Genomic DNA, 137,467 nt, shown 5'->3' with positions numbered 1-137,467 from the left:
CTTTAATGCAAATAAAATGCGTCAGGCTTCCTTGTTGTTGCCTTTTGACTTTTTATATGAGTAGTAAATTTTCATTTAATCAAATAGAATTTCAATGCCAAACGATATATTTATAAGCTTTATGACTTGGCCATTTCGAGTTGAGAGGAACTGAGCCAGCCCCCCAGGCAGTCAGACAGATAGCCCATAACGTGCTCTCATAAAAAATTATAAATAAATAAGCCAATGTAAATTATTCTGCGTCAAAGCATTATGTTTATAAGGGACTTTCGACTTATCGTTGGCCCCGGCTGTTGACCATTTTGCAGCGCATTTATCTGACAGCTTCAGCTGGTAATTTGTGTACATATATTATGTTGTTATTACTACTGTTGTATATGCTGGATGTTATTATTGTTGCTCTACTTGTTGTTGTAGAAAACACCTGGCAAAAGGGTCGGCACGTGTTTCATATTTTCTTAATCCATTTGCAGCCTGTTGCCATCTGTCAACCTAACTTGCAACTTTTTATTTCACATAAGAAATTTGTGACTTGAAGATGTCAGATAGAAAAGCTAAATGAATGAAGTGGTTTTTCTAAGCATACAAAGCATTTCATTCAATTTATAATATATTCAAAAGAAAAACAATTGGCTATGACTCTTTTCTCTTTATTATCTTTCAATTAGAAAAATACATTAAATAAATAAATTTAATATAATTCTTCTGCATGCTCCTATTTAATATATGAAAAATTTCAATTTTATACATTTTTATTGCCACTTTTAAAATGCAGCTGTGCGAGAATTGTGTGCTGACAGGTTAAGAGACTAGTGTGTATCTCAGAAGAGTGTGCTGCTACTTTGCTACTGACATTTGATTTACTGCACTGAATTGGATGCATGTGCTCCTGCTCTCATCCCCAGAACTGAAGCTAACATCCTTGAGCTTAGTAAATGAAATTTGCCAGCATAAAAAGGCAGTTGCAACTCATGTCAGCTGCTTCTTGCCTTGGCATTTGCTTTGATTTCGAGGAATGCAAACCAATTCCAAGCTATACAAACAGTTCGTCTAAAAGTGCTTCATGGCATTCGCAAAATTCATAAAAATAATGCAGGTAGGTAACTCAATTCTAAAAAAGCAAAAATGCTTTGTGCGGAAATAGATTTCATCATTGGAATGGAAAAGGAAAATGCTTCTTTTTTGTGGCAAAGCAATTTTTAACTTCATTCAGCTGAAATCTGATACAAAGATGAAAATGATGAGGACATCTGATTTATTGATCCATCAAATATTAAAATAAAATTTGTATACTCTTGCAAAGGGTATTACATTTTTCACAAAATGTGTAACGCTTTATAATGATAATGATTGCCTTTCCACAAATTAATAATTTGACAAGATATGACAGTTTAAATTTTTTGAAAAAGTGTCAAGGCGAAAATATAAAAAAAATGGAGAGTGATGGAAAAAAATTTTAAAAAAATTTCTGCAATTTTGATGCTGAATCAAATTGGAAATCATTTGTCGATTTTATTTGAATATAATAATCGAATTTTCGATGTTGTTATATAGTTATTTATTTTATTTTGTTTGAATTAAATGGATGGTCTTATACAACAAATTTGGATAAGACCGGACCTAAGATCATTTGCTAGTACTCACCCTGTCTCAGTTACATCGTCTATTGTCATCTGCGGGTCCTGCAATAGCAACTCCCAATTCGGTCAATGCCTCGGACTCCTGGCAATGACTACTCGATTCCAGGATGCTGATGCCCGTCGTGTTGTCGGAGCTGACAAAGGGTGTCTCACTGAATCGCACCTCCACAGTCTGTTCATCTCCCGAGTCAATGTAGTCGCCATCATCATCAGTGCGTCGTCGGATGCGTTGCATCAATTCCACCTGCTGTTGTTGTTGTTGCTCCTGTTGGAGCTGCGGCTGTCGTGCATGGACGAGGGCTGCATTGATGCCACGCCCACTGAGTATAGGTGACACAGCGCCAGTGCCATTGCCATAGGTCGGCTCCCGTGGTATGATGAGTAGCTTCTCCTTGGGCAGACAGGTCTCCTGTGTGATGCCGTTGTCATCCTGATCATCGGCATCCAGACTTCCTCCCCCGCCGCCCTCGCCATTGGCATGATGGAGACGAGGACCGCAGGTATTACGATCGCTGCGATTGTAGCCTCGGGTAATATTGATAATATTGTTGTTGGAGGGATTGAAGCAGGGCAGCACATGCTTGAACTCCTTGCGAAAGTTCTCATTCAGCCAGGCATAGAGAAAGGGATTGTAGCACGTGGAGCTCATGGCAATCGAGTGTGCCACAAAGAAGAACAATATGTAGAAGCGCCAATCCTTTGACTTGTCATTGAAGTCATCGAAAATGTTCACCAGATTGATGGGCAACCAGCTGAGACCAAAAACCGCCACCATGGCAATCAACATGCGATTCGTGCGCTTCTTGCGATCCCGATCCGCCTCCTCCCGCCGCGATGACTTCGAACCTGGTTTGGCCCTGGCTCGTTGATTCAATTTGACCGAGATCCAGACATAGCAAATCGAGATTATGAAGAAGGGCAACAGGAACTGCAACACCACTGTAATGGCACCGAACACCTTGCGATATTGTTCCGCTGGCCAATTCTCCTCGCAGACCATCAGGGATTCCGTGTCGCTCAGGAGCTGCATATAGGCCTGGGCAGCAGATGTATCATTGGGCGTGGCACTGTCCAGACTTGTCTCATTGTACTGGGTACCATTGCCAGTCACCTCGGACATCTTCATGTACATGCCATACGGTAATGTGGCCAACAGGGACACAACCCAAATGCTCACAATAATCCCAATGCAAGTGGAGAGTTTCATGCGTGGATGGAACGGATAAATGATGACAAAATAGCGATCGATCGCTATCGAGGTCAGGGTCAGTGTTGATATATAGATGCTGCAGCCCTGGGCATAGGAAACCAGATGACACAACGTTCTCCCAAATGCCCAGCGACCCATGAAAGTGTACAGCGGTGTGAAGGGCACGGCGAGCACACACAGCAAAATATCCGATAAAGCCAGATTCGTAATGAATATATTGGTAACTGTTTGCATGGCACGATTACGTAATACCACATAGCAAACCAGCACATTGCCAAATACGCCCAGGACAAAGACGGTGGTATAGAGCACATAGAAAAAGATCTGTACAAATTGATTGTGCATTATATCTGATTTATCTACATCCGAATCGCTGGACAGAGAGCTGCTTGTGGTGCTGCTGGTGCTGGTGGTGCTGTCACTATCTAGTGGGGCAATTGTGGTGCTGCTGCTGCTCCAGTTGGCCCCAAGCATTTGAGGCAGCTGTGTGCTGACCGATATCAACAAAGCATTAACCGTCTCGTTGGTTATATTCGCCATGACTTTGTTTAGATTCCTAATGAGTCAAGGAGAAACTTAAGCTGACTGGAGGATGCTTACGGGTTGCTGTTGTTGCTTATTCCAGTCCGGTTTTACCGGAAGTGCGCCACTTAAGCAGCCATTTCCGTCGTCTGTGCTGAGGCACGTCTCAAGTTTTATCTTCAATGTTTTATTTATTGAGAAAGTTTGCTTTAATATTTGCTTTGGCTTATTGCTAATTGCGTGGAATCTGCAAAGTAAGAAGAATTGCATAAAGAAAATAGAATATAATAAGTATAAGAATATAAGAAATGGAATCTAAAGAAGGAAAAAAAAAACATCACAGACAACATTCATTTGATTTGTATAAATGTAAAAGTTTACAGTCCGGAATTACTTCTTAGTTGGAATTTGAAACTAACTTTGCTTTCGTCGTTTTTCCTCGCTACGTTTCGCTTTTGTTTCGTTTTCCCTCTAAGGATTATGTTGTTGCCTTGGCTGACATTTATTCTAGTTGCTGTCTCTCTTACACACTCGTGCTGTCACGGTCGCACTTTGCCAGAGGGACTAGACGGTGTCAGTTGTCCTTATTAAAAACAATGTGGCAGCTAAATTCAGCAAAGCGGAAGTGAAAGTGTGGCATTAGGAATCTAGTTTATATTGTCTGAGAGCTACAGTGTTGGTGAACGCGTTTAGATAGTGTCAGCACAAATCAGCAAGCTTTTAGAATCTAAATGAAACAACAGTTTTTGACTCTGTGGCTGCACATTGAAAATTAAATGTAGAAATACATTTATTTCCAACGTTATTTATTAAATTTTAGTGGTAACAAATTGGTTATATGTATTGGAATAATAATAAAAAATTGTGGGTTTTGTAACACTTTTTAAATTTTAGATATATTTATATATAGCCTCCAATTAATTATTTTGCTTAGTATTAAATTGATTGATGTGAATTTATTACTGATTATGATTTCAGTTATGCTATAGATGAATTAAGTTTAATTTGCTTTACTTGTTTTTTCCCTTTAAACTTTATTAAAGCCTATAATGTTCCAATGATTAATAAAACTTAGCTTTCATCTGACTTCAAGGTCATAGTTTAACTCTCTTTATGTTATGCTATAATCAAAATCTTTCCAAAAACTCTTACAATAGACATTTACAGAATGTATTTGTATCCAGGAACTGCAAAGTTCTGACAAATAATCTTATGTTTTGTGTGTAGGCCGAGGCAAACCATTGTCCTTACATAATGCTAATTAAACCAAACCCTTTGGACCACAGCTTAAAATGTAAGCTCCGCTCCAAATAATACCTTGAAAAACCAAAACAACATTATAAGAGAGCTGCTTTGTTTGATTGAACTTTGAGATTTTAAGCCCAAAATACATTTCAATGATTTTCTGAATTTTGGTTTTCATTTGAACTGTACAATAAGAGCATCAAGTTGGAAAAATAATTGCTAGTTAGACGACTTAAATTGTAAGCTTCGGCTCAAATAATTTCTTGAGAAACAAAAACAATATAATTAGAGAACTGCGTTGTTTGATTGACAATTGAGATTTGAAGCCTAAAATACAATTCAATGGGTTTTCTGCATTTTGGTTTTCATTTGACCTGCAATTAATTTCATTCAACCAAAAACCAAGCACCACATGACCCTCATGGAAAACTGACAAAACTCTGTCACATCCATAACCAGAAACTGAATCTAAGCCCGAATTTAACCCTCAATCAGAGCATGTAACAGTGAGTGGGAACTTGTTAAAAATGATGCACGTAAATGCAAATCTAATTGGATTTGGCATAACAACTCTCTCCCACTCACTGACTAAAACTTTTCAGGCTTTCCCCCAACAAAAACCAAATCATCGAAAACAAGAACAGTGTGTTCGAAGTACGTTCGTTACACAATTTGGAAACATTACTTGGTTAACTGAAAGCCACGTTCCCTCAGCAACATGGCTAGCAGTTAAGGCTTAAGCGGTAGCAAGCGTAAATGCAAATTTCTAACACCAAATGCAATTCATGAATTTATAATTAATGCTCTTTACGTGATTTCCAAAACTCTATCACAATAGATAACAACTCATTTTGTACCAATAGAATTTTCAGCAGTCTGAAAACTTTATCGATAATTATCGAACTACTATAAAATTTTATTACCATGTGCTTCAGAAATTCGCCCAACTTTATTAAAAAAATTTAAAATAAGAATACGAGTCTTATTAAATAGAATACAAAAATTTTGAAAAGTTAAGTTATTCGTTATCCAAAAACAACAAAAATTTTTAATTTTATAAACTTAAGCTCTGTAATACGTAAGCTCCAAAATAAAGAAATGTCAGAAAAGTGTAATGCGCCGTGGGTCAGGAAAAATATACAAAATAATGTTGATAAATTAAAAGTCGGAAGCATGCCAAGCAAACGCTTGTCCGGAACTCAGGCTAGACCCACAGGTTACACAGCAAAGTGTGCCCCAGGGGCAGGCGTTGAGCTACAACGAACTGCGACAGGCGGATATTGTGTAAAAAATGGCAGTTAACAATTTTTTATTAACGCATTTGCCCGCAGACAGGCAGCTGGAGGAGTAAAGAGTGGACCACAACAAAAGGCGGCAACTACTCAAGCCGTAAACCTCATCGAAATCATTATCAGGCATCAACATAATCATCAGCATCATAAGCATCATGAACATCATCTTTATACTCTTCTCTTCACAGCTCATACTTATTATCATTGCTAACAAGACAGAGCAAAGCAGCTTGAGTGTCTCATCCTGTCGACTGTCGACTGTCGGTAGTTGCCTGTCGGATGTCACAGCTTGGATCCATCTCGGGCTCTGCGACTCTGCGACTCTGCGGCACTTGGTAATTTTAATTTTGATGCATTTGTCACACCATTCTTTTCAGAACGATTTATCTTGGGGCTGGCAATATAATGAAACATGGCGCTGCCTGGACAGCCGCTCACTTTAATGGGATTTTCTTCGCTGTTTTTATAGTAGCTGAATTCCCCAAACCATCACCTGTCACTTGTTTCATCGAATGGCTGCCATTTTCTTTTTTTATATGTACAACATATATTGCCTACTTATTGGGGCACGTGAAACATTTTATGTTTTTTATTTTTGTGAAGGTGTACGTCCCGTTATGCATAGCTCATTATGGCAGGGTATTAAATTACACTTTTATTGCAACTTCTCTCACTCTTAAACTCTCACTCTCATACAGTCTCATCTCTTCCTCTTCTACTTTTGCTTGGAAATTTATGTTATTGTTTTAGGGTTTTGTTTAATACTTACATGAGCTTCAAGTTTATCAAAATAAATTGGGTAAAAGAGCAGTGCGAAACAGGGTAGAGTCGGTTAAGAAATGTATTAATAATTAAATCAATATTACAAGTTTTTATTTGGGGAGTTGTTTTTTTTTCCAAGACTAGTATTTAATTTCAAGAAAATTCGTCTAAAATATGTTACTTTAAATTAAAATTTACAATCGTGATTTTTTTTACTATATTTAAGAAAATTTGATTCTTGAGTCATTATTGGGACGAAATTTTTAGTTTTAAGAAATAAAAATTAATTTCTCAACATTTATAATCAGAGAGGGAAATATAATGCTTAAAATAAATAATTCTGACTAAAATATCAAATCTGTGAAATTCTTTCTGTCTTTTTGTAGCTGAAAAAATACAGGTTTCTGAGAGGCCACTTCAAAAAGGCAAAGCTCGTATTATATTATAGTAATAAAAGCAGGTTTAATATAAAAAATTTACCAATTTAGATTAAATCATTTTTAAACGAAATTCTATTTTAAACAATTTGAAAATTACAAGTTTTTGGTATTTTTAATAAAAGTAACGCTCAACATTATTATCAGGAAACTATCAAAATTCCATTTACTATTTTTAACCCTGTTCACTAGAATTAAACTTGATTTCGACAAAATTCTCTCTACTATATGTATGTATGGGAAACAGAAAAAGTAGCTCAGTTGAAAAATCCAAGTAAAAAAATTTCTGAGTATTTCATTTGTTGTTTGTTTCCGTACAATGATTTAATGTTGAATTTAGAGGATTATGTATGCCAAGAATGTAAAGATAAACGAAGTTGACCACAACTAACAAACCAACCCTTGTTGACTTAAATACATATTAAGCTGTTACTCACACACAAACAGTTGAGGAAACTATGCCATTAACTTGGCCATAAATTCCACTAATGATGCCAGTAGCCCCAGTTAAGTTTCAGAGCCAAAACTAGAGTCAGTTGCTAGTTAAGCTATTACAAATAATGAATGTCCAGCTGACTGATGATAACGATGATGATGATGATGTAGATGATGATGATGGACGGCACACGCCTTTCAACATTTCAACTAATTAATATGGCTATTTTTATGATAATCAATTACAAAGTTTTCACAGCAAACTTTTGCGATAGTTTGTTTCCTCAGAAAACTTGTGCCACGCATCAAAGAAATCACTCAGCAGCCGACTGACAGATAGACAAATAGATAGACAGTTGAGAGACTGCATGAAAAAAAAACATGTGTTTAACATCAGCATCTCAAAATCAACTTGAATTTAATTAAAAAATTCACTGGAACACTTAAAAATTGTTGCCAAGCACTTTGTAAATTGTTGAAATGTCGAACATTATTCATGTACTCATATATGTGTGTAATTGGCATGTGTGTACTTTATATCTAACCATATTCAGTCATTCACTCATTCGCATTCAGATGGCGCACTTATTTATTTGCTGATTTATGTGGCCAACAACTAATTAGAGAATTTATTTCCATTTAAGCGCACAATGCACTCGAAATGGGGCCAAGTCGTTAAACATTTGAGTGACTCAGTATTTGCATTAATTTTTTATTATGATAGACACATAAATTCCGCACTTATATGTATAAAACAATAGCAATAAATAATGAAACTGACTGATTAAATGAGCAACGAACTCTCAATACTCTGGGCTAAATTTTATTTAAAGAGAATCCAACTTTGAGCTCAATAAAATGAGCTAAATACCCTGTAATTATACCCGTAACTTAAAAAATAAGTAAAAGGGTATATTGTGTTCGTTAAAATGTATGTAACAAGGAGAAGAAGGCATCTTCGACCCCATAAAGAATATATATTCTTGATCAGCAGCAACAGTAGAGTCGATATAACCATGTCCGTCTGTCCGTCCGTGTGAGCGCCTAGATCTCAGAGGCTATAAGAGATAGAGATAGCAGCAAGATCGGACAAGTAGAACGGAAGTAATAGCTAACCAAAGTTATTAATAAAGTTATTGTTTCAATACAATCACCTAAAAGTATGCAGTAGTTTTCATTAGGTACTAATTTCTTTAAAGTACTTTTATATATATAGATATAAGTAACTGGTCGGGATCTCGAGTATAGCCTTTCCCACTTGTTTTTTTTTTTTTAATTAATATGTTTAATTAAAAATGGAATTGGAATCTTTACAAAAAAACTTTTCAAATAGAACAAAATGTGGAACATATTTTGTTTACTAAGAGCCGGTTTTTCAATGTCTATTTAAGGTGTTTGATAACTGTACAACAGATATTTTGACGTTAAATGTATAGAAATCAATGTCAAATTTGAATTAATCTATTTTATAAAATTTGAGGAGACATTGAAAAACCGGCCCTAAATGTTTCTAAACTCAATTACATTCAAAATTAGAATACCCGTTGTCTAAATAGGCAAGATACAGCCGCTTTGACATGTGAGAATCACTTTGATGCCGAGGGCGATCGCATTATGTGATAAATGTCGTGCTCACTGGGAGGGGGCCTTTGGGCGCTATGAGCTAAGCCCATTACTGTCTATATATGTGGGAACGATAAGCAACGGCACATAAAGATAACACTCAAATCAAACTAAATGGCTAAAATTGGCAAACAACAGCGAGACAGCAACAGGAAATCCACGCACTGATAAAAAATAAAACAGAAAAAATAGAGCAGCTCGTAGAAAAAATCGCAGTTAAACATTATTAACACAAATAACAGTGTGCGGGCAGAAAGCGGATTTCGGCCCTTATAGCCATTAATAAGATTGTTTTTGCATGAATTTATGGCCAAGGGCAGACCATCTGGTGACCCATGCCCCCCAACCTCTTATCCCGAAATGTGAACAAACAAAAAAAGAGAAGTGAGAAGAGAAGTGAAGTCAAATGTAAATAAGAGGCAAGTCCGTTGCTTGCGCTATTTCATTGTGTTTCATTTGTATATATTTACTTTTTTTTTACTTTTTTATTTGATACGTAAATTGAAATGTTTGCAAACAACGGAAGAGCACTTAAAATGCTCGAGTCAAAATGCTGAATTGTATATAAATTACACGGACCACTTTTGGCTAAGGTTCAACGAGGCATGCAGACAGGCAAAATCCAGCTAGAGAGACATTTGGACAGTCCCAGACCAACTAATGTATTTCTGTTATTCTTTTCAAGTTCTATTGCCTTCAATATGACTCAAATGTGATTTGAATATGGCCAGTAATCACGTCCACTACACACGGCAAGTGGCCAGGCCAATTATAAATCAGCTTTGTTGACTTTGAAGAGCGAGAGATCAAAGTTACTTGTGAAAAACCATTTTGATTTAATTTGTATGAAAAATAATTCGCTTTTTAATAAAATAAACAATATTTCGAAGAGCTCTTAGAGCAAACAATAAAGAATGGTTAATGTTATCCGGAAATAGTAAATAATATATACAGGCTGTTTATAGACTGATTATTATGAGTGTCATCGAAAGAAATCTGCAGTATGTGCGACTTTCTATAAATCCAAAAATTATCTCGCTTAAAGTCAATTCACATTTTCTTTTTAATTGGAAATATAACTAAATGGATTGTTTTTAAACTTTCTAATCTTTCTTTGAAATGAGTTTCTTTTTAATCTGTTGCATATAAAAATAATTGACCATTTTTATTTGCTTTAATTCGCTTAGCAAAAATTTAGTGCCAGTAAATACCCAGTTTTACCTATTTGAAATTTGTAATATCTTCTTTATATTGTATCTTAATTATGCTATTTATTATATATTTCATTTCTTTGACAAAATAATAGATCTTTTTAAATTTTCGGCATGTTTCACTCTTTAAGGCAAAGTGTAATAATCATAATATTTGTATATATAAGTACATTTTTATCGAGACAGTTTCCTTTAGGCATCAACTTACAACTGCCTCCTGCAGGCGATGCGTTTCTTTGCACGACTAAGCAAAAAACAGTCGGGAAATTATTCGCATTCGTATTCCCACATTCAGATTTTGATGTTTCAGTTTATACCGAATGTTGTGTAATGACCTCGTTGAGCAAGTAATAAGCAAAACGCAAGCCATTGCTAAAATAAAATGCCAAGGACACACGATGGCAGCTTTGAACTCTGAGTGTCATATGCCGGGCCAGAGAGGAAAGTGGTGTCTCCCCCCTGGAGGAAGGCAGGCCAGGGAGGAGGCGTACATGCAGAAGAATGAGTAATTTACCAAAAAGCAACCGGTCTGCTAAACGAGGAGACTTGACGGTTCTGCACATATCTACACAGAAATACATACTTATATCTGACTGTCTATCGCTCCATCTGTCTGTCTGTCTTTTCAACTGTCTTTTCTGTACTTGTGTCTTTTGAATTGTGTGTGCATTGTCATAATGTAAGGATAACATATGAATTTTACAGTCAGTTTGAAAGTCTCTTTATCCACATTCAATTGTGCTATATATTGAGTTTGGTAGAAAGTAAAGAGAGAATGATATGAAATTTTCAAGATAACATATTTTTAAATTTTACAATAATTTTAAAGACAATATTCTATGTATTGTTTTAAATTTGTTCATATATTTTTTAAGGATTTCAATTAGGATTCAATAATAATCCTTTTTAAAGTCTGGTTAAGGTATCTGTTAACTAACAAAAAGATAAAGTGCATAAAAGCTTATGTTTAATTTAAAAGAATCTCTCAGATAAAATTGAACAGCTAATTATTTTAAAATAAGAATAATTCTTCAATGAAGTCTATGCCAATTCTATACTTAAAATCTCTAATAACATCCAATTGACTACAACCTCAAACTGTAATCTTAAGACTTCAACTTAATATTAAAATGACTATACTTAAGAGTGGTTTTAACACAACAACTTTTCTAAATCTACAAATTTCATATGCTTAAGCCGGTCTAAAGCAAGTCCTTTATCTGTTTGAATTTTATGCCATTTCATTGTTTATATTGCTCACTTGCTTAGGCGTTTAACCTTTTTTGTAGCTGGCACCAATATGAGCAAGTCAAAGGACCTTCCTGTATGCCCAGCCATTCAAGCGATTTTCCCTTGTCTTCTGACGCCATTTGTTTGCTCAACCTTTGTCAATTCTCAGTACTCGGTCGACGGTCCTTGCACAACACACACACACACACACACACACATACAAACACACACCCGGTACAAGGCAGCGGGTAAAACCAATATTAATACAACTAAAACTTTCACATAAAAACACGTATCGCACTCTCTTCACTTCGCTCCTCCCACGTAAATGAAAATCAATGAATTTTATTGCGAAAAGTGTCCCAGTCGCCGTTGTTGTCGCATGTTGTTGCCTACTTTTGTGCGCCAGCAAGTCGACATCGATGGCTTTAAGTAACTTTCATTTTCTAAAGCATGCAATGGGACAATATACGAATATATGGGGATGGGAAACTGCACTCAGACAATGTCCGATTCAAGGGCCAGTGACCATTATTAATTGACCATTTGCTGCAGCTCGCAGAAGCTGCTGTGTCAGCCATTGCAACTATTTTGCGGTTAAGCAGGAGACAATGGCTAACATAAATTTTATGCACACACACAAACCTACACACCCACACACTCACCCTGTCTGCCTTTGTAAGGGTTTGTTCAACCTTTTCGCTGCCTTTGAGCTTATCAATGTCTTCAGCCGCCTTATCAAAGGCAACGCACTGTGAAAATGTCTTCACTTGCCACAAGAGATAGTCAGGGACACAATCATAATGAGTGGCCATTTGCCGGTCTTAACTAAAGGGGAATTTCATGGAAGCATGGAATTTCGACAGTCATGTTTTTGGGTGTGGCCATTTTAAAGATGTATTTTTTTCACTCTCTCTCTCTCTATACCTTGGTGTGTATTTTTGTATCTTGTATCTGTGCCATGAAGATAACCTGTTTTAATTGAGTGGTAAACACTCGTTTCTTTTAACTGAGCTGTTTTTCTTATAATTTATAAGGACCTTCAACAGTTTCAGTTAACATTTGTCTATGTGCACTTTTTGGAATAAGCTCATTCATCTAACTAAACTACAACAAGCTGCCAGTTTGCATTCTAGACATTATGTACACATGGCTCTTAACTTGACTCTGCTCAGCTGACTTCCGGCTTAGTCTGTGCAAATTAATGAGCAACTAACTTCGTTTTGACTGAACTGCTAGCAAAAATGTTGTAAATGCCGTTTTAATCAACGCTCCAAGCCAACAAGCAAAATTAATTAAATGTTCACTTCAACATAGACAAACTGAAAACCAAAACGCGCAGCATCAACTAAGGGAGTGCCCAGCCCGTCTCCTTCCTAAACTCTCATTTCCTTCCCCCTCTGTCTTTAGTCTCCCTTTTCCGGCGGTCCCTGAGCTCACAAGTTGACCTGCTGTCCTCACTGCGCTCATCAATTTTTGCATTTTAATGATGTTTAAACCGACATGCGACCGCGTACTCTATTTTCAGCTGGATTCGATATCGACATCAAAAACGCACGCGCTGATTATGGAGACGATGAACATACCCGAAACACACCATCGTATTTTAACTGAATTTTGCAGATGTTTTAAGGTTTTGTTTCAAGAGATATTTGCAACTTTTAAGAGTTTACTTACAAATTATGTTCTAGTTTTAAACGCATATAAATTGTAAAAAACGCTAAAGAATAGTTTTGGGCTGAGTTTTAATATATAATAATATAATATTAATATTAAAATTGTATATAAAATAATTTTATAATTGTTTTCTATGAAACAGTCAACTCATATAATTCCTCAGATCTAATATATATTTGTGTTCCCCAATTAGAGTATTCATACTGTCGCCTGCTGAGTTCAGTTTTAAACTTGAATTTAACCATTGCGGTTTTGTGTCTATTTCAATTTGTGGTACAATCTTTTGACCATGGTGCCCCGTTGAGCAACTCTTGTTTAATTGAAATATAATTAATGTTCGGTATGCATTAGGGTCTTTCAGACTAGGCAACATGATTCCCTCGCGCAGTGCATGAATTATTAAATAAAGAAAATTGAGAACAGGCGGCAGACGTAAAAACATTCTAGATGAGCTAGAGTTGCATGGGCAATAGGTGGATAGTAATTTGAAATGGCATAACCTATCCCAATGCTCATTTTGTATGAGTGCGGGCAAACTAAGAATGAGTATGAGTTGTTGCTGATCCCTAGAGAAATTTTGAAATTCTCTACCTCAGACCCAGAGCTGACTGTGCGACCGATTGACTGACTCACTGGCCGACTGTTGATGTTTGTAACGAGCCAAGTAGATTAGATTGTGCCAGATGTTGTTGACTGCGTTTTAGCCTTGGGGTTATGCGCCTTGAAAACGGCAATCGTTTTATTGCCAGCGCAGATTGGCCATAAAAATGTCACCAGTGACTTCTGACTGACTGTGAGAAATCAAATGAATTCAAACAGCAGGTAACTCTTGTTACAGCTCCAACCTATTTCCACACATACATCACACATACAAACACACACAATCCCATTGCAATGCATAATTTATGCAAAACTTAGAAAGCTATAAAAAGACGCAATAAAAAGCAGAAAAGGACGGCAGCTTTTGGAATACGAGTTACCCTGAGAAGTAGGCTATGTAAATCTAGTAGTTGCATAAGCTTTTTTGCTACTGGTATTTACAGGGCATTCAAGCAGACGCAGCATGAAATGTTTTCCCTGTCAGTGCAGACATTCCCACTTTTGGCCACACCTCTCCTCATCGAGACAGCTTCTTTGATTTAAATGCAAATAGACATCAGCTGCGAGCTGCTGTGAAAGCTTCGTTGGGTATCTCAACACATTCCTTTACTACTAAATTCTCAAAACAACATCAATGTCAACGTCAACGTCAAGTTGCACGTCGTCGCCATCGTTCCCTTCTTAGAACGTCTTTCATCATCGTCGTTTTCGTCGTTCTTGGTCGCTTGGTGGTTTTCCACGAAATTCGTTGCTATCAGCGACCATTTGCCCATTTTTCCATTTGCCATTTAGCGTTCTCTCATTGCGTGTTGATATGCAAATTGAAATGCGTTTTTGGTTCTCGTTATATTGGCACTCCTTTCGTTTTATTCCTTTGAGCTGCTATTCATGGACACCAAACTGGCCACAAAATGTTTTAGTTATCGCTTTGAATTGACAATCTTTTAAATGCGGATTTGTCTTATTAAAATGTCTAGCTAATACAGCCAAAAGATAGAATTAAAGAGAAGAAGCTGTCATCTTAAACTTAATGTAACACAAAAACTACATATATACAATATGCAATGAGAACACAATATATAAAACTTGAATATTATAAAAAATAATATTTTTTGTCTTCAAATAAATTGTTCAGCATGTGACTTAAGTTATATATTTTCAGATAATTTTAAACTTAAAAAAATATATGAGCCTTCCATTTTTATATGAATTCGTATATTGATTTTTAAATTCTTCAATCTACATTTTTAAATATTTAAAATGATTTTCCTATTTGGTATAAAAAAAATGTATTTTTCGGAAGCATCACTAAGGTTATAAAATATTTAAGCAATTTCTAAGGTATCTTGCTTTAGAAACTTAATTTCGTATTTGAAATCTCCCATTAAATTTATTTTAAAATAAGTAAACATTTCAATGCATATCAGATCTTTAAATGCGTTATTTATATAACAGCATTATTTGAATAAATAACCTAACGACGTACTAATCGACAATTGTTGTTATCACAACAATTTGATTATAAAGTTTACACCCAGACAATTATTCAACTGTCATTGTATAATATGCATTAATTATATAACGTATACGCAGCGGTTCACATGAAAACGGCGTGGCACGAGACAATAAGCTGTAGAATTAAGCAAATATGAATCCACAGAGACCTCACACACACACACACACACACACACACAGAAACACATACATACACACGCATGCAGATTGTCATAACGATGGCCAAGTGAGCAACGAGTTCTCGCCCGAATTCATTAAGATTGAAGCAGAAACAATGCAATCAAAGTATTTGTCTACATCTCCGTATCTGTGTGTGTTGATTAATTATCAAATCTTCAATTGATGACAAGCCTCATTGTCAGATGAGTCCAATCAAAATCAATATTCAGCTTAACAATCATCGTCATCAATATAAAGATGGCATTGCTATTGGGCCTTAAGCTCGCCAAGGTGTCGAATGCTCTCTATAAACATTTGTTCTAATTGCTTTTGAGTGTGTCCCATTTAAATTAACATTTGCAGTTTTAATTAAGGTACAGCAAACAGTCGGTATAGTCGACCTGCCTACGGGTCATAAAAACCAACAAAGAGCATAAAAATTTTCTCATTTCTTTCGCATTTCTTTTGTTTGCTCGGCCGAAATGCATTTGACTTTTTATACTCGTAGCATGGGACTGAGTTTTTATCTTCTTCTTAATTTTTGTCTTGTTCTCGTACAACTTTTTTTATTTGGAATTCTTGGTTTCTTTCTAACTTATTTGTTATGTATTCTTATTGGAGCGCTTTGAGTACAAATAAAACTTTTTTATTTCTATTGGGGTTGGCAGAAAAAGTTGGCTAAAAATTCAATTCACTCTGGGATCTGGAATCTGGGATCGAGCATCTCAAATATGTCGAAATTATTAACAAGTGCAATCTTTGTGAAGAGTTGGGGCCACCCACCTGCTGACAATGGATTTAATTTCCAGTTTAAGCTTAAGTTGCCTGTTTAACTTGCACTTAAAGCTTAAGTCCGTGCCAGGCAGTTAAACAAAAGCGAAAGCCAAAAGTTTATCAGAACACAGCGCGGGACACAACCGCAAACGCAGACGCAACCGTAGATCGTAGACCGTAATGTTATGTTACGGATGCTACTCGAGCACGCTCCGGTACTTGGATTTTGTCTTTGCCGGTTGTACACACACACCAACACAAAGAAACGAAGACACGCACGCTGAAAAACACACGCGAGTCAAACTTTTCGCTAGACAAACGCGGCGTATACGCAACGCGTAATATTCTACTGTTTATTTAGATATTTTGAAGATGTTTGTATTTCGTTTAGATTTATTTCAGTTTTGCCGCTTCGCGTCTAGCGCCAACGAGGAAACACAAGCAACTGACGACAGCCTCGGACTCGGCCCTCGTTGCCTTCGTTCACGGTACACGATTCACGATTCACAATTTCTTGTTTGTCATACGCCGTGTGTGCCGCTGCGGCGTCGTCGTCAGCGTCAGCTGCGACAGCGACGTCACCATTGCTCGCTTCAGCTTTGCCGTTAACCAACAGGTTAGTTGCTGATAAGCGCTCGAGTCCAAGGCATTCGTTAAACGCTGTCGTGTTGACTGCCGATGTCGTTGCAATTTTCTATCCATCAACCGAACGAAGTCTTTTAGGGTTTCCCCACGCAGCTGCAGCACAGAAAACATCGCCAATTGAGTTGAGTCATATTTTGAATGAGCTACAAATTTGAGTGAGTTTTTTTCGAGCTGTTTGGCATTGTGGTTTTTGTGGCTTTTGTGAAACCATAACATTTATTACTAAGGAATTTAATTCTTAATTGCATTTACTACTTGCTGAGAAAGAGTTTCAAATAAAGAATAATTACAAAATTTACATTTCATAATATATGCAGATCAAATAAAAAATTCTATTTCAATAACGATAAAAACGATGATTAATAAGTATCATTTTGCGTTGGTTTATTAAGAAATAGTTTCAATGTAAGAATAATTTCATATTTGCTTCTTGCTTCTTTATTCATACTTTGAATATTAAATAAATGAGTAAATTCAATTGCTTCATTTTTTATTTGAGGCTGTTATGCATTACTCGTAGCATTCAATAAAATTGTACAATAATAAAATGGAACTTATTGACTAAGTATTTTGCTACTTTGCAATCCTTGCAGAACTCCTTGCCAATTTGTTGAGCCCAAGTGACTTGTTCAAGTGTTTTGCCCGGAATCTGCTTGATTGTATTGGAACATGGATGAGACTTATTCAATCTAAGCTATTGGCTTGCTTACTTATTCAAATGGCACTTAACACATGCCGCAAGCATCTTGCCTCAGTTACTTTACTTACTTACTTAATTTTTGTTATCTGCTTTTCCGCGTTCCACAGCAAATCACAAGATGTCAGGGGCATTGTCAAGAGGCCCACGGCTACGACTCTGTCAACTGATGCAGCTGCGATTTATTTATTAAGACCCGACGACTTGCCTCCCTTACTTTACAGCACTTGAGCTCGTTTTCAACTTGTCAAGCAGATACTCCTGGTAGGTTCCTCTCAGTTAAGTGCGCACGTATCCTCACTTCTTTGGCATTATGCTTCATATTTTTTAAGCACATGACATGACACATTTTATGCGAGGCAAAGTGAAGTGAATAGTGGCCGTTCGTTTACTGCTTATGCTCCCCTTTGCAATACCCATATGACCGTAAACAAAGGACATTTTCTTACCTGTGCCTTTTAACAATTTCACTCTCTCGTACTTTCGCATGCTCGCACTCATCCTTAAAGCATCAAACAAATTCTGTACGATTTTTCAAGCCTCGCTTCGCCTGTATGAATTTTTATTTACTTTGCTGGCATTACTTGGTGAGACTGTAGGTGTGTGTGTGTGCGTGTGTATGTGAAGGGGTGTGAGTGTATGTGACATATGAGCAGCCATCCTACCAGCCTTCTGACACTGTTGACATTGTAAAGTAAATTCGCGTTGCGCATACGCCGCATGTGCCTACCAGGCAACTGTTTCTCTGCTTTCGACAGCAGCTTAGCCAAAGTCATTGCGGGTTTTTGCTAACTCTGGCTAAAACCGGCGTGCCAATTCACATGTGTTGCTGTTTAAATTCGACTATTTACACATCATTTCAAGCTGTCTAAATTTTCTTTAACTTTTGACACAAACACCACAATCTTAAAATAGCGAAAGGATATGAGGTTGTATAAATGGAGAATGTTGGCAAACCATACACTTATTTCAGTTACATTTGAATGCTGTGCTTATGAAGATTATTTTTTATTCGTAATAATTCAATAAATAGAGGACAAGAAACTTTTCATACTTTTAAGTTACAATTATTTTATGTTAAATAATTTATTGGAGCGTATTGGAGTTTATTAAAAATCGAAAACTTGTTAGAATTTGACAAACAAAAAATTTAAATTTCTTTTAATTCGTTTTTAGAAAATAAAACAAAATTTAATAAATAATACAATAAAATGAAATTTTGTAGCTAAATACACACATTAATGAAAGTAAATTATAAAACATGCTCATTCCATTAATAACACGTGCTTAAGCCTTATGCAAAATCAATTATTGTAAAATCAATTCAATAAAACTGTGTAAATTGTTATGTAAAATGTTTAAAAAAAGAGCTGATCGTAATTTTTGATATACATGTTCAATCTCAACATTGAGTTGTTTTTTTTCTTGTGCCCCAGAGAATTGTACAAATTTCTTTCCCACATTATTATTAAGTATTTTTGTTGCTGTTGTTTTTGATGTTGTATTTGCACAAGCACTCGTAATATTCGTCACTGACCTTTGCCGCATATTTCTCGACTGATGTTTCTTGCGCATATAAACATATACATATCTACTTATAATGTATATATAGAGATATCTTTGCTTGATTTATTTATAGCACTTAATTTAAAAAAAAACTCATTCAAACGTTTAATTTCAGCTGTGCTTGTTGCTGTCGTTGCGCCCTCCAGACGATGGGAATACAGTGACTCAAATAAATAAATAAATGCAAGTCTTTTGATGGTGTTTCTGGCGTTCTTTTTGACATTTCTGAGAGATTATATTGTGCCTAATTGGAATAAATATGTACCGCCTGAGGTAAAGTAACATTGCTGAAATATGTGAGCGGAATTCGTTTTTATGTTGCCTTCATTTTCGAGTTGGTTTGACTTATTTCATAATTTACGACCGAAAATGTTTCATTTCATGTTTTATGGCAAATAAATTATGCCCCAAAAATGGCAACGACTTCGACATCGACAAGGCAGCTAAGCCCTCCGATAAGAACTTTCCGAAAGATGGCAAAATAATGTCCTACAATGTGGAACATCCTTTTCAAAAAAAAAGTGAAATATACAAAGGACAACTGCAAACGGATAGCGTTGAATTTATGTGTGTTCATTGATTGCTGTCTGGACGCGATACCCGAATGAATTTATGGAAATTTTGTTGGTGCTCAATGCGACTTTTATGAAGATAGAATGCAGCTGAATCCTGTGGCAGGAAGCGTGTCCTTAACAGAGCGCAACAAGACAAAGGCAAGGCTCCAAAATATACATGTATATGTATGTATGTATATGTATGTATGTTTATGTAAAGCGGATTTAGGACCACAATCTTAACAGCGTCTTGCGTGCAGTCAATGAGCCCAGAAGTTGAAGGAAGTGGCTCTTAAAGTGGCCCAAGTGCTAGTCAAGGACTTCCAAATTGAAATTCGTGCAACCACATCACATGTGTGTGCCCGTCTCTCTCTCTCTCTCTCGCTCTCCTGAGTGAGTGTGTGTGTGTGTGTCTGTGTGTGTGTATGTGGGCCAAGGTAGTGACACCCACTTTCCATATGCGGGTCATTTATATGCAAAGCATGGTCCATACTTACGATATGTTCACTCTAATAAGCCGGGCACGTGGAGTCCTAGGTTGCCAGGTTGTACTTTTTGCTGTATTAACGGTTATTTGGCCTCACTGCCTCCGTCTGTTGCACAGCAGAAACTATAAGATGCGAGCCAGTATAAAAGCCAGACAGATACCCTGGAAAATATGGTTAACTTCAGATAATAAGCAGCGGAAATCTCTTAAGTCCAGCTGTCAAAGCTCACAGATATTCTAAAACATCTTAAGTCATCTGAAATTAAACCAGACTATTTAAATAATAATATTTTACAGAGTATATCATAGTTTAAATACGAAACGAACGAAATAATAATTTGCAATACATGTACATAAAAGATAGCCTGAATATTGTTGCCATATACGTGTATGAACCTATTTTTTTATATGTGTTCGTAAACATATTTATTTGGACTGTGACAATTGTGTTTGTATTTATTAAATTCCAGGCATTTTGTGAACTTTGGTTTGCATTTGAATTGAACTGTTGGAAACTTTGTGACAGCTCACGTATATGTCTGAAATCGAGGCACTTAGGTTGATTTCCAACCCTCGTCTATCACGCTGGCAACTTGGAAGTTATTGAATGGCTCCGTTAACCTGACACCCATTCCTCTATATATCATTCTGATCAAATATTATTCAAGCACTTGGTCGATAAATAATGACTGTATTTGTTAAAGGTTTCGTTTCATGCCAGCCACGCAGAAAGCACATTAATAATTTATTAAATTGGCTAAAGATTAAATACTTTATGACTGGCTAGACAAATGTGGAACTGGCAAGTTTAGTGCAATTTCCTTAAAACAGTAACGAGTATCCATTCAAATTAACGTTCCAGCCTTAGAAAAAATTTAAGTTGAAGTTGAACAAATACAGAAAGAAAGAAAAGGTTCAAATTGATTTTGAAAGCCCTTTTTCAGGAAAAAATAATAATTTTTTTGCCATTTTATGTTACTTACATTTTAAATAATAAAATTCATTCGTTGAATTTTAAAAAATCACAAAGGCCAGATCTTGGGTTTTTCATCAATTTTAAATTTACATTTGTTCGTGCAGCTTTAGAAATCCAAATACTTGTCCAATATTGAAGAGAAGCGAAATAAATTTTCTAATTATACTTTCCTTTAACATTTATTATATCAGACAGATCCTAATATTTTTTGAGTATCTATAAAATTGATTTCCTATATCGCAAGGATGAAAGATTAATATCTTAAAACACAACAGCTGCATTTTCTGTCAACTTCCTATGCTTCTTTGCCCTTGAAATATTTTCTCTTTAAAATGAAGTTGCAGTTAGCCAAGTACATTTTTATTAGCCTTAAGCAACAATAACCTTTGGCCTTTTAGCAAACCATATAAGCCCTTGTGGTCAGCTGTACGAGTTCAGTTTAATGCCCATTCAGGCATTCTGCAGTTGTTTGTTGCTTTTATTTCTGGTGTTTCTCTGCAACAAGGAAAACATTTGCACTTAGTGTCTACTTTTTTCTATAGACACGTACTTATTTTGAGCGCAGCTCGTAAAATAGGCAGAGTATAAACAATAAAAAGGAGTGAATGCTTATCGCATTGAACCAATGAGGCAGCTATCATAAATGATTTTATGGCATGCTTTCAAGTCGGGTTCATATGCCAGGTAGTTATACCGCAAACTGGGCTAATGACCGTTGCTGATACTTAATATAATGTATACGCTACGTTCGCCTTGGACACTTGATTTGTGTCTGTGTGCGTGTCGCTGTGTGTCTAAGCAAGTGTCATGTTTAAACAGCAACCACAATAGCCTGGACTGCATTTTAAAGCCATTGTAACCCGAAGCTAGCCATTTGGGTCGGCTCCATCGATGACAATGACAGCATATCTGCAATGTCGATGTCGTTGTCGATGGTCGGTCGCCCAAAGTCTGAGTCGCCATTGTCCCACTGGCTACTCATATTTCTCTCTGCAACTGGTTCCCTTTGCTTCCTGGTGCCTCAATATGGTTTTGTGTGCCGTCGGTTGCCGTTCCCGTTGTCGCATTATTTACACGCTTATTTGTTCATTTTGTGAGCACTCGGGGTGCTACTCGTGGCTCGACAAAACTCCTCGCTTAATTAAAAGTTCCAGACCACAAGCTCGCTTTTTGACTCGGCCCAAGCCACACACAATTGTATACCCTTCAACGGATGTTATTCGCAGCTATATTTATTATGCCACACTCAAAAGTTTTCTGCCACAAGTTGTTGTTGCGCAGTTTGTCAGTTGCTGCATATCTTTAATATTTATGATAGTTTTTTATATTCTCTATCCTCCCATTTCCGTTGAATAACTCACAAAGTTAATGTTGAAAGCGAAAATGTGCACATTAATTGCAATTCCACAACCAAATAAGGTAACAATGGAGGTCGTGTCAGTTTAAATCAACTTGCCGTCATGTGAGAATAGAGTGTTATGAATTTTAATTTATAATCTTGTGAAAATAACTGACAACAGAAAATATTTAAAAAATATTAAACAATAAATATATAAGTAAAAATTAATTAAATAAAAAAAGAAACGTTGACAATGAATTACTGAAAACTAATTAAGAATTTTTATGCGCATTTCACATTTAGAATCAACTTCTGACATTGCTTCCAATAAATGACTCGTTTTATAGCAGAAATTCTTTCATTCCACTGTATTTGTATATTCCCACTCAAAACTAAGAGAATTTCATTATAACTTTTGTATATGCTGTGTCACTTCTATTATTTAATCAACTCTGCCTTCTCTTTATGACCAACTGCGAAATAACGAATAAGAAACACATCATCTTGTGGCAGCGGCAGCTTCATAAGTAAGTACATCGATAAACATCAGTTTGATGTGGGGGAAAGGACAACACTGTGGGTAAACTGAGGATGTAAACCGAGCTACATGTGGCTCTAGTGAAAGCAACAGGATAATTATCTGGCCATATGTTGGAATGTCCGGCTAGAACCAAAACAGCAGCTAGCCCAATGTCAGTTGAGTGCCTGCCAGCCTGGCTATGTAATTGTAATTTAGACACTCACATGTACAAGTAAACGAGTGTGAGAGTGTGAGGGTATGCCTGTGTGTATGGTTATGTCCTATCTTTGTTGTACGGTGTAATTTTTTTCGCTGTCATGCGGTTAAATGTGCAAATTACGTGCCGTTTTTATTTCAGCTGCCAGGCGTCGCTTGTTTTATTTCATTTGCTCACCTCATTTTCACAGCGGTTTATCTCCAGCCTGGTCACACTTACACACACAGACTGACACATAAGTAGGGCTCTTTGTGCCACGTGTGTGTTTAACCTAATTACAGAAGATGACAATGTTTCCTCTTTTAGTTAGTTCCCTTTCTATGTCGTATAAATACTATAGGATAATTGAATCTAAATGTAACTCAAGGTATGCATACATTTCTAGCTAAAACTTAAAAGTCAGAAACATAAATTCTTCTTACAATTTATTTTATGGTTAACAAATGAAAATCGGTCGAGTTTTGAAAAAGTTATTAGATTTGGAAGTTTTCGAGTATGGGTCAAATGGCAAGTCAAGGGAAAGCACGGATAAAATAGACAGTGATAGGGAAAAATATCGAATTTTTTAAACAAATAATATTTTGACGCAGAATAAAAGTAGAGGTCAAATAATGATCAAAACAATATTCCGCACGAAAATCGGTCGAGTTTTGAAAAAGTTATGAGATTTGGAAGTTTTCGAGTATGGGTCAAGGGGCAAGTCAAGGGAAGGCACGGATAAAATAGACAGTGATAGGGGAAAATATCGAATTTTTTAAATAAATAATATTTAGCTGCAGAATCAAAGAAGAGGCCAAATAATGATCAAAACATTATTTCGCATCAAAATCGGTCGAGTTTTGAAAAAGTTATGAGATTTGGAAGTTTTCGAGTATGGGTCAAGGGGCAAGTCAAGGGAAGGCACGGATAAAATAGACAGTGATAGGGGAAAATATCGAACTTTATAAATAAATAATATTTAGATGCAGAATCAAAGAAGAGGCCAAATAATGATCAACACAATATTCCGCATCAAAATCGGTCAAGTTTTGAAAAAGTTATGAAATTCGGATGTTTTAGAGTATGGGTCAAGGGGCAAGTCAAGGGGAAGTACGGATAAAATAGACAGTGATAGGGGAAAATATCGAACTTTTTAAATAAATAATATTTTGATGCAGAATCAAAGAAGAGGTCAAATAATGATCAAAACAATATTCCGCAGCAAAATCGGTCAAGTTTTGAAAATGTTATGAAATTCGGATGTTTTAGAGTATTGGTCAAGGGGCAAGTCAAGGGAAAGCACGGATAAAATAGACAGTGATAGGGAAAAATATCGAATTTTTTAAACAAATAATATTTTGACGCAGAATAAAAGTAGAGGTCAAATAATGATCAAAACAGTATTCCGCACGAAAATCGGTCGAGTTTTGAAAATGTTATGAGATTTGGAAGTTTTCGAGTATGGGTTAAGGGGCAAGTCAAGGGAAGGTACGGATAAAATAGACAGTGATAGGGGAAAATATCGAATGTTTTTAAATAAATTATATTTAAATGCAGAATCAAAGAAGAGGACAAATAATTATCAAAACGATATTCCGCTTGAAAATCGATTGAGTTTTGAAAAAGTTATGAGATTTGGAAGTTTTCAAGTATGGATCAAGGGGCAAGTTAAGGGGAAGTACGGATAAAATAGACAGTGATAGCGGAAAATATCGAATTTCTTAAATAAATAATATTTAGATGCAGAATCAAAGAAGAGGCTAAATAATGATCAAAACAATATTCCGCATCAAAATCGGTCAAGTTTTGAAAAAGTTATGAAATTCGGATGTTTTCTAGTATGGGTCAAGGGGCAAGTCAAGGGGAAGTACGGATAAAATAGACAGTGATAGGGGAAAATATCGAACTTTTTAAATAAATAATATTTTGATGCAGAATCAAAGAAGAGGTCAAATAATGATCAAAACAATATTCCGCAGCAAAATCGGTCAAGTTTTGAAAAAGTTATGGGATTTCTATGTTTTCGAGTATGGGTCATGGGGCAAGTCAAGGGGAAGTACGGATAAAATAGACAGTGATAGCGGAAAATATCGAACTTTTTAAATAAATAATATTTTGATGCAGAATCAAAGAAGATGTCAAATAATGATCAAAACGATATTCCGCTTGAAAATCGGTCAAGTTTTGAAAAAGTTATGAGATTTGGATGTTTTCGAGTATGGGTCAAGGGGCAAGTCAAGGGGAAGTACGGATAAAATAGACAGTGATAGGGGAAAAATACAAATTTCTTAACTTTATGCTGTTGTGTATAAAGTCTATCAAAGTCATTTAAATATAATTTTATTTTTATTTAATTTTTAAATAAAAGAATAACAAAAATAATATTCGAACGTCAAAATAATAATTGAACTTGAATTAAATAGCGTAATACATTTTTTTACTGTCCACAGTTGTATATACATTTGATTTCAAATTTATCCCAACATTAAGGGCAGAGCATTTGTGAAGTCGGCTATGACAATAAAATGTTGTTATTATTATAATGTCAGCAATTGCCTGCTAGAGCATCATTTATTAAGCTCCTCTGTTGTTGTTTCTGTTGTCTCATTATATTCATTTAGAAATTCAATTAGCGGCATAATTGCAGCAAGTGCCTAATGATGATAATGCGTTTAGCTCAACACATCCTCAGCTCCCAGTTCCCAGCAGTGTCTGAAGAGGTACAGAATAAGACACTGCAGAGCAGACTCGCAAGTCAGTTTACTATATATAGTTTTAACATCATTAGCATTATTAAATCTATTGGCTTACAACACAACTTTGTTCAAATAAATAAAAAGTATACTTTGATAAACACACATTTAATACACTTCACGAAGCTGCCTAAGGACCATCTTCTCCTTTTTCTCTCATGCAAATTTATGCATTTTATATAATATACATATTTGCTCGTTTTGGCTAACAAGCTGAAAGTTTTTGCCACGGCAAAACTTTTGCCATAGCAACACGAAAAATTGTGTAAATTGGCAAAAAACAAAGTATCAAAAAAGATGAAAAACTGTTTTAGCATCATTTATGCAAATTTAATGTATGATGCTTGCCAGACATGTTGGATGGAATACCTATTAGATTTCCAGCACAATTTTGGCTAATTAATATTTTAATATCTTGCATTTGCACATCAAAGCATCATGCATACGCCCTGTGAGCCGTTTGCACCGCACGACAAATAAAAATCAAATTAATTACAAATTATGTTAAGTACAAAGTTTAATTTTAAATTGGAAAACACATGTTCACACTATACTAAAACATCCACCACTGAGTCTCTCTCATTTTGACAGCTTTGTTTTTTGCTTTTGCAGGCATTTAGCACCTCATTAAAAGTTTTTATGATGCTAAGGACAATGGGAGTTCAAGGATGGGGCTGAACATAAAAATCAGACACGTACTCAAGCGTTTTATTGGCTAAACAGAAAAGGTAAGGTGAGAAAGTTATTATGCCTGAGGTAAGCTCCTTAATTGCCAGTTTTTGATATTAGACTTTCTGCTTTATTGAGCAATCCTGATGTCTGTTGTTATGCTTTCCCTTTTTTTGTGAAAAGGACTTATATAAAAATGACCCTTACAATATTCTTTATAAAATACAATACACATGGTGTAAAATGTAGTCGTACTGAATATGGACAATCCTTTATAATTCTACTGATCATTTTAACATTTTAATTATTATATAGATTGAAAAATTATAAATCATTTTTACTTGCATCGACTTATATTTGAAAGGTTTCAGACAAAGATTTAAACTCAATTTTTGAACTTGTTATAAACAAATCTGGTTGTGAAAATAAGTTAAAAAACAATTAGATATTAAAATACATATAGTATTTGAATAAATAGCATCAATTTAATTTATATAAACTGGAGGTACGTCATAAAGTTAATCTCTGTCTATCTACAAAGGTGTACACATACTGTGTATACCAATAAATATTTCCACTTCTCAATATATATATTCTGTTGTTCCATTTCAGAAAATAAACAAGTTGTATTTGCTGTTTTTACAATTTTTTATTTGCATTTATATATTTTATATACAATTTTACAATATGTTTTGCTAGTTGTGTCGTTTACATTTGTCTCGTTTCATTAGCTCATTTGTCCATTCGTTTTGCGTCGTCTTTATTCATATGTATTGTATAATAATTGTTTCATACTCGTATTATCTTGAAATGTATAGCACAAAAAAATGTAGAGCCAAAACGATTTTCTTGTAAAATCTAAAACTAAAATAAAATATTAACATAAGAATATATGTATATTTTCTGGAACGCAATTAAATATTTTATATAATGGATAAATAATTTTAACATTTCCATTTTATACAATTTGATTCGTTTATATACATATTATTCAAAATAATCACATATACATACGAGTATATGCATATAATAAATATTTATATACACTTGTATTATGTATGTAATTAACGCTTTACAAATTTCTTTCGCAATTATCAAATTTAGTTTACTACAGTGGATATCGCTAATATAACAAATAATTGTATTGCAGAAGAATAGTATACAGACGATTAACTGTAGCATCAATTCCACAAAAAATTTTATAGTATTCTTCTTAGAGATTTATAATGGAAATGTCTTAGAATTGCAGACAACTCTTTAAGTGTGTTTTCTTAATTAATGTGAAATTAATGCTAAAGTAGAATTCAAAAAGAACTGACTATAACACACACACAAATTAATGTATTTTAGTAGTTTACATAAAATAAGATCAACCATTTGAATATTTTTTATAAACATATATGTATTGCTTTTGAGCATTTGCGTATATTCGATACCAACTGTAGTAAGTACTTAGAGCTAAGAAGCCTTTTGTTAAACTGCCACAACGATGACGTTCATATATTTTTATATATGCTTGTATAATATTAAATATGTTTACTAAAGACGATATGTTTACTAAAATTATAATAATAATAGTATATCGCATAGGTATATGTCTACATCATTATATATACACACATACGCATATCCATATGTAAATTGTTTATATTATATAGTAGAATTATATTTATCCAATCCTCAAATTGGGAATTCCCTTAACGAACTAAAGTTTGTTCTAGCGGCCAGTGAAGGGCATCAATGCAATTAGAAAATTGCTAATGCTTACACGTCTTTAAAGCTTAAGTTTTGGTTATTCTCATTGTTTGGTTTGGTTTCTAGGTATACAAGTTCTATGCGTTATTGTTTGAAATAATTATTTTTAGCTAACTCATTTCGATTATACAATATAAAAAGCCAATTACTGAACAACAGCAGCTACTTAGTAAAGAGTTCTCACTACACATAAATATTTACAAAATGTTTCATTCTATTTATCATTACTTAAATTCAATTATTTGTCAATTGATATTTGGTTAGATCAACCAGATGCTCATACAGCATATCCTCCTGAGGCGTCAGACCAATCATTATCCAACCCGATATAGCAGCAATACTCCTCGTCACGGACAAACTACTCCACACACTTTGCACACTGTTGCTTAGCTGAAAAGATTAATTAGGATTAATGTGGGAATATTGATAGGATTATTTTATTTCATCACTTACCAGCTCCTGCTGGGTTAACGTTATATTTGCATTATTATTAAACAGATAGAGCTTCTCATCAATCGAATCGGAGCATATAGTTAGGATTATTGTTGCTATATAGATCATTGTGATGATAAGCCAACGAAACGAGATTAATTCACTTGCATTTGAGAAGCTCCAGCGACAAATGTCCATACTAAAAAGAAAGAAAGAAGAGTTATTAGTTATTAGTAATAAATATTATTTCAACTATTTGTTATAAATTCTTTATAAAAAACACTTCAACTTCCTGACTCCTTTAATATAGAGAAACTTAAGTCTAACTCAAATTTGAACTCACAGCTAGTGACCTATCACATTCAACTGTCTAAGGAAACTTGGTATAATTAAGTTCTGAAGTGGATGTACAATAAACATTTTTTGCTTATCTTATATTCACATTATTTGCAGATGCAAAAGGTCAAAAGATTCAAGTGAAGCCCCCAGAGCTGTGTACATAGATCTGACATTTAGAAAAGCAGCAGCATCAACACATAAATCACAGAGCACAGAATAACGTTGCGAAATGTCACACTCAGTTTTACACTTTCACTACACTGAGAATGAACAGAATTGAGAAAGTGAAACGTGATGTGGTCGAGAAGGGGGTGCGGCGACAAAACAACAGAGACAAAGCGACAAAATGCCAAACCAAAAGCGGCAAACCAAAAAAACGAGCTGCCAGAAACAGACAGTTGCAATGTTGTTTGGTCTACCAAACGACCCAAAAAGCCACCCACACACGCTCACACAAACAGTATTTAAAGGTCAAGAGTGCAGCAAAATAAGTGAATGTGTGTTTGTGTGTGGGCATCGCACAAAAAGAGCAAAGTTTAAGGGCATTAAAATATATATTTGCTAGATGATGAAATTGGCCACGCAACGAGCGCACTTACAAATTATTTCAATAATGACAACAGCCACGAAGCCAAACAAAAGGCGAACCTCTTCAAATTTGCAATTCTAAACAAGTTAGTCGCGAGTGCTCGACAAAGAGATACCCTGCTTACTTCTAGCTCTTACCATCTCTGAGTTCTGGCTTTATCAACCCAGCTGTTGACCCTGATCAAGAATATATATATCTTATCACGCTCCCCTCTGCCTGTTACATATATTTGCACAAATTTAATATACCCTCAGCGCAGGGTTTAATAAGTATAGCATACTTTTTAGCGACCTATCCTCACCCTCTTTTACAACTGCCAATATTGACGCACACAATACGCCCACGCAAACAACACTCTTACAGCATTGTGTGTAGAGTCTAGACCACAAATTTTTAGAAGGTGGCCTTTATTTATATGGTCTTGAGTTGAAGGAGCTACCTCATTCTATGGATCTCTCTTTATGTGTGTTGTTTTTTTTTAATTTTCAATGAAATGTGCGGTTCTCTTTGGAGGTTTCCACCTTGGACAAGTCGGTACGCTTTGAGGTCAATGTGTTCTTGGGTCCCAGCACTCACACACACAAACACTTTATTAACACGCACACCGTACTAACTACTTCAACTAAATTAGTTTGACTTTCATTTGTTATATTTAGCAACAGCCGACGAAGGTCGCAAGTCAACGAAATTGACTTGTAAACAACTAAGGACACTACAGATAAGACCGTCATTAGACTGGCAAAAGATCAAGATGATAATGTTGTTCTTTTATAAATTTCTTAATTAAGGATAGTAATCTTGAGTGGGTTAGTAATTGGAAAGTAGAATTCTCATGTAACTATTCTTAACTATATAATCTAGACTCGCACTTACCGATCGAATACAGAAACTAGACATATGATAGCCAAGCAGTAAAAGGTATTTAAATATGTATCCGCAAATCCAGCATAATCGCTTATTAGTGCCAATGTTTCGCTACTCGTTGTTGTCGTTGTTGTTGTCGTCGTACCACTTCCAGTTCCCAATCCCGATCCCAATCCCAATCCCGTTCCCGTTTCAGCTCCTATTCCATTTTCCATTGCCGCATTCGCATTGCTCAGTTCTATAACCAAATTTGGCATCTCTGTTGTTGTTGCTGCTGTTATGGTTGTTGTTGTTGGCCGTGTTGTCGATACAGTTGCAGTTGCTAAAGTCTCGCCCGCAAGACTCATGCTATTGATAACCTTTGCCCAATCCGTGGGATGACTGCTCAGCACAAAGAGTAGATGGGCCAAGGCTAGACCAGCTAGCAGCCCATGGCATATGTTCGATATGAGCAGCCAAATTCGTTGAACCACACAGGCAAGTTGAATGTTGCTTGAGATGCCATTACTAAAAGATCGAAAAAAAATTTAGAAATCAATTATTGAAATACATTTCGAAGAATTGAAAAATTCTACAATTTTCCATTGATATAATCTAACAAATTAACTTTACTCTACAATTAAATGAATGAGCAATACCTAGCTTAACAATTTAAATAAACATATTTAAAGTATCTTAATTTTTGTGAAAGAATACCACATCATTTTCTGAATAATACTATCTATGGAAACACACATGTAGAAATTCACTATATTCATAAGAAAAATACCTCTTTCATTTTATTCTTTAAATTTCATTTTGTAATAAAGAATAAAATTCAAATATTTTGACTATGTACTTAATTCTCATTTATAAAAAAAACAAAACCTCTAGTTGTTTAAAACAATAACTAAATTATTTCGCAAAAAATGCACCCTATATTTAAAAATCATGTATACGCATATTTAAAGAAATATATATTTATCTTTACATGTTATCAGTTAATAAGAATGAAAAAATACTAATTGGTTTCCAATCGAATTTATAACAAATCCCCTTTTGACCTAGGACCTTGACGAGTCTTATGCAATTTGAGCAGACAAATTGTCTTATCAGCCGAATTTGGCTTAAATCCCTTGGCTTGTTATACACGCAAAACCAATTCAAATCAAATATGCTTTGGCAAGGCAAAAACCCACGTACTCAGACAAACAGAAAAACACGTTAAGACTGAAGTCAATTTGATTGGCAGGAGAGACTGTAGGGATCTAAATATAGACCTACATAAATACACAGCCGGCAAAAAAAGAACGGACATGGAATTATGTGGGAGTCATTCAAAAAAAAAAAGAGCAGATTGGGAATGATTTCTTATCCCCATCCTCACTCCAAACTCACCGATTGAGCTGGGCATCGAGCAGACAACGTGTGTCTCCATAGCTGCCACGTCCGCTGGCGCCACCGCCAGTGCCATTGGAGCGAAAGAGACGTGCGCCGGCACCACCCAACTCAGCGGCCGAGTAGCCATCGATGCCACCAATGCATGTGGAGCTGCCAGCAGCTGCCGCACGCGCGGCACCGACAAAGGAACGCTTGTAGTAGCTCTGCTCCACTGGTCGATATCCCGATGACGTCTGCAGAAACATTTTATCGATGTGCGCGGGCGTATCGTCCGTGGGTGAGACGACCGGAGTGAATGGGTTGTAGATCTCATCGCCCTCAGCGGGCGTAATGTCATCCGCCAGTTCCTTCAATATGGATGATAGCCCACCAGCTGAGTAAAGTTTGCCTGTAGGTTGGAAGGAAGAGAGACACATATACAATGTGTGAGACAGAGAGAGAGAGACAGAAAGAGAGGGAAAGTGAGCGAGAGAAAGAGAGAGAGAGAGAGAGAGAATGTTACTGCGCAGCTGCGAGCTGGCCAAAGCTTTTTCCTCAATGGAATACCATTTGCAACCTGGACTTGGACTTGGACTCGCAACGAGACCGCGAATGGGATTGGGAATGAGATTGTTTCGGAAGATACTACTTACTGATGAGTTGACCCCGCTTATCCCGCTGCGATTTTGTCTTGCGATGCACACGTCGTTCCTCCAAGCTCTGATCGATTTCCAGCTCACCCGATAGGGATGCATCATGCATATCGGAGCATTGTTTAAGGTAACGCATCAGCGTCTCGTTGGCCTGGCGCACCTCCATCTCGCCGGCAGCTATCAGCTTCCGTTCGCGCCGCCTCCGAGATTCGGACTTGCTACGCTTGCGGCGCGGACTCTTGTCAAAGCTGTTCCTCGAACGCAGCGAACGCTGTGCGGGACTAGCCTGGGGATCTGACAGCGATTGCTGCTTGCGGGAGGCGCCACCACCAACTCCGACACCGGAACCACCTGCTCCGCCACTGCTGCCCGCACCCATGCTCAATGCCGAGGGCGTGGGCGAGCTCTGCTTTAGCTCCCGATCAATGTAGCCCAAAATGCCGCGATGAAAGGATGAATCCACCTCGAGCGAACGCAATCCCGGCGACTGTGGTGAATGTGTGCGCCTCGAACGGTGTCCGTGTGTTGCAGGCAACTGACGCAACGTCTCTCGGAGACTCATGGCATCGCCCGATGAATTGCGACTGCCATCGCTGTGCTTTGTGGGCTGTGTGGGTGATTCGAGGTGTGTGGTCTCCATCTCCGGCACATCGGCACCCAGCGAGACGCTCTCCTCCAGCGTATCCTGCGTGGGCGGTGCATGTCCATTGACCAGCACCACCGTTTGCTGTGATGTCTGACTGGGTGAGCCCACCATTTCAATGCTATCCGCCGAGCTCTGTGCACTGATGCGACCCACCACCGTTGTGGCCGTCGTGGTCGATGCGGTATCATTGAGAGCCGCCGCACAGCTCTCGAGAGTCTCGGTAATGTCCTGGGTCTCCTGGGCATCGGGTGGTGTTGCTGCCGCTGCTGTTGCTGTTGCTGCCTCACGTTCCAAGCGACGCTGCCGCGCCTCCGTGCGACGTTGTCGCTGATGCTGACGATGCACCTTGGGCTGAGTGGCCTCCATTGCTGCAATCCCTCCGCCTCCTTACTCACTCACACGCTTCCTCTCTTTCTGTTGTTGTATTCTGCAATCCAATTAGCCTAGACTAGTGTTGTTAATGCTGTTGTTGTTGTTATTGTGGTTTCCTTTGTTGTTGCTGTCGTGTGTCTTCATAACAGGTGGATTAGTCCAGCAGGATGGATGTTTGAACTTTTGAGCAATGTCCTGGCAAAGCTGCAGCTCTTTTCGCTTTGACCCAAATAATTATGCACCACAGCTGCAGCTACACCCACATGCAAACAACACACACACACAGAGAGACACACACAGACGCTCTCACAACACTTGAGCATCAGCAAAGTCCTTTTTGTGCATTTCAAGGCTGTTTATCAAATTTATTTAGCCAAAATACTCAATATATTGAATTATTATTATTTTATAACTTATTTTAACAATGCAATTGTTAGTCAATTTGGTAGCACTAGTATTTTTGGTCTGTCTCTATGAAGGTCGCCCGGTTAGAGAATTGAAAACGTGTGTTTTGCTCGCGTTCGCGGCTGCTAAGCGACTGACTTGGCCTGGCCGAGACAGCAATGCAAAATGGCCTAAACTGGCCTGGCCTGGCTTGACTTGGCTTGGCTCACATTTGGTGGTTGGTTGTTGCTTTTCTTGTTGTTGTTTGTGTCCTGCTTCCTGAAACGTAGTAACGAGCGCAGTGCAAAAGCTTTGCACAATGACGTCAGTCGCTGTGCGTGGTGAGCATTAACACCCACCCACACACAATTGCCAGTTGGTGTGTGTGTGTGTGTGTGTGTGTGTGTGTGCATTGGTGTGCTGGCATTATTGACTAATTCTATTTTTAGGCAGCCGCCAGCGTACGCATAGATGGGGGATTTTTGTTTTTAGCAGCACCTTGTCCCAAAATTTCATCAGCTGCTTTTTTGGCCACACTTAGAGAAACAGGTCCATAAAATATGCGGCTAACAATTCTTTATTTAATGTCGACTAAAATTAAAAAAATTAGAAAATATGATTTTGATTAAACAATTTCAATAAATGATAAATAATTATAATTTAATTAATAAACTATTTTTATAAACCTTTAAAGAATTATCTAGATGACTGAGATAATGTTAGACATCCTGGAAACAGGATAATCCTTAATTAAAATTTTTTATCAAAATTAATATTAACTCTTATTTTTCGGTCAAAAAAATTTTGATATAATGATTAATTTTCCATTTTCATTATAAAAATGAAATATGTATAAAGGTTTTAACATATGTATGTATTTATAGTTTTTATTTTTAAAACTTTAACCGTTAAGGTTCCTGATTTTAATTAACATAAGGTTTCTAATTTATATTTTTTCAAATTTTACCATAATTTGTGGCGTGAAGCAACACCAACCTCACTTTGACACTTAAAAAGCAGCTGTCGTGTATTTTGCGACATTTTGCACACAACCACAAAGACCAACTCTCTTCCACCTTCCACATTTTAACCCCCGCTCTCTTACCTTTGTGCTCTCTTTTGGTGAATCGATAAATGCGTGGTTATGTCTCAGCTTGGTTCAAGCTACTGCGCAGCTTTCAGCCTGTACATCATGTTGATGACGTCAATTGAAAAAGCTTGCCTGGCCAAAACAACAACAAAAGCTCAGACAAAAGCCGGCAATGAGCTTTTTCCAGCATGCCATTTCGAAGGCGTCAGTCAGGCAAATTTTATTATCGTAAAGCGTGCGCCTGCAGAGGCGTCGTCTGGCGCTGCAGCAGACACACAAAAACAACATCAATTCTCAGGCGCTGACGCTGACGTTAATGGCCCTTGAAATGCCAAAAGGCGTTGGGCGCTTGAACTGCTCTTACTCTTGCGTTCTCTCTCGCTCTCGCCGCTTTCTCTGTTATTTCTCGCTCTCGATTTTTGCTTGTGACTGAGAGCCACTGGCAAGTTAACGACATTGAGCATACGTCATTACTGTGACGTCACAGGCTGACGTCAGTGTGCGCACATTATTGCTTAACAACATTGAGAGGGCAAAGGACCAAGCTACGGAGTGTAAAGGCATCGTCAAATATTAAACAGCAGACTAATGCTATTTCCTTTGTAGGAGTATGGATAAAGTAATGCTCAAATCTAGGAATAATAACGAAAACGAAACCAGAGCCTATAACAAAAGCTAACCGTTTTTTTTTAATACCGCAACCGTTTACAAAATAAATTCTTTTTCAAGTACCAAAAATCTAAACGTTTATCCGAGAGAGATATTCGAGATAGACCTTTACTAATTGACAATTACTATATCAATTAAAAAAAAATTTGTTTTCGAAAATTTCGAATGGACTGTTAAAAAATTTAAAATGATTGAACATTTTTATATTAATAAAGTTAATAAAATATGAGTATAGTATTTTATATCAGTTGCAAACTTTAACAATAACTATAAATTTAGAAAAAAAATGAATTGAAATGAAAATATGTGGAAATCAAGCACTAAACTGTTCCAACACTTCTTCAAGTTCCACAACACTGCCAACAGAACCTTTGGCAACTCTGCCAGCAAAACGTTGTCCTAGGCAACTGCTTTGTTGTTTTGTCAATACACTTGTTCAAGGTAGAACCGGTAGCAGCTCAAAATCAAAACTACGCATTAAGTAAGGACACAATAAAAATGCCTTTATTAGAGGCGCCTGCCGAGTACACGGAGTCATCGCCGGAACACTCACTGCAGCCGGAAATACCGATATTGCTGCCACCGTTACCAGGACCAGCTGCACTTCCACAACTACGTCCGCCTCCAGCTGCGGTGCGACTACAACAACAACAACAGCAGCAGCAGCAAGTGGAACGTCAGAATCGTCGCATATTGGGACGCAGAAATTCCTACGATCGTGATGTGCCCATTGCAGAGGAGAATGAACACTTTCCAGCCTTTGTGCATCTGTTGCCAGTAGTTTTGCCGCCACAATTGCCAGAGCCGACGCTAGATGAACTATTGGTAAGTTGAGGACGCAATTGATGGTGCCCTTGCTAAGTGGATATTCAGAATATAATTATCAGATCAATTCGATTTATTCTATGCAAAACATGATCAACTAATTTTAGCTGAAATTGCTCAGCTGATTTCAGTCTGTTAGCATTTTGAACAGTCTGTTAAGTCTCTTAACATTCTGTTGACCTTTCTAATAGTCTGTTACTATCTCTTTTCTTGTAAGCTCGTTCTGTTCGTCTTAATAACAGTCTGTTAATAAGCACTTTAACAGACTGCTTCCTCTCTGGCAGTCTATTAAGCTCTCTAACAGTCTGTCAACCTCTGTAACATTCTGTTTGACTCTCTAAAAGTCGTTAAGCATTTTAACTATTTGATAATAAAATTTTTTCATTTCCATACAGCGTCGAGTGACGCAGCGCACGGATTTGGAGCATGTGGAGTCTGTGCGTCTTCGCGTCATTTCCTATTCAATTAGCCTGTCCAGACTCTCGCTATTTCTGCCCCGTCTACAGCAATTGGATCTCAGTGGCAGCGTTCTTAGTTCTCTAAGGGATCTGGGTTATGGACTGATGCAGCTCACACATCTGAACATTAGCAATTGTGGCCTGAACAGCTTCGATGGCACCAGTGGCCTACCGGCCATAAGGGTGCTCATTGCGGATGGCAATATGATACAACGTGTCGGGCCTTTGTCGGAATTGAGTCAACTTCAAGTGCTTCAGGCACGCAACAATCGCATCAGTGAACTGGGATTGCTCTCGTTTCTGGGATTGTGCCCGCAACTAATGGAGGTGGAACTGACTGGTAATCCCGTCTGCCGTTTGCCCCTCTATCGTGATACACTGAGACGCAGTGTGGCCACGCTACAGCAGCTGGACGGTCAATCAATTGATGCGGACACCAACACAGAGCAAGAGGACTCACAAAGCTCGTTGTCAAGCGAGTCCGAGTCCTCGGCACGTCCTGCAACGGCACCACAACAACAACACAGCGAAACTTTTGTCGCAAATAATTCTCGTCCAGCAACTGCTTTGGTCTCATTGGATGCAGTGCGTCATCAACGTCAGTCCATAAATTCCACACCTGTTGCAGGCTCCGTTTTGGGTTTGGTCCGACAACGTCGTCGTCGCAGTGGTCATGCTTGGGTCAGCTCCTCAAGTGGCTCCTCTGCCAGCTCCTCGGCCTCCTCAACACGCGCTCCCTCTATTAGCTCCTGCTCCTCCTCGCAGAGCAGCTTGGACATGCACTCAAACTCGTACGCTTTCAGTGCTCGTAGTACAATAGATTAAAGTTTTGCTCACATAACAGCTAAACGTTTATTGTGATTAATCTAATAATAATGTATAATTCATAAAGTTATATGCAATTATTAATAAAGTTAGACAAAATTTGACCATTTTCTTGTTAGATAAGAAAATACTACTGCCGCTCTTTATTTTCCATTGTCTTTGATTACGAAATTTCCAGAAGCATTTGGGAGTCCAATGGCAAATTCTGAAATTGAGCTCTAGAACATCATCAGCAGTTTTTGTAATTAGTGCGGACAGGGTCATAAATTATTTGTGCTCAGCACCTCGACTCGAAGCATATCATTTGCTGTGTCACAAATTATTTGTCAGCTGCGTTGCTAATTTCTCATCAACGATAAAGATGGCGAAGCTAATTTGCACATACTTAAGATTCCCAACCGCTGATTTAAATCATCATATTACCAATTACTCTATTAATTATTGCATTTCATGTTCTTTATAATATATGTCTACGCTCCTAGGGGACCTATTAAACTTGCACTAGATCTTTTGTCTACGTCTATGATAAAAATGTGGCTTAATTTGTGTTCGTGTTATAAAAGTGAAAAAATTTCTACTACATATATAAGATGGTTATCCTACTCCGTGTAAGTATATTGAAACAAGGCTGCCGAAGGAGATCTTACAGGCACCAGTTGACTTTGTCCATTTGAATTTCGAAAAACTATATAATCGCGTCCGTTTATCAATCGTCTCACGCCGGGCAAATTCTGTTCCCCTCCCAGGATTAGGCCATGTCCATTGGCGGCGACAGCACGACGCCAACGTTGCTCACCACCGTTATGACTGAAGATGCTCTGATATGGAGGAGGAGGTGTCACATTCTGACCATGTGTCGAAGTACCCAACAGCTGTTTATTTCCGTTATTAAAGCCTCGCAATCCTCGCAGCCAACGAGATGGCTTTATACTTTGTCCATTGGTCGTCCGTCCAATGCCATGTCGTGCCCACTGATTGGCCTCGTGTCGTCCATTTATGTAGCGGAACAACAGCTCTGTGGTGAACACGGCCAATGCTGTTGCAAATCCCGTTAGCATTATGTAATAGGTCATCATTAGATCCCCGTTCCTCAGCTGCCGTTCCGTACTGCCCAGATCCTGTGGACAAATCTCTGCACTTGGCAATTTTCTGGCTGACAAATGCTTGATAATGCCAGATTCTACCAGATTGAGAAGTCTAGCGAATATATAAAAAAAAATACAAATTCATATTGAAAAAAATTGTTTTACTTTTTTTTTTAATAGAAAGCGTAATGAGCATATGCAAGTATGTAAAAAATTTAAAACGAATCAATTCTACAGATATATATTTTATAATGATCGACTCATCAACTTACTCAGGGTCGAAAAGTTCACTCAGATTGGAACCAATGGGATATGCAAAAGTTCTCTTCTTCTTTAAAAACGGATCCTTGGCCATGGCAAAAGGACAATGAATCTTCTCATCGCTGAAGCTAAGTGACTTGCGGTACAAATAGTCCCTATAGAGCATTATATTGATCGCTGGACGATCCCGTACAAAAACATAACCATTGCGCTCTACGTAGTTCTGCAGATTATAGGAATCGTTAGAGGCATCCGTGAAGACCGCATAATTGTTGTGGATCATGTGATTGAGCATGTTTAAGGATTCGTTGGTCTGCGCAAGAAAAACGTTAGAGTTATGACGGATAAAAGATTATTTATATTTTTTTATTGAATAAATTGAAGCTAGATTTCCAGACATTTATTATTTTCGATCATATTAACCGACAACTCGATTATTTTTTGTCGATTTTTAGATTTTAAGCTCGAACACATTGTGAACTTACACCACTCCTTTTTTTATAAAATGCATTAAGAACAAGATCGAGGAAAATAAATGGATTTCAAACTCACCGTGCGTATGGCGTACTCAACTCCTCCTCCTCGCAACGATACGAAATGCTTGTTCTTCGAGAGAATATCATTAACCGTATTATAGGGCAGCGTAAACTTGGAGAGGGTCAAAAAGGCGGTCAAGTTTGCCGTATAGAACGAGGTCAAAATGGTGATGAATATCCACCAGGTGGCAAATAGCAGTCGTGTCGAATCTGCAATTGAATCGAATATAGTATAAACATATTTCATAATTAAAAGGACAAACTGGACGATTGCATGTACAGGCAAGCGAATCGAGCAAGAACCCAATGCAAATTGTTGATAGCTATCGCTGCATTAGGGTTAATTGCTCCACATGTGAACAAATGCATATATGCATATATAGTATGTATGCGGAAATGATTCACCTGCAATCGGGGAAAGTGTGCTGCCCTGTTTCATGAGGGCCCCGTAAACGAACCAGGCACAGTGTCCTAGGGAATACGGCTGCTGCACTGCATCCCCCGTTAGGCGATTGCGTATGATGATCAGCAAATAGATAATGGGTCCAACGGCCACCAGAGAGACAAAGATGAGTATCCAGACGCGAAAATCAAAGGGAGCCAATAAGCCAGAACCACTTGCCGATTCCCTGGGACGTTGCATGACCATAATCCATTCTCCCTCATCCAATGTGGTTGTCGAGTAGAACACAAATGTGCGCTGCTCCGACAACGATGGTATAAAGGCGGCAGCCAGATCTACATCCTACCATGGAACAGAAACATAAAGATTCCATTTCAGAATCCCTAGGTAACTACTTACACTATTGTTGACCATTTCAATCAAACTGCGATCCAAATCCGCTGTGGAACCAATTATATTATCCTGCGGCACAACAACGTCGAACGTGAAGTTAAACTTTTTTTGCAGAAATTCGATAATCTGAAAGGAAACTCCACGACCAACCCTCGTGCCATTCTCTAGCACTTCGGTATAACTCAATGGATAATCCTCAAGCGTTGCAATTTTCAGATGTTTGCCATTAATCCACTCTTTCATGTTTCGCAATTTCTCCTTTTTGTTGCGCAGCACTTCCAGCGTTTCCACTGGAGCCTCTTCAACCAATCCAGCATCCTCTAGATCCAGATCTATGGGCATCTCTGTAACCAGACTCCCATCCGGATTCAACTGTATCAAACCCTCGGGCATCGTATCATTCAATGGCGGACAGGCCAAGCACAGTGCGGCAGCCACAAGCAACTCTATCCCAGTTCCCATTTCAACTACACAGGAATCGTACAGTTGTTAATAATATTTAGTAACATACCTACTTTAAATTTGAGTGCATTCAAACTTCATTAAAACGCACTTAGAAAAAAAAATATATGAACAACTTTGAAAATGTCATAAATGAAGTGAAATTTAGATTTACTAGGAGTACGAATGTTAATCTTGGAATTAAAGCTTTTCACAGTGAATAAATATTCAGTTTAAATGGCAACTGAATTTTAGAACTATTTGTTAACTTTTAATAAAAAAATCAACTGATTTAAAAAATAGTTTAGATATAATATAATAACATTTCAAGGAATTTGGTATTTGTTGAAATGCCTAAATAACTGTATCAAATAACTTCGAAAAATAGTTCAATCAGAGCACTTTAAATCAAAATTCCCAAAACTGATTGTAGACAACAGATAAGTTTTTATTATTATTCCTTAATTACTAGTTTAGAGGTACTTTTTCAACGTTTAATTGAAGTAAAGTGTTACCTCTGTATATATTTATACGCATAAAACTTGATTCAAAAATGATAAAATTTCCACAGAAATAAAGTTAAGTATTTTTTGAGTTCAGTAAAAATAGCTTGTACATTAATAATCTGTTTGTTTTTTTTTTACCAATTTCCGTTAGAAACTCTATTTAATGTTAGACTTTTTACGCTTTCGCATACTGTTCAAAGTACAGACTGTCTTTGATTCTTTTGGATTTCACAACGAACCGTTAACAACTGAACCACGAGCGATACTGAACTAAAAAAATTGGTGGCCATATGAATGTGTAAATTTGGTTCATGTATGCTTGACCCACAACAAACACAATTAACAATAATGACAAGTGTAAACATGAGCAGATACAGGACACGTCCCTTTGCACCTCCCCTCTGTCCGTAGTCCCTGGAGATTTGTAAGCTTTGATTAGCTACCGCTTCTATTCATATAACTTGATTGTAGTCGCAGTCAAAGTTGTTTCAATAATATTGGCTGGCTAATGAAACGACGCGACGCGTCTATCGAAGCTTAAGAAAATACAAATATTATTCAAGTTGATGTAAGAAACTTACATGTTCAAGGACACTCCATATCCTGTGGGTCAAGTTTACATACGTGTCTATATAATAGTCGAGTGCCACAATTACAGTTGATAACCAAGTCAAACTAAATGGTCGTAAATCGTTATTTTTACACACAAAATATGACAAAGTCAAACAAATTTAAATGAAACTTAAAGCAATTAAGCTGTTACTAATATAAACCTTACGTAATAGCAGACATTTTACAATTATTTTAAGGAAAAAAACTACATTTAATGCTAACTCAATTAGATTCAGTTTATATTTTATAAAATCTTTTAAGCAGAGAAAGTAAAAATTATAAGTTACCCACAAAAATATATAAATTACTTATAAAAATCACAAAGTAATGATTATTTTATAATTTTTGAACATTTTTATCAATGATAATGATTAATTTTGAGTAGTTTTATAAAAAATCTGACTGAATTTCTTTTATAAGGCAATGCAACAATATTGGAAAATAGTTATTTAATTTCGAATTCAAAATTTGTATTGAAAATTATTGGCTAAATTTTTGCCACAACAATAAAATTAAAATAAAATGCCGTTGCATTTTTTGATCATCTATTCGCCATCTATTGTTTGGTAAAGCAACTAACGATATATCAGTATGGCAGCACTGTTGGACTCCACCGAAAACAACTACAGCGATGCCAGACTGACACTTGCTCTCTCTCCCTCCCTGGCAAAACCGAAGCGCGATTTTTGAACTAAACAACTAATAAATATAATTATAGGACAACGCACTTGAGTTATTATCTATTATCTATCTAAAATTCATATTAAATAAAAAGGGAGAATTATAATGTAAATAATTGTAAATTATAAATATAAATAGATAAATATGCTAATCGTATTTCGATATTAAGCACACCGAATTAAATAGATTCTTGTTGTAATTATTAAATAAATATTTTTCTTTAATTAAAGAAGCTGTTCTTGACGTTCTTGGCCATAAAGTTCTTTATTTATAACATTGGACATCAAATCAAATTTTCGCCAAGAGTTTCGTCTTTTCTGCTGTGCTCAGCGCAAAAGTGCAAACCACAACAAAAATGGGTGAGATAAAGACTTGAAATGGAAAATTCTGCTTACGACGGCACTGTTAAATGTTATAAATTGTTGGTGGCAATGGCAAGAGCTGAGCATTTCCAGAAAATCCGTCAATCTCAAGAGTTGATATCATGGCACAGTACAGCAGACAGATTCAAGTGGTCGCAATTATTTTATTGTTGGGTAAGTCTCAAGTAAACCGACCCATTCCATGGCTATGACAATAACAAATAAATTGGAATTGTTCACAGCTATGCAACATTGTTGGGCCATGCCTTATGTCCAGAATGGCAACGACATTGACGTTGATGGGAACTATCAGGGAGCAGGGGGAAATGGAGGCAATGGTCGACCTGTGGATTATCACACAGTTGTGGGTCACTTTAAAGACTTCTTCATGTATCTGCCTGTCATGATGACGACATTAAAGGAAACCATGTCTGGTTTTCCGAAATTTGCCGAAGGTGTTCGCATCTTAACCTCTGGTAAAGGACGTGTCGATGGCGAGGATTGCAAGTGCAGTCAGAATACTCTGCCAACTGGCGCTAGCAGTGAAATCTTGGACAACAACAGTCGCTTTGGTTAACAATAATCGAAGATAAATACTGTAAATATTTATTGTATATACTCTAAGTTAATAGTGCTAAATAAATTATAAAACATTTGAAAATACTTCCATTGATCTGCAGCTTAATTTATTTTTTAGTTGATCCTAAAAGCCTGCAATACTTTATTGTGTTTTTGTGAAACAAGAAAAGATATTTTAGTTGTACTTATTTAACATATTTAGTATAATTTTATTTATTTAAAAATGTTATTTTGGTTGGGTTTTAGTTGGTTTGTACTTCCGGAACATCCCTGAAAAATTATTGTATATGTCGTTAACAATTTTTAATAAGTGGCAATTTATTTAATAATATAATCCAGAGCAATTAGCTAGCTCTGTGCATGTCTTCCGCTGAAATTTATCACGCCTTCATTATATTAATCAATCAGTCAACTTATCAATTCATCAATTATTTATCGAGTTAGGTTACACTTTATATTTACACCGGTTTGACTACTAATTATATAGCAATTAAAATCCAAGAAAAACTATTTAAATGCGTTTAAATATGTTCGACTTGACAATACCCTGCAATTAGGTAGGAATAACTATAATAACACGTTGTTTAGAGAGAAAATACTTTTAACATATGAACTTTCACAATTTAAATACCCATTGTGGGCAGTTTCATTAGAGATAGTTATTATGCAATACCAGAGATGTCAATATCTACTCGAAATTCTAACTATATATGACAAATGAATCGGGCGTGACTTTGAAATGACTTATAAGTCAAGAATTTAAGAGACTCGCTTGCCATGTTACGATCACAAACATAAAAAAAAAACCAGATAGAAAACATATATTATGTATGTTTATCTAGCAAAGTATTTGCACAACGCTCTGTGATAAAAATCGTTTCAATTTCTGTCAAGTTCAAAGTCAAGCGAAAGTCGACATTAACCTTAACACTGACCGAGTTACATGGACAGACGGCAGACCTTATAGACGCATTTCGCCTACAGCGATAGGAAAGGGGAGTGGAACAGTGGAAGGGGCAGACCATTTTATTAATTGCTGCAATCAGCGCTAAAAATACAAAACCGAAAGAAAAAAAAATTAAAAAAACGTAATTGATGTTTTTGTTTCATTTACCTTTTGGCACTTGCATGCGAAACCGTTGATCATCGCAACGCGTGAGGAGAATGAGGAGCGGGGGAGTGGCAGATTAGCCCAGAGGGAGGTATCCCATTACCCGCAAAAAACACGTTCCAACAACGAAACCGTAAAAAACTCAACGTTACAATATTAAAATTAACAATTATTATGAGCAGACGGTATTGATGCTCCAACATTTGTAACAAGTTTTATTGCCACCCAAGTCGAGGGAAACACACGACAGTTATCAGTTGTTAAGAGGGTTACTCAGGAAATGAGCATGGAAAAAAATTATTTATATACCTGTGATCAAAAGGTGTTAAGCATAAAATCCCGTACACTTAACACCTTTTTACGTTACATAGTCATTTAATTTCTTTTTCTTTTTCACAATGGAAAATTTAAGCTCGTTAATTTTTATTAATTTCTAAAGTGTGCTTTCCCTTGTGAGCGAAGCTTTTAAAATTAAATTGACAATAATAACTTATTTACATTTTCAACAAGTCAAAAAAGCATACGAATCTGGGGGAATTACCGTAAATTAGACCTTAAGTGAACTCGGAAGCTTTAAAAAAAATAACTGCTCTTTTGTAGATAGTCAAATTTTGGGAGTTTTAAAAGTAGGAGAATAAGGTAATAACAAGTATTACAAAAGCTTGTTATATTTTTATTAAATATTCCAATTAACGAAATTAATATTTATTAAAAAATACCTTATAGATACCTTATGATACCTTATAGAAATTTCATATAATCTTGCCTATGTTTTCAGTAATTTGAATAGAATATATTCTACACAGTTTCAACAAGGAATCTTCTGCACTTCGGACACTTTCATAAAAAAAGTTCAAGTGTTTATTCGTCCAAAATTCAATGGGGCTCTAAATATCTAGATATACTCAAAATTTTGAAAACAGTGAATTCATTAGCCCAAATTGATAATAAATTAAAAAGCGTATTATTCCATTTAGACCTGAAATAAGCATTTAATTGGTTGTCGAATTAATGATTTTAATATTTTTACTTGTAATTTAATTTAAAAAAAAAATTTAGTAATTTCACAATTTGTAGTCAATAAATCTAAGCACTATCCAACAGAAGTTGTGCCTGTAAATAAACCTTGAGTAAGTCACTTGACTTTGAATAATTTTACATATGCTCAACTCTCAGATTAATAAACACTCGAAATTAATGCATTTTTATCTTTTGTTTACTTAGTTATTGTATTCAATTAATAACCCTTTTAGATTTATAAACTCTTAATATTAATGCATTTTGATCTTTTGTTCATTGAGTAACCCTAGTGGCTAATTATTATGGGGCAAATGTAACTTGGGGGCGACTTCTCTCTGTAAGACATGCGCATTCCATTTCTGGCGTTGTGATATGTAAATTAAACAGCAATCACGCCCCTTTTGCCTACCTGATACTCAAAGATTGCCAATAAAGAGAGAATGCGGGGGAACTAATAAATTATGCACACTTTGTTTGACTTACTCATTAGCCGTACTGAAGTGAACTGAAGTTTTCAGATACTTAAATGTATATTTATCAAAGTGTAAATGAATTTGACAAACATATGGATAGTAGAGACTTAGGACAGATATCACAGAGGTTGTTATATAATAGGGCAGATTTGGTGACGATTGTTAGACGATGAAATCGGCTTGACTGTTCACCCGGGTGATCAGAAAAGGACGCTTCTCGGTGGGACAACGAAACTTCTCAAACAAGCGCGGATTGAATCCGCTTTTCTCGCCCTCCATCTCCAGCATATTATTCCAAATAGCATTCGCTGCGGCGGCATGTCCACGTTGACTTAGATGAAAGCAATCCTCGGAGAAGAATCGCGTATCGGTTTGTCCACTTTGGGTGCGGGGAAAGTCCTCAAACTGCGAGAAAGGCTGCAAATTGATGGTAAAGGTCTGAAAAGAAAAATATAGGGAACATATCAAATAAAGAAAGGTAGGTATTGCAACTTTCCAGACTCACCTCGGTATTAAACTCTGGCATATTGACAATCTCATAATCCTTGGCTATCCAACGCTTCATAATGCCTTCATAGTAATCCAAGTGAGCTTTGGTCTTGCCCAGCAAACAGGGACACTCAAAGCGCAAGGTGCTATAACAAACTGGAGGCAGACCCGAGAGATTCGCTAGAAATCTCAAGTTGGGTGCTGGCACCACATTGAGCAGCAGGCGCGGCACATGATCCCTCAAATAACGATAGGTCTTTAGCATATTCTGCTCATGATAGGAAACTGTCAGTTCGGGCTTGGGATAAAAGCAAATATCGGTGCAGAAATCATTGTTGCCTATAAACAACGTGACCAGTTTCCAGTCGTGGGTCATATTCACTTTGGGATCATGTTGCAAGCGCTTTACCAGAACTTTGGCCATATAGGGAATATCTCGGGACATGGCAGCCAATTCGGCAACATTGAAACGCGATGAGCGCTCTGTGGATAGACCGTCCTTTAGGGAGTATCCATAGAGATTAGGATTGAACTCCTTGAGAATATTGGGCAACGTTAGATATTTTCGCCAATTGTATTGGCCGCCAATGGACCACGAAGCACCTCGATTCTCCACAGTAACATGCACCAAATTGGTGGCAAAGATGCCATTGCCAGCGGTCAAAGAGTCACCCATTCCTCCAATGATGTCTATGTCGCCGGGTCTCAAACGATGCACACTCGTGGGTCGCTGATCGCTGCGTCTTCCAGGTCCATGTTCTGCATCACAGAATTGCAGCAAAGAACGCGTGCGTGCATTCGAATTTTGAGTTTTCTAAAAAGAGAAAGTCATTATTTAGATGAGTAAGAATCTTCTCCAGCTTCTGTTGATCTAAACTCACGCCCGCATCCCGCACACGTTGCACGTTTGCTGACTCGTCGCCAGAGCGACCAGAGAAGGCCAAACCCAGCAATCTCAGTGGACGATATGCATGCTTCAAAGCCACATCCAATGACGTGCGCTGTGACGTCACAATCGCGACGCTGAGCAGCAACAGGAACAGTGATGCCTTCCACATCTTGTTTTACAGCTTAAAATAAGATCAATCCAAGATTAATGGACTTGCCAAACTCTTGCTTTCGATGCTGCTTCTGGTGACGTCCTCGATGCTGAACCAGTTCTCCGAAGATGTTTCATTACAGTGACGGCGATTGTATTATTAGTTTATTCACCTTTTCGCTGATTGTTTTGTTTTGATGATTCGTATATTTGCTAGGCTAATTTACGTATTTAGCATAAAAGAATGTCGACAAATTTATGCAAATTTATGTTGACCAATTATTTTGGCAAGCTTAAAATAGTTGCCCTCTTGGGATAATATATCACAATGACATTGAATCGCAGGAGTTATCATTTGGGAGTTCATTACAAAGCTATAATATACATTGTCACTCCATTGACCGATTCAATCTCATTTTGCCACGCTTTTTGACCAGCGAAAGAACAATAAAAACGTTTTTGAAATATCTCGAAAAACATTTACTATATTAATTTATAATAGGTTGGCAGGCGGAAGTGACGGAAGATTGAACCGTAAAAGCAGCACGAGTTTGCGGTAAATAAGTTTATATATAGCGCTAGACGGCGTGCTAAATCCAGTTCATATTCATACACATATATATTTAGAATCTATTTCCTTTTTGCATAATGCACGGTGTCAAAACAAAAGACTTAGGAAACGAACCCGCCACAATGAACAGATCGAAGATGCAATCACAACTAATTATAATTATTAACACAATTCACTTGATCTTATCAAATTTAATTAAGTATGCAAATTACCTTTGATTTTTTGTAACAGTTATATGTCAACACTTTTTATTCAAAAGAATTTCTTAAATTTTTTCGAGTTCAATTTTTTAACAGTAAATCTTGCAAGTTCTCCGAAGAATTGCACAATTACTTAAATGTACAAAATTGGATTTTGTATACTATATGTATGTTTAATATTTTAAAGCCGCAGAGGCAGCAGCGCGTCCGGCTCCGTCAATCGCATAGAATCAACTGCTCGCTAGAATTTCTGATTATGTTGATTTTATATATGAATAGCCTCAGAGACGGTGCCCCGGACAGCGTACTACGCATAGAATAAAAAAGGTTCGCACAAGCATACGAAACACGTAAAAAGAACAAAATACAATACAAATTAAGTGCGAATTTCGACGTTGAGACTTCTCAGCTTATATATATCCTATCATTTACACAAAAAAATAGAATAGTTAGCTATAGAATATGATAGTCTCTTTGAAGAAGAAAAAAGTTCATTTATCATATTTAAAAATGCAGCTTTCTTGTATATTAATAATTTTAAGTTTTAAAAAAATTACAAGTAATCAAATAAATGAAAAATGTTAGTTTAAAATATATATATATTTATTCAAGGATATTCTTTAAATATATAAATAATTCTTTTAGCAGTCGGTCATATTTTGAGAATTAAATTTTAGTTCATTAATTATAAAACCAACAAAGTTTATATGCATTTTTTTATATTTATATTAATAGTTTAATTTTACATAACAATAACAAAATACTAAATATAAAAATATTTAAAACAATCTTATCTTCTGTACATTTCAATATACCCATTGCTAAAAATGGTTACATGGTATAAATATATCAGAATTGGCTGTCTCCGATTCTCATACACATACTCGTTCACTTACAAGCGCACCGAAGCGCCAAGCCGGTTAAATTCGATGTTGTCGTCTGAGTAAGCGTAAATTCTTAAATTCACTTTCGTTCGCCAGTTAAAAATAGTTTTGAGACAAAATCAACGACATATCCACTTGTCAGAATGAACGCTTATCGTTGACTACTTGGAAAATCAGTGGGCAGACAGAAGCGAGTTTTATGGTCTGACCAGACCAGAAATGATCAAAAGGGGCGCGTTTGCGTCTTAAGTCTGATCTGAGGAGCAGCTGAAATGTGGGTAAAGAAAACGAGACCTGCAACTCACCGACTTTAGTGGCATCTTCAGCATTTTAAATTGGTTACCGAAACGAAAGCTCAGTCTAAAACTGTACATAAAGTGTACGTGATATGTCGTGATAAATAGAGTCTGGATTTTTTTAGACTTATATAATTTACTGGCACTAATTGGCGTTTGTTGATTTTATCAGTGGAAGTGCTATAAAAAATACTTTACTGGATGAACCTTTGGAACATGTCGTTTTACGCTTTCGAGTGTTAGCACCTGGAACAACATTTGAACAGATAGAAAAGTCTTGCTAAAATATTAAAATACAACTAGAGAAAACTGAACGGAAAAAATAAGTAACGTCATATTTAATTTTATTATATTAAAATAACATAATAAGCGTACACAAGCGGGAAACACATTAACAAATTAAAAATAAAACATTCAGTTTATGTTAAATGTTATTATAAGAATTTTCATAAGCTAATAATATTGAGTTAAAATAAAATAAAGATAAAAGAATAATATAGTTTATTTTAACACTATATATTTAATAATGTATATTAAATCATAGTTAAGGAAAATAGTTAAATAATAGTGAAGGTATTAAAGTTTTAACTTTGTGAGTAGTCAATATCAATTGTCAAATACAATAATTGCACTTTATCAATGTTTGCCAGGCACCCACGAGCTGTATATCACTTCTACTTCCTCTACAAGCAATCCATTGGTTAACCTTGTCTATAATAAAACAATATAATACAATAATAATAACGGCATGAAGCAATTAAAGTGAAACAACGAAGAAGCAACAACTTGTTTTAAGTTAACAACAGAAACAAGAAGGAGCCGCCTTTAAACGAGGCAACATCTACAAAATTGTAAACGAAACGCAAATAAACGCTGATGACGTATTTAAGTACACTGAAAACGTTTAAAAATCGCTTAGTACAGATATCAAATATATCAGATGTGGACATTAAGTGCCAACAGTTTGTTAAAGATACTTAAATGAATTATACCAGTTTTTAAGCTGATATATCATCTCTCCATTTACTTAAGCCCAAATTATCTTCAGCATTGTTGTTGCTTTGATGTGTTATTATTGTTATAATTATTATCTTTAACTTTATGCTTGTCATGCTTATAGTTAGCCGGTTTATTCTATTATTTATAACCAGTTATCCTTTAAGTTTCAATATAAATAATAGCTTATCGCAAATAGTTTCAGTTTATTTACAAATACATATACTGTTATTAACTTTTAATTATGTACCGGCACTTTTTTAAGTAAAGACCTGTCATCACATTTAAAAGCGCGAAAGTTTGAAATAACCGGATTTTGCCAAGTGACGGTTTCGATAAGTTTAAAGTGAAGCTAGTGACGTCACATGTGGTCAAGTGAGCAAAATAGCTACACGAATTCACTGTTGCACAATAATAATGTACTTTACATGAATATGTCTAATTTATATAATTTTTTTAACAAATCAGTTGCCGTAGTTTCTGTTATCACAAAAAAATCAATTGAAATTTAAAAAAAGGGAACATCCCTGATATGCTTTCGGTAGTAAGTATATCGACACATCGATAATCACGTATATCGATTTTTTACTCTTAATTCTAGTAGTCGACAAATGGGAGTTGTGTCGTTATCTTTTAATAAAACCAACTCACAACACAAAAGGCAAACAGCATTCAAATTTGATAAGAGTCACAGCAGCAGAGGAGCAGCATTGCTGCAGCAGCCACATCAGCAAAAATAAATCTGGAGTAACACACAGAACAGCGACACAGATAGAAACACAGACGCAGCAGCCGGCAAAAACAACAACAACAAGTTATATTGAGTGCCAAAAGAGAAAGACGGAAGAAATATGAGAGCTCTAAAATATATGGGCTGGATAACCGGCTGCTCGGTATTTACGGCATTTATATCGATCATCTGGCAGGCATTTCAGTCACTGCAGGCGCTTAACAAGACAACCGTACTCCTAGCTGGACTCCTGGCCATCGAGAGCGGGGTCAAGAGATCCGCCTTTGAGCCGGCGCCCAAAATTGCTGTTGGCTACGGCGCTTGCACGGACTTGCAGATCAATGCTACTGAATTTCTGGACACCTATTACAAAATGCGTGTGCCCAACGTGAGTCCAGATATTGCGGCAAATGATGTGAACAACGAAAATGAACTGCTGCAATCATTTGTCTATTACTTTAAGAATGGCGCCGCAGCGGAGTAAGTGCATCCACTTGGTCTTTATATTAGTGTGAGTGATTATCTAAATATATTCCTTTTAGACGCGTCATTGCCAACGGCACGCTGTTCAAGCAGTTGATTGAGTATGCCAAGCAGCTGGACAAGGAGCGCATCCATTGGTACATGGGCGGCAATGCGCCCCTCATGGCCGTGCGCTTTGTCATGGAGGGAGCAGATGTGCTTCTGGGCGCACACATGTCCAAGAAGTAGGTTTCATACTAAGACCATACTTTGAACTTATAACTGATAACCGTTTATCTTTGTAGATTGCGTCCACTGCTGCCCAAGGAGATAAGTCTGGCTGGGGATGAGATACCTGACGATGATATACATCTCATTTTGGAGTACAAGGCTGGTGATAAATGGGGACCATACGAGGCGCCACGTGCCAATCGTTATATACTGCACAATGATAAGAATAATCCACATCTGAGGTCTGTGGAGCAGCTGACAGATGCATTAAAGCATTACCATCCACAACTGTTGGTTGTCAGCGGTCTGCAAATGATGGACATGTTCAAGTTCAGCCCTGGCGTACGCGAGGCACGCTTGAATCAGGTGAAAAGGCAGCTGATCAGCCAACCCAGGGATACGCTGCAGCATTTCGAATTGGCCAGCTATGTGGAGCTGGAGCTGCTGCAGCAACTACGTCAGTATGTGCTGCCCTACGTGGACTCTCTGGGCATGAACGAACAGGAGCTGTCCAATCTACGCGAAGTGCTGCAGCATGGAAGCACCACGCTTGCCACCGACTGGAATCCACGTATAGCCAATACATTGGATCAAATGCGACAGGTGTTCATCAGTCTACTAGAGGATTATCATACCAAGCGTGAGGCAGATACGCAACGTCGCGTCGTCTCCCGTATTCATGTACACACCTTGGCCTACCAGGCCATCCTGACCATTGCCAACTCCAAGTGGAAGAATACCCGCGGAGCTGCTGCCAAGGCTGCCTTAACAGCCCATCGTTATGTCTGTAAATCGCAGTTTGTGAGTGTTCTATCTCTTAACTGATATTTCTTCTATTGAATTACTATTGTTCTACACATAGGTGAATCCGGAGTCGGTTTTGCTGGTGCTGGACGACAGCTTTGCGACCTCGGCTCAGGAGCAAGCACCTCGAATGCGCATGAGTGCAGCCAATCCTGTGCCCTGCTGGCAGGAATATATACAATTCGGTCCGCGTAGGCAAAGAATCGAAGTGGAGATTTGTGTGGCGCCCGTGCTGGTGTGTCGGGTAGCTAAAAAGACAGCGGGAGCTGGAGATAATATATCCGCCTCTGGACTGGTGGCTCAACTGTGAGGCAGAAGTAGAAGCAAAACCAGTTACCATGACAACGAGCATTATTTTGATACCGGCAAGACTGCTTAGTATTTATAAACGATTGAAAAAGACTCAAGTAGTTACCCGCATGATGAACCCTGGACACAAGACCCGTGACCCATGACCCACTATCTAAAAACATTCCCTGTTAAATACTGTTTACAAACAGACATTTATACTCAGCTGTTTAGCACCTTAGTGACCTTAGAAACGAGTTACCTTCAGTACATGAACAATGGACGCCGGCAAATGCTCACGTACTCAATTCAAACGGAACGGAACAACGATAGAGATCGGTTTAAGGCCTTAGTACATATCTAGATGAGTTTTGCAGTGAAAATTTAAGGAATCGAAATACCCGAGATGAAACAAGCCTTTTAAAATAAGCAGTAACAGTTTACTGTTTTCGGTTTCGTCTTAGTTTCTACATATATATATATGGAATCTCTAACTATTTAACTGACTCGTAATTATTTAATGTGTTCAAAATTATTCCTGACAGGCATAGTAATGCGACCTAGCTTAAGTTTATTAGTATTTAATTATTTTCGGTATTGTATCGATGTCAACCATTCCTAATTACAATTTGTTTTGCGCACTTGATTTTAAGCTAAAAAAAAAGACAATGCATATATGTGTGTAATAAAAATTTCTGTTGAAAACTAACTTATTATTTTCAATTTATTTACATTTGCCGCTCAAGGTTCAAAATGCAATCGGATTACTCCGATATAACTTGCTACAATTGAATATCGATTAATCGATATGAAAATACATCGCATTCGAGAAGTTTCGCTACCATTCTCAGTCGACGTCGACGTCGCCGCTTGAATTTTCATTACGCTGAAAAAACGTGTCGGTCGCGCTAGATAAATTGAAGCGTTTATATATTGTATAAATAAGCATAAAGCTTATATATATAAATAATTGCAAAAAATGTGCGTAAATATGTCAGCAAAGCTAATATCGATGGAACAAAACCATTGAACAAGCATCGGAAAATATCATGGGGCTTCAATTTGGACAGTTTTACTTTTATGAGCCAGCAACCCACTGGCAAATCCATAATTAATGTAAAAAATGTTCAGATCAGGGAGATTCTCGAATCATATGTCAATTTAAATAGCTTTGATGCGTGTGTGTGCTTAGTGGTGATTCCTGAACTAATATATCTACTTTTTCTTACAGTTGCTAAAATAACAAAGAAGCCGCCCCTTATAAAAAAGAAAGAAACAACAACAACCTAACTAGGCAACAAAGTCTAACCAAATAAATTGTTCAACTAAATCAATCAACTAAACGAATCGGCAGTCGAAAACTAGAAGAAAGAAAAATGTCTGTGATTGGCATCGATTTCGGTAATGAGGGCTGCTACGTTGCGGCAGCCAGGTCCGGTGGCATCGAGACCCTGGCCAATGACTACAGTCTGCGTGCGACACCGTAAGTACCGTGTACCAGAATGTACCATGTACAATGTACCATGATTATGATTATTAGTACTTTATTTGCTAAATAGTAGTAGCCTCTAAATTCGTTGTGCATAATCGTTGCTCCCTTTCTTGCTTTGAGGTTATGTACAAATGTAAGTCATGCCCAACTTTTTGTGTGCGTGTGTACTGCTGTGTATGTGTGAGTGTACAGTGGCTCTCAGCTTATTTGACTCACAAATTTTTTTTTTTATCTATAATTGTTTTTATTTTCTTATTATTAATTAATTAATTTAAATATTTTGATTAAGTTTCAATAATAATTAACAAATCTGCGTATAAATTTTATTTATGTATCCATTAAAAATGTGTAGTGGGTCAAATAAGCCGTGAACCACTGTATGTGCGCCTAGAAATTTCCAGTGTTGTTGTTGTCACTGGCAACGCTTATAAAGAAAAAAAAGTTAACAAATGTACATAAATATGTATGTATTGTACATGTGTGCGAATGCATTTGTTCACTGATTGCCTTAGGCCTAAATTTGGCTCTGGTTGTGCTCCATAAAAAGCATTGCCAATTAATCAAGAGGCAACTTTGAAATGTTGCACTGGTTGCTGCGTCTGTTCCATATAAAATGAGACTTCGTCCCAATTTTTGACAAACATTCTTAATTTATAAATGTTGTAGACTGCGTGGGTGCAATTTCCACTTTTGCAAATATGAGCAATATTTTTTTTTTCTTAATTTTGGCCAGTGTGCACACACAAACGTAGTCACACGCATATCATCGCATGCGTCATGCGGTCACTCAGAGCAGAGCAGCATCAGAGAGAGCGCAAAGCAGCAGCAGCTGTTGCGGGGAGAGCGAGAGAGTGAGAGCAAAAGCGTTCGCACCAAACTTGTCGAATATTAAATCAAAGCCGGCAAAACTCACGATCGCAGACACACACATATATGTGTGAGTACACCGTGTGCTCTCTGTGAGTGTGTGTGTGTGCCAGATTGATTCAGTTTATTGTAGCTACACTTTTAGCCATATTTGACGCGATTTGTCTTTTGCTACCCTGTACTTACATAGGTAGGGTATTAAAACTTGTGCTAATCTTTGTAAGAGGAAAATATATCAGGGAACGTAACCATTATACGTTTTATATTAAAAAAAAATTACATTCGGGCCTGTCCGGTTTTCACCTTCGGCAAGATTTATCGGAAGTGAAAATCTTTAACCTGTTCTAAGTCTGATAAAGTGAAAGATATTTTTAAAGCACTTAGAATAAATGCAAAATCAGAAAATACATTTTTAGAAATACTCTAAAAGTGGAAGTGAAAACCGGAACATGCCTGATTATTAGATGATGTAAAAAAATATATGTAAGTAAATAAGAATCATTAATGATTATATGTACTTTTTTGTTTAGCTCAATTATAATGATTATAGTCAGATTTTTATAAAATAACTCAACACTAATCAATTTATATTACTTATCATTCTTTGAAATGATCATTAAGGTGGTATTATTTTTCTTGTGTGTTTGTTTCTCACATATTTATGGGATACACCAAATGTTGCCCAACTGTTAATAATAAAATGCATTTCTTGTTCTATTCGCTTGCGCAGCTCTTTTGTGGCCTTCGATGGAAAGAAGCGCATCATTGGCGTTGCCGCCAAAAACCAACAGGTGACAAACATGAACAACACAGTTGGCGGCTTTAAGCGTTTACTTGGCCGCAAATTCAACGATCCACATGTACAACACGAACTCAAGAGCATTCCAGGACGCGTTGAGGCGCGTAGTGATGGCAGCATTGGCTACAAAGTCAACTATTTGGGTGAGGATCAGTATTTCTCGCCGGAGCAACTGACTGCCATGCTGTTCACCAAATTGAAGGAAACCTCGGCGGCGGCCATGCAAACGCAGGTCAATGACTGTGTCATCGCCTGTCCCGTATTCTTTACCAACGCCGAGCGTCGTGCACTTCTCGATGCCGCACAGATCGCCGGCCTCAATGTGCTGCGCCTGATGAATGAGACAACAGCTACGGCTCTGGCATATGGCTTCTATAAGAACGATCTGTTTGAGGATAAGCCGCGTAATGTTATCTTTGTTGATTTTGGCAACTCGGCGCTGCAGGTCAGCGCCTGTGTATTTACCAAGGGCAAGCTGAAGATGCTCGCCAGCAGCTGGGATCAGATTGGTGGACGTGACTTTGATCTGGCATTGGCTGAACACTTTAGCAAGGAGTTCCTCGAACGCTACAAGATCAATGCCAAAACCAATGCACGCGCCAATGTGCGTCTGCTGACCGAAATTGAGAAACTCAAGAAGCAGATGTCCGCCAATAGCACCAAACTGCCACTAAACATTGAATGCTTCTTGGATGACGTGGATGTTAGCTCATCCATGCAACGTTCCCAAATGGAAGAGCTTGTCGCTCCTGTTCTAGAGCGGGTGGAGAAAACCTTTAGGAAGCTATTGGCTGAATCTAAACTATCTATAGATGATATCCACTCGGTGGAAATTGTGGGCGGCAGCACTCGTATACCATCCATCAAGCAGCTCATCGAGCAGGTCAGTACACAATACTTTACGTAGATGCGATGTTTCCACTCTAATCTCGGTGTTATCATCTCTCATACAGGTGTTCAACAAGCCGGCCAGCACCACACTTAACCAGGATGAGGCTGTATCACGTGGCGCGGCTCTTCAATGCGCCATTATGTCGCCGGCTGTGCGCGTCCGTGAATTTGGAGTGACTGATATTCAAAACTATGCGGTCAAAGTACTTTGGGATACCGAAGGTGCATCAAACAATGCTGAAGTTGAAATTTTCCCACAATTCCATCCGGCGCCGTTCAGCCGTTTGGTAACCATTGCTCGCAAGAGTCCATTCAATGCATCCATTGTGTATGGCCAACAAGTGCCGTATCCGGATCAAACCATTGGCGTTTGGAAAATCAAGGATGTCAAGCCAACGGAACGTGGCGAATGTCAGGAGGTTAAACTGAAGGTGCGCATCAATCAAAATGGCATCGTTCTGATTTCATCGGCCACACTTGTTGATCGCAAGGAACTGGAAGAGGCTACCGCCGCCGCCGCCGCTGGAGAGCAAGCTGCTGCCGAGGAGAAGGCCGCCGGCGAGCAGCCGGCTGCCAACTCTGGCGAGCAAGCGGATGCTCAGCAGGAGGTGAGTTTCATTTTTGATATATATCATGATCAACGTTATATCATCATCATCATCGATAGTGCCATCAATCTGCTGTTACCCAGGTGCTGCTCTCCTTCCGCAGTTTTCTAACCCCTTCAAGTGTTTCTTCTTCTAACCACTCCAATTCATCAAATCATTTGCTTATCTACCTTTCTTATTTACTTTCTTCTATGTTGCTGTTTCACAACTTTGAGTTTTGTTTAATAGATTGTGAATGAAACCATTTCTAAATTTTTTGTTTTTATTTTTGATGAATGCAGTCATAGCTCTCCATAATGAATCACTTTAAATTCACAGATAACATGAACATTTTAATTTTACATTTATTTTTCACTTGTATAATTACCATTTTCTGAAATATATTTATTTAATTCTTAGTGTTTGTTATAGAGAATTTGCAATGTTATTCAACATATTCGATAGATTTTAATTGACACGAGCTACTGAAATTCTCTTTATGAAACATTTTTATGGGTATTTAGACTCTTCACTATACACGACATTTATATTTCATCAGTATCTTTGATTTCAATATAATCCCAACAATATCTTTGATAAATGCAGTAACTCTTCAATAATTAAATATTGACTTAACAACGGACAGACATGAAAAAATGATAACAGTTCCCATGGGTATTAAAAGGGCATTGATTGCGTTGTCAATATAACGATATTCGAAAGTGATTCTTTATAATTTTTCTTATTTATTGATATTTCTTGGTATTTAGAATTATCTTTTTTCAATTGAATTACCGAAGATTATATTTTTTGAAGATATTTCTTTCCGCATACCTCATATGGTTTCATTCTCAATCTAGTCTTGTTGTAGTTGCTGTTGTTCTTGCTCTTGTCGTTATTATTATTATATATTATATGAATATCGTACTTTTTGATATACATACTTATATGTGGCACATATATATATATATATAATATATACATACAACTATTACAACAACTATCCCAAATATTGGATATTGTGCGCTCGCGTTTTGCTCTCTCTTAGGCATATTGTGAGAATGAGGATGATAATTATACATCAACAGCCACATCACCTGGCGGACAAGGGTGGGCACAGCGGGTCAAGGGCTGGTTTGGTTCGGTACGTTTTCAAATACAAACAAACTTAAAAAAAAACAAAACCATTATTAAAATCGTTAATGCAATTATAATTTAAAATTGAAATTATATTCAAATAATGAGAAATGTCACGAAATTGGAAATGTCGTTTAAGAACAAAATTAATATAAAATTAAGCACAAATTGATTGCGCTTTCTTTTCCCACCCAACAACCGATAATAAAACGAAAGATGAAGACCGCTCATAAGCCGCCTACCCTGTGTGCTCCTACAAGAACAGAATCAAAAACAATTAACAAAAGAAACTGAAACAAATCTTAAACTATTGTTATATAAAAACTGCTTACACAATTTGCCTAAAACGCTTGATTACATTTTTGAATTGATTTATTTGATTATTTCGAAAAATGAATGAAAAAAGAAATCGAAACATAAAAATACAAATACAAATACAAATACGTTGTACAATGCGCCTTTAATCCAATGAATGCTAATAGAAATATGTATTCACATACTTAAGACACGATCACGAATCTCTTGCTCATATTGTAGGCTGTTGCTTGAGCTGTTTTTCCTCTTCGCTTTGTTTGTTGTTCCGCTTCGAGCTATATTTCCTCTTTCTATTGGCTACAAAGAATTGAACACATTTATGCAGAATCCCACTCAATTGTTTTCATTTTTTCCATCTCTTTGTTATCTGCAGGGCAATGATAAGGCAAAAAAGAAGACCATCAAGGCCGTTGAACTGCCAATGGAAGTGTCCACCCATGGCTTTAATTTAACCGAATTGGGTAACTATACACAAGAGGAGGCCAAGATGATTTCCAACGATCAGAAGGAGACCGAACGCATTGATGCCAAGAATGCCTTGGAAGAGTTTGTTTACGATATGCGCAACAAGCTGCAGGTACGATTCGAATGGACTGAATATGAATAAATAGAAAGAGAATACTAACATTAATTTTCAATTACAGGGTGGTGCACTTGAACGTTATGTGGTTGAGTCAGAGCGCGAATCGATTGTCTCGCAGCTTAATGATCTCGAGAATTGGCTGTATGAGGATGGCGAAGATTGCGATCGTGAGACTTACACCAATCGGCTATCGACGTTGCAGCAACAAACGGATCCCATTAAGCATCGCTCTCAGGATTACGAGCAGTGTCCGGCTGCATTTGATGAATTGAAGAATACTATCGCTTATGCCCGACAGGCCGTGGCTGATTTCCGCAAGGGTGTGGCCAAGTACGATCATTTGACGGAAACCGAGTTTATTAACATTTCCGAAACTGCGGACAAGGCCCAAAAATGGCTAGATACCAATTTGTCCAAGTTTACGCAAGCGCCTCGCACCGCCGACAGTCCAGTTCAGATGTCCAGCGTGCGGCAGGAGGTGCACACCTTAAACGCCTGCGTTAATTCGGTTATTACACGTGCGAAACCGAAGCCAGCCGCCAAGACTACAACGACACCACCAAAGGATGCTCCAAATGCGGAGCAGAATGGCGGTGAACCAAGTGCAACCGGTGACAAAATGGATGTGGACAACAATGCACAGTCCGCCAACGATCCTGCCATGGATGTGGAGTAAGCTTTGTGCCCCGATTCATCGTCGGCGGTAATGGATATATTTAAATATATATATACATATATATATGGTATTGGCTAACGATAAACAACAACAACAAGAACTACAACAAATAGAAACAAACAACAAAATTAACTTAACGTATACAAAAAAAGAAAACATGAAACAACAATTTGTATATGCACTTTTGCTTATTCAACGCATCAGGATCAGCAAACTGGCAAACTGTAAACATAAGATACATGTGTAGGCGTATAAAACAAACGATTTGATCAAGTGCAGCAGACGAAAGGCGGTAATTGACACTTGGAGAGGCAGACAACAACAAGCTGCATGAATGCAACAATTTAAAAATAATGAAAAAAAAAAATAAAAATAAACAAACAAAACAATTTCTAATCGACCATTTTTGCGTATAGTTGAATAATAACACAGCGACACTAAATAAATGGAATTAAAATAATCAAATAAAACAAAAATGATGATTCCAAAAAAGCAACGAATAGTGTTTTTATTTCAACAAAAAAAATTAATATAATGACAGTTTTAAATATATACCTTCATGTGATGCGATTGGTGTACAGGGTATTCAAGCAATAACAAACAAATTCCAAGATTTGGCCATAAAATTAAATGATTTATGTGTATATCTATATAGCATATATATATCATCTCACGGCATACATCTTGAGTATAAATTCTAGAAGCATTGCGTTTGATTCTCAGTTGGGTTTTTTCTACGAATCGTAGCACATCAATAAATCTATACATTTCGGAATTGTTTGAAAAGTGTGAAAAGTTGGAAATCTATAGAGATGAAAGTATTTGTGATTCTATTGCTGGGCCTGCAGATATTTTGGGCAGCAGCCGCAGCAAAAACAACAGTTGCCCCGGTATGTTTCAAAAGTGTTTTAATTGTATCTAGTATTTCATATAAAATACATCACAGTTGCCGGTAATATCCCCGAACTTGGACCAACAATGCGGTTCTTATTGTTATACCGTATTAAGAACCTCAATGCAAACTGGAGATCAAGCTAAAAAGGACCTTGAGGCTAGTAAAATTACAATTCAAAACAAGGATGAAGAGATAAAGCAACTTCAGTCAAAAATAAACAATCTACAAGCTAAACAGTCCGTTTTTAGTGAAAACGAAGCTGAACATGAAGATACAATTCAATCAACTGATGATCTAGTGTCAAGCATAAGCCAAAAAATCGATGCAATAAGGAACAAAGTCAGGGACATTACACAGATCAACTCGGGAGCTAAAGAGCCGCAAAAATAAAGAAATACTAAAAAGGGAAACAATTACGGATTTTTTTCTGAATTAAATTTCCTTTTCTAAAATAAAAGAACATTTCAACTATCTGTTTGTTATTTAATATTTGTGATAGCTTTTGTAACTAGAGTGAGTATTCTTCAATTAGTGGAAAAAATACATCTTTTCAAATTTTGATAGTTTACTAATTAAACTTACTGTTTGTATTTCAATATTTAAAGTTTTCTTTTACTTGCCTTTTTCAAAATATTGGTAGAATCTTCGGCTGCAGCTTAGCTGCAAATGATTAAAATATTATTTACTAAATAAAAAACACTTCACTTGACACTATGCAAAACAATGAGATTATATTTGGATATTCATTTGCACTTACAATACAAAACATGTTTTGACTTATAAAGGGGGGAATGGAAATGGGAATGCGAGTGAGGGGTAAGCGGTGCGTGGTTGTTATTATATTTTCGAGATAAATAGGAAATGCGGCTGCAAGCTGGTGACTAGTGAGAATATTTTTATCTGTGTGTATTTATCTAGATTTAGGGATCGCTTGAGGCCTCCTCAATGCGATCCAATTTAATAATTAATGCATTTATGATGCAGGCGCCTGCCTCTTTGGTAAACCAGCACAGATCGTTGAGCAGATGGAGAGAGGATTCGTTTAAGGTGCCAGCACCGCTGTTGCCACCGCCAGAGGCGCCACCCGAACCAGCATCGTTGTTTGCTTCATGCTCGGTCGTATGCATGCTGCGACGTTTGCCCTCGCCGCCTGTTTTGCCCGTTGTGACGCCAGAGATGGACTGACGTCGTACGTAGACCTCAAACGAAGTGGAAATACGATGGACGCCCTGCTCGGAGACATAATGATGCTGTGGGAGCACCGGCTCAATGACTGTAGCATTGGGAGAATAATAGAGCTCAAGGCGTGTGCCTGGCTCATCTTTGTGCGTAGCTGCGACCGCATCCTCGTCCATTTCTAACGGCAGCGGTTGACCACGATCCAATATGGCACGTATTTTGTCCACACGTGTCATATAATAAAATGGCAGCCAGTCACCATTAAGATCCAAGTGCACTTGTGCCGCTGAAGACCCAGCAGCGGATGAAGTGGATGAGCTCAGCGCATTCACCGTCTGCTGGTTGAGCTTAAAGTACACCCAGCCCTCCAGTTTGTCGCCGTTGCCGTTGATGTTGCCGCTGCACTTGGAGCAGAAGCAAATCGGCTCCAGTCGGGCATCGAAGAAGGCCTGTGGCAGCACCAGGGAAGCACAGAAGCGTTTCACCTGCTTCAGATACTCGCAATCATTTTGTTCCAATGCTCCGGCTGCAGCTGCCGCTGAACGTAACGATTCCCGGGCATTGCTGCTGGAATTGGTGTCCGATTCCACAGAGTTGAGCGAGGAGAGATCCAGGTTAAGCAGCGACATTTGATCCGGCATCAAATGATGTTGCATTCGTGTGTATTCATTCTGTTGCAATTGTTGCAGCAGCAATAAATGATTCATATAATCGATTTCATCATCCTCCAGCACATTGTCGCCGGATTCGCTTGACAATTCTCGCTCACGTTCGCGTTCACGTTCCCTTTCGCTGGTGATCTCCACCACCGCCTCAACATTGTTCTCGCTGTGCTCCGACTCGTGTGAAGCTATCATTGTTGGTGCAACTACATTGGAACACAGTGGCTGCTCATCATACTCCTTGTTCGTATCGTAAACGCCGCTTGATCCATGCATCTGTCCTGTGGCATTGGAACTGCTGGCTCCTCCACCCGTTGAAGTATTCAATGAGTTCTGGAATCGATGCGTGCTCTGACTACGCTGTATATTGAGATTTGTGTTGTGCTGCAGCTGCAGAGACTCACGCAAGCAGCTGGAATGGAAACAGCAGAATTAGCAGTCGTTATAAATGGCATGGCATGCATTATTTACCAAGTTGATGAGGAACCTCCCAGTTCATTGCGCTGTTGCTCTAATGTGCGATTCTTAATGGAAATGTTTAGCAGCAGATTCTCCGAAACGCTTTCCATAACCGAACGTGTCCTGTGTGGAAGTAGTGACCATAAAGGAACAGTTCTAAATGAAAATCATTGAATTTACTTACATGAGATTGCCCGTTGCGGATGTCGAGGCGCCTGTGGGCAACTCTCTGGCACTATCGCTCAGCTGCTCCGTATCCTTCTCCTTCTCGTGCATTTCCAGATGTGCTTTCTCACACTGCTGCGGCATATTGTCCAGCTCCAATGCCTCGGGTGCCTCCAAAATGGGAGTGCCATTGGCATTTCGCGTAGCATCGCTGCCTGTCAACAAAGTTATTTTCTCGCATTTTCCATAGACATCGAAAATGGGATACACATGACCAGGCAAGCTACTGGCCAAATCCTCCAGATTTGTAGAACCAACCATGATGACTGCGAAAGAGGAATTTGACACCCTTGTAATTCATTTAGCAAAACGCTGAGATCTAGGTGAACTACTTACTCAACATGCCGGCGTGTGTCAGCGTCATGGTAATCACAGTGCCCACCTGGATGTTATCGAGTGCCTCTCCATATTTGGATGCCATCACCTGGCCATTGATGTTGATGTAGTCATGTGTGGCCAGCCAACAGCTGCGCTTGCAGTTGAGCAGCGATATGGGGATAGACATTGCCTGTGGACACGTGGCCAAGACACCCAAGCTTAGTGTACCCTTCCATTTGTTGTTGATTGCGTCCACTTTGATGCTGATGCTATCGCCCTTGCACAGTGGCTTGTTTAGACAGACTATGGCCTGGTTAAAGGACTTGCTCCTCGAGGCACTGCGTCGGTCATCGGTAAGTCGCACATGCTTATTGGACACATCAATAAACTCATAGTTTTGTGCCTCTGAATCAATAGATTCCAGCATGGAGCTATCCTGTTTGTTCAGCGGATCCATGCCAAAGTCCATGGAATCCTGCAGACGCAGACTGCAGGGACGCAATGGCGACGCTGGGCCCTGGGTCGAAATAACCTGTACGGCCATTGTGGAGCCCAGCAGCTCGGCCACAACATACACATCGTTGGGTATATTATGGAACTGTATGTTAACATTCTCCGAGTTTAACAGAATATTCAACGAGTTCTCCACACGCTCCAACGTAATGCGATCGTCGACGCGCAGCCATTCAAGGGATGCCAGGGATCGTTGAAGGCAGCTGGAGTTGTAGCGCACTTCATTTCCACTCACATACCAGACATTGGCTGGAATGCGCTTCAGGCTGGTGGGCAGCTTCTTTCGCACACTCTCATCCGCCAAATTGAGATCTGTGATGCCAATACTGAGGCAGCCTGAAAGGAAAATATTTTATATTGATGCATGGCATATACAACGTCAAATTTTACGGTTTGGCCTCTGAATTCATTCTGAGTTAATCGAAGATTTGTAAACTTACCGGCAAACATGGGATTGATGGAGGTCAGCTTGATTTCAAAGGGTGAACCAACGCTCAATGGATGCTCTGAGAAGACCAGACAATGCGACAGCGCTGCCGTGGAGCCAGTGAAACGAGATGCCTCTGTCCAATCCTTGGTCAGGCTAACGCTGCCCGAAACGCAAGTCCAGCGATGTTTAGTCTCCAGTGCCGGATGCTGGATAACAGATGTGGCCTGGCAGCTCTGAGAATTCTCGCTGGTGGCATACGGAGCACGTATGTCCAGTTGGGTTTGGGTCAGGCTAACCTGTGCGCACTGCCCGTAGAGATCAATGATGGCCCAAATGTTGGGCGCATGGCATTCACCAGCCGGTCCCTGATCCATGCCATCCACAAAGAAGTGTATATAGTCGCCGTTACGCATGACGCCAACGCGTGTTCCCGTGCCAAGTGTGTCCAAATCGATGAGCACGTTGGTGCGTATGGTTTTGCGATTGTGGAAGATCATGGGACCACACAGAATGATGGTATCACTCGCCTCCAAATCCGTCGCATTGGGCGCCAACTGTATGTCCTCGGGACGTGTGCCCGTCACACCAATTTCAATATTCCCAGACCAATGTCGAACCATAGTCTCCAGCTCCACCTCGAAGAGCTCGCGATTTCGCAATGGTCGATTACTAAACACAATTGCATCATTAAACTCCGCCAAAGAATTGGGACGTGATGCTGTCAATCCACTGTTGGAAATGCCCGCATTGGCACCATGAATGCTATGGAAACGGAGCGGAACTTCGCTGTATAGCGTTGTATTTGAAATGGTTGAATTGCCCGTATCCGGACTGCCGCACTCAGAGGTGTCAATGATGCTCGCCTGTGCCGCCTGGCCATAGAGATCAATGACGCCATAGACACGCTCCGGCACATTTGTTGCAGCTGGTCCTTGGTCCACACCGTTCACCCAAAAGTGCAGAGTGCCATCATCTTTGCGGACAACACCAACACGATCTCCAACTTGCAAACGATCCAGATTCTGGCCATATTGCTCGATGACAGTGACGCCATTCTGCATGACACCATTGCCAGTCATCATCCAGGTGCCGGAGCTGTCACAAATTATGATAATCATTATCACATTATATTATAAATATAACAATTCGAGTTGAATAAATTTGCTGCTTCTCTTACCGCACATTTGTCATGGTAAATGGAAAGTCCAGCTCATCGGCTGTGTGCGTGGTCACGCCCATTTCAACAGAGCCCGCCCACTTGGTAACCACACGCTCGAGACGCACCTGGAACAGCTCATTGGGACGCAAGGGACGTCGAGTCAACACCACACCATTATTAAAGTCATCCGCAGCACTGCAAATTTATAAAATAAAAAAAATAAGGAGATATTAATTTAAATGTCCCAAATATGTTGTGTACAAATTTCAGGCTCATAGGTCTTATGGTTTGGGCTGTGCAATGATCAGTGAGTCAATGAGTGAGTCAGGACATAGAGTTGTATATAAATAGAGAATGTTACTCACTTGGGCCGCAACGCAGTGCGTCCACTTTGGGTGACGGTGGCATGGCTGCCACAAATGTGATGAAACGTTAGCCTGTCATCGTTGCGTGCCATGGCGCGTGTGCTGGAAATGGTTTCGCTGAGACCTCCGGCAGCACCGGCCACATTCAATTCGCTCTCCGGACTGAGCAGACTCAACGTGGGCGTGCCGGACTGGGCGTGGCTGCAGGCCAAGGCCATGCCGGCAACAATGTTGTTTCGCCTGGTCACCAGATTCTGTTGCTCGCGTTCATCTCGATCCACAATGGTCACTTTGATGGTCATGCCGTAGAGATCGATGACACCCCATAGAGTGGCAGCAACACGTGTGGCAGCCACGCCCTGATCCTGACCATTGATGTAATAATGTAGATTGCCATTGGATTTGCGCATCATGCCAACGCGATCCCCTTCGCGCAGTTCATCCAAATTGAACTCGCCATATTGACGACGTGTTCCCTTGCCATTTGTGAGGATGCCGCAGCCGGACATCATGATGGTGCCACTGCGCATATTGGTCATGGTGGCTGGAAAGTGCAGCACTGTCGGATTGTGCGTGGTGACGCCCACCTCAATGGAACCAGACCATTTGTCCACCAGCTTATCAATGCGGATTTCAAACAATTCATTGTCCCGCAGCGGACGATGTGTCATGACAACGCCATTGTTGAACTCATCCAGCGGACGACGACGCTCCGCGGAGCGAAAGTTGGGCACCAATTTAACCAAGGAACCGCAACGCGTGTGAAAACGCAACCGATCATTTATATCGTAGTATTCACCAGCGGCACCTGCACTGCTGGAGCTGCAACTGGCAGTGCCATTGAGGTTAAGACGAGCGAATGCGTCCAGATTGCTGCCATCCACCACACTGACATCCACACTCATGGGCACATCCAAATTCTGGACAACCTGCTGCAATGGCTGTTGTAAAGGCGAATCCAGCTGGTGAAATACAGATTAGGGATTAAGCAAGGTATAGGACAGAAAGGTGACTCAGTTACCTCTGTGCTGCTATTGATGGTGGTGCTAGTGTCCGTGGGACACAGTGAGACCTGTACACAGCGTCCGTAGAGATCGACAAGTGCCCAGAGCGGCTTTGGCATGTTCTTGGCGGCCACGCCCTGCGATTCGCCGTTGACATAGAAAACGAGATCATGATTGGAGGTGCGCATAACGCCAACGCGATCGTTCTCATTGAGTGTCTCCAAATCGGTGCCATAAAACTCAAGCAAACGGCGTCCATCCTTTCGCACATCAATGCCAGACATTACCCAAGTGCCGTTGCGCATTGCCGTCGCACAGGCGACCAGTTCCAAGTCATCAGGAGACTCCGAGGTGACGCCAATCTCAATACTGCCACCCCAAGAATGGCTCTGCAATTAAGTGTAGCCAAATAACCAAATCAATCATATGCCATTGACGCAATGCATCCAACTCACCTTCTTCTCAATGACCACCTCGAAGAGGACATCATCCACCAGCGGCTCGGCACTGAATACAAGGGCATGGCTGAAATTTCGCATCAAACGTTGGGCGGAACGATTCCCATCCCACAATGTTATGGAGCGCCCGCAACGTGTGTGGAAACGTTGCATGGAGCCCGCTGCTGTCCCACCAGCCATATTAAGTTGGTGAATGAGACGCGTATGAGTGTACAGTGTGTACTTTGGTTTAATTATGCGCTCAGCGGCAGCATAAAAAAATCAACTCCGATTGTCATTCTATGTAAATTGCAAGCTGCACAAATTGCATTCAATTCTTTTCCCTTTTATGCATAATACCTATGCATTTACTTTGTGCATGTCTTTTCTGTATATTAATACATTAATACTTTTAAACTAGCCGCAATCTTATTTATTGTTTGTTATTTATACACGTATTTTTCTTATGTCTGCTTATTTTTAATGTCTTTTATTTGTTATATTGGTTTTTTTTAACAGCTGCTCAACAGTGTCTAAATATTTTACTTAACATTGACCTACTGTTATTTAACATCGACCAAGTTATTTTGAAAAATCTCTGCAAAGTTGGATGTTAATAAAATTCCGCACTGTCGATAAGTGTAAACCATAGTAATCGATAGGTTTACAGCTGAAGATACTTTAGCCATCTAACGTACTTTTATGGGACCACCAATGCAACAAGTGTACATGATAATATTACATGTTTGTATATTTAAAAAAATATTTTTCTTAAATTATTGTTACAATTGTTTCACAATAAATAATATACAAAATAATATAATAGGTTTGATATGGAGGAATAAATTTATATGAAGAACGTTGAACTCTTAATAACTTTGCATTAGAACACGATGTCAACTGAAAAGAATTGATATTTAATAAAAGGATCTCATAAAAACGATAGTACCCAAACGGATAATTCAATTTTACCTTATTTATTATGCTTGTACTTAATTGTACACAGTTTAAGAAAAGTACACACGGGGTTTGCAATAGAAAAAAAATTATTTATAGAAAATATAAAAGATTTCCAATTGGATTGGAGGCCAGCTTGAAAAAAGATTGGAAATTTACGAATGGGTTAGCTTTGCAAAATACTATGACTTAATATATACCTCTTTTATTATGTTATTCAAATTTATAGATCGTATTTCCAAAAAAAAAATTAAATTCTCCATTTTATTTTTAACAATTTACGTTTCGAATTTGATACCATCTGAAAAAATCATTACAATTTCAATGATAGTTAATTAAAAGGATTGTTTATAATGCTATTTATATTTACCAGTGGCATTATCCCTCCAATACTACTATAATGTCGTCTGTTAATTTCCAAAACGAACGGTTTTTCGGGTTGTACTCCATTTGCTTCCAAAATATTCAAAAGTTTGTAAGTAAAATCTTGTTCTGGTTTTTCAATGAAACAGACTAGTAACCATCTGAGTGTCTTACACTCACGTAGAAATATAAACAGGTCTTCCCAATCAATATAGCTTATTGTCAATTTCTCCAAAGGTATACTAGCTATATACTTTATACAACTTGAAGCAATAGCACACAAATGCATTGTTTTAAGCGCTCTTAGTTCTGCAAGTCGCTTTGCCTGTTCGACAGTGGATACTTCGCTTTTACTAGATAAAAGGCTCTCAAGTTGATTATTGTATTTATCACTTAAAAGTGAAGCATGTAAGCCGTAACTTTCACCTTCTCCAACCAAGTGATCGTAATAAAGGTGCTTCAATTTTGGAAAATATCCAATACCTTCTTTATAATAATCGCTAAGGTTTCGCATTTCAAGTGTTTCTAGCTTGACACAGAGGTCACATAGTATATTGTAAACATCTGAATCAGTGTCAATAGTTAAACTCGTTAAATTTCCCCATAAATTGCTAAAGATGTCAACTTCCTCCGGTTCATCAAGACGCCAAATTGTCAAATTTTCCACCTTTGTCAAGTTGTTCAGCGGCGTTACTAAAACAACAATTTATTTGATTAGTTGCTCTTTAAGAATATTGTAAATTTCATACAATTACTTATCTTCCAATCGTATATATTCAATAACAAGCTTTGCAACTTCGGCAACTGCTGAAAAGTTCTTAGTAAATTCTCAACATCAACATCAGAATGTGATTTTGGACTATATATTTCAATTTCATCAAGATTTTGCAGTTTTATCATATTTTCTTCTAAGATATTAACATTCTCAGCTGTTATCAAAATATCCAAGCTCTCCAAATTAGGACAGTAATCTCCTGCAAGCTTGACCGCCTCTCCGGTCAGTTCACCATTGCCGTTCTCGCAAGTGATTGAAGTCACTTTTGTACCACACCATTTCAAAACAAAGGACAATTCATTCTTTTGTATAGCTTGAAGTGAAATTCTGTTGAACCGATTCCGACTGTGATATATAAATACTTCACGGAGAAACGGATGAGCACGACCAAAATTCACTTTATCTTTGAGCTGACGCAATTCTCCAAGGACGAGGTCCAACACTTCGATAGGCAGATCTAATATGGTAGTTGTCTTGCTCTCAAGTTCCATTATTTAATGTTTAATGTAATTCACAACTCATTCGAACATATGTGCTCCCTAAATAAATAAATACTTTAAGATTAAGCTAAAGAATGAACCATGACCTACCTTTCCTCCAGTCTGGTGTAAATCTTGTAAAAGTTGTCAAAAACACTAAATTACTGAATCAACACGTTTATAAACACGATCCATCAGTTTTAAAGCATATGTGATAAAAGATATGGAAGGGAAAATCACTCAAATAATTAAATGTAGTTGTTCCTCAAATATAAAATTATTTAACGAGTGCAAAAAGTATAAACAAAGCCTTTTCCTATATCGCACTATCGATATTATAAGTCGATACATTTGCTTGAATCAGCTATCGAAAGTTATGCAGCTGTTAGTTTGCCTGATTATTTTGAACCAAAATGATATGTTAATAACAGAGCTAAAAGTTAAAGGCATGTTAAATAAGCACACGCAAGACACATTGTGAGAGGGGGAACGACTTCACCTTTTTTCGGATATACATTTGTAACTTTACATTTTATAGCTACTTGAGCCGTATAAAATATCAGACAAACTTCAACCCGAAAAGTGTTCTGCTTCATAAATTAAATATGTTTTATTGTGTAGCGAAATTGATGACCAAAATGATTTAAATGGCATTGTCGATGATTGCAATGAATAGCAATAGAAATCGGGTCAGCGAAAATGCAACAAGTGTACATTTTAATTAATTAATACATGTTTGTACATATTTAAAAAAAAAATATATTTCTAAAATTATTGTTAGAATTGTTTCACAATAAATAATAAACAAAATAATATAATGGGTTTATTATGGAAGAATAAATTTATATGAAGACCGTTGAACGTCCAATAACTTTGCATTAGAACACGATGTCAACTGAAAAAAATTGATAAATAATAAAAAGCTCGCATAAAATCGATTGTGCACACAAATTCAAGCTTACCTTATTTATTATGCTTGTACGTAATTGTTTACACTCTAAACAAAGTACAAATGGGTTTTCCGGTTGAAATCCATTTGATTTTAAAATATCTAATAAAGTGTCAAGACCATCTTTATCCAAATTTAAGCTCTCAAGATGAAGCCATCTCAGTGTCTTGCATTCACGTAGTAATATTAAAAGATCATTTTGCTCAAGCTCCCACAATATTAATTTCTCTAGCGACATTCGAGCTATGTATCTTATACATCTCGAATCCATATATTTAGAGCGTAGTGTTTTGAGGGCTTTCAGCTTAGCGATTCGTCTAGCTGTCTTTGCCGTTGTAAAACTACCTCTTGGAAATTCAAGTGTCTCCAGTTGATTATTGTATTTTCCGTGGAAATATGCATCGTTATCATCACAGGAAAGTATTTTCAGGCGCTTTAATTTTGGAAAATGTGCAAACATTGATTTTCCAAAGTATTGGTAGTTATACAATTTTAGATACTCTAGTTGTTCACAATGTTTAGACAGAATGTTAAGTGTACTCGGATATGTAAGTGTTCTTAAGCATTTTAGATTTTTCCAAAGATTATGAAATAGTTTAATGTCACTATCCATCAAGTCCACAAATTGTAAATCCTCTAAGTTCTCTAAACTGTTCATTGGTACCACTTGAAAATAAAAAATTAAATAAATAACTATTTGACTATTCAAATTATACACCTTACAATTTGGAAGATAGCAATTAGGCAGTGCCATTCTCCTCAACTTCTGAAACGTTTTAAGAATTTTAAAAATATTCTCCATGTTTATAATTTGTCCGCGCAATATAATATAATTCAGCTTCCTAAGTTTCACCAAATTATCTTCTACAATCTTTATATTTTCCTCGGAGACATGAAATTCTATAACCTCCACATTTGGGCAATAATTTCCAGCCAGTTCCAGCATTTGATTAGTTTGGGCAACATCATTCCTGCAATTTTTATCCCTCAGAGATGTAACATTTGTACCAAGCCACTTTAAAATAAATTCCCAGTCTCTGTCTACTGTACGGATTTCTTTATACTTCTTCCGACTGTGATGTACAAATGCTGCACTCAGATGTGGATGAGCTTTAGCGAAATTTAACTTGTCCTTCTCCCAATAGAAGTTGCTGAATATTATGTCCAACACGTCCATGTTAAGATCCAAAATAGTAGTTTTGCTCTCAATTTTCATTCTTTCAGAATTAAATGTCTAATCTTGCTTAAAAGCACGCACTTTAATACTTTAGATTAATTATTGTCAAAAATTATTTGGTTTTTATAGCAGTGGAACTTAAAAGTATCGATAGCGACAGTTATCGAAAATCATGCAGCTGACACTGCAGCATAACAGCTGTTGAGCAAGCGCCAACAGTGCTAACAGTGCGGCTAACAGTGCGGCGAACAGTGCATATTTTTATATTGCTGTTGTTTAACAGTGTTCTTAACAGTGAATTTAAATTTTAGATAAGATTTTAATTTTAAAATGTAATAACTTTGCAATAAATTTATAATTTGATAATTTTAAAACTCCAAATTATATCATATTAGGGAAAACATTTTAATGAAGGTTTAAAGATCGTCACCTCAAATTTATTCTAAGCTATATAAAAATCGACAAATTTCTAACAAAAATTTTGCTAAAATTAAAATAGTTATAGGTTCAAACTTAAGAAATTGACTAAAAAAGGTATAAAATATTTATTTTTGGCATTGTTCTCAAGGTAGTGCATATTGCCAGATCAGAAAATCTTGCAGGGTGGCAGCCCTTAGACTGGCCATTGAGCCATTACAGTGCCTTTTCACCCGTGCTGTCAACGCTTTAGAGGAAAAATAGCTGTTTATGGCTGAAAAATATCTAAATTGCCTATGAAGACACTTTTGCATAGTTTAAGAAGAAATATTCATAGCAAAACTTAGCTGAAAATATATTAAAATTTGCGAAGTTTCCGGCTAATAGCAATATTTAAATTTATATAGATAGCCAGAACTAGCTATAAAATATCTAAAGTGTCAACACTGCCCAAAACACATTCTGTAATGTTTTAGCTGGAAACGTATAATTCGTATTAAAAACGGGGAGCCACAGATCAGCGAATGCAGGAGAACTGATGAATATATCGTTGAATTTGTCTAATGTCGTCAGCACAGCGTCAAAAGCAGTTTGACATGAACCGAAGCTGCCAAATCAGTAACAAAACAGTAAACTCAAACTCGAACTCACCTGGACAGCGAAAACTTCAGACCTCGATGGAACGCTTGCAGATGCAGCAGCCAAATTTAAACAGACGCGCCGCAGGATCCAATTGGCAAATTGCCACTGGCAGCGAGAACCAGAATCAAAGCCAGAGTCAGTCAGCAGCAACTGACGCCACAGATGGAGCCAACGTTGATGAAAATGCGGCATTGACCAAATCGGCGCGTAATCGTCTCAAGCGAAAGGCACAGCGCAATCGTTACCTAGCCATGGATTGTGAGATGGTGGGCGTGGGACCCAATGGTCAGGATGCCATGCTCGCCCGCGTCTCCATAGTGAACAAAGTGGGAGAAGTGATGCTGGACAAGCACGTAAAGCCACGGCAACCGGTTACGGATTATCGCACCAGCGTTTCAGGCATACGTCCACACGACATCGAGAATGGCGAGGACTTTAAGATCGTGCAGGAGGAAGTGGTTAAACTGCTGCAGGGCAAGATCCTTGTTGGTCACGCACTGCGCAATGATCTCGCTGTGCTGGGCATTAAGCACCCAATGGCTCACATCCGTGACACATCTCGCTACAAGCCGCTGTGCAAGGTTGTCTCAAATGGACACACACCAAGTCTGAAGCGTCTAACCATGGCGGTATTGGGCCAGGAGATCCAAACTGGCGAGCACAATTCTGTGGAGGATGCACGCGCCGCCATGAGCATATATAATCGAATTGCCGCCGACTGGGAGAAGTACATTGAGAAGCGTCAGAAGCAGAAATGACAACAAAATACGAATACACCTTAGCTTTAAGTTTATCCATTGAATTTTATAAGAAACAGTTGCATAAATGTATAAAATGTTAAACTTCAAACTATGTATCCGAATCTTCCTTTGGCTTGCTTTGGTCATCATCCACAATGCTGCCGTGTATTGCATTGTAGCGCTCCATCAAGTCATGCCACGGATCCTCTAGCATCGAGCTGTGAAAGTACTGCGAAAACGTGTCCGTATTTTTGTTATCATTGAATTGCCGTTGATGCTGCTGGTGATGATGAAATCCTCGTCTTCCGCCGCGATGACCAAAATTCCTATTAAACGAGCCTCGTTGCGGATGCGGTGTTTTGTTGCGATAAAAGTGGGGTGTGTTCTTGGCATTGGAGCTCTCCCTGTCCTCAAAAAACCCACAATTTTGTTGCTGCGGCGTTCTGTTTTGGTAAAAATGTGGCGTCCCACTTTGGGAATTCTGTTGTTGTCTGTCTGGCTGCGTTTGCAGGCCTCCAGTGTGCTGTGACATGTAGTCCGATGTCTGCGAGGGATACTGACCCACATTTTGTGAATAGGGCGAATAATAGTTGAGATTTTTCCGCGGTGTACCCATTTTTTTTTTTTACGAATTGAAAATGTTTGTAAACAAATGTAATTTACTCTGATAACAGGCAAGGGACTATCGAACACTTATCGATAAATATTCACAGTATTTTAGTATATTAATAAAAACAAAACTTTAGAATAGAAAAAGGAATAGTATCTGAAAAAAAATTAAGTTATAAATTTAACTATAAAAAAATATACAAAAACTTCAGTAAATTTCATCAAAAAAATCTGCAAAATTTTAAAAATTCTAGCTAAATAATAAAGCTAGGTAAAAAAAGGAAAAAAAATTGTAAGGCTACCAATTTTGAAATTTGACCCAAAATGGTACGTGCTGCCAGATCGATGAATTTAACAGGGTGGCAGGCCTTAAGCCGGGTGGCAGCCTCCTTCCTTCTAAATTTGTTTTTGCGGGTCAGTACATACGAAGTTGCAAGTCGCCGTAGTCGCGCCGTCGCATGCAAAGTGCATTTAAACAATTGCAGTGGAATTTCGCTTTTAACACTCAAGTAATTATGATGGAGAGTTCAATAGAAATTTAAAACGTTTTTAGCTAAGCTGACACGATCAAGCAAATAAAGCACAAATAACCAGCAACGGTAAAAAGTTGACGCCTTTAAGGAGCGTTCCATTGAAATCTGCGCTTTGTCTGTGCTCCAGTGTGTTTGTGTGTGAGTGTGTGTGCTTGTAGTGTGTGATTGTGGTTGTATGCGTGTCTCTCGTGTGTGTATGTGTTTGTTCAGTTGCACATAAGAAGAAGAAGCAACGGCAGCAGCCGCCGCCGCAGACGTCGCTGCAGCAGCAACAACAAGCACATTACTCACTTTGCGTCATTATTTGTGCTTCCAACAAAATTCTTTTAGGGCGTGTAAATGTAAATGTTAAAGTAAATGTAAGTGTATGTGAATGTACAAGTTTATATATTGCAGTTAAAAAAAGTGCTTACATTGCCAAAAAATACACAAATAAATAAAAGGTCCAAGTTAAAAAATCAAATAGCAACACAGCAACTTTTTCGCTAAAGTTCATATATATATATATATACAAACAAAAACAAAAAAGAAGTAAAAATCTTGGCTAAACACACAATAAACAAAAACAACAGATAATCGACAATTTTTCGGCCAATCTATAGACAATAAATTCACTGGCTGCAGGGGCAGGAGGAGCGCAGGCGGAGCAGCAACAGCAGCAACATCGCTTTGGATATCTTCAACGAAATCAGAGAGCAACTTTCAAGTTGCCCCGAACGCACCCGTGCACTCTGCCGCACTGTATGGGGCGCGGTATCAACGTCCCTTAGCACAGCGCTAACTGCGGCGAGCATCGAAGCCGGCGACGACCGCGACGACGGCGGAGGTGGATACGCCGGAGGTGGACACGGTGGAGGTGGCGGTTATGCTGGTGCTGGCGCCCGCTGGTGCACCACAATAACAACAACAGCAACAGCAACATCATCGAACGGAGCAACTGCAGCATCAGCGAGCAACGGCGGCGGTCGCTTTGCCACCATAATGGGCGCAGTTAAATCCCGCAGCATCACCAATGCCGATGTCGATCGAGATGAACATCATCCACATTCCCATCCACATCCACATCATCCACAACAGCAGCAACAACCGCCAAACTCCCATTCTATGCTGCGTAATGGCCACCACAGTGCCTCCTCCACCGGCGGCACGCTGCAGAAGCAGGATCTGCGTTACGACATCGGCTCCAGCTCCCAGTACCATCATGTGCGACAGCCGAGCGTGCGCAGTCGCAGCCAACAGCCGATGCCCACCACCGATGAGCTGGATCGGCGATTTGCCAAAGTCTTGGTAAGTCTCAAATACAAAGGACCATTATAATTAGGAAAAACATGCCCCTATCTCCTTTACACCCCCTCAAACCATTACACTCTCTCTTGTTTACTCAGTGCATGTGATTGATGAGCTCATCGTTCTCTATGCTCTCAGTGTGTGTGTGTGTGTGTGTGTGCATGTGTGTGTGTATGTTTGAAAGAGTTGATAACCCCAGCTGAACTGAACTCTCGGCAACTTTTATGTTGCATTCCCCGCAATTTCTTCATGTCAAATTGTTGTCATTTGTTTACGGTGCAAAGTCCAATCTACATAAGCTGATCTTACAATAGTTTTCTGAGTTTATTTTAAATTATTTTATTTTTAGAAACCTTTAAAGTTCCATGTGCTTAGCATTTTAAACTCAAGTCGCATATTTATTAAAAGGATATTGAAGAACACGAACAAAAAATTAATTTAAATCAAGTTTTATTGTGATTTTCTGAATAACAATTTCGTAATAATGAAATTTGTTTTTAATATCGCAATAAAATGTGAATTTTCATTTTAACAAAGTACTTTTTTTGTTTTTTTTTTTTTTAAATTAATATATCAAACTAAAAAATTGTTTTTAAAATCAAAATGAAATGCGAATCTCATTGCAAACATAAAATGTTATTAATAAATATTTTGTACACACAGTTTTTCCATAAAAATCGTCAATACAGCAAGTATAAGTTTTTTTTTTATATATACTATATTTATTTTTCTCAAAAATTATGAAGTTAATCGTTTCTTAACTTGAAAATAAATTCAATGTCTATTTGTGAAAACCAGATTTTGTTTGTATAATTGTTTGTTAAAAAATATTTCATTTGGTGATTTTTGTTAAATGTGTTGAAATTTTTCAAAACGAAAGAAAATGTGAAATTATAAATTTAATTTGTTTTGTAACAAAATACGTATTTTAAAACCAAAACAATATAAATTCTATATATTTTAAACAAATAATGACATATTGAAATAGAATGTTTATTTGTATGAATTCAATGCTTTTTTAAATAAAAAACCGAATGTCTGTCTATGCAGTACTTAGTGAGAAAAGTTATGTGAATTTCTGTTTGTGCTGCACGCCTTAAAGTTCAGCTGGGTATTGTCTCGCTTGCGTGCTCCATCTCTCTCTCTCTCTCTCTCTGCATAACTCTCGCTCTGGCGGCGTTCTGTTCTGTTTGTCATCCATGGTTAAGTGCTGCTTCAGAGAACCCCAGGCAACAAAGTCGAACTTAATTAAACAATGGGAGCGTGCTTTTATGATTGCCAAAAAGAGACAAAAAAATGAACAACATAAAACTACAACAAATGAGAGTGACACAATCTCAATCCCATTCACATACCCAATCATTCCCAATCCAAATCCAAATCCGAATTCAGACGCATGCAAATGGCCATTAAAAGCAAATTGATCGATTGTCGCCGCTCTCTTTCCCACATACTGACTCATTCATTGAAGTATCTCAGCCGATTTCGTTATAAATATTTATGAAAAAAGAAAAGAGTATAAAACACGAAATCTTTATATTTATATGCTCAGCTCAAGTTCTCACTTATCATCATCATTGTTCCCCTTCTCGAATTGTGCTGTAATATGAAACGCCGCTCAACGAGTTCTTTCTTTACACTTTACGCTTGTTTTACCCCCTTTTCGTGTCTTTGAAATGGGGCATTATTATTTTGTCAAGTTGCATGCAACATCAACTAAATGTAGGTGAATTATGCATGCGATCTCTATAGTTAGTGTGGGAAAATATTAAATTCTTTGCTTGATTCGCTTAGATTATATGAATTGATTTAACACAACAGATAAGACACATTTCTGAGATATATTTTGATATTTTATGCAGACCAAATGATCTCGCTTTTAATTTATTTAAATGATATGCATAAGAAATTATTGAAAGAGAAGAATAAACAAATATAAAACTGAAACAATATAATTTATATCTTAGCATATATGCTATTAAGTTATTTAGCATATTGAATTTTCAATGCCTTTATTTATTAGATTGAGTTTCAAACTTACTTTTCGGTGATAACACAACTCTTTTTCTTGGAACATCACCTTATCTCGGTAGCTGTTAAAATATTGTTATAGATCTCTGTTTTTATCGCTTATAGATTGTCTTTAGATGTTTTCCAAGGGTATACAAACTTCAATTTGCCATAAGATAACACTTGTTGATTATTCTTGGTTGTTTTGTTTGCCCCTTTTTTTTTTGGCACTGAAAACTGTTTGACCACTTTGTTTACTTTTGCTGTTGTTGGTTTTCTGCTCTTTTGTTGTATTTCAGTTTCTCAAAATGTGTATTGTCATTTCGGTAGCGCTCGTCTAGTTTTGGCCTCGTCTTGTCACAGCTGGCCAAGTCGAGCTGGGCCAGGCCAGGCTAAAAGGCTTAGGCTAATTTGTGTTTACTTTTTTTATTTCACGGACAGTGTGCCAAAAGTGCCTTCAATTGAAAGCAATTGTTTGCCTCATTCATGGCTATAAATAGCTTAGGTTTTTGTCTTCCTCTTCTCTTTCTTTTGCCGCTAATAATTTGCGTTTTATGTCTAATCGGCGGCAGTTGGCGCAGATGTTTCCGGTTAGCTGCAGCGTCCCAGTGCGTGGGTTGATTGAACTTAACATTTTGCATCAGACGAGATGCAGTCGGCAAATTGACTGAGGATCAAGCTGAGCAAACAAATCTTCCACACTCAGCGCAGTCACCAGACAGTCTTCGATTAGCAATATAAAGTTTCCATCAGAAGACAGGACACAAATTGAGTTGGTATTTGAAATTGTTATTTTTTCCAAAGGATCGATATACGCATAATATGTGAATTGAATTATTTTTTAAAATTAAATCATGTTTTATTAAAGAAACAACCGAACAGACAGAGTTGTCTTATTTAATAAGATTTACAATTATATAAATTTAGCTGAAACTGCATTTTTTATAGCTTTCACATTGAAATCTGTGACTTAATTATAATTAATAGTTGTTTAATATTTTGATTGCCTTTGAATGCTCATAAAATTAAATAGGCTTAACTTAATGGCCACCACTGTCTCTGTCTGTGGCATATTCATTTGTGGTGTCTGTTGTGGGTGTCGGTTAGACTAACCACATAAAATCCTCATTAATTTACAAGCTTTCTCACAACAACAACAAATGACTTTCACTCGTTTGATCATCATGATCATCATTGGGCTTCAGTCATCTTTGTCTAGAATAAGTTTATTATCATAATGGAGTCTACTAATGGCATTTTCAGTGTGACTGACAAACCACAAATAAATAGAAGAAGCAGAAAATTACCACAACAGTTGTTGTTTTTTTTTTTTTTTGAATTAATACCCATTGTCTGTAGTCAGTCATTCAGCACTTTGATGACTTTGTCAGCATTTGTACATTTCCTCGACTCGACTCAGGCTTTATCTAATAAAACTGCAAAAAGAATTAAAACAATGATTATTACACACAACCACTGTGTGGTGTGAGTATATGTGGATTTATCTATTTTATATATAGAGCGAACATTTGTTTATCGTTGCGCTTCAACTTCCTTGGCGGGCTCTTTGGGAGCGTTTACTTCTTGCGGCTTGCAAAAATGGAAAAAAAGAAACTTGAATGCATCGGTTCTTTTGCGCATAAAGCGCACAGCGAGATAGACTCGATGTGAACTGAAGTAAGACCTCAAAACGGGTCAAGTAGAGCACATAAATTATCTAACATTTTGTTCTGCAACTTCAATTTAGAAATACGCATAAAGATTTGCAAATTTGCTTTGATTTCTTATAATTTAGTGAAATGTGTGCAACTTTACTGCTGTAAATTAGTGCTACAAGTACTATATTATGGAGCTAGTTAATAGTTACTTCTACTATAGTAAAATAGTAAAATAGTAGCAGCAAATAAAGGGCAGAAAATATAAGTAGAAAATGTTTGTAAAAATAGTTTTGTGCTTTGTTTAGTAGATATTTGATTAGTTAGTTGAAATAAAACCAAGGAATTTAAATTAGTAATTAGATTTATGGTTTTTAAATGATTGAATGTAAACCAGAAAGGTTTATAGCTTGACTCTCGATAACAAATTATTATTAAACGTTGATTTCATCACATAGCAGTCAGCTTTCCTATGATTTCCTGCTTCGGAAATGAAATGTCGCACTCGCAATTTATTTAGTTTTTGTTGCTCATTTTTTTTTTTATTTAAAACTTACTTTCGGTTAACAAAATGCTAATTAAATACATTTTTCGCATCGCAATTTTTTTTCACAGTCAATTATTATAAATTTACACGAGTCTTCCGAGTCTTAACTGTGTGTTAATTAAGCCAAACAATTACTTCATTGTCATGCAATTTTCTTACATTTATTATGTTTTTTTGTTTGTTTAGTTTTCGTTTTCGAAACGTGTTTAGTGTAATATTTTACAATATATATTTCACATGATTTGTGCAATAAAAATGCAAATGAAAATGGAAAATGGAAATGTATTGCAATGCTTATATTCCTCTTGTTTATTATTGATTCAATAATTTTTACGCCTTTTATAAGCTAAGTAAATGGTATTGCTGTGGGCTGCCCTTGTGCCGATCGGCCTCCAATGCCATAACGCCCAGTTACCTTTCGCAAACTGCCCACCCTGTTCTCCCCCCTTTGGCCATTACTCACCCTGCCTTCCTGTCTGTTATACTCGGGCCCCTTGACGCTGAGTGATTTGCCTCGACGCGCTTTTTAAACAGCAAACAATATAAATAAAAATACGATTGTATATACGGAATAATAATTGACAAAGCCTCGCTCTCTCGATCTCTGTTTTTTCTCTCTCTCTCTCTCGCTCTTTCTCCTTCGCATTTTCTACTTCTCTCTTTTATAAATTTATGCCAGAGCAGGCAAAAAAAAAAATTGTTTCTATATAAATTAGTCAACAACACATAATAATCCATGTGCCGGACCGTCGCACCGGATACGTATTTTAAAAATTTTGTCCAATGGGTGTGTGTGAGTGTTTTCAAGTATGTGTGTGTGCATAATGCAGCGTTCCATCTACTTTCGTTATATAGATGGCCTTCAATGTTATATTCCACTTAGAAACAAAAAGTGCTCACACTTGTGGATGACATACTTATAAGCATAAAGCTAAAGCTCAGGTTATCTAACCACAATTTCAAAAAAGTAAGCCTGATAAGAGCATCATGAAATGTTTAAAAGACACGGTGCTTTTGTACGAACAGCAGTACGAAGCTGAATCTCAACGCGATCACTGGAATTTGTCTTGTGTTCTGAAAAAGGAGAATGAAGTTGTGTCTTTCATTATTGCTGCTGCTGCCGGCGCTGCTGAGCGCTGAGCTATGCGACCTTCAACCTACGTCTGAGATGGCCGCCGCACTCCCCCATTTCTATCAAGGACAGCTGGAGTTCTCAGTTGCCATGCTAGAGGCCATTCGCAACACAACAGCCAACGAGAATGTCTTCTTTTCACCCTACAGCATCTATCATGCCCTCCTGTTGGCCTATTTTGGTGCCACAGGTGAGACGGAAGAGGAGCTCTCTAGGGTACTTCGCTTAGGCTGGGCGCCATCAAAGGAAACTGTGCGCCATGCTTATCGCTTAGATAAGTCTGATCGTCTTTTACGTGCCAAAGATATGCCTCTGGAGTTCTCATCCGCCGATCGGATGTACTTTGACGAGCAAGTGAAGCTGACCAGCTGCCTGGAAACGCGATTCCACGATGAAATTGTTCAGTTGAATATCAAGGATAATGTCGAGCAGACGCGACAACAGATTAATGGCTGGGTTGCAAATGTCACAAAAAATCAAATTGAAAACATGATGGCTCCTGGTGATATCGATTCAAATACTAAGACAGTGCTGGCCAATGCGGCGTACTTCAAGGGGCAATGGATCAATCCCTTCAAAGCGCGGAAAACATTTCAGATGCCATTCCACACGGCCAGGGGTACAGTGTCGCTTGTACCATTGATGAGTCAGATAAAAACTTTCCCAGTCCATTGGGATATGCGCTTGCGGGCCGTAGTTGTGCAACTCCCATATCGCACATCGTTTGAGGAGGGTGATAATGCTTCTGATATCTCTATGGTCATCATACTTCCTTTCGGCGATAATGCTCTTGAGCAGGTACTGACAAAGTTGAACTCCGTAACCTTGGAGGCGGCTTTGAGGGAAGCCAAGGCAAAGGAGATTATGATGAAGTTGCCCAAATTTAAGCTTGAGCAGCGTCTGAATCTCGGATCAATTCTGCGTAAAATGGGCGTCAACAAGATGTTCGATCATGACGCCAGCTTCAATGACTTTAGCGCTGATCAGGGCATAAATTTTGGCGATGTCCAGCACCTGGCCAAAATCAAGGTGGATGAGGAGGGCAGCGTTGCGGCGGCAAAAACACATATAAACGTGCTCTTTTCTGGGCCCATCCAAGTTATATGCGATCGTCCGTTTGCGTTCCTGATTTACGATAGAAAATCAAAGGCCATTCTGTTTACCGGCATATATCGTGACCCGACGACAATGGAATAAATAGGTGTATATGAGTTTGTCCATTATGCCTTTACTATGTGCATGTGCCTAAATTTGTCATTTTATTTCGTTAAGAAATTATGTGAACATTAAAAAAAAAGTAAATAAAAATAAATAATGATGAAATTATTTTTCAAATATATTTCTTTATAACTATAGAGATATTCTTTTTTGAATTTATTCAAACTAAACAATTTGAAGCCCATTTTAATATTTATATTTAAATTATATAATTTTAATTTTTAATAAAATACAAATTATATAGAATAATTCTAGAAGTGCCTGACTAATAACCAATTTTCTACTTTCCTAAAAAATATAAATATTGTCACAGCCTGTATTCCTTTGTAAAAATTTGTTGTGTTTTTGTTTACATTTTATTTATTTCATCAATAATTGCAGTGTATTTTTTACGCTTCAGTCAATTGTTTATATAGATATATACCCTTGCCTTTATTATATACATACCAGACCACTTGCCGTGATTCATTAAGTGATTTTTTCCTACGCAAAATGTTTTTGTAAACAGTTATTTGCTTTTAAGTTTTCGCGAACTGGAAAATGTGTAAATAAACTTTATACAAAATATTTCACAGAAATGCCTAAATCAAGTGTTGTATGAAATATTAGTCAAGTAGATCTTTGAAAATGTCATGCTTATAGCAATGAATAGCGGAAATTTATTTTGTAAGCTAGCTTTTTGTTTGATTTTGATGGCTTGTGACTTTAATTTGTCTAAAATGTTGAAAATTTGTATAAATTTTATCAACGTCCTCTTCAAATTAACATCTCCCTCCCTCCCTTATGGCTGCTCATCCACACCCTTTCCTGAGTTGTGTGTTGTGTGTAGTGTGTGTTGGCACTTTAATTAGAAGTTGCCTGCAGCTGCACCCAAATTGAAGTCACGTAAGCATATTTGCTGATTTCATTATGGCATTCTGCGTACTCCATAGAATGTTGAATGTAAAATATATAATACATTTACCTTTACACTTGGCTGGGAATTGTTCCTTTTTGTGCTGATTGATGTTTTTGGTTGAGTGCGTCGAAATCGTTAAATCACCCGCAGATGCTCCATCAGTTAACGCTTTTCCCGTACAATCATATAGCAAAAAATGTGTTGTAGAACAGGTGCAGCAGTCAGGTGTAATTTTTATGTCCGATTGCCACGATATTTGTAGGGTTTGCCTATATAATAAGGTTACAGACCCCATATAAGTATAATATTGGTTTTTAAGCATATTTCTTGAAAATACCAAAATACCAACTGACATACACGTAATATTATTGTGTTTAATCTGAATAAGTTTTCCCACAGAAAATATTTCGTCTTTATATATTTCTAGATTTGTCCAGTTTAGATTTATGGCCATGTACTAATGACTTTTAAATGTTATGCCCATTACTGACATTTATTAACCTGGTTTTTCTTTTAATTGCAGGCTTCAATGGATCTGCCGCCGGATAAAGCCAAGCTCTTGCGTAATTACGATGACGAGAAGAAGTGGGACATGATATGTGATCAAGTAAGTAGACTTCCATAAATTCACAATTTAACTGCGTCGCCAAGTGTCGCCTTCCTCCATTCCTCGTCTGCTTCTCCTTCATAATTTCAGTGGCTGCGTGTTTATCATTATAGTTGAAGTCCGAAACTTCCTGTTTATGGCAAAAACGCAAATTTTAGAGATTAAGAGAGTGCTTTGCTCTACTGTCCCCTAAATGTTGCTGATGGCCAACGCCTTACTAAGCGTTTGCACCTTGAACTCTGCCCTTAAAGATACACGACAAAGTCACAGCTCTAATTAACTATGCCAAATGGCATGTGCCTTAATTGTAAGTTGCATGAGCGCTAGATAAAAACAACTTGAAGTACGCTAACAAACGTTTACACGTGGGCACATAACGTGAAATCAACTTTAAAATATAAGAAGAAGATTTCTAAATTAATATTAACTTTTATATAAAAGCATTCTTTTGAACTTGACATACATTAAATGATCTTTTTTTTTTTGAAACTCCGTCAACTGTTTTAATTCTAATTTGAGCTGAGTCACATTATGTAGATCACTAAGAGTAATTTATTTCAGCTGACACCTGGGACACTTACAGATACAAAAGTATCTCAGACGTTGTCGCGTGCACTTGAAATTGCTATCTGTGTGCAATTTATCTTGAATTTGAACTCGCATGAACTTCATATGTTAGAGATACAATTGTGTTGATATATTTGCTCTGTATATATCATTATTCAGTGCGTGCTCGACGTTTGGGTTTTATTTTATTTGTTGTCATCGTCGTCGTCGTTGTCGTTGTCATTTGATGCAAAATGAATCCAATTTCAAAACAATTTTCGGTGCTTATTTGAATCCAAATGGCGTTGGAACAATGCATGACAATGGGGTATTAAAAATATAACATTTTCAGTATTAATGATTGGGCACATTAAAGCGGATGGAAGGGGGAGATACATTCAGACATGTGTATAGCTCATGTATATAAGCTCATGTCTACAAATTCACATTGCGTGCTCTGTTTTGGGTTAGAGCTGTGCTTTTATTGGAGTTATGACAAAACTATTAACGTGTGCGACAGAGCGTGGTTTCGATTTGACGGTTCTTGAGTCTGGTCTGGCCAGAGTATTAAACTGGGTCACTGCATTTTCAAGAGCTGCGCCTAGAAAATATTCGCGTTCATTGGCGTTGGAGTATCGCAGCTAACCCACGATATATAGCATACTTAACTATGCATCAGGGAATTTAAAACTAAAGGATACCCTTTACGATTCTTGTGATATATTCATATTGCTTCGAACACAGCTTAACATGCCTGAATTCTGGAAAACAAGTCGGCATATTTAGAAATGCGTTGGGAAATGACCAGAAATGTACAACTCAAAGATACTCTCTACGATCTTTGTGAAATTTTCAGAATATAGAGATGACAAATTAATATGCTTGTATACTTAAAGTTTGGTTGATAAATTTTGAAATGAGATTAAGAATTCATAAATCAAAGATACTACTATCGCTATGAAATTTTAAGAATATAAAATGAAAATGATATCGTTACTGCCTGTCGTTCTCCATTGTTTTTGTGTGTATAGGGTATATAGACATTCTGTGTTGGCGGTTCCTTAACCGCCTGCATGCCAACAGACCTGTTTTCCATAAATTCAGGCACTTTTTGAATGAAAACGCAGCCCACAAACAATGGACAAGAGTTGTCGTCGTCGGCGAGGACTTTTCTCTCTCGTCCTCTCTCTTCTCCTCTTGCTCTTGTTGCCAATTCCGCGACGACAACAACATTGGCAAATACAAAAACCACTCGACTCCACTTCAGCACCACTCACACGGCCTGTTGATAGTGCTGTGGTGCGGTGGTGGCTCACAGTGACAAAATGCAAATTATTATGACTGCGATAAATTGCAGTTTTTAATCGCTGGAGCCGCTTGGACGCCCCATACCAGGTTTAAATATGTATATGTATATCTCTCTTTTTTCTCTCTTGGCTTCTTGCTGTTTTTCTATTTGTATGTTGTTGTTGTTGTTGTTGTTGTTGTGGTATTCGACTAGGAAAAGAATGAAACTGGTTTTCCTTTATGTCAGTTGCACAGGCAAAAGCAACAAAAACCCACACATAGTTTTAGTTGTAGTCATGTGCTGTTGTTGTCGTTGTTGTTGTTGTTGTTGCTGTTGTTGTAGTAGCTTGTCTTGTTGTTGTTGGCATAGTAAAAAGCTAAAAACAAGTATACCACGCTTCATGCTTAAAAATGTTTAAAAGTTAGGCAAGCTATCGATGCTTATATGAACGCCTCATGGTCTTAAGTTAAACATCGAGAGAGGAGCAGAGAGGCAGGTGAAGCGGGGGCAGGGGGAAACCCAGAGCTATATACCGTAAACATGGTACACAAATATGCAGTTGGCGAGTCAAAACCAACACACAGAAAACACCCAACAACCAAAACAAAAGTAAAAGCCGCTAAGTTAGTGTTAATGCATGAGGAGGTATTTCCATTTGGCCCACGTTCAACACATTTTTTCTCTCATTGCTTTCCACTACTAAAATCTAAAGATTACGCCAGCTACCGTGTTCAATTAATAGACATTAATTGGAGGTAAAAATAACTCATAACAAGTATGCGGTTACTTCCTCTACAAGAAATCCCGGTATGAAAATCATTAGTTACACATGAATACATGCTTAAATTCTTGTACTATATGGTGTTATAATTAGCAGCCAAAGCATATAAAAAACCTTGCAAAGTATTTTTATTTCGAATTATTTAGGATATATATGTATATATTGATATTTATTATATTTTAATTTCAATTTCAATACATTTTCGGGAACATGTACTACATTCAAGTTCGGTTATATTTTAATTCTGCTGTCAATACAATTTCATTCTCAAGACTGTTATTAACATTATACTTAGCAATTAATCTAGTTGAAGGTGCATTAGATTTGAATTCGGCATAGATGTAAACTGAAATTACATAATTTATTACAAGTATATCTTATATAGTATATTGATTAATTACCTGAGTCATTAAATCCTTTTTGACTTCAGTTTCAATGTAAGTTACGGTATTGAGATGAAATGGTTGATCAGGTTGAAAGCCTTTCGCCTTCAATATATTCAATAGTTCAGAGAGAAATTCATTATCGATACCATGACAAGCACATGTTAAACTTTTTAATGATGAACATCCTTTCACCAAACGCAAAAGATCCATTTTGAATAAGTTCTTCGAATGCCAGAAATGTATTTGCTCTAATTGCATTTTGACTATTACATCTATAGAACTTGGTAGTATGTCCATACAAAAGAGTACCTTGAGAGCTCGAAGATTAGCAATTCGAACCATTTCCTTTTCTCCCATAGTTAAACAAGGTATGTTTAAGACTTGCAACTGGTCATTGTAACGGTCATCCAAAGAGAGAAAAGGATTTTGACAGCTTTCTTTAAATACGTGAAGAAATGTCAATTTCGGAAAATATGCTACTCTCCACTTTGTAGAAAACCCTGGACTAAGCGATCTATTTTCATAGTCTTTTAAGCTTAACCTCTCCAGGTTAATACAATGCTTAGCCAAACAACTTATTGTCTTTGTATCCGGATAGTATTCTATCATTAATACACGTAAATATCCAAGTAATGTAGAGAGATCGTCAACGTGACTTTCTTTAATTGGACCAATTTTTAATTCTTCTAATTGAATCAATTTGTTTAGTTGCTTTCCTGCAAAATAGCATAAATTATTTCGATATTCTTTGAAAATATCTTCAGGTTCACTTACGCTCCTTTCTTTTTAATGAATGAGAACCAAAGTTAAGATGACGTAGATTTGTTAAACTTTGCAATGATTCAATTAGGTCAGCAATATGGGTTACCGGTTTATAATTATGCTTCCGTAGACAAATAAAATCAGTTCTCATTCGAATATCTTTAAGCATTTTCAGTTTTGGGAGATTTTCTTCAACTTTTTTAATATTGTCTTCCTTGATCACGAACTGTACAAACTCCAAATTGGGGCAGAATTTTGCAGCAATTTCTAATAAATCACCCGAGTTAACATAATTATATCTATTGTAGATTGAGGTGACATTTAAGCCCCACCATTCCAAAATAAAATCCCAATGAGTTATCATATCATCTTCAAGTTCTTCAAAGTATATAACACTTTGAATATCTTTTCGATATTGATAAGCAAAGACGTTCCAAAGTCTTGGATGTGTTCTTGCAAAGTTTTTCTTATCATCGAATGTTTCAATTTGTTCACAAATAAGTGTTAAAATATCAAAATGTAGATCCAAAATGTTAATATCCATTTTATCGTTGAAGAATTCCATCGACGGGGTTAAAAATGAGAAATCTAACACAATGCGCGTGTTACTGTTGGCTTCAGTTGTGAAATTTAGACTGATTCATTGTGATTCTCGCGAACTGCGGATACATAAAGCGCTTTATTTTATTTTTTTTTTTATTCTTTTAAGATTGCTGAGTGTTCTGTATATAATGCATATGCCAGCATTTTGTTATTTATAAACTTTCTAGCATAGAGGACCGCATTGGAGATTAGTAGGCCCTGCATATAACTATTTTAACTATTTTGTAGAGCTTGTTAGTATAACAGTCAACACTTAAAGCGGGTTCTTAATAAACAGCTCTCTCACGGACACATCGAAAAGAGAGAGCGTAGAGTTCTGCTTTTGCTCGATCGGGACCACCTTTTGCGATTCTCTTATGTTCCTTTTATTCCTCTGTTCGCTGTGTCGAAAGCAAAACTCAAAAATGTCTTTTGCGTATGTATGCGTGAAAACAACCAATAAACAGTATTAATGTATCTAACAATTATAGTATTTTATTATCTATCAACTTTATTATTAATATTTGAAGAGGAAAGTGTTCGGCGGTGGTATAAGTTCATTAGATTTGAATTCGGCATGGATGCAAACTGCAAATACATAAATCAGTACATATTTATTTAATAAAATGAATCTATTAATTACCTGATCCTTGTTGATTTCGGTTTCAAAATAAGTTGCGTATTTAAAATTAAACGGTCGATTAGGTTGAAAGTCTTTCGCCTTTAATATATCCAATAGTTCAGAAAGAAATTCATTATCGATATTATAAATAGCACATCCTAAATCCTTTAACATTGAACATTCTCTCACCAATCGCAAAATATGCATTTGGTTTAAGCTAAACGATGTAGAACAATCTAGGTGCTCTAATTGCATTCCGACAAGTACATCAATAGAGCTTGGCTTTACGTCCGCACAGAAGAGTTCCTTGAGAGCTCGAAGATTAGCAATACGAGCGATTTCCTCTTCTCTCATAGTTAAACAAGGCATGTTTAGGACTTTCAACTGGTTATTGTAGCGGCTATCCAAATTGTAGAGAAAATCATTTTGACCGTTTCCATCACAGCTAAGACATGTCAATTTCGGGAAATATGAAACTCTCCACTTTGAAGAAAACTTGGGGCTAAAAGATCTGAAACTATCGTCTTCTAAGTTCAAGCTCTCCAAATTTATACAATACTTAGCCAAACGGCTTATTGTCTTAGTATCGGGATAGTATCCTATTATTAATATACGTAAATGTCCTAGTAATGTAGAGAGATCATCAACGTCACTGTCTTGAATAGGGCCAATTTTTAATTCCTCCAACTGAATCAATTTGTTCAATTGCTTTCCTGCAAAACAGCATAAATTATTTCAAATAACTGTAAGAATAGCTCCAAGTTTACTTACGTTCCTTTCTTTTCAATGAATGGGTACCAAAGTTAAGATGACGTAGATTTGTTAAACTTTGCATTGATTCGATTAGGTCAGCAATATAGTTTTCCTTTTTATAATACAGCTTCCATATTCCATTAAACTCAATTTTAATATTCAAATGAATATCTTTGAGCTGTTTCAGTTTTGGCAAATTTTCTAAAACTTTTTTAATATTGCAATTGTCGATCACGAAATTTATAAACTCCAAATTGGGGCAGAACTTAACTGCATAGTCCATCAAATCTCCTGAGTTTACATAATTATATCTGTTGTAGATTGAGGTGACACTTGAGCCCCACCATTCCAAAATGAAATCCCAATGATTAATCATGTATTTGGCATTATTGTCAAAATTAATAACACTTCGAACATCATTACGGTGCTGATAAGCAAATACATTCCAAAGTTTTGGATGTGTTCTAGCAAAGTTTTTCTTATCATCGAATTTTTCAATTTGTTCGCAAATCAGAATTAGAATGTCAAAATGTAAATCCAAAATGTTTATATCCATTTTATCGTTGGCGATTTCCGGCGACGCAGATAAAAACGCGAAATCAAAAACAAAGCGGGAGTTGCTTCTCGATCAGCGGTAAAATGTAGACTGCGAGAATTTTAAACATGAAACGCTTATTGAAATTGAACAGTTGAGGGTTTTTCACAATTATTAAAAATACTGTGGAGATGTGGGGGCACGAAGTCTTCAATCGAGATCACGACAACAACATCAACAACAAAAACCGCCGATTGAGTCATGGGTCACCAAGTGGCGAGAATAAGTGAAAAAATGGCCGTCGGGTAATTTTGTTTTTGCAGCTGGTTGCTTACGTATTTCGATTTTTGAAAATGTGTATAGAAAATGGAAGAAGTCGTATAATATTTCAGATAATATTTAGCAATGTATGATAATAAACTATTATTATTTTCGAAATAAAAATAAATAAATAAGGGTGTAAAAGAATTTGTATTCATAATATATATATATATTTTTTATTTTTTGATAATTACAGGAAATGGTGCAGGCCAAGGATCCACCCTCCCATTACTTGAGCAAATTGCGTACATATTTGGATCCAAAGGCATCGCGTAGTCATCGGGTAAGTTGTCCGGTTGGGTGTCTACTATGATCTCTGTCCTTTGTAGTACTGTGTAGTCTACTCCTATGTCTATTGTAGTTGTCACTTAGTTTGCTGTGTGGTGCGTTTGTGGCAGAGAAGCGACTTCATTAATCTATAATTCGATTAAAGCTGAAAAATATCAAACTAAATTCTAAATCTCAATCTAATTCTTTAATCATAGAAAATCTATTGTGTTTGTTTCAATATTAATGTGTAAATTTCAATTTCTTTACTCACAACACTGACAACAACATACACACACGCACACACACACACACAACATAAACATGATACTCTTCCTTCCTTTCCTGTCTTTCCGGCACCAACATATCATCGAATCAACCATTTAAATCAATTCATTATCATTATTATATGTTTTACCCTGCACTCATTGTCCCTTTTACCATCCCCACACATTCTCTCTCTCTCTCTCTCTCTCTTTGTACACTTACAGCTTTATCTCTTCTACTTTCTTTGCCAGAAACGCAAAATGGTCGGCGAATCGACATCCACTCAGGTGCTGCGGGATCTTGAGATCTCGTTGCGTACGAATCACATTGAGTGGGTGAAAGAGTTTCTGGATGATACGAATCAGGGACTCGATGCTCTCGTGGACTATCTCAACTTTCGACTGCAAATGATGCGACACGAGCAGCGTTTGCAGGGCGCCTTGTGCGCCTCCGAGGAGCGCTTGAATCTCACCAATGGCCTGGATGCCAACGAGGTGGTGCTGAGCAACAGCTCGTTGAGTCCCGGTGGTGTTGGTGGCGTCAATGCCAGCCTAACGAATGGCTCCCTTCTCCTGGATGGCTCGCGTCATCCGTCGGTGGTTGGCCATGGCAATCACTCGCATTCCTATAGCTTTGTTCGACCCACCATTGCCGAGGTACTCGACAGTCCCAGTCTGAAGCGTCGATCGCGTCACATTGCCAAACTGAATATGGGTGCCGCAACGGATGACATCCATGTGTCGATCATGTGCCTGCGTGCGATCATGAACAATAAGTATGGCTTCAATATGGTCATCCAGCATCGGGAGGCGATCAACTGCATCGCATTGAGTCTTATACACAAGTCGCTGAGGACGAAGGCTTTGGTCCTGGAGCTGCTGGCGGCGATTTGTTTGGTCAAGGGTGGACATGAGATCATACTCGGCTCCTTTGATAATTTCAAGGATGTGTGCCAAGAGAAGCGACGATTCCAGACGCTCATGGAGTACTTTATGAATTTTGAGGCCTTCAACATTGACTTTATGGTTGCCTGCATGCAGTTCATGAACATCGTGGTTCACTCCGTCGAGGATATGAATTATCGCGTCCATTTACAATATGAGTTTACGGCCTTGGGACTGGACACGTATCTGGAGAAGATACGGATGACCGAGTCCGAGGAGCTCAAGGTGCAGATCTCAGCGTATCTGGATAATGTCTTTGATGTCGCTGCACTGATGGAAGATTCAGAAACGAAAACATCGGCATTGGAGCGTGTACAGGAGCTGGAGGATCAGCTGGAACGGGAAATCGATCGCAATTCAGAGTTTCTGTACAAATACGCCGAGCTGGAGACGGAGAATCTAACGCTTAAGGCGGAGCGGGAACAGTTGGCTGTGATGCGACAACAGCTGGAGGATCAACTGAATGCCTTGCAACGCATGTTGCAACAGAACGAACAGGAGCTGAAGAAGAGGGATACGTTGCTGCACAACAAGAATCTGGAGCTGCAAACGTTGTCACGTTCCCTGCCACGTTCCGCGTCCAGCGGTGATGGCTCCCTGGTCAATGGCAGCCTGTTGACAGGTACAACCACGGACTCAGCATCACCACTGCCACCACCACCACCGCCCTTGCCAACAGCAACGGCAGCGGCAGCAGCACCACCGCCACCTCCACCACCAGCGCCACCTGCACCGCCACCGCCACCCATGATGCCAGGTCTCAGTCCCCTGGGCAGTCCCAATGGCAGCGTCATCTCCACAGTTCCCTCGCCACCCCATGCACCGCCCATGCTGAGCTCCTTCCAGCCACCACCGCCGCCAGTTGCGGGCTTTATGCCAGCTCCGGATGGCGCCATGACCATCAAGCGCAAGGTGCCCACCAAGTACAAGCTGCCCACTCTCAACTGGATCGCGCTAAAGCCCAATCAGGTGAGCAACAATGAATAAATGCTTAAAGACACCTGCTTATTCATTATACCAGTAAATGGTTGAGTTTAAGGGTTGTTTCAAGTTGTTTCTTTTTATAATTTTTACATATTGTTCTTACGAGGATTGTATTTAATATTTCCATCAGGTGCGTGGTACCATCTTCAATGAGCTGGACGACGAGAAGATCTTCAAGCAAATCGACTTTAATGAATTCGAGGAGCGCTTCAAGATTGGCATCGGTGGTGCTCTGCATAATGGCAGCAATGGCAGCGAGGTAGATGGCACCCTATCATGCTATCCCAGTAAACGTTTCAAGAAGCCCGATAATGTGTCGCTGCTGGAACACACGAGGTTAAGAAACATAGGTAAACCACAGTTCATTTCAAATATACAACAATATACTATAAAATACATTTCATTCTTAGCAATCTCTCGTCGTAAACTGGGCATGCCCATTGACGATGTCGTTGCCGCAATACACAGTTTGGATTTGAAGAAGCTGTCGCTGGAGAATGTGGAGTTGCTGCAAAAGATGGTGCCCACTGATGCGGAGGTGAAGGCCTACAAGGAGTATATTATTGAACGCAAGGATCAACAGCTGCTCACCGAGGAGGACAAGTTCATGTTGCAATTGTCGCGCGTGGAACGAATCTCCTCAAAGCTAGCCATTATGAACTACATGGGCAATTTTGTCGATATCGTTCACCTCATTAGTCCAGTGAGTATATTTTATATACAAATGTATGTATACTATAGATATTAATTGTCTCAATGTCATTCACAGCAAGTGCAATCGATTGCCAGCGCCTCAAACTCGCTGAAACAGTCCAGAAAGTTCAAAGCTGTGCTGGAAATAGTTCTGGCCTTTGGCAACTATTTAAATAGTAATAAACGTGGTCCAGCTTATGGCTTTAAGCTGCAGTCCTTGGACACATTAATTGATACAAAGTCAACGGACAAGCGTTCTTCTCTGCTGCATTATATAGTGGCGACCATAAGGGCCAAGTTTCCGGAGCTATTGAACTTTGAGTGTGAGCTGTATGGCACGGATAAGGCGGCATCTGTGGCGCTGGAGAATGTTGTGGCGGATGTACAGGAGCTGGACAAGGGCATGGAACTAGTGCGAAAGGAGGCCGAGCTGCGTGTGAAGGGCACACAGACGCATATACTGAGGGATTTCCTCAACAACAGCGAGGACAAGCTAAAGAAGATTAAGAGCGATCTGCGTCTGGCGCAGGATGCGTTCAAGGAGTGCGTGGAATACTTTGGCGATTCATCTCGCAATGCGGATGCTGCTGCCTTCTTTGCCTTGATTGTTCGCTTTACACGCGCCTTCAAGGTAGGAGTTTACTCTGATAATTATTGAGTCTGATTAATTGTTGACTTCCGTGTGATTTGTAGCAACTTGATCAGGAGAATGAGCAGCGTCGTCGTCTGGAGCAGGCGGCTGCATTGGCTGCCTCGAAAAAGGAAAGTGATCAGGTCATGCTGCGCAACAAGTTCAATCAGAAGAAGCAACAGGTGAGTGGACGGCTAAGTGGAAGCTTAACGGCCAACAAGACGGTCAACTCCTTCAAGTTTGTGTCATTCATATGATTCAATTTCAATTTCGATTCTATTCTGTTCTGATCTGGAAATGTAATCTGTTATGCTTTTGATTTATCCAGCAAATACATTGCCTGCTTGACTTTGCCAAGCAGCATAGCACTGCGGATATGTCTCCCTAACTGCATACCTAAATACATATGTATATCTACAAGGCAACCTCAACCTTTTAGCACGCACTCTGGTTATTTGGCTAACAACCTCTAGTAATACTCAATTGGGGGCGGGGCAAGGCTGGTTGGTGCTGAGATGCAGGGCGAATTTAGGCCAACAGCTACCTAAACCTGAACAAATACTACCAATATCATCAACACCACCAAACCACTACAACCACCACCACTATCAACACAACCAAATACCACCAATCCACTAGCACCTAGACACCTTTTTGGGAGGCATGTGACGGAAGTTGTTTGTGTTTATATATATATATACTCTAGTGTAAGTCGCTTGTCATGTGTGTGAGACTGTATTAATTCTAACTTGTCTCTAACAAATTGGTTTGTCCCTCATGCTAATTCCCCTGCCATATCCGTGTCTGCTAATCCAAATCCTCTTAGATCTCAGATGCGGAATACATATAAAAGTATTTGTATAAATAATTATTTGACACTTTATTGGATTTTAATAGATTAACAAGCTTGTATTTCCAATTGACATGACACACCATGTTGGAAAAATCGGAATTTATTAATGTCCATAATAGCAACTTTAGCCAAAATGGAAATATACATTTTTTTTTCTATTTATGCATTGCAGACGTTGTTTATCTTTATAGAATATTTGAATTTTATAGATGTTTTAATTTTCATTACTGGAAGTTTATTACTTTATTTTTATGCATTTTTCTGCTTCTTTTTTTTGAGCGTATGAGAATGTTATGATAGCAGCAGTAAGACTGTTAACTAGACATGCACAAATACAGTCTGTTAGCGAACCTGTTAAAGTTTTCCAATTAGACTTATTAATCAGAATGAATCTGCATGAACATTTAGCTTAATGTTTTTAGTCTGTTCTAGAAATGTAAATCCTTGAATGTGACTTATATAGTCGTTAAAACTAATAATAGTTTTGTAATTTTAGTTCTATTTATTTAAGAAAGTTATGGTATTGACTTTTTTTTAATGAATTGTTGCATGAATTGGTTTGGTTTTTTTTATAATACTCGGTATGAAAAAATAATATTGCACTTCATTAAATTGGAAAAAGTATAACAATAATTTTTAAGTTCTCCCCCAAGCATGTCTAACAACTTTTTCTACATTAAAAAAACATAAATTCTCTCCTAATACTAATCTCTCAACAAAATTCTGAACCTAATCTATGCTAAGCCTTTTGGTAGCTTCTGTGGTGCTGGCTTATCTTTAATGCGGAAACTTTTCTCTTTTGTTTTCAATGCACGTTGTCTCGAACAGTTGCCTACAACTTGCGCACTCTCCTTGCAGGATGCCGTCATCAATGAGCTGAAGAGCAAAACGCATTCGGTGCGGGAGAAGAAACTGTTGCAGCAGGACGAGGTATACAATGGAGCGTTGGAGGATATACTGCTGGGGCTCAAGAGTGAGCCGTATCGACGGGCAGATGCCGTCAGGCGCTCCCAACGACGACGCATTGACAATAATCGCTTGTCACGCACTCTAGAGGAAATGGACTGCTAGACTGGTTACCTAGTTGGTCAACTGGTTGGCAGGCAGGATCAAATGGAGCGAGGGGGGCAAAGGCAAAAATCAAAATTCAAAAAAAAAATGAAGCAAACAAACAAAAACAAAGAAAAAATTATATTAATAACGAAAAGTGTAAACGTTTAAGAATGAGATACTGCATTATGTGATTGGGCGATTAAATTGTTTGGACACACACATACACAGACACACACACACACACATTCCCACACCCTTTTCTTGTGCTTTTCTTCGAATATATATTTATCAGTTCTAGTTTTTTTTCTTTCATGCTTTTTTCAAATCCTATCTCAAAATTTCCGGTACTCCCAATCTATGAAGTACCCTTCTCTGTGAATCTCATGTTAATGAGATAATAATCAATCGATCGCCAAAATTTTGTAAAAGTACGTTTTATATTTGGTTGCATAGCGAATAAGTTGAAAATGTTTACACAGTGTATTTATAAAATTTTAATTATTAAATTAAAGGTCTGTAAATATATGAAAATATACATATATGAATATTAAATGATTGTAAGTTTTTAAACCAAATTGGAAATATTATTTGCATCCGAGATGGCACTATTTTGTTTTTAAGTTGTATTTTTTAAAAATATATACACCATTTAGTTAAGCTTATGAATTGTATGATGAAAGTATAATGCATTAAATTGTACATTTTCTATTATAATTATTTAATATGTTTTTACTTTTGTTGTATTATATTAACACATTTCGCACACTGATTAAGAACACAAAAACAAAAGGAGAAAATGCAATAAACGCATATGTAATCGCCAACATTGCAAGCAACATGAACAATTTTTGTACACGAAATAAATTTTTAGAAAGTTTTTTAAAAATATATACGCATAATTAAAAATCCATTTTATAACATTTTATGTAGGTTTTTTATACAAAATTATACATATGTATATGTACTAAACATTTATGCTATTTATGAGCCAATTTATTCTCACAAGCCACGAAATCTTTGACAAAGACTGATATGGAGCAGTTAATAAAATACAACAAATATACACATACATGCATACATATTTATATAATTATTGAAAAGCTTTGTAACGCTCTTTTTCGAACAGACAGACGTCTAGTGTCTTTCTTTCTATTAACACTCAAAACTTAACGAATTTAGTTGAACTATAAGCACTTACTACAAGTATATATTAATTCATATATACATATATATTTAAATAAATACATACATATATGTATGTACGCAGTGCCATTGGCATTAATGACATGGTCCTTATGCATATCTTTTCGTTATACGTTTTTTAATTTGCCAAAAATAAAATGAAAATGAAACGAAAATGAGGGCGAAGCGTTTAACAAATTTGCACGCTGCATTGTTAGTTTTTAATATTGTGTTATTTAATTTGTTAAGCAAACAGCATGGTATACGAGAACGAGAAACAGATGCCGCATTTTATATATATATTTATATATACACATACACATACATTTACATATATAAAAACTTTAACTATTTTAAATAAATTATTATTAACCAAATAAACTAGCCAAAAGAAAAAGAAATTTTGTTTTATTTAGTTTAAAATTATGACAGAGTGAATGAACTAAAAATAAATTCACATTTAAATTGTGCACTGTTCATATGGAGCTCGATATTTCACGTCGGAGCCAGAGTTGTGTCGAATCGTTCCGATTAAGTTCGATGAATACTGTCATCTCTGATTCTCCCATCTCTAGCTTGCGCCAGTCCAGTCGCGTCGCGAGAGACGCACAGCTGTTCGCGAAAACTTATCTCGCATTGGAATTTAAATTTAAAAATGATTTAAAATCGTGTGCATATTAAAATATTACGTTAAACAGTGTCTCATCGTGCGCGCCTACAAAAAGAATGTTCAAACGTACGTTCAAAGTGGTTTATCGGCCAATTAGAAACAATTTTCTGCTACTGCCGGATCAGTACTACGGCGTTGTCTCAACCTATGTAAGTGTCCAAAAGTCAACTTTATGGGCAATGGCGCCAAGATTAGATAAGCTTAGTATATGCATATTTGATTTGACTGGGTGGTATTACTTCATAGGATACTGGCTGCCTCAGCCTACAGTACAATGGCCGTGTACACTACGCCTCGTGGGCACCCCAGGGGGGCGGTGGTGGCATCAAAGACACCGAAATTGGGATCAATGCCAGGGCGGCCAAGGAGCTCGGTAAGTTACTTAACTTGGCGGATGTGCAGCTCAGTTGTGTTGCCAAAATGCCATAATATAGCTTCTATATGCTAATATGCATTTTTCTCTCTCTCTCTTTTAATTTTGCAATAGGTCTGCATGAAAATGACTTGGTCAAGTGCGCCCTCATCGCTGACGTCCTAAATCTTCGCAGTGTTCACGTCACGCCCGTTTCGGCCAAAGATTGGGAGATCATTGTGAGTGTTTATTTTTGTGTGTGTGTATGTATGCGTATGTATTTTCGAGTGCGCTGCTGCGATCAGATAAAAATAATTTTATATCGGATTAGCTTTTGGCGCGGGCGTGATTTAAATGTTTATTTATGTATGTTCGGTTGTTAGTTGTGCCGGCATTGCCATTGACCCCAGTGGGGCTTTTCTCTTTCAGTGATGACTGATTTGAAATTAACAGACAACAACTTTAGTCGTAACAGTTATTTGAAAAGCTATCGATATACAAATAACGATGTATGGAAATGTCAGTTAAGGTGCTGATGTTATTCCAAACTGTTAATCTAGCTTAAAATCGAAATAATACATCAACTTACAAATATCAAGTTTTTTCAAACCATTTTTATTTTTGAAAAAAAAACAAAATTTTAATATTGATACAGACTTGAAACAGAGGTCAAAACAAGATAATGTTGACATTCCGCTAAAAAGAAAGAGAGAAAACATCTAATGTTTATAGCAAAAAAATCATTGATCTTTTATTATTTACATTTTTATATTTATTTATAAAGAGTTGAGTTCGTTTATATTAAATAGTTTATTTAATGTAAAGTATTTCAGACAGTCGCTATAAATAAACGATTCAAGCTATTTCAATTACTTCGATATACAGTCATGTGCAAAATAATAAGAACACCTTTCCACAATATTGTTAGGGTAGATGTGTTTCGAATACCTTATTTCTTCCATAAGTCAATAAGGTTACCAGAAATATAAAATAAGTTGATAAAGCATAAATAAAAAATTTAATAAATTTAAAAAAATAATAATAAAGAATTATTATACAATTGTTTTTAGACAAGCTGTACAGTTCTTATAAATATTATTTCGCACATGGCTGTACTTTAAATAAGTAGTGTCTTCAAAGGGATTTCAAAGAACACTAAATCACTCTTATTTATAAGATTTTCCTCTTATCTGCAGGAGCTGAGCACCGAGAAAATCTCTGGCAGTGTCCTGGAGCAGACGCGCATTGTAAACTCGTCGCAAATTTTACTTGTTTGGATTAACAAGTCGATGCAAGTGGCGCTGACAGTGGGTAAATATATTGCTAACTTCAAGGTGCAACACAGCTAACTACCTGTCATTTTATTGCATTCGAAGATCGTCTTAAACCGGTTATTAGTTATGGACGCATTGATCATAATACTGAGCTGGTTGTGGCGCCTAATCTCTACAAGGGACTCACTAATGGCAATACTAATGGCAACGATGAGGAGAGCAGCAAACTATCCCGAAGCAAGACCAGTGCACAGGTGCGGGATGAGTTGGTAACTCCAACACCTCTTGCCCATTCTGCCACGATGAGCAATGTTAAGAATAATTTGCAGCGGAATAAACGACAGGATCATATGCAGCGTCTGAAGAAGGATTTGCGGCGAGAGAGCTCGCGTGTGTTTGAGTTCCGGGTCATACGTGGACTGTGGCATGAACAGGCACAGGAATCGGATGTGTACATAAGGCAAACACATTTGCCCGAATTCATGGATCTGGAGCAGTTCTATAGCATGAAAACCGCTGGTGATAAGGAATACTATGTGCGTGTTCGATTGGTCAGCGATGAGGATGGCGATTTGCCCGCCACCATTCATCCCTCCATCGAACTGAATGCGAATCTGATGAAGCTGTTGAACATCAAGGAACTGGAACGCGTTGTCCTGCGCCCAAAAGTAACCGTGGTTAACTTTGTGGAGAAGATTGAGCTGTTTGCGCACAAGAAGACCCATTACAAGATCATTGAGAATGCATTTAAGCGATTTGTGATTGAGAAAACCCAAAAGACGCCCATGTTGTTTAACCAGGAGGAGGTGGTGCGCCTGGAGGATGACCTCCTGGTCACAGTAGGCATTCTTCCCGAACACTTTCGCTATTGCGTTGTAGATGCACAATTTCTAAAGGAATCCAAAATCTATGCTGCCGACCTGGTGCGTCCTGTCAATGAAATCATCAAGGAGCAGCCGCCAGTTACAACTCCGTTGAGTGTGAAGGATCTAATACGATTACCAGAGTACGATAAGATTGTGGATCATGTGGTTAGCGAGCTACGCATGAATCTGTGTCTCAATGCCCAGAACTCAGTGCTGCGACAGGGAAATGTCCTGTTGACTGGAGCCGCCGGCACTGGGAAAACGGTGCTTGTGGAGCGTATACTGGAGCAGCTATCGCGACAGCCGGATTATTGTTATTTCGATATCTTTTACTGCTCGCGGAGTAAGGGACGCAAAACGGAATCCATTCAGAAGGATTTGCGCAACATTTTCACCAGCTGCCTGCAACATGCACCCGCAATTGTTGTCCTGGAGAATCTGGATGTGCTGGCCCATGCAGCCGGTGAGCAGACTAGCCAGGATGGCGAGTATTTTAATCGCATGGCGGACACGGTTCATCAGCTTATCATGCAGTATACCAGCAGCAATGCCATTGCCGTGATTGCCACCGTCAGTGAGCTGCAGACGTTGAATAAACGTCTGAGAGCACCACGTGGTCGACATCTGTTCCAAACTATAGCCCGATTGCCCAGTCTGGAGCGTGCCGATCGTGAGATTATACTGCGTGAGCTGTGCAGTCATATTGCGTCCAAAGATCTCGATGTGGTCAAGTTCTCTAATCTAACCGAAGGCTATCGCAAATGCGATCTTGTGCAGTTTGTGGAACGCGCCATCTTCTATGCTTATCGGATCAGTAAGTTTATTTATCAGTTGTCCGGCTGCTTTCACATGTTCCTAACCTGCTTCTAGGCAAAACCCAACCGCTGCTTACGAATGAGCAGCTCATTGACTCTCTGGAGCACACGAATTCCTATTGCCTGCAGGGCATTCAAAGCAATCAAAAGACTGGCTCCGAACCGAATGCCAATGAAATGCGCGTCGAGGAGCTGCCTGGACTGGAATCTGTGGTAACTGTACTCGAGGAGGTTCTAATGTGGCCTTCAATGGTGAGTTTGAATGACATTGAAAAGCACGGGTTGAGAAATTTATTTGATCTTTGATAGTTTTTATTTAAAATTTTTCTTACGGGTTTTGAATTAACTGATTTCCAATTTACAGTATCCCACAATTTTCAACTCCTCGCCGCTGCGTAATCAGGCGGGTGTACTACTTTATGGTCCACCTGGAACGGGCAAAACTTTCCTCGTCTCGCAACTGGCCAGCTGCTGGAGTCTGCGCATCATTTCGGTCAAGGGTCCTGAGCTGTTGGCCAAGTACATTGGCCAGAGCGAGGAAAATGTGCGCAATCTGTTTAATCGAGCGAGGAGCGCCAAGCCGTGTGTACTCTTCTTCGATGAGTTTGACAGTCTGGCGCCGAAACGTGGTCACGACTCGACGGGTGTGACCGATCGCGTGGTCAATCAGCTGCTCACGGAGCTGGACGGAGTTGAGGGACTGCAGGGGGTTACAGTAATAGCGGCAACATCGCGACCTGAGCTACTTGATCCGGCCCTACTGCGTTCTGGACGCATTGATCGCCTTGTGGAGTGTCCACTGCCGGATGCAGTTGCTCGGGTGAGTATATTTGAGGCACTCAGCGCTACGTTAAATCTGGATGAGTGTGTGGACTTTGATTGGTTTGCGGGAAGAACACAAAATTACACTGGCGCTGATATCCAAAGTATTCTGACATCGGCGAACATGGCTGCGGTTAAGGAGGCGCTGTCACAATTCGGACACGAGGTGAGTGTGAAAGATTCGAGTGAAATTTACGCCGGAAATGCAAAAAGTTCTTGTTGAAGCCCTTCCGTTCCCAGGTTCCAAGTGCCAAGTGCAGTGAAATTATTACTATTTTTGGGGTTTTTTCTTGTAACTACGATTACGTGACTGGCATCTGGATCAGGATTAGGTTGCCTATAAATGCGGGTGCTGTTGGGCCTTAAAGAAAAAGAAAAAATAGAAGAAGAAGAAGAAGAAGCAACCTGCAGACTGAGGGGTTTTTAGATATATAAGTCACGTAACGGATATTTCCTTATTGATATGCGATTATCGCGCATGCGCACGTACTGCAATAGCAACAACAACTACAACTACAACTACGACAACTGAAAAGACAATGGACACAATTTATTTTTGTTGTGCATAAATTAAAGCCGGCGCACAAACATAGCCCAAGGGCCGCGATAATAAAGAATGCAAGCCAAAAAAACATTGGAACCTCAACAGCCACTATAACATGCTTAGAATAAAAGGAAAAACAAAGGGAAAATATAAAAAGTACACACACTTGCTAAACAGGTAGAAGACAAGGCAAGGAAAGGAAAGGAGGATCTTAAGGATTGCTGTGTGTGATTTATGCGCAACTTGTATAAATATTATGGAACAAATACATTTGAAGTTGCAAAGTACTCATGATTCTAAAGATATATGTTTATGTGTGTGTGTGTGTGTGTGTGTGTGCGTTTTCACGATGTCATCGACAACTTCGTCGGTAACCCGATGATCATCGTCGTCAAAAAATTTCAGTTTTAAATCGATCGTTACTTTCAGTTGTGCGCGCACATTCAAGCAAATCGGTTGGTTGATAAAACAACACCACAAACTACACACACACACTGTGTGGTTAGTGCAACGGAAGTTGGCAACACTTGTCGAAAGGGGGAGAAGTGTTGCCAACGAAGCGGAAATGCGCCCGAGATCATAAAGGGCGCCCAGCACAGGGACAAACCAAATAAAAGCACTGTCAAAAAGACGTTTTTGATTCTTTTTTTGTGAATTTGTTGTTGTTATTGTTCTTTTTTGTGGCAAAAGACAAAGAACGTGATTTTTTGGCGTGGAAATAAAGAATTATGTTCCCAAATGTGAACAGAACGCTTAAGAAAATAAATAAAGTCATGTCAAGTACATAAAAAATTCAAATTAAAGATAAAATCAAACTCAATGAGTTCATAAAAATGTCTGCCGAGTGCTAAAAAATATTAAAGAAATATGTATAAAAAATTGGGATTTTTATAATACTATGCAAAAGGTTGCAAACGCGTTTATAGTGAAATAAACTAATAAGCAATTATACATTTACATAAATGTCGTATATATTTTATTGAAGCGTGCACCGACTGTAAATGGCAAGCCAATGTCTATAATATATCATTCCAATACCAATTTAGATTCCTTAACTCTTCTGAGAAATGTGCTCAATAAATTAAAAAAAGATTTATCAAACTTTCCTAATAAAGTTCTCACCTAGCCCAAAAATGTCTCAACTATTTTCTATTCGCGAGCAGGCGATAAATTTTGCAAGCGTTCGAAACAAAAAAAAAGAAAACAAAGTTCATTCATTTCTAATAATTAATAACACTGCGACTGAAGCCAGACTTAAGCGTTTTGGGACATGTGTGAGTGTTTCTTTTGGGCCAGCATTTCAATGACTGGCAATACAAGAAAAGCAGCAAAAAAACCAACAACAATATTGCAAATAATAATAATACATACTTCAAGACACACGCTTTTTGTCTGCCGACAGAAAAAACGAAGGAATTGAATAAATTAAAAATCGAGACGTGTGTGCATATATCAAACAAAATCAGCACCGGCAAAAAGCTGCTTAAAAACAACAACAACAACAACATCAGCGACAACAACTACAAAATCTACCAAATACTACTACAAAAACAATAAGCGCAACAATATTTACAAAAACAACAAGCAATAACAGTTGACGGCTTTCCATAAAAAAATATAAATTTCATTAGTGCACAGTGGTGTGAGGTGTCGAAATTCTTAAATACAATTGACTTGTGCTCAAACGTTATTTCAAGATTATTAAGCTCCAAACTCAGTTGGATTCATGTCTTTATATATAAAAATACTAAAGGACTATTTATTTTAATTCAAATTAAAATTTAGAAACTTTATTTTTATCAAGAATTTGAATTAACTTCGAAATATGTTTATACCCTGTGCGGGTATCTTAAGTTTGCTTAAATTCTATTAATACTGCTTTGTTATCAAAGCCTTAATGCACTTGCGGTATTAATATTCCTAAAAAATACAAGTTAATTAGTTTATATTAGCCTGGCTTATGGTATTAATCAATCTTTAAAAGTGTTGTTGTTGGCAATCAAGTAAAACGATTAGTAATTGTATCGGTTGCATTATAAGGTGATGTTATCATGTCCTTATCAGTAGACAATAAATATCTTGCTTTGCTTTCCCGCACGAAATTTTATGGAATGACAAATAATTTAACTAATGAAATCTCTTTAATTATTCTCTTATCAAAATTGAGTTGCAGTTTTATGAGGTATCTTCTGATGATTCACTTTAGGATTTTGCGACTTACGAATTAAAATTTTTGCAACTCATCAGAATGTGCCATTTATTTTTGTTATTGTCTATTTGAGGAATTTTAACTGTAGTTTTAAGTGATATCTGTGTAGATATTGCTCGACAACATTTATCTGTTGTAAGTCTACATTTTTGTAACTATTCAAAAAAGACAATAATACTGGTATACTTTTGATATTAAAAGCCAAATAAGAAACATAAACTAATTTAATTGTTTATTTTCTTAAAATAATTCAATTGATATTTAAAGTAATACTTATCTAAAAGTCATTGAGTACTGCGTTTTATTAAATTAATATTGGATTTTTTTCAACAATTTCCATGTTGTTCGATATTTTAGAAATGAGCTGTAGTGTTGCGTGGTATACTGCAGTCGTTCATTGCCAATTTTGACCCTTTTTTAAAAGCTAAACTAATATTTGTTGTTTTTTTAAAGGCATTCAATGATTGCCGTTCAGAGTGCAGTTAGGATTCAGATTCTAAATTCCTTTTTGCAGACTTTGTACCACTGTGCCAGATGGAAGTTTGTCGCTGTTGATCTTAACAATTCACCCGACGATTATTATTAATATTGCATCAAAAATTTCTAACTGTATGAAATTGTTGCCGTTGTTGTTGTAGGTGTTGTGGTAGTTGTAGTTGTTGTAGTTTTATCAATGGAAATGACGACATTTAACGCATTTGGCATGTGGCCCGATGTTTAGCATATATATATATATATATATATAGACAACAAATATAGACACTGGACTTGGGCTATACGAATACATTGAGTTGACAACAACGACAACAAAAGCAACAACAACACAGTGTAGCTCATTACAAAGGCAGTGCACATAATGGTTACCTCCTCTTCTTCTTCTTCGTCTTCTTTGGATGTGCCCCTCTTCTTTTGTTGTTGTAATTTTTGCCTGATTATTTTCATTGGATTTATTTTTGTTTCGAATATTGAAAAGAAGCAGTAGAAGACACAACAGCAATTGCTTAACTGATAGTCCATAAATTATAAAATAATAATAGTGATAATAGTAAAAGATAAAATGTGAAAAACATATATATAAATAAAATAAAAAAGGCAACACAATTTGGCAACAGCAAAGTAAACAACAATCACATTTATCTATCAACAATACGAGAGTTCTACACTTGACTTGAAAATGCAAAATCTGCTGATCATCTCGATCATCATCATCATCAATGGCAGCATCAGCGGAGGCAGCAACATTTCGAGCTGCCACTTGGAGGCACACAGTTGCCTCATCGATGTGTTGGCGGCGCCACAAGTGGGGCAAGCACATCATGTGCCCGCCGATGTGGATATAACATTGTTGTGTGAGGCAAAGACGGCCATCTGGTACTATGAGGATCAGGTCATGCATAGCGGCAGCACTTGGTTGCTGGAGCGGGCACAGGCTCAACAATCGGGCCAATATGCCTGCCATTATGACCAGGTCAAGTGGGCCAATCTCACACTGCAAATTGGCAACAGCAAAGAGATCGGTAGTGACTTGGCCAGTTTTGAGACAGACGAATTGTACTTGCAGCCATTGAATATAAGTTTATTGCCACGATTGTCGCAACCCTTGGAGCCATTAGTGCAACGCAGTTCGGGTGGCATGTTCCAGCTGAGCTGCAGTCCAGCATCGACTCCCCCTTGGCTCAACATTAGTTGGTATCACAATAATAGTCAATTGCTGGACGGCAGTCGCATTCGACTCAAGAAGTTGATGTTGACCGTGTGGCAGCTGCAACCGGAAGACGCTGGCGATTATCGCTGTCGTCTGTGCAACAGCCATGGTTGCACTAACAGCAACAGCAGTCGCCTGAAGGTCATCACACGTCAACATACGGCACCGGTTCTCGTCCCAGGCTATCCACACAATGTGAGTGTTGCGCTGGAGGAGCATGCGAGATTCAATTGCACGCTGGAGGATTCGCAGCTGCAGCCGCAGATTACATGGTTTCGACAACTGCAACCAGGTGATATCAATGTGTTGTTGCAACGACTGCAGAAGCAATCCACCCTACAGGATGATAACGAGGTGCAAACGATGATCACCAGTAAGGATGAGCCTCAGGTGCTGAGTCTGGGCAGCGTGGAGCACGAAGATGCTGGTTGGTACATCTGTGTGGCTGAGAATCAGGTGGGACGCACTGTGGCAGCCGCATACCTGCATGTGCTTGCCGCACTATCTGCAACCACAGTGGCAACAACAACGACAACAACTACGACGATTACAACAACTACTGTCAGTCCGGCAGCGAACAACGATGATGACAACGACGATGACAATGGGAATAAGACCGTTGAGCATGCACCCGAATTTAAAAAGGCATTGCTGCGCTTGCAACATTACGTGTCCGGCAGGACAGTCACACTCGCATGTCCTGCCACCGCTCATCCCCCGGCGAACATCACCTGGACATTCAACAAGGATAACACGAGCTATCGACCGCTGGAGCGTCCGATTGGTGTCTATAAATACCGTAAATGGTCTGTGATCATTGAGGATGCTATCCCAACGGATTCAGCTTTGTACATGTGCAAAGTGTGCAACACTCGCGGTTGCATCCACTTTGAATTCAGTGTTGTCATCAATGATCGCATCCGGGCAGCGCCAATTATTCGGATATCAGATAACAGAACGGCGCTGGTCAACACAAAGGTGAAGCTCAATTGCGAGACTGTGACGCACCTTGGAACGCTGATCAGCTGGATACGTGTGGTCCCATCGAATCGATCGACCAACCAAGTCCAAGATGTGGTTCGTATCCCATTGAGCACGGCGCAGGAAAACGGATCGCTGGTGCTCAACAATGTGACGCACAACGATGAGGGCTGGTACACCTGCACGGCAGCCAGTTCCCTGGGCACAAGTAATGCCAGTCTCTATCTCCATGTGGTCGATCATTTGCCCTTTTTGCATATCGGAGAATTGCTGCGTTCCCATCCGATAGGATCCACAGTCACCGTGGTAATAATACTGATGCTCTTTCTGCTTGTAAGCTCCTTCATTGTGTACATCTTGCGACGATTGCGACGGGAGAAGCTGCTAAAGCATCGCATTGAGACAGTGCATCAATGGACCAAGAAGGTGATCATCTATAAGCCCGACAGTCTTGAGGGTAGCTCCTGTGCTGGAGGAGATCTGCAGATACCCGTGATAAAGATTGAGAAACAGCGTACAACATTCTCCAATACGACAACGGGCGGCTCATCAGATCCCGCCCAGGCGTTCAATGAATACGAGTTCCCCTTGGACTCGAATTGGGAGATACCCAGGCAACAGCTATCGTTGGGTTCCATTCTGGGCGAGGGCGCCTTTGGGCGTGTTGTCATGGCCGAAGCCGATGGATTACCCCGGAGTCCGCCACCCGCTGGCAGCACCATGGCCACCATTGTGGCCGTCAAGATGGTGAAGGAGGAGCACACGGATGCCGATATGGCCAGTCTGGTGCGGGAAATGGAGGTCATGAAAATGATTGGCAAGCACATCAATATCATCAATCTGTTGGGCTGCTGCAGCCAGAACGGTCCCCTGTGGGTCATCGTCGAGTATGCACCTCATGGCAATCTCAAGGACTTTCTCAAGCAAAACCGACCAGGAACTCTACAAAGACGCAGCGACAGCGATGGTTATTTGGATGATAGATCCATGGTGCGACATCAGCAACTGGGCGAGAAGGATCTCATCATGTTTGCCTTCCAAATAGCTCGCGGCATGGAATATCTCGCCTCGCGACGGGTAAGCCTCTTTTCAATACTACAATCTTTAATTTAGCCTTCCCCTCAGTAGGGGTAAGATCGAAGGAATATCGTTAAACTAAAAGAAACCGAATAAAATGAAAGTATATGAAGAATATAATGACAAAGGGAAGGTATGCGTAAACATAAAAGATAATAAAAGGCAAAAATGATGACGAATATTTAAGGAAGAATTGTTTAAAAATGATATACAAACATGCGAAATGAGAAATATAGAAAAATAACAGGATGCGATGGAAAGGATTAGAAAATAAGGACAAGAAAGCAACGAAAGCAAAATGAATAAGAGAAGAAAGTAAGGTTTCTAAAAGCAAGATGACGTAAGACATGAAATTTGAACAAAACGAAATGATTAGGATGGGTAAAAAAGTAATTTATAGAAATGAATCTCACAAAATACATCAAAATATAAGAGAAAAATAAAAAATATGAAAATATATAATGTAAAAATTAGATAAAATGTAAAGAAAATATAATGATAGCCAGGACGGGAAAGAATAAGAAAAATTTAGATAGTATACCACAATTTTTAGGTTGAAAATTTTAATTAAATGTCAGATTAAAAATTTTAAATATCTAAAAAATAAATATATAAGAAAAAAATAAAAAATATGAAAATATATAGTGTAAAAATAAAGAAAATGTAAAGAAAATATAATGATAGCCAGGACGGGAAAGAAAGAAAAATTTAGATAGTATACCACAATTTTTAGGTTGATAATTTTAATTAAATGTCACATTTAAAATGTTAAATATCTGGATTTTACAGTGCATTCATCGTGATTTGGCAGCGCGAAATGTGCTTGTTAGCGATGGTTATGTGATGAAAATTGCGGACTTTGGATTGGCGAGAGATATACAGGATACGGAGTATTATCGCAAGAATACGAATGGAAGATTGCCGATTAAATGGATGGCACCTGAATCGCTGCAGGAGAAGTTCTATGATTCGCAGAGCGATGTCTGGAGCTATGGTGTCCTATTGTGGGAGATAATGACATATGGCGAACAGCCTTATCCCAATATAATGTCGGCGGAGGAGCTGTACAGCTATTTGATTACCGGTCAGCGTATGGAGAAACCGGCGAGCTGTACGATCAACATATATTTGGTGATGCGACAATGCTGGAACTTTGAATCATCCGCGAGGCCGACATTCGCCGAGCTGGTGGAGAGCTTTGATGGCATATTGCAACAGTATAGCAGTAATCCAAATGATGCTTATTTGGATCTATCGATGCCAATGCTGGAGACGCCACCGTCCTCAAGCGATGAGGAGGATGGCTCTGAAACTGAAACATTCCGAGAGACTTTACCACTTAGATATCAATATACTTATAAATTTAACTAGTTAGAATTTAAACGTATGGCTTTAACAAGAAACTTTCATCGAGCATCGAATCAAAAAATACTCATCAATAAAATTACGTCCGAACAACATAAGTATTTAAACAATTTAATTAAATGTCTTTTCCATTCCCAACAGAAACTGCCAAAGAAAATTTTAGTGAAGCAAAAACATCTTATCGAATCCTTTCAATCAACCCGTCCATCGCTGAGCATCGCCGATGTGTCCAAATATAAGAAAACGTGAGCCCAAATAGATTGCAATATATCTATCAAGTTTATATCTGTAATTTATCTATTTTTCTTTTCAAAAGGTACGCACGCTTCACGAACAAGGAGAAGGGATCCAGGGAATTTGTGGCCAAAAGAGCCACATTGGCATAACTCTAAAAACTAAACTAAGCTAAAGTTATAGTATATAACTGATTAACGGTTCAATGGGATATTACGAGTAAATGCACTCATTTTTATTAAGTGTTACTCATGTTTTTGGGTTTCTTTTTTATATTTGTTGACAAACGCGAAATAAAATGCGATTTTATTTAAGATTTTTTGTTTTATATCTGTTACCAAAAGAATAATGTGATCTTTTTGCTGACATTTTTTGTTTCGCTTTTTATACTATATATAGGTTTCGATTATAATATAATATTCAACAAGGTAGATGTGAGCTTAAAATAGATGCAAACCAAAATAAGATTGAGATATTATAGATTCTATTTTGCCTACTTACGATATTTATTTCTAAAGTGAAGATCTTTCATTCCGACACATAATAGATAAGAAAATATGCACCAACTTCTAATTATTTCTATTTTATTCTGCAATACATTTTTGTATGTATGAAGGAAGTTTTGTATGAAAGAAATTTGGCAAAAATATAGTATTGAGCTTTGGAACACATAAACTCTGCATTCTTATCTATATACCATAAGAACATCATCACGATCGAATGATAAACACAGAAGGTATTTAAGATACCAACAGGGAAAGCTATACTGGCGCCATCTAGCGCACGAAGTTAATGTATATATGCGTAGCCATATGCGGTGTGTACGAATACCAGCAATATGTTGGAAAGTAAAGTCCATAAGAATGCACTGATTATTTTGATAAGGCTTGGGATCAACCATGAACAATAATATACATATGTATATGTATATATATATATATGATGCATTGATTTTCGAGACTCAATTCAAGTTCATTCAATCAAAATGCTGGGATTAACACTCGCGCTTGTTGGAGCTCTGAGTTCGTTATACGGCATCAATGGATGGATTTTACGGCCACGGTGGCGGTCAGCTGAATCTTTTCAAGATGTGGTGACGTCACAATGGGAGTTGAGACAGCGTTTCCTGCTGGACTTGATGCTGCAGGTGCACAAGCCTCTGTTGCAACAGGAGCTCATCGAAATGGGACGTCAGCTAAACGAGAATCCAAATGATTATGAGGAGGTGAGTATAGTTTCACATGGATAAGATTAAGAGTCACTTGCATTTCACAGGGAAGCTGGCCATTGCTGTTGGATTTTATGGATGATGTGCATCAGGGACGTATGCTGCGTCCATATAGCATCTATAGCCAGCTGCAGGAGGATCTGCCACAGCAGCTACTGGGTGTCTATCGATTTCTAAAGCTAGCCAAGGATTGGAAGACCTTTCAACGCAATGCCTGCTACGCACGCATCCGCTTCAATTCCGTTCTCTTTGTGAATGCCCTCCAGTTGGCAATTGAAGAGCGGTCGGATGCCAAGGATCTAATGCTGCCTGCCATGCACGAGGTACTGCCACAGCTGTACTTTGATAGAGAGGTTATATTGGAGGCCCAACGAGTCAATTGGCAGCAGTTAGCGCCAGTTCCGAAGATCAGCAACAAACACGGCTGGAGAGAGACACTCGGCAGCTTTGTATACCCAAAGATGCTTAGGCAATCAAGTTTAGAAGTGGAGTTAGTCCCCGCCGATCCAATGGTAATTGAGGTGGAGCCTTTAGAAACGCAGCTCAGCTTGGATGTGGAATTGAATGGTTATTGGAGCAGACTTCTCAGTCGTCTGATGATATCAGCCAAGGACTCTGCAAGTGACGATCATAATGAGCGCATATTTCGAGGAAATCCAAACATTTCTATAGACCACCTGGTGCTCATGCACAACATCAAACAATTCGTAGCTCTGTTCCAGCTGGAGGAACTGTCCACGGGCACACGATCGCTACAGTTGATTGAGCCCACATTGCTGACGACCGGAGGGGTGCCCTATAAGGCAACAGGTCTCAGCGCTGAGGCCGTGCGTCAATTGATAAGCGAGTCTATCGAAGAGCTGCGCATACAGATTGATAAGGAGCTGACAGAAGCTAACAATGTGCAGGCAATGTGGATGGTGGGTCAAGTGATATCAACACAGTACTGGCAGATCTGTAGACATCTCAGCCAGGCCATTAATGGTAACCATGTGGAGCCCAATCTTATGGGCATGGCCACATTCAACTTAAGGGATCCCATTTACCGCTTGCTGCTATTCCAGTTCGCAGATCTGATTGCACAATACGAGCCACGGATAAAGGCAACATCGCATCAAAGGCAGCATCTGCAATTGAGACACATCCGTGTGGGACAATTGGAAACCTATGACGAGCTTGAGGACACCGATCTGATCAATCTAATGGATCAACAGCTGCTTCAGACGCAGCGCAACAATTTGCAGCTGCTGCGTCGTCGCCTCGTGGCACGTCAGCTCCGTTTGAACCACAAACCATTCAACATCACCTACGAACTCTTCGCTACCGCTCCTATCGCAGTGCTAATTAGGAGTTATCTACTGCCACCAGGTGGAATCAATATTCAGCATCGACTGCTTATTGATAGTTTTGTCAGCCACTTGACGGCAGGGGAGCAGCAACTGGAACGACATTTCCCTACTGCTCCCAATGGATATACTCTCAGCGATCTATATGAGGCGAAGCATCCCTTAAATGCTTTCAAGTTCAGTTCCTGTTCATTTCCCAAACACTTGCTTCTACCTCGAGGCACTGCTGATGGTCTGAAACTCAATCTACTCGTGCAGATCTCACTTTGGACTTCATCAGATTTTAGGAGCTCAGAGTGTGAATGGTCCGCTAGCGTTGAGGATTGGACAGCTCACAACGTGGTCGATGCGCTATTAGATGTGAAAGTCCAGCATCACAATATTAATCCTATCGAAAAGGATACAGGACAAATAATAATATTTATAAGAAAAATTACCTAAATATCTATTCTAGAATTATGATTTAATTAAATTAACAGTTGAAATCGATCGAATTGATTTGAAGAGTGACAGCATGTTTTATGATTTATTTAAAAGCAAAATATCAAATTGAGTACTCATGTGTGTAAACCTCACTACTCATATAAATATATCATTACAGTCAGCCTTAAGCAGGCAAGCAGGTCACATTTTATTTTCTCAACATTTTATTATTTAACATTTTTCTACTATTTTTGTAAATCAAAAGAAAACAGAAAATAAAATTAACAATGTCGTTGCGTTCTGTATGTAATCGCGGAATTGTCGTGCCACAAAATTTACGTATTCTTCAAACCTATTTACGCAAAATGGCAACGGAGGCCAGCCTGCTCGAGGTGATGACTTGTAAGATAACGGAGGAACAGGAGAAAATTAAAGCCTTTCGGAAGGAGTTTGGATCATTTAAGATGGGCGAAACAACAATTGATATGATGTACGGTGGCATGCGCGGCATGAGTGCTCTAATCACAGAGACCTCTGTGCTGGATCCCGAGGAAGGTATTCGCTTTCGTGGATTATCCATTCCTGAATGCCAGGAACAACTGCCGACCGCCGAAGATGGCTGCGAGCCTCTGCCGGAGGGTTTATTTTGGCTGATGATGACCGGTGATGTGCCAACCGAGGCACAGGTTAAGCAGTTGTCATGCGAATGGGCTGATCGGTCCAAGGTGCCCAAACATGTGATCACCATGCTGAAGAACATGCCCAAAACGTTGCATCCGATGTCTCAATTTGCCGCCGCAGTTACAGCTCTTAATCATGACAGTAAATTTGCCAAGGCGTACTCAAAGGGTGTGCCCAAAACCAAGTACTGGTTGTATGCCTATGAGGATTGCATGGATCTGATTGCCAAATTACCAGTGGTGGCTGCCATTATTTACCGTAACGTTTATCGTGAGGGAAAGGGTCCGGATAAGATAGACCCAAAGTTGGATTGGTCTGCCAACTTGGTTAATATGCTCACCTATGATGATCCTGATTTTGTGGAGCTGATACGTCTGTATCTAACTATTCACAGTGACCATGAGGGCGGAAATGTATCTGCTCACACCACCCATTTGGTTGGATCCGCTCTCAGTGATCCATATCTATCATTTGCAGCCGGTTTGAACGGGCTGGCAGGACCCCTTCACGGTCTGGCCAATCAAGAGGTGCTCATCTGGTTAAGTAAGTTGCAAAAGGAGGCGGGTAAAAATCCCTCAGAGAAACAATTAAAAGATTACATCTGGAAGACACTGAAATCAGGACAGGTTGTGCCTGGGTATGGCCATGCTGTGCTCCGTAAAACCGATCCTCGTTATACCTGCCAAAGAGAGTTTGCCCTTAAGCATCTGCCCAAAGATGAGTTGTTCCAGCTTGTGTCCAATATTTACAAGGTGGTGCCCCCAATCCTCACCGAGCTCGGCAAAGTGAAGAATCCCTGGCCCAATGTCGATGCCCACTCCGGCGTTCTTTTGCAGTACTACGGCATGAAGGAAATGAACTATTACACCGTTCTCTTCGGCGTTTCACGTGCTCTCGGCGTGCTCGCTTCCCTAGTCTGGGATCGAGCTCTTGGTCTACCGATTGAGCGTCCCAAATCCTACTCAACCAATGCGCTTATTGAACTTACCAAGAAGAGCAAGAAGGACAAGAAAAAAGACTGTTAAGACGAAAATACTGCAAGAAATAACTAAATTATAAAAGTTTGGAACGAATCACTAAACTATCAAAAATTTAAATAAATTATGTTCATAATATATCTTGGTAATCCGGACAATTGAAAACTAGGTAGAGTCCGACTTACTGCATTGTCCGGATTACCGAGATAAAAATAATCTGACCAAAAACAAAGTTTTCTTTGTTGGACAGTTTATATTATTCCTTTATATTACTACAGATTGGTATTTTTAGATGTAGGGAACACGTCCGAGTCGTGACAGACCGCATAACGTGAATAAATACGTCTATATAATAAATACGACCTGGGCAAAGAAACCTTTTCTGATGCATTCTCGTCGTAGCTTTCTTACTTTTGTTTGTTAGCTATATTATCGACAAAATCCAATAGTTACAATCAGAGTGGATTGATAAACGATTTTAACTCAACTACTCAAAATTAGTTAAAAATGTTTGTATAGGTTAACCTTATTTCTATTATTATATTATTTATTCCGAAAAAAAATATTTATCGTCTATATTGTATTTTTAATAGTTAATAATTAACATTTTAAAGATAGTTAATTCAAATGACTGTTTAAGATGTTGTTTATACTCACCAGTGGCCTGATAATTTCACCGCGGTCAAAATAAAACCTGTCAACTTTCAAAATGAACGGCTTTTCAGATTGAACGCCATTTGCTTCTAAAATATCCAAGAGCTTATAAATAAAATCTTGTTCTGGTTTTAGAATCCAAGCGACTAGTAACCATCTGAGGGTCTTACACTCGCTCAGAAATATCAGCAGGTCTTCCATCTCAATCTTCCCTATTACTAATTCCTCCAGCGGTATATTAGCTATTTACTTGAGACAACACGAAGCAATAGTATAGAAATTCATCTTTTTAAGCGCTCTTAGGTCTGCAAGCCGCTTTGCTTGTTCCACAGTGGTTATTTCGCCTTTGTAAAAAACAAGGCTTTCTAGTTGGTTATTGTATTTATCACTTAACATTGAAGCATAAAAACCGAACCCATCCACTTCTTCTGCCAAGTAATCGAAATACAGGTGCTTTAGTTTTGGAAAATATCCAATACCTTCCTTATCAGGATCGGAAAAGTTCCGCATATCAAGTACCTGCAGGTTTACACAAAGTTCAGATAGAATATTGTAAACCTCTGCATCAGTGTTAATTAGTAAACTCGTTAGATTTTCCCATAAATTGCTGAAGATGTCAACATCCTCCGGTTCGCAAAGAATGCAAATATCCAAATATTTCAACTGTGTCAAGTTGTTTAGTGGCGTTACTGAAAATCAAAGATTAATTTGATTAGTTGCTTCTTAAGAATATTGTAAATTTCATACAATTACTTATCTTCCAATCGTATATATTCAATAACAAACTTTGCAACTTCGGCAACTGCTGAAAAGTTCTGAATAAGTTCTCAACATCAACATCAGAACATGATTTTGGACTATATATTTCAATTTCATCAAGATTTTGCAGTTTTATCATATTCTCTTCTAAAATATTAACATTCTCAGCTGTTATCAAAATATCCAAGCTCTTCAAATTAGGACAGTAATCTCCTGCAAGCTTGACCGCCTCTCCGGTCAGTTCACCATTGCCGTTCTCGCAAGTGATTGAAGTCACTTTTGTACCACACCCTTTCAAAACAAAGGACAACTCATTCTTTTCTATAGCTTGAAGTGAAATTCTGTTGAACCGATTCCGACTGTGATATATAAATACTTCACGGAGAAACGGATGAGCACGACCAAAATTCACTTTATCTTTGAGCTGACGCAATTCTCCGAAGACGACGTCCAACACTTCGGTATGCAGATCTAATATGGTAGTTGTTTTGCTCATCATTATTTCATTACAAATTTATTGCAAAAGTCATCCAAATGTTTATAATTCCTAAAGAAAGGAAAACTTAAAGTTTAAGATAGAGTATGAACCCTGACCTACATTACTAACAGTCGGGTGTGAGACTCTTGTAAAAGTTTTCCAAAATCAGTAACTTAATTAATCTGCACGTTTATAAATACGACTTTATTTTTGAAAGGCACATGTGATAACAGCTATAACATAACTTAAACAATAAAATAAGCAAAAAGTATAAACAAAGGTTTTTTCTTTATCGCACTACCGATAGTTGATACATTTGCTTGAATCAGCTATCGAAAGTTTATACAAAGATTGTTTTAAAATGCCACTGTCGATGACATTAGTCGATAGCAATCAAAAAGTTTACAGCTGACAAGACTTTAGCGCCATCTAACGAAATTATTTGGTGCCACCCGAAATGCAACAAGTGTTTGTTTGTTTTAAATCAAACTCGAGTTTTCCCTAATAAAAATAATTGTATAATAATATCCATAGGCTTAATATCGACAAAGGAGATTAAATGATGTCTTTTGAATATCCAATAACGTTCTATTAGAACACAATGTCAACTGAAACAAAATTTAATAAGTATTAATAAATAGTTAATATTTAAACGATTATGCACAAACGTATAGTTTATATTTACCTTTTGTATTATGCTTGCACGTAATTGTTTACAACCTAAACAAAGTACAAATGGGTTTTCCGGTTGAAACCCATTCGATTTTAAAATATCCAATAAAGTGTAAAGACTGTCTTTTTCCAATTTTAAACGATCAAGATGAAGCAATCTTAGTGTCTTGCACTCGCGTAGTAATATTAAAAGATCATTTTCTTCAAGCTCATGCATTATTAATTTCTCTAATTGCATTCGAGCTATATATCTTATACATCTCGACTCCATATATTGACAGCATAGTGTCTTCACAGCTTTTAGCTTAGCGATTCGCTTAGCTGTCTTTGCCGTATCAATGTGGCCTTTAGGAAATTCAAGTGTCTCCAGTTGATTATTGTATTTTCCGTGTAAAGTATGAAAATATGCACCGTTATCATCGTCATCACATGAAAATATTTTCAGGCGCTTTAATTTTGGAAAATATGGGAACATTGATTTTTCACAGTCGTAGTACGACCACAATCTGAGATACTCCAGTTGCTTACAATGTTTCGCCAACAGGTTAAGTGTTCTTTGACATCCACCTGTTGTTAAGCATTTTAGATTTTTCCAAATATTGGAAAGTACGCTAATGTCATCTTCGTCCAGGTGCGCGATCTCTAAATGCTCTATGTACTCTAAATTGTTCATTGGTGCCACTTGAAAATACAAATTTAATCAATAACGAATTAATAATAGAAAATAGATATATCTTACAACAACTGATATTCCAATTATTCACTGCTATTCTCCTTAACTTCGGCAACTGTTTAAGGATTTCAAAAATATTTTCAATATTTATTGAAGGCGGTTTTCCGTTTAATGTTACATAATTAAGCTTCTTCAGTTTCTCTAAATTATTTGCTACGTTTATTATATTTTCTTCGGTGATTAAAAATTCTATAGCCTCCACATTTGGGCAGTACTTTGCAGCAAGTTCCAGCATTTGATTTGTTTGGTTAAAATCGTCGTACTGGTAACTTTCATCCTTCAGAGATAAAACCTTTGTGCCAAACCACTCTAAGATAAATGGCCAGTCTGTGTAGAATGTGCAGATTTCTTTATACGGCTCTCGACTGTGATGTACAAATGCTGCACTCAGATGTGGATGAGCTTTAGCGAAATTTAACTTGTCCTTCTCCCAATAGAAGTTGCTGAATATTATGTCCAACACGTCCATGTTAAGATCCAAAATAGTAGTTTTGCTTTCAATTTCCATTCTTTCAGAATTAAATGTCTAATGACTAATCTGGTTTACGATAACGACTCCTAACCTACCACAAGTCTTTTGTGTGTACAAACACCTAGGGTGTGATAAATATAAATGATCAGTTGCAGTGTTGGCACTTTTTAAAAATTATTGTTTCTTAAAAGACCGAACTTTAATACTTAAATTCAATTATTGTCAAATATATTTGGTTTTTATAGCAAGCGAAATGACATTATCGATAGCGTCAGTTATCGAAAATCAAGCAGCTGGGGCATTTCAGCAAAACAGCTGTTGAACAAGCGCCATCTAGCGCTTTAACAGTGCATATATTTACATGACTTACGCTGAAAAATTTAATCTGTGAAGCTATATTTGAATTAGCTTGGATCCAATGATATTTATATCAACATTGTCTTTATCAATACATATCCGGTTACACCGTTCTTTTCGGCGTTTCACGTGCTCTCGGCGTGCTCGCTTCCCTAGTCTGGGATCGAGCTCTTGGTCTGCCGATTGAGCGTCCCAAATCCTACTCAACCAATGCGCTTATTGAACTTACTAAGAAGAGCAAGAAGGACAAGAAAAAAGACTGTTAAGACTTAAAAACTGCAAGAAATAACTAAATTATAAAAGTTTGGAACGAATCACTAAACTATCAAAAATTTAAATAAATTATGTTCATAATATATCTTGGTAATCCGGACAATTGAAAACTAGGTAGAGTCCGACTTACTGCATTGTCCGGATTACCGAGATAAAAATAATCTGACCAAAAACAAAGTTTTCTTTGTTGGACAGTTTATATTATTCCTTTATATTACTACAGATTGGTCTTTGTAGATGTAGGGAACACGTCCGAGTCGTGACAGACCGCATAACGTGAATAAATACGTCTATATAATAAATACGACCTGGGCAAAGAAACCTTTTCTGATGCATTCTCGTCGTAGCTTTCTTACTTTTGTTTGTTAGCTATATTATCGACAAAATCCAATAGTTACAATCAGAGTGGATTGATAAACGGTTTTAACTCAACTACTCAAAATTAGTTAAAAATGTTTGTATAGGTTAACCTTATTTCTATTATTATATTATTTATTCCGAAAAAAAATATTTATCGTCTATATTGTATTTTTAATAGTTTACATTTAGAATTTGAATCCAACTGAAAGAATAATTAACATTTTAAAGATAGTTAATTCAAATGACTGTTTAAGATGTTGTTTATACTCACCAGTGGCCTGATAATTTCACCGCGGTCAAAATAAAACCTGTCAACTTTCAAAATGAACGGCTTTTCAGATTGAACGCCATTTGCTTCTAAAATATCCAAGAGCTTATAAATAAAATCTTGTTCTGGTTTTAGAATCCAAGCGACTAGTAACCATCTGAGGGTCTTACACTCGCTCAGAAATATCAGCAGGTCTTCCATCTCAATCTTCCCTATTACTAATTCCTCCAGCGGTATATTAGCTATTTACTTGAGACAACACGAAGCAATAGTATAGAAATTCATCTTTTTAAGCGCTCTTAGGTCTGCAAGCCGCTTTGCTTGTTCCACAGTGGTTATTTCGCCTTTGTAAAAAAAAAGGCTTTCCAGTTGGTTATTGTATTTATCACTTAACATTGAAGCATAAAAACCGAACCCATCCACTTCTTCTGCCAAGTAATCGAAATACAGGTGCTTTAGTTTTGGAAAATATCCAATACCTTCCTTATCAGGATCGGAAAAGTTCCGCATATCAAGTACCTCCAGATTGACACAAAGCTCAGATAGAATATTGTAAACCTCTGCATCAGTGTTAATTAGTAAACTCGTTAGATTTCCCCATAAATTGCTGAAGATGTCAACATCCTCCGGTTCGCAAAGAATGCAAATATCCAAATATTTCAACTGTGTCAAGTTGTTTAGTGGCGTTACTGAAAATCAAAGATTAATTTGATTAGTTGCTTTTTAAGAATATTGTAAATTTCATACAATTACTTATCTTCCAAGTGTATATATTTAATAACAAACTTTGCAACTTCGGCAACTGCTGAAAAGTTCTGAATAAGTTCTCAACATCAACATCAGAACATGATTTTGGACTATATATTTCAATTTCATTAAGATTTTGCAGTTTTATCATATTCTCTTTTAAGATATTAACATTCTCAGCTGTTATCAAAATATCCAAGCTCTTCAAATTAGGACAGTAATCTCCTGCAAGCTTGACCGCCTCTCCGGTCAGTTCACCATTGCCGTTCTCGCAAGTGATTGAAGTCACTTTTGTACCACACCATTTCAAAACAAAGGACAACTCATTCAGAAACGGATGAGCACGACCAAAATTCACTTTATCTTTGAGCTGACGCGTTTCTCCGAAGACGACGTCCAACACTTCGATAGGCAGATCTAATATGGTAGTTGTCTTGCTCTTCATTATTTCATTACAAATTTGATGCACAAGTCATCTAAATGTTTATAATTCCTAAAGAAAGAAAAACTTAAAGTATAATTTAGAGTATGAACCCTGACCTACCTTACTGACAGTCGGGTGTGAGACTCTTGTAAAAGTTTACAAAATCAGTAAATTAATTAATCGGCACGTTTATAAATACGACTTTATATTTGAAAGGCACATGTGATTACAGTTATTGCAGTGAACATAACTTAAATAATAAAATGCAGTTTTGTATTAAATTAAAAAAGCGAAAAGTATAAACAAAGGTTTTTTCTTTATCGCACTACCGATTGTCGATACATTTGCTTGAATCAGCTATCGAAAGTTTATACAAAGATTGTTTTAAAATGCCACTGTCGATGACATTAGTCGATAGCAATCAAAAAGTTTACAGCTGACAAGACTTTAGCGCCATCTAACGAAATTATTTGGTGCCACCCTAAATGCAACAAGTGTTTGTTTGTTTGTTTTAAATCAAATTCGAGTTTTCCCCAATAAAAATAATTGTATAATAATATCCATAGGTTTAATATCGACAACTGAGATTAAATGATGCCTCTTGAATATCCAATAACGTTCTATTAGAACACAATGTCAACTGAAACAAAATTTAATAAGTATTAATAAATAGTTAATATTTAAACGATTATGCACAAACGTATAGTTTATATTTACCTTTTGTATTATGCTTGCACGTAATTGTTTACAATCTAAACAAAGTACAAATGGGTTTTCCGGTTGAAACCCATTCGATTTTAAAATATCCAATAAAGTGTAAAGACTGTCTTTTTCCAATTTTAAACGATCAAGATGAAGCAATCTTAGTGTCTTGCACTCGCGTAGTAATATTAAAAGATCATTTTCTTCAAGCTTATGCATTATTAATTTCTCTAACGGCATTCTAGCTATATATCTTATACATCTCGACTCCATATATTGACAGCATAGTGTCTTCACAGCTTTTAGCTTAGCGATGCGCTTAGCTGTCTTTGCCGTATCAATGTAGCCTTTAGGAAATTCAAGTGTCTCCAGTTGACTATTGTATTTTCCGTGTAAAGTTTGAAAATATGCACCGTTATCATTGTATTCATCACATGAAAATATTTTTAGGCGCTTTAATTTTGGAAAATATGGGAACATTGATTTTTCGCAGTCGTTGTACGCCCACAATCTGAGATACTCCAGTTGCGTACAATGTTTCGCCAACAGGTTAAGTGTACTCGGATATGCATGTGTTCTTAAGCATTTTAGATTTTTCCAAAGATTGGAAAGTACGCTAATGTCATCTTCGTCCAGGTCCGAGAACTCTAAATGCTCTATGTACTCTAAATTGTTCATTGGTGCCACTTGAAAATACAAATTAAATCAATAACGAATTAATAATAGAAAATAGATATATCTTACAATAACTGATACTCCAATTATACACTGCTATTCTTCTTAACTTCGGCAACTGTTTAAGGATTTCAAAAATATTTTTAATATTTATTGAAGGCGGTTTTCCGTTTAATATAACATAATTAAGATTCTTTAGTTTCTCCAAATTATTTTCTATGATCATCATATTTTCTTCGGAGATTAGAAATTCTATAGCCTCCACATTTGGGCAGTACTTTGCAGCAAGTTCCAGCATTTGATTTGTTTGGTTAAAATTGTCGTACTGGTAACTTTCATCCTTCAGAGATAAAACCTTTGTGCCAAACCACTCTAAGATAAATGGCCAGTCTGTGTCCAATGTGCAGATTTCTTTATACTGCTTTCGACTGTGATGTACAAATGCTGCACTCAGATGTTTATGAGCTTTAGCGAAATTTAACTTGTCCTTCTCCCAATAGAAGTTGCTGAATATTATGTCCAACACGTCCATGTTAAGATCCAAAATAGTAGTTTTGCTTTCAATTTCCATTCTTTCAGAATTAAATGTCTAATGACTAATCTGGCTTACGATAACGACTCCTGACCTATTACAAGTCTTTCGTGTGTACAAACACCTAGGGTGTGATAAATATAAATGATCAGTTGCAGTGTTGGCACTTTTTAAATATTATTGCTTCTTAAAAGACCGAACTTTAATACTTCGATTAAATTATTGTCAAATATATTTGGTTTTTGTTGCAAACGAAATTATATTATCGATAGCGACAGTTATCGAAAATCATGCAGCTGGGGCATTGCAGCACAACAGCTGTTGAACAAGCGCCATCTAGCGCTTTAACAGTGCATATATTTACATGACTTACGCAGAAAATAGTTGAGTTGTGAAGCTTTATTTGAATTAGCTTGGATCCACTGATAAATATATAAATATTGTCTTTATCAATATATATATATATATATATATATATAATTTGATAATTGTGTCCACTGCCGTTATGGTTTGCAGAAAAGAAACAGTTGCCTGACTGTTGTTTAACAGGGCTTTAACGTGAATTTAAGTGCTAGGTAATGAAAATGCAACAATATTGGGAAAAATTTACAAACAATAAAAATTTAAAATTCGAAATTAGGTAAAGTTAAGGTGTTCATTTAAATAAAGCTTAAAGTTCGTCACCCTTCGGATAACTAACTGAATAAAAAGTTTTTCTTTCTATGTAGTAACGACAGGCTGCAATGAGCAGAAAATGTGCAGAAAATGAACAGAGACATGACCGGTCCAAAAATAAAAACGGCCAAGACAATAACTTTTAAAAATTAATTAATAAATTATATATATATATATTATATATATTATATATGATAACAATTATATATACGTTTTAATATATTAAAAAACGTCCATTTCGAAATATTTTGTTTACAGAAAATATAGAATACGATGTCGAAAAAAAGCGAAAATTTTTATTTATAATTTGGAGTATGTATATGTACAGATTTGAAGTCAAACAAACACATTTTCTTCGCTAAAAAGTTTATGTACTCTTTTCTGGGTCTTTTTTACATTTTGAAAAATATTCATGTGTTGAAATGAAAGTTGTCAGCGTAAAATCGCAATAAAAATAATTAAGCTAATTAGCTTTGATCAGATAAGCGGCAATAATATTTTAATTATGTTGTCAGCTGATGATCTTTTAGTGTTGGTAAATGCCATTTTAAGTGAAATTGCTATAATAGCATTAGACCCTATTCAATTAAGTGCCAATTTATGCAAAATAATAGTCATTACTTTTTTTAATTACTTAACACATAACAAACTTATTTGATTCGTGCCTAGATGCGTATAGTTTTCACGCAGTGACACACCAGTTTACATATTTGCAGGAAGATCACGTAGATGATTATAAAGAAGAACAATTTGGCATTAAAAAATTGACTTTGATTCACACTTTGATATTTTGGCCATCTTGTACGAGAATATCTCTAATTTCAATAGAATTCAATATTTGTTGCTTTCTCTTTCTCTATTTAAGGGGGAAATCAAATAAAATGACTGGCAAATAGGCAAACGGGGAAGTCCCCAAAGAAAACTTGAAAATGAAACGGTTTATTATGCTTATGCGAATGCGATGACAACAAAAAGACATAATAGTAAAATTAAATGTGTCTATTATGCCAGCAATACAATGCACACATAAAACCACACACACACACATGCACACAGACACACACACACACAGTCCCAGGACACACAATCATATAGCCCATGGAAACATTTGGCAGACAAGAAACGTTTAAGGAAGGATGTGTTGCTTAGGACAGATGACACTGAAGAGCTGGATATGGAGCAGGGACAGGGGGAATCAAGGGAGTGGAAGCCATGCCACACACATAAAAACAAATGCACACAATACAACAACAGGAACAACAACAGCATTGAAATATAGCAGCTCAGTTCTTGACAGAGAAAGAAAAGCGAAATCAACTTGGGCCTGGTTCCTGGGTTTGTGCTCTGGAATGGGTATTTGGTCCGGGCGTGTTTGTTGTCAGATAAGCGCAATAATATGCACGTATTTTACGGTGACTTCCCCTCTGCATTCCGCATCCCTTACCCTCATTTAGTCGCTCCCTAATTTCGCGTAAATTTTCTAAGAATGCACAAATTTAAATGCGAATTGTTTTCAGTTTTGTTTGCCCATCGTTGCTTTGCCTAATTGACTTTGAGTGAACCACGCCCCACCACCGTCCAAAACTTGGTGAGAATAGACGACAATCAGCGTTCATTTTTTGCCTTTTTTGTATGCGTCTAATTTGTGTGCGGTTTATGAAAAGAATAGCTGCTTCAACTCCAACTCCGGCTTCAGGTTCTGTTCCACTTCGCCCGTTGTATATTCTTCATCTCTTGCTCTATGGAAAAGTTGTTGCACATTCCATGGCTTATTCATTTTTGATTGTTGACCCCAAAAAATGCTGTTTAAGCTAATATTTAAAATTTTTATACGTTCAAAAATAGATTAGGTAAAATAAATAGCAAACAGACTTTAAATTTAATTAGGATTTTATATTCTGCTTTTGATCATTTACAATTTTTAAATAAACTTAAATCTAGATATAAAAGCTAGAAATATGTACAATAAATAATAAAGAATTTTGTTTTCGAAAGGTATTAAAGTTAGTTCTCAGTATTTATCAATTAGTTGAATTTCAAAAAAATTATAATCAGAACATGAGAACAAATAATATAGGAGAGACAATAAGAAAGCATGTAACTAAATTAAATGTAGGAAGCCAAAATTGGGATTAATATTATTAGAAAATGAAATTTCGAAAAACAAGACAAAAATTAAGATAAATCAACAAAATGTATAAATATCGCGCAATTTGCTTAAAATGTGCTTTCTTTTTATATTTATTTTAGATTCTTAGCATTTTTTTTTAGTTTATTAATTTTTTGTATTTGTATTTCTCACAACAATAATTGTTAATTTAAGCTAAATATTCAGTATGAGTATGAATGTTAAAATACAGTACTTATACTGAGATGAGGCGAAGATTTAGTTAATTTAGAGAGACTACACAAAATGTATTATTGAAATAAACTAGTTGCATTCTTCTCCCATTGGGGAAGTTGAGTTTGCACTGATTAGAGCATTGTTTTGGGTTAAACGGAAACCTTTGTAGGTTCCGTAGTGCAGCCATTCAAGTGGGCGATAAGGGAAGGGGAGGGCTGTAAAGTGGCTATTGGCATTGGCAGCATCAGCATCATCATCATTGATGCTATTCAGCATCTCTTGTGGCATTCCTGGGTATTGTATTTCATTTCCGTTTTCATTATTATTTGTGGCTGAATGCTGGACCGTCACTGAATGTCCTTTTGACTGTCGTTTGACTGTCGCTCACGCCTTTGCCATTGACTTTGCTGTTGTCTCTGCCTTTGGCTTTTGCACTCTCTCTCTTTCTCTCTCGTTTCTTGGTGTTTTTTTTTTTTATCGCACCCGTCTTCCTTGTCGTCTTCGTCGTCAAGAACAACGCCAAAGACGCTGCCAACTTCCTGCTATCGTGCTAATTTCCGTTGCTTTATCTTGACACAATGGTGCGCATTAAAAGCGAGATGGGCAAACTTCATAACTAAGGGCGCTGCTACAATGTGACTGAGGGAGAGGGAAGAGAGAGGGAAATTGTGGCGGGGTTGGCTGCTCCAATGCAACGCTGACCGTTGCGCTTTTATTTCCGCCCCACATTTTGTCGCCATATTAGACGCCATTTTTGTTTTCGCATTGTCAACACATTGTCATTGGATGGCAACTAAGTGAAGGATGTGAGAGGGAGACGGAGATGTGCTCTCTTGCTCGCATTTGCATGCTATTATTCTTATTATTATTATTATCATTATTTTTTTTTTTTGAACTTCTTTCAAAATATTGATAAATGCCGCCCATTAAACGCGATTAACAATTTGAATTATGTGGCAAAGCCAAATTTTATTGCCAACACAATTCTATGGCCAAACAAATGGCATCATTATTAAAATATATGTACCTTAGTGTGTGTGTGTGTGTGTGTGTGTGTGTGTGTGTGTGTGTGTGATAATGCAAAGCGACCATAATTGGGGGCGAGGTTTGAACTCAAAGAGAGCTTTCCGCGCTTATTTAAAAATTGTGCTTACAATTTGCGCCGCTTGAATTTCAATGCAACCGCGAAAATTATTGCCAATTGTTTGTGCTCGACCAGTCAGAGCAATAACAAAAACAACAACATCAGCAACAACACCAAATTTCAACAACAATAAAGCCTCAGAGACTAATGCAATTTTAGTCTAAACAGTCGGCAACAATTTCACTGAATTGCATCAATTGCCGGTCCATTGTTGACGCGGTACAACCAAAAAAAAAAATAAAAATAAATAAAAAAAAAACTGGTACGGCCCTATTGGATGGGCGTGGCTGGTTGCACGTTGGCCAGCGTCATTGTTGTTTTTTCTATGCACACTGCACTTGCGGGGGTAATAAAATAATTGCAGCGCACGTGTCAAAAATATTCAAAAGGATTAAGCTGCGATTCCGGGCGAGGACGAGGACGAGTATGAGAACCTGGAATGAGGGATGAGGGATGACTGCAAATCCAACCGCTTCGCTTGGTCTACGCATTGTTCAACTGATTGCATAAATTGTTATGGAATGCCATAGACGAGTACCCATTTTGAAGACTCTGAATGAGACAAGGACAACTCCACATGCCATTGTTAGAAGCGGCAAAAGACTCGGTGAGGGCGAGGGGGATTATATCGGGTTGAGGGATTGTTGTCAGTGGACAACAACGCCTTCGCTTTTTATTTCGCATTATACTCTATAATTTATAAAAGTTGCAAAGAGTTTTGATCCATGCAGACTATCAGCCTGATCATGGTTTTAACTCTCAAATTGATGCACCATATATATTTGAAAATTTAAAAATTTCCTTTAAAATACTTGATACATAAAATAGAAATTCATTTTACTACTTTTTGTTGACTGTAAGTGATTGTTTTCTACATTTTGTAAATAAAAATACGGATTTGAAATTTATCAATAATTTTCAAGTTATACGAGAGCGAAGGAAAATAAGAAAAATCTTGACAAATAAATGTCTTCTAGATATTTAACTAATTTTAAAAAATAAGTCAGCCTAATCTGTAGAGTACAAAATATTCGACTTATTTAAGTTCTGTAATTTTCTTGTTATGATTCCTTTTTTCCTTGGTGCTGCCAGGAATTTATTTTGATTTGCAACAAATTTGCTGTGACAGTTTGTGTGTGTGTGTTGCTGTATGCTTAACGTTTTATTGCTTTTCGCACTCGCCACTTGCCACTTGAGGGTATGCCGGGAGGGTTGATTCTAGCACATGGGACGGGGAAATGCGTAAGGGAAGGGGAATGGGAATTGGGAACTGGGCGCTTTGTTTACTTTGTTTGTGGTGTGAATAGCAAATAAGCCGAGACGAATGCGATTTGAATGGGAAAGTTATTTGTGGTATTGTCGAGGTAGTTTTTTCATATAGCATACTTTTGAGGGCATGGAAATGCACACTTATTCTAATTACACGACATTCAGCAAGCGCAGCAAATATAATCGCAACATTTTTCAGCCTCATTAGTTGACAAAATGTTTGTCCATTTGGCGTGTGATGAGAAAAATCAAATGAAATAAAATACTTGTAAAATGAAAAACGATAAATGCAAAATGCATTTTCTGTAATCTCTGTGGCCACAAAATCAATTTGCGTTACAAATTTGTATCAGCTAAAGTCCTCTACCTCAATATATTGCAAAATTAAATGCATTTGCGTTGGCTTTCGTGTCTGTGGTTACAAAATTGATTGATTTTGCTGTGACAGCAACAGTAATTGAAAATATTTGTTAACTATTAGTTTACCGATATATTCAGTTTCCTCCCCCATTGAATTTGAGTTTCGTTGGCACCTGCTTACCTGCGTCAGGCATCCCTTCCTGTGCACATTTCCGTAATACCCACGACAGTTTCTCCTCAATTTTTAATCCCACTTCAAGCAAAAGCCTCAAGAGGTTCCTGTTTCTTTCTTATCTATCGATGCGCCAAAGCGTGTCAGCTGTGTGGCTCTGTGGAGTGAGGGGAAGGCTGCTTTTGGTTCCATTCCCGTTACAATAGCAGAAAAGCCTTTTGACAATGCACTCCACGAATTTCAATGTATTTTCTGCAACTTCGAATTTGATACCTCTTACCACAAAACTATTTAAAACGGGCTTATTGTAAAAACTCAAGCGATTTACATTGAAAATTCCCTGAAAACCTTAAGATGACAAAAATATTATCTATTATTAAACTATAACATTCCATGTTCTAAAATAGAATAGCGTACTTAATTATTTAGTTCTTAAATTTGTATAATATGTTCAACGATCATTATTTCTTTTACTTATAAAATTCCATATCTTTTTATAGAGTAACTGCTAGTCGTCCATCTTTAAGCGGATCAATTTTATTTGTGTTTTTTATGTATACATGAATTTTTTCTTTAATTCGCAACAAATTGAATAGACGACAGTGACGATTGCCATGTAGCATTATCACCTACACACAAAAAAAAATTGTGAATGGCTTGTAAGCAATTGGTTCGATTCCTACTAGTCCTTTTTGCTTCACCCTTGTCCCGCCCCTACACCATTAGCCTTTGTATTTCGACTGCGTCGCGTATATCACATTTTCGTTTGTTAGCATTCTTCTATATTGTACATTCATATATTCACTCGCATGAGTATGAATAGCAAGAAGTTTTATGCTCAACTTGATAGCCCCAAACCTAAAAAAAAGAAGACAGAACCCAACCCCAATCACAAACTCTTTCTATTACAGCATGCAAAAATTCTTATTGTAAATTTTGACTGGGGCAAGGTTCGTTTTTCGTTTCTTTATTTTGTGTGTTCCGTGTTGTGTTGTGATTTGAAAACAGCTCACGCCTTCCTCAGTTGCTTTTAGAATTCCGATTGTCAATATTTTCCACACGTCTACACAAAAGGTATAAACTAAACTAAACTAAACTTTTACATTGATTTCTTCCTAGATGTGACACATTATAGTCTGTTAAGTTACGTCAATTACTTTGAGCTCATTAAAAGTTGATCGTATATTAAATTTTTTTTACATAAACAGTTTTAAATTCATCAACATACTAGTATTTTCTTTGTTACAAAATCATATTGTTTGTTTATTTAAATTTCGATATACCATTTTACTATGTAATTAATATTCACAGTCATTTATTAGTTAAGTGTTTTGCACACTGAATTTGTTTGCCAACTAAATCTGAAATAATCAAGCATTTGCTTATATTGATCGACAAAACGATTCCCTGTGTGAGAACTATGTACTTTTTACGATTATCGCTCTCTGTAATATAACATAAAATCTCTTTTGCTTACAGTTTACAGTTAAGAGCGTTACATTTTTAATCTTCTGTTAAATTGCATACTCTTAATAGACGCTGTCAATAGCTCTGTTAAAGCGACTGATTTCGTACAATTTACAGCGATTGCTAATTTAAAGCCTTATGTTAGTTTCCAAGCTCCCAACACTAACTCTCTGTTAAATCAACTCTGTTACTCTGTTACTATCAACTCTGTTAATAATATTAAAATAAATATTAAAAGTTATTGGTTTGTTAATCTTTCAAATAACTTCAGATGAGTGAAGAAATAGATCCTTTTATGTGTATAAATATCCTTTATACAACTTTCTTTTGATTATTGCACAGGGTATAAATAAAAGAAACACAGTCGACACAGATAAGAACGCCAAGTTGTTTGCTTAATAAATAAACTTTATATATTCATAACTGAAAAACTTTTGCGGCGTCGGACTCTTAAGCGGCATGTAGAATGCACTTGCCGGCTGCTGGCAACAGTCAACAGTCAAGCGAAACAAATGTGGCCGCTAATTTGCGTGGCAAAAACTTTTCGCTGAGCGGCCCTCGAATGTATGCTATGGAATTTGTGGAAACGGTTGCGCCACGGTATTTCCGTTAGCTGAGTTAACTGTTAGCGGAGTGCAAGTCGCACAACATAAATTATGCGAACATTTTCCGCATCAGCTGCCGCTGTTGCCGCTATCTTCGCTGCGGCCGCTAATCACAAAAGTTTTTCAGAGAGGTGTGGGAAGGGGAAGCGCCTGCATTTTGCTACCTTCAATTGCCACTCGAAGAAAGTTTTTGGTAGAGCAATGGGGCAAAAGGGTTAAATAGACTTGCCGAAAGTCTCTTCAACTTTTTGCAGCACTGATTAACGAGACATAATTATTTTTGCATTAAGCGCTAAGCTAATAGGCCGTGTAATGCTCCAACTTTTTGCCCCCTAATCAGCTCATCAGACTCTCCAAACAGTCAGAGAAAGGGAGAGATCAAAAAAGGAAAGAGAGAGAGAGAGAGAGAGAGACAGAGAGATACAAAAAAATGATACAGAATTATAAGCCGAGGAACACTCGAAGATAATGAAAGTGCATTGAGGCGGCAAAAGTCAGAGACAGGTCGAGTACCAACATTTTTCCATTATGCGATGCGCCACATTCTTTGACAGCACAAAAAGCAATGCAGCTGCACACGACACTACTGTAAGATACCCAGTAAATTAAGATTAATAAAAAAATTAAATAAAATAATACTCATATCTAGATATCTGCACTTTTAATTGAGTTGTAACTTAACTGGTTATGTTAGGCTAATGCTGTCTGGAAGCAGCATTTGAAGTTGTGGTTCCTTAATCACTCACAGGGTATCAATAATTTCAAACTGTGCTAAGATGCAACCTGAAAAAATGCAACATTTGGTTGCCTGCAGCGAAATGTCTGCTCTTCTATGGTTGGCCAACACTTGTTCTGTCTGGCTTGATGAGAAAACGCTTTCAGAACGGGTGGGTTAAAAGCTCAATCCATTTCTAGCTTAAGCCAGTGACACAAGAGAGACAGAAAGAGAGAGAGAGAGAGAGAGAGAGAGATAGAGACAGAAAGAGATGGCTTGACAACGGAAAGTGTGATTATATTTTCATTTTCAATTTTTTACGGCCAATTAATTTAGCAATTGACGCTTCGCTGGGCGTCTGCGCCAGAACAGATATATATGTGTATGCATGTATATATGTATGGCAATACGAGTGGGTGCTTCCGGACGATGAGCTGCTGTCGTTGTTGCAAATTGAGTTGTGTGGCAAGAATAAGAAAAGTCTATTATAGTGCTAGGAATAGCTCTGCCTGCCAGCTATTTTGTCATTGCATTGTCTGCCCTCAACATAATATGAAAGTGTTTTTGTGGGCGGCTTTTGTTAGGGGGCGCCCTAATCCCACATAAACCTCTCTTCATCTTCGTCAGACTATCAAGCAATTTGCATTAAAATTGTTTTTCGAAATTAGAAAATCCAGTCAAGTATGTGGTTACTGTGTGTGTGTGTGTGTGTGTGTGTGTGTGTGTGAATGTCCAAATCTTTGCAAAGTATGAGTTGGATTGAATTTTGAACAAGTAATGGATTAACAACATAAATAAAAATCAGGTATTGAGATAGGTAGTACATATTTAGTCAGGATACTTTGGAATATTTGGAATACTGTTTAAAAACATTTGATGTTCTTAACAATTCATGTTTCTTTTGCGGCTTATAAAACTGCTAACAATTAAAAGGGCTCAACTTAGTGTGACCATATTTAATTAATTAGAAACTCGTTACATTTTAAAATGCATTTATGCGCCTATTGCATATTTTTATTTGAAAATTAATTATAAAAATATATATAAAACTGCTTATAATGTAAAAGCGGTCGATTGGTCAATTGGTTGGTCACAGGATCATCGGTCCTCATCAGAATATATTTCAGTTCTCGTGAACAATAACAACATCCTGCAATTGCACATTGGACAAGCGGATAAACTTCTGCTCGTTGTCAATGCGACGGTCGAGGGGGAATCCCAGCGGACGTTTGTCTTCGATGGAAGCCTGACTTATCATAAGGCCACCAGTGCGGTCTAGGACCATTCGATGCTCCTGCCGCTCTATGGGCGAAACAATTACCAGGAGTTGCATGGGCAGCCCTTCAGGACGACCGCGTGGCAACAGAAGGCGCTGCGGGAAGCGTCCGTTTTGAGCAACCAACTCGTCGCTTATCAATTGCTCCTGCTGGCCGCGCATTGTGGTCATCACACGGCGATAGATTTCGCTGTAGGGTGTGACATTCCGTGTGGTCCAGCCAATGCACGTGGATCGATGCTGAATGCGATTGATACCCGACTGCAGTTGGGTATTAATTGCATCCAGAAGCACAAAGTCATTGCGACGCTGCTCCAAGCTCAGATCCCGACCCTCAGCATCCTGACGCGGTCCCAGCAGCATGCGAATGATGACATCCTCTTCACGCTCCGAGTGAATATCCAGGTCAATGGTAAAGGGAAGATTATTGAGGCGACGCTGACTCACAACCAGCTGCATTTTCTGGGGCTGCTCCAGCAGACTGCTGACATCCATGTCGACTTCCTCGATGAAGGTGCTCAGTTTGCTGACGCGCATATCATTAATGGTGACACCCTGCATGTGCAGCTGTTCCCGCCTGTAAGCACCCAGCTGTTGCTCCCGCTGCTTATCCACCACGTCCAAAATGCGACGCAGTGTGTATTGCAGCACGCGATTGTTCAGGCTGACACCAAGTCCCAAAGAATCCATCTGCATAACGTTGGTGTCCTGCAGTTGCGCACGCAGAATGCGCATGATTCCAGTGTCACCCAGGCGACCGGTTAGAATCTCTCCAATCATACGCTCCAAACGAAGAGATTCATCCAGAGGATTCAGGGCGGAATCTGTCACAAGGCTGTTCCTCTCACGGATCAAATTATCAATTACCTGCCTTAAAGTAACTTCGATAGCATTGATCTGATCGAGCAGAGCACGATTGCGACGTGAGTCCAACAGCATCTCGTTCAGACGCAGAGCATAGCGTTGAGCCTGATTTTGGTTGGCCAGGATTAGGCGAGAGTTGTCCATCAGCTGCATCTCCTCATTGCCCAGGCGCAGGGAGATGCGTTCCTGGTTCAAGCGGGCCAACAGTTGACGAAGAGTGTGTGCCAGAACTTCACTACGCCGCGTGACTTGCTCGTAATCGATCGATTGTTGCAAGTTATCAATCCATCCTTGATCATTATCCTGTCGCTGCTGCCATTGGTCAACACGCCGTTCTTCACCCAGACGCTCCTCCCTTATCATTGATATGAAACGCTCCAGTTCTGTTTGCTCCTCACGCTGTCGATTGCGACGCAGCATTTCTTCGGTCGGTTCTCGGCTGATCAGCTGCATAGTGTCCTCCTTCATCATGCGTCGTGGAGTCCTATTCGCTGCTGTCTGATCCAGCCGGCGTCTATTGATTTGCACAAGACGCTCGTTGTCCCGGCGAATGGTTGGCAGATTGTCGATTAAGTCTTCCACATTATCATTCATGTTCCACATGTTTTGACGTCCTTCTCTTAGACGTGTCTCCAGCTGCTTCTCTTGGCTTCCGCTGCTGTTCAAGTTCTGGCGACGACGTCCCACATGCAACAGGCGATCGTCCTTAATATCCACGGTGGGTAAAAGATCATCGCCATCAGTGATACGACTTGTCATCCGTCCAATGTTCTCCAGAGAGGGACGACGACCAGAGTTTTGTGCTCTAGATTGACTCTGCTCGTTGTTGATTTCTTTGCGACGCAGTGCACCCGCGAAACGATCTCGCTGATTGCGATCCATGTTATCCTCAACGTTCTCTTGTTGCCGACGGCGCTGTTCCATCTCCAACTCCATGTCGTTGATATTTCCCATTCTCTGCAGATTCCTCAAGCGATTTTCCGTTGTGTCCTCATTCAGAGCCAAATTACTGACCAGATTCTGCACAAAGATGCGCATGTCAATGTCCTCAGTTAGCAGAGAAATGCCCTGATTCTCAGTTGGCATCGGCAACACAATACGCTCCGTATTCTCACGAATCTGTTGTGCTTTCAATGCCAATCGGCTGGGTATTATTGTATCCATCAGGGGATTGACTCCTCGCGAGCTCTTGACTCGCCCCACCAAAGACATGACAGAGGGAAGTGCCCTGTGCTCCAGTTGCACTCGCTGGATACGTTGCATCATCTCCTGATCGAGGTACAGGTCCGGCAATATCTCCTGCATGCCAGGCATGATCAACTCTTGAGTGTCCGGGTGATTTCGAATAGCTAGACTTAGTCCATGGACAAAGAGAACTGGATTTATGTTGCGTCTCAGATAGATGGCATTGCGTTGCAGTGTCTCAAAGTCCTTGGAGGAAGCCAGGATGCGAATGATGCCCCGAAGTTGCAGGACATGATCCTCGTTGCGTATATTGTAGACCTGATGTTGATTCAGCAGACGACGCTGCCGATCCAAATCGATGATAAGCTCTATCTCTCCATCAATGCCAAATCGGTAACGATTTTCATCCGTAATTAGACCCTGGTCTAGCTGTATGAGATCCTCTTGCTGCAATGGCTCCTGCACACGATGCACAATGTCGAGTAGAAACTTTTGCCTAACCAAATCTTGCCAGGACATGCGCTCAACGCGCTTACCAGCTAAAAGAAAATTAATTGGTTGGGAATTAAGTGTGTTTCTTCAAATAAAAAACTTACCAGTGTTTATGTCACGCTGAGATTCACGTTGTTGAATGCGTCCAGCACTAACCATGCCCACAAAGGCAACCAGCACAAAAAACTTGCTCATCTTGTTAGTAGCTCCTTCCTTTCAAAACCAGAAGGCGACTGCAGATTCAGCTGTTCCAAATGTCCCATTTATACTCCACTCAGTACTGATAGTGAAATGTTTATCAGTTTGTATATTATGCAATTTCTTATAGACGGCTGAGCA

At 37.9% G+C, this 137,467-nt stretch overlaps 24 protein-coding genes across 42 annotated transcripts in view; 12 read left to right on the top strand and 12 right to left on the bottom strand.

Annotated features, from left to right (window-relative positions):
• The window catches only part of LOC117787258 (prolactin-releasing peptide receptor), a 17,834-nt gene extending 14,317 nt beyond the window's left edge, over positions 1-3,517 (bottom strand). Inside the window, exon 1 of the mRNA XM_034625740.1 lies at positions 1,645-3,517. Within this exon, the coding sequence (XP_034481631.1) occupies positions 1,651-3,390 (1,740 nt within the window). The 5' untranslated portion in view covers positions 3,391-3,517 and the 3' untranslated portion in view covers positions 1,645-1,650. The remainder of the gene's footprint in view (positions 1-1,644) is intronic.
• A 24,593-nt stretch (positions 3,518-28,110) lies between these two features.
• Positions 28,111-34,058, bottom strand: LOC117787415. The gene is made up of 5 exons (XM_034625934.1): positions 32,726-34,058; positions 32,091-32,481; positions 30,723-31,220; positions 28,943-29,120; positions 28,111-28,879 (listed from the first exon to the last, which is right to left on the bottom strand). The coding sequence occupies exons 1-5, from the start codon at positions 33,735-33,737 to the stop codon at positions 28,724-28,726; spliced, it is 2,235 nt and encodes a 744-aa protein (XP_034481825.1). The 5' UTR covers positions 33,738-34,058; the 3' UTR covers positions 28,111-28,723.
• Positions 34,059-36,384: 2,326 nt separating this feature from the next.
• LOC117787252 (nischarin) lies at positions 36,385-38,093 on the top strand. The gene is made up of 2 exons (XM_034625733.1): positions 36,385-36,711; positions 37,107-38,093. The coding sequence occupies exons 1-2, from the start codon at positions 36,385-36,387 to the stop codon at positions 37,992-37,994; spliced, it is 1,215 nt and encodes a 404-aa protein (XP_034481624.1). The 3' UTR covers positions 37,995-38,093.
• Positions 38,094-38,152: 59 nt separating this feature from the next.
• Positions 38,153-41,134, bottom strand: LOC117787251 (glutamate receptor ionotropic, delta-1). The gene is made up of 5 exons (XM_034625732.1): positions 40,679-41,134; positions 40,282-40,621; positions 39,893-40,086; positions 39,352-39,653; positions 38,153-39,191 (listed from the first exon to the last, which is right to left on the bottom strand). Exons 1-5 carry the CDS (start codon positions 41,132-41,134, stop codon positions 38,594-38,596), a joined length of 1,890 nt encoding a protein of 629 aa, XP_034481623.1. The 3' UTR covers positions 38,153-38,593.
• Positions 41,135-43,379: 2,245 nt separating this feature from the next.
• Positions 43,380-43,937, top strand: LOC117788240. The gene is made up of 2 exons (XM_034626937.1): positions 43,380-43,448; positions 43,517-43,937. The coding sequence occupies exons 1-2, from the start codon at positions 43,397-43,399 to the stop codon at positions 43,849-43,851; spliced, it is 387 nt and encodes a 128-aa protein (XP_034482828.1). The 5' UTR covers positions 43,380-43,396; the 3' UTR covers positions 43,852-43,937.
• Positions 43,938-46,457: 2,520 nt separating this feature from the next.
• On the bottom strand, positions 46,458-48,984 carry LOC117788634 (phospholipase B1, membrane-associated). The gene is made up of 4 exons (XM_034627464.1): positions 48,769-48,984; positions 47,828-48,016; positions 46,963-47,760; positions 46,458-46,895 (listed from the first exon to the last, which is right to left on the bottom strand). The coding sequence occupies exons 2-4, from the start codon at positions 48,002-48,004 to the stop codon at positions 46,620-46,622; spliced, it is 1,251 nt and encodes a 416-aa protein (XP_034483355.1). The 5' UTR covers positions 48,005-48,016; positions 48,769-48,984; the 3' UTR covers positions 46,458-46,619.
• Positions 48,985-51,401: 2,417 nt separating this feature from the next.
• LOC117788587 (ADP-dependent glucokinase) lies at positions 51,402-54,111 on the top strand. Its single transcript, XM_034627377.1, has 4 exons — positions 51,402-52,142; positions 52,205-52,369; positions 52,430-53,156; positions 53,218-54,111. Exons 1-4 carry the CDS (start codon positions 51,784-51,786, stop codon positions 53,467-53,469), a joined length of 1,503 nt encoding a protein of 500 aa, XP_034483268.1. The 5' UTR covers positions 51,402-51,783; the 3' UTR covers positions 53,470-54,111.
• A 165-nt stretch (positions 54,112-54,276) lies between these two features.
• LOC117786425 (heat shock 70 kDa protein 4) lies at positions 54,277-61,290 on the top strand. Of its 3 annotated transcripts, XM_034624679.1 has the most exons (7): positions 54,277-54,428; positions 54,679-54,930; positions 56,537-57,488; positions 57,559-58,104; positions 59,132-59,227; positions 59,909-60,112; positions 60,180-61,290. In XM_034624679.1, exons 2-7 carry the CDS (start codon positions 54,824-54,826, stop codon positions 60,792-60,794), a joined length of 2,520 nt encoding a protein of 839 aa, XP_034480570.1. In that variant the 5' UTR covers positions 54,277-54,428; positions 54,679-54,823; the 3' UTR covers positions 60,795-61,290. The 3 variants fall into 3 exon arrangements, with proteins under 3 accessions (XP_034480570.1, XP_034480572.1, XP_034480571.1); XM_034624681.1 differs by lacking the exon at positions 59,132-59,227 and having other exon boundaries at positions 54,278-54,428; XM_034624680.1 differs by lacking the exon at positions 54,277-54,428 and having other exon boundaries at positions 54,600-54,930.
• A 217-nt stretch (positions 61,291-61,507) lies between these two features.
• On the top strand, positions 61,508-62,160 carry LOC117787563. 2 transcript variants are annotated; one of them, XM_034626114.1, is made up of 2 exons: positions 61,508-61,684; positions 61,756-62,160. In XM_034626114.1, exons 1-2 carry the CDS (start codon positions 61,607-61,609, stop codon positions 62,077-62,079), a joined length of 402 nt encoding a protein of 133 aa, XP_034482005.1. In that variant the 5' UTR covers positions 61,508-61,606; the 3' UTR covers positions 62,080-62,160. The 2 variants fall into 2 exon arrangements, with proteins under 2 accessions (XP_034482005.1, XP_034482004.1); XM_034626113.1 differs by having other exon boundaries at positions 61,509-61,684; positions 61,741-62,160.
• A 229-nt stretch (positions 62,161-62,389) lies between these two features.
• Positions 62,390-69,039, bottom strand: LOC117787562 (neuralized-like protein 4). Its single transcript, XM_034626112.1, has 9 exons — positions 68,459-69,039; positions 68,021-68,392; positions 67,000-67,961; positions 66,653-66,829; positions 65,486-66,570; positions 64,551-65,381; positions 64,174-64,480; positions 64,002-64,112; positions 62,390-63,942 (listed from the first exon to the last, which is right to left on the bottom strand). Exons 1-9 carry the CDS (start codon positions 68,639-68,641, stop codon positions 62,610-62,612), a joined length of 5,361 nt encoding a protein of 1,786 aa, XP_034482003.1. The 5' UTR covers positions 68,642-69,039; the 3' UTR covers positions 62,390-62,609.
• Positions 69,040-69,262: 223 nt separating this feature from the next.
• Positions 69,263-71,208, bottom strand: LOC117787810. Of its 2 annotated transcripts, XR_004617701.1 has the most exons (6): positions 71,126-71,208; positions 70,510-71,074; positions 69,768-70,453; positions 69,598-69,698; positions 69,413-69,532; positions 69,263-69,340 (listed from the first exon to the last, which is right to left on the bottom strand). XR_004617701.1 is itself a non-coding variant. In XM_034626424.1 (4 exons), exons 2-4 carry the CDS (start codon positions 71,024-71,026, stop codon positions 69,648-69,650), a joined length of 1,254 nt encoding a protein of 417 aa, XP_034482315.1. In that variant the 5' UTR covers positions 71,027-71,074; positions 71,126-71,208; the 3' UTR covers positions 69,525-69,647. The 2 variants fall into 2 exon arrangements, 1 of the variants encoding a protein (XP_034482315.1); XM_034626424.1 differs by lacking the exon at positions 69,263-69,340 and having other exon boundaries at positions 69,525-69,698.
• A 592-nt stretch (positions 71,209-71,800) lies between these two features.
• Positions 71,801-73,207, bottom strand: LOC117787844. The gene is made up of 3 exons (XM_034626462.1): positions 72,687-73,207; positions 71,977-72,629; positions 71,801-71,909 (listed from the first exon to the last, which is right to left on the bottom strand). Exons 1-3 carry the CDS (start codon positions 73,177-73,179, stop codon positions 71,841-71,843), a joined length of 1,215 nt encoding a protein of 404 aa, XP_034482353.1. The 5' UTR covers positions 73,180-73,207; the 3' UTR covers positions 71,801-71,840.
• An 803-nt stretch (positions 73,208-74,010) lies between these two features.
• LOC117788250 (RNA exonuclease 4) lies at positions 74,011-75,049 on the top strand. The gene has a single exon (XM_034626951.1). It carries the CDS (start codon positions 74,121-74,123, stop codon positions 74,955-74,957), a length of 837 nt encoding a protein of 278 aa, XP_034482842.1. The 5' UTR covers positions 74,011-74,120; the 3' UTR covers positions 74,958-75,049.
• On the bottom strand, positions 74,986-75,608 carry LOC117788251. Its single transcript, XM_034626952.1, has one exon. The coding sequence runs from the start codon at positions 75,553-75,555 to the stop codon at positions 75,049-75,051; it is 507 nt and encodes a 168-aa protein (XP_034482843.1). The 5' UTR covers positions 75,556-75,608; the 3' UTR covers positions 74,986-75,048.
• Positions 75,609-75,933: 325 nt separating this feature from the next.
• On the top strand, positions 75,934-98,412 carry LOC117786214 (formin-like protein). 7 transcript variants are annotated; one of them, XR_004617616.1, is made up of 11 exons: positions 75,934-76,057; positions 76,464-77,368; positions 85,352-85,435; positions 92,208-92,294; positions 92,797-94,458; positions 94,604-94,823; positions 94,884-95,176; positions 95,243-95,797; positions 95,860-95,979; positions 96,126-96,504; positions 97,479-97,558. XR_004617616.1 is itself a non-coding variant. In XM_034624319.1 (10 exons), the coding sequence occupies exons 2-10, from the start codon at positions 77,063-77,065 to the stop codon at positions 97,719-97,721; spliced, it is 3,597 nt and encodes a 1,198-aa protein (XP_034480210.1). In that variant the 5' UTR covers positions 75,935-76,057; positions 76,478-77,062; the 3' UTR covers positions 97,722-98,412. The 7 variants fall into 7 exon arrangements, 6 of the variants coding, with proteins under 6 accessions (XP_034480210.1, XP_034480213.1, XP_034480211.1 ...); XM_034624319.1 differs by lacking the exon at positions 96,126-96,504 and having other exon boundaries at positions 75,935-76,057; positions 76,478-77,368; positions 92,770-94,458; positions 97,479-98,412; XM_034624322.1 differs by lacking the exon at positions 96,126-96,504 and having other exon boundaries at positions 75,935-76,057; positions 97,509-98,412.
• LOC117786218 (serine protease inhibitor 88Ea-like) lies at positions 82,638-84,038 on the top strand. The gene has a single exon (XM_034624326.1). The coding sequence runs from the start codon at positions 82,668-82,670 to the stop codon at positions 83,907-83,909; it is 1,242 nt and encodes a 413-aa protein (XP_034480217.1). The 5' UTR covers positions 82,638-82,667; the 3' UTR covers positions 83,910-84,038.
• Positions 88,203-89,823, bottom strand: LOC117786217. The gene is made up of 3 exons (XM_034624325.1): positions 89,211-89,823; positions 88,452-89,152; positions 88,203-88,396 (listed from the first exon to the last, which is right to left on the bottom strand). Exons 1-3 carry the CDS (start codon positions 89,761-89,763, stop codon positions 88,349-88,351), a joined length of 1,302 nt encoding a protein of 433 aa, XP_034480216.1. The 5' UTR covers positions 89,764-89,823; the 3' UTR covers positions 88,203-88,348.
• Positions 90,250-91,773, bottom strand: LOC117786216. The gene is made up of 3 exons (XM_034624324.1): positions 91,174-91,773; positions 90,424-91,115; positions 90,250-90,368 (listed from the first exon to the last, which is right to left on the bottom strand). The coding sequence occupies exons 1-3, from the start codon at positions 91,709-91,711 to the stop codon at positions 90,279-90,281; spliced, it is 1,320 nt and encodes a 439-aa protein (XP_034480215.1). The 5' UTR covers positions 91,712-91,773; the 3' UTR covers positions 90,250-90,278.
• A 1,053-nt stretch (positions 98,413-99,465) lies between the features above and the next one.
• On the top strand, positions 99,466-112,113 carry LOC117786545 (peroxisome biogenesis factor 1). The gene is made up of 9 exons (XM_034624863.1): positions 99,466-99,704; positions 99,802-99,928; positions 100,043-100,146; positions 101,104-101,218; positions 101,284-102,861; positions 102,918-103,114; positions 103,227-103,850; positions 111,707-111,810; positions 111,882-112,113. The coding sequence occupies exons 1-9, from the start codon at positions 99,612-99,614 to the stop codon at positions 111,949-111,951; spliced, it is 3,012 nt and encodes a 1,003-aa protein (XP_034480754.1). The 5' UTR covers positions 99,466-99,611; the 3' UTR covers positions 111,952-112,113.
• On the top strand, positions 104,619-111,680 carry LOC117786544 (fibroblast growth factor receptor homolog 2). 6 transcript variants are annotated; one of them, XM_034624861.1, is made up of 3 exons: positions 104,619-104,729; positions 107,417-110,200; positions 110,990-111,680. In XM_034624861.1, exons 2-3 carry the CDS (start codon positions 107,612-107,614, stop codon positions 111,569-111,571), a joined length of 3,171 nt encoding a protein of 1,056 aa, XP_034480752.1. In that variant the 5' UTR covers positions 104,619-104,729; positions 107,417-107,611; the 3' UTR covers positions 111,572-111,680. The 6 variants fall into 6 exon arrangements, with proteins under 6 accessions (XP_034480752.1, XP_034480749.1, XP_034480747.1 ...); XM_034624858.1 differs by having other exon boundaries at positions 107,414-110,200; XM_034624856.1 differs by having other exon boundaries at positions 107,411-110,200.
• A 595-nt stretch (positions 112,114-112,708) lies between the features above and the next one.
• On the top strand, positions 112,709-115,028 carry LOC117787630 (larval serum protein 1 alpha chain). Its single transcript, XM_034626201.1, has 2 exons — positions 112,709-113,024; positions 113,075-115,028. Exons 1-2 carry the CDS (start codon positions 112,785-112,787, stop codon positions 114,812-114,814), a joined length of 1,980 nt encoding a protein of 659 aa, XP_034482092.1. The 5' UTR covers positions 112,709-112,784; the 3' UTR covers positions 114,815-115,028.
• LOC117787631 (probable citrate synthase, mitochondrial) lies at positions 114,956-116,682 on the top strand. The gene has a single exon (XM_034626202.1). It carries the CDS (start codon positions 115,084-115,086, stop codon positions 116,500-116,502), a length of 1,419 nt encoding a protein of 472 aa, XP_034482093.1. The 5' UTR covers positions 114,956-115,083; the 3' UTR covers positions 116,503-116,682.
• A 411-nt stretch (positions 116,683-117,093) lies between these two features.
• LOC117787361 lies at positions 117,094-124,778 on the bottom strand. 4 transcript variants are annotated; one of them, XM_034625867.1, is made up of 5 exons: positions 124,098-124,778; positions 123,369-124,039; positions 122,772-123,291; positions 117,856-118,414; positions 117,094-117,797 (listed from the first exon to the last, which is right to left on the bottom strand). In XM_034625867.1, exons 4-5 carry the CDS (start codon positions 118,364-118,366, stop codon positions 117,355-117,357), a joined length of 954 nt encoding a protein of 317 aa, XP_034481758.1. In that variant the 5' UTR covers positions 118,367-118,414; positions 122,772-123,291; positions 123,369-124,039; positions 124,098-124,778; the 3' UTR covers positions 117,094-117,354. The 4 variants fall into 4 exon arrangements, with proteins under 4 accessions (XP_034481758.1, XP_034481760.1, XP_034481759.1 ...); XM_034625869.1 differs by lacking the exons at positions 122,772-123,291; positions 123,369-124,039; positions 124,098-124,778 and adding exons at positions 118,471-118,953; positions 119,031-119,637; XM_034625868.1 differs by lacking the exons at positions 122,772-123,291; positions 123,369-124,039; positions 124,098-124,778 and adding exons at positions 118,475-118,953; positions 119,031-119,637.
• Positions 124,779-134,286: 9,508 nt separating this feature from the next.
• On the bottom strand, positions 134,287-137,323 carry LOC117787360 (fat-body protein 1). Its single transcript, XM_034625865.1, has 2 exons — positions 137,233-137,323; positions 134,287-137,175 (listed from the first exon to the last, which is right to left on the bottom strand). Exons 1-2 carry the CDS (start codon positions 137,321-137,323, stop codon positions 134,435-134,437), a joined length of 2,832 nt encoding a protein of 943 aa, XP_034481756.1. The 3' UTR covers positions 134,287-134,434.
• Positions 137,324-137,467: the final 144 nt, after the last annotated feature.

This window comes from Drosophila innubila (genome assembly GCF_004354385.1).
Source record: "Drosophila innubila isolate TH190305 chromosome 3L unlocalized genomic scaffold, UK_Dinn_1.0 0_D_3L, whole genome shotgun sequence".
Taxonomy (NCBI): Eukaryota; Metazoa; Arthropoda; class Insecta; order Diptera; family Drosophilidae; genus Drosophila; species Drosophila innubila.
The sequence above is the reverse complement of the archived record's forward strand: the minus strand, read 5'-3'. Positions and strand labels throughout refer to the sequence as shown.

Excerpts from the sequence above, each read along its gene's own strand:
- LOC117787415 (XM_034625934.1), bottom strand. The coding sequence starts at position 33,737 with ATGGAGGCCACTCAGCCCAAGGTGCATCGTCAGCATCAGCGACAACGT. Across the intron at positions 29,121-30,722 it reads CTAGTTTCTGTATTCGATCG|TATGGACATTTGTCGCTGGA; the intron begins GTAAGTGCGAGT and ends CTTTCTTTTTAG. Across the intron at positions 28,880-28,942 it reads CGTTAACCCAGCAGGAGCTG|CTAAGCAACAGTGTGCAAAG; the intron begins GTAAGTGATGAA and ends TAATCTTTTCAG.
- LOC117787252 (XM_034625733.1), top strand. The coding sequence starts at position 36,385 with ATGCCTTTATTAGAGGCGCCTGCCGAGTACACGGAGTCATCGCCGGAA. Across the intron at positions 36,712-37,106 it reads CGACGCTAGATGAACTATTG|CGTCGAGTGACGCAGCGCAC; the intron begins GTAAGTTGAGGA and ends ATTTCCATACAG.
- LOC117787251 (XM_034625732.1), bottom strand. The coding sequence starts at position 41,134 with ATGGGAACTGGGATAGAGTTGCTTGTGGCTGCCGCACTGTGCTTGGCC. Across the intron at positions 40,087-40,281 it reads CACACTTTCCCCGATTGCAG|ATTCGACACGACTGCTATTT; the intron begins GTGAATCATTTC and ends ATTCAATTGCAG. Across the intron at positions 39,654-39,892 it reads TTGAGTACGCCATACGCACG|ACCAACGAATCCTTAAACAT; the intron begins GTGAGTTTGAAA and ends TTTCTTGCGCAG.
- LOC117788240 (XM_034626937.1), top strand. The coding sequence starts at position 43,397 with ATGGCACAGTACAGCAGACAGATTCAAGTGGTCGCAATTATTTTATTG. Across the intron at positions 43,449-43,516 it reads CGCAATTATTTTATTGTTGG|CTATGCAACATTGTTGGGCC; the intron begins GTAAGTCTCAAG and ends AATTGTTCACAG.
- LOC117788634 (XM_034627464.1), bottom strand. The coding sequence starts at position 48,004 with ATGTGGAAGGCATCACTGTTCCTGTTGCTGCTCAGCGTCGCGATTGTG. Across the intron at positions 47,761-47,827 it reads AACGTGTGCGGGATGCGGGC|AAAACTCAAAATTCGAATGC; the intron begins GTGAGTTTAGAT and ends TTCTCTTTTTAG. Across the intron at positions 46,896-46,962 it reads TGCCAGAGTTTAATACCGAG|ACCTTTACCATCAATTTGCA; the intron begins GTGAGTCTGGAA and ends TTTTCTTTTCAG.
- LOC117788587 (XM_034627377.1), top strand. The coding sequence starts at position 51,784 with ATGAGAGCTCTAAAATATATGGGCTGGATAACCGGCTGCTCGGTATTT. Across the intron at positions 52,143-52,204 it reads AAGAATGGCGCCGCAGCGGA|ACGCGTCATTGCCAACGGCA; the intron begins GTAAGTGCATCC and ends TATTCCTTTTAG. Across the intron at positions 53,157-53,217 it reads ATGTCTGTAAATCGCAGTTT|GTGAATCCGGAGTCGGTTTT; the intron begins GTGAGTGTTCTA and ends TTCTACACATAG.
- LOC117786425 (XM_034624679.1), top strand. The coding sequence starts at position 54,824 with ATGTCTGTGATTGGCATCGATTTCGGTAATGAGGGCTGCTACGTTGCG. Across the intron at positions 54,931-56,536 it reads TACAGTCTGCGTGCGACACC|CTCTTTTGTGGCCTTCGATG; the intron begins GTAAGTACCGTG and ends TCGCTTGCGCAG. Across the intron at positions 59,228-59,908 it reads TCAAGGGCTGGTTTGGTTCG|GGCAATGATAAGGCAAAAAA; the intron begins GTACGTTTTCAA and ends TGTTATCTGCAG.
- LOC117787563 (XM_034626113.1), top strand. The coding sequence starts at position 61,607 with ATGAAAGTATTTGTGATTCTATTGCTGGGCCTGCAGATATTTTGGGCA. Across the intron at positions 61,685-61,740 it reads CAAAAACAACAGTTGCCCCG|TTGCCGGTAATATCCCCGAA; the intron begins GTATGTTTCAAA and ends AATACATCACAG.
- LOC117787562 (XM_034626112.1), bottom strand. The coding sequence starts at position 68,641 with ATGGCTGGTGGGACAGCAGCGGGCTCCATGCAACGTTTCCACACACGT. Across the intron at positions 67,962-68,020 it reads CCATCAATAGCAGCACAGAG|CTGGATTCGCCTTTACAACA; the intron begins GTAACTGAGTCA and ends GTATTTCACCAG. Across the intron at positions 65,382-65,485 it reads CATCAATCCCATGTTTGCCG|GCTGCCTCAGTATTGGCATC; the intron begins GTAAGTTTACAA and ends TTTTCCTTTCAG.
- LOC117787810 (XM_034626424.1), bottom strand. The coding sequence starts at position 71,026 with ATGGAACTTGAGAGCAAGACAACTACCATATTAGATCTGCCTATCGAA. Across the intron at positions 70,454-70,509 it reads CGATTGGAAGATAAGTAATT|TAACGCCGCTGAACAACTTG; the intron begins GTATGAAATTTA and ends TTGTTGTTTTAG. Across the intron at positions 69,699-69,767 it reads TTGGAGGGATAATGCCACTG|ATGGTATCAAATTCGAAACG; the intron begins GTAAATATAAAT and ends TGATTTTTTCAG.
- LOC117787844 (XM_034626462.1), bottom strand. The coding sequence starts at position 73,179 with ATGAAAATTGAGAGCAAAACTACTATTTTGGATCTTAACATGGACGTG. Across the intron at positions 72,630-72,686 it reads TAATTGCTATCTTCCAAATT|TGGTACCAATGAACAGTTTA; the intron begins GTAAGGTGTATA and ends TTTATTTTCAAG. Across the intron at positions 71,910-71,976 it reads GTACAAGCATAATAAATAAG|TTGACATCGTGTTCTAATGC; the intron begins GTAAGCTTGAAT and ends AATTTTTTTCAG.
- LOC117788250 (XM_034626951.1), top strand. The coding sequence starts at position 74,121 with ATGTCGTCAGCACAGCGTCAAAAGCAGTTTGACATGAACCGAAGCTGC.
- LOC117788251 (XM_034626952.1), bottom strand. The coding sequence starts at position 75,555 with ATGGGTACACCGCGGAAAAATCTCAACTATTATTCGCCCTATTCACAA.
- LOC117786214 (XM_034624319.1), top strand. The coding sequence starts at position 77,063 with ATGGGCGCAGTTAAATCCCGCAGCATCACCAATGCCGATGTCGATCGA. Across the intron at positions 77,369-85,351 it reads GGCGATTTGCCAAAGTCTTG|GCTTCAATGGATCTGCCGCC; the intron begins GTAAGTCTCAAA and ends TTTTAATTGCAG. Across the intron at positions 95,177-95,242 it reads TCGTTCACCTCATTAGTCCA|CAAGTGCAATCGATTGCCAG; the intron begins GTGAGTATATTT and ends TGTCATTCACAG.
- LOC117786218 (XM_034624326.1), top strand. The coding sequence starts at position 82,668 with ATGAAGTTGTGTCTTTCATTATTGCTGCTGCTGCCGGCGCTGCTGAGC.
- LOC117786217 (XM_034624325.1), bottom strand. The coding sequence starts at position 89,763 with ATGGAATTCTTCAACGATAAAATGGATATTAACATTTTGGATCTACAT. Across the intron at positions 89,153-89,210 it reads TTCATTAAAAAGAAAGGAGC|GAAAGCAACTAAACAAATTG; the intron begins GTAAGTGAACCT and ends GCTATTTTGCAG. Across the intron at positions 88,397-88,451 it reads AAAAGGATTTAATGACTCAG|TTTACATCTATGCCGAATTC; the intron begins GTAATTAATCAA and ends ATGTAATTTCAG.
- LOC117786216 (XM_034624324.1), bottom strand. The coding sequence starts at position 91,711 with ATGGATATAAACATTTTGGATTTACATTTTGACATTCTAATTCTGATT. Across the intron at positions 91,116-91,173 it reads TTCATTGAAAAGAAAGGAAC|GAAAGCAATTGAACAAATTG; the intron begins GTAAGTAAACTT and ends GCTGTTTTGCAG. Across the intron at positions 90,369-90,423 it reads CCGAAATCAACAAGGATCAG|TTTGCATCCATGCCGAATTC; the intron begins GTAATTAATAGA and ends ATGTATTTGCAG.
- LOC117786545 (XM_034624863.1), top strand. The coding sequence starts at position 99,612 with ATGTTCAAACGTACGTTCAAAGTGGTTTATCGGCCAATTAGAAACAAT. Across the intron at positions 99,705-99,801 it reads ACGGCGTTGTCTCAACCTAT|GATACTGGCTGCCTCAGCCT; the intron begins GTAAGTGTCCAA and ends ATTACTTCATAG. Across the intron at positions 103,851-111,706 it reads TGTCACAATTCGGACACGAG|AAACTGCCAAAGAAAATTTT; the intron begins GTGAGTGTGAAA and ends CATTCCCAACAG.
- LOC117786544 (XM_034624861.1), top strand. The coding sequence starts at position 107,612 with ATGCAAAATCTGCTGATCATCTCGATCATCATCATCATCAATGGCAGC. Across the intron at positions 110,201-110,989 it reads AATATCTCGCCTCGCGACGG|TGCATTCATCGTGATTTGGC; the intron begins GTAAGCCTCTTT and ends TGGATTTTACAG.
- LOC117787630 (XM_034626201.1), top strand. The coding sequence starts at position 112,785 with ATGCTGGGATTAACACTCGCGCTTGTTGGAGCTCTGAGTTCGTTATAC. Across the intron at positions 113,025-113,074 it reads ATCCAAATGATTATGAGGAG|GGAAGCTGGCCATTGCTGTT; the intron begins GTGAGTATAGTT and ends TGCATTTCACAG.
- LOC117787631 (XM_034626202.1), top strand. The coding sequence starts at position 115,084 with ATGTCGTTGCGTTCTGTATGTAATCGCGGAATTGTCGTGCCACAAAAT.
- LOC117787361 (XM_034625866.1), bottom strand. The coding sequence starts at position 124,599 with ATGGAAATTGAAAGCAAAACTACTATTTTGGATCTTAACATGGACGTG. Across the intron at positions 124,040-124,097 it reads TAATTGGAGTATCAGTTATT|TGGCACCAATGAACAATTTA; the intron begins GTAAGATATATC and ends TGTATTTTCAAG. Across the intron at positions 123,292-123,368 it reads GTGCAAGCATAATACAAAAG|TTGACATTGTGTTCTAATAG; the intron begins GTAAATATAAAC and ends ATTTTGTTTCAG.
- LOC117787360 (XM_034625865.1), bottom strand. The coding sequence starts at position 137,323 with ATGAGCAAGTTTTTTGTGCTGGTTGCCTTTGTGGGCATGGTTAGTGCT. Across the intron at positions 137,176-137,232 it reads TCAGCGTGACATAAACACTG|CTGGTAAGCGCGTTGAGCGC; the intron begins GTAAGTTTTTTA and ends ATTTTCTTTTAG.